The sequence below is a fragment of the Psittacula echo genome (assembly GCF_963264785.1).
Source record: "Psittacula echo genome assembly, chromosome: 5".
NCBI classification, from domain to species: Eukaryota; Metazoa; Chordata; class Aves; order Psittaciformes; family Psittacidae; genus Psittacula; species Psittacula echo.
The window spans coordinates 66,624,747-66,767,973 of NC_137739.1; the positions used below are offsets into that span (position 1 = coordinate 66,624,747).

At 44.5% G+C, this 143,227-nt stretch overlaps 1 protein-coding gene across 3 annotated transcripts; it reads left to right on the top strand.

Moving 5' to 3' along the window:
- The first annotated feature begins 3,705 nt into the window (after nucleotides 1–3,705).
- RCOR1 (REST corepressor 1) lies at nucleotides 3,706–92,492 on the top strand. Of its 3 annotated transcripts, XR_013956917.1 has the most exons (13): nucleotides 3,706–4,127; nucleotides 4,216–4,275; nucleotides 50,358–50,441; nucleotides 68,503–68,555; nucleotides 72,020–72,181; nucleotides 74,783–74,901; nucleotides 78,380–78,458; nucleotides 82,704–82,898; nucleotides 83,890–83,967; nucleotides 84,688–84,745; nucleotides 85,285–85,514; nucleotides 88,123–88,221; nucleotides 89,076–92,492. XR_013956917.1 is itself a non-coding variant. In XM_080618606.1 (12 exons), exons 1-12 carry the CDS (start codon nucleotides 3,941–3,943, stop codon nucleotides 88,162–88,164), a joined length of 1,347 nt encoding a protein of 448 aa, XP_080474732.1. In that variant the 5' UTR covers nucleotides 3,706–3,940; the 3' UTR covers nucleotides 88,165–92,492. The 3 variants fall into 3 exon arrangements, 2 of the variants coding, with proteins under 2 accessions (XP_080474732.1, XP_080474731.1); XM_080618606.1 differs by having other exon boundaries at nucleotides 88,123–92,492; XM_080618605.1 differs by lacking the exons at nucleotides 88,123–88,221; nucleotides 89,076–92,492 and adding an exon at nucleotides 85,643–88,093.
- The last annotated feature ends 50,735 nt before the right edge of the window (nucleotides 92,493–143,227 follow it).

The window sequence follows — 143,227 nt, forward strand, 5'->3', positions numbered from 1 at the left end:
TATGAAACTCCTGATCCTACACATGGCTTGATGAGCTTCAGCAGAACATAGGAGTGTACACACTCATGTGTAGGATCAGGGGCTAATGTGTCTAAATGAAGTACTGATCCAGGTAAACAAGACCCTGTACCCTGTACCCACCAGAGTCTCTCCTAGTGCTCATGGGGTTTCCTCCTTGTCTGTCCCACCTTGCAGAACTTCAAAATAATGAAGTCTTAACACTGGGATTCTCCAGAGCAAGTGGTGTGAAACGGAGGAGTAGAAATGTTGCTCTTTTGGCACTTGTAGTAGTCAAAGGCTGCAAAAAAGTGCATTCACTGTTGCTGCTGAAAAATAAAATACAATTCTGTATTTTGTGTACAGTCTCTGTGTACACTCTCGCCTACACAATGTGAAGAGTTTTCTTTATGGCCAGAAAAGAATTTTTCAGTTTCCTTCAAGAACAACACCAAAATCTGTAGCGCTGTGTTGGGACACTCTTGAAACTTCAGGCTTTTAGCCTAAGCAGAAGGAAATCCAACACCACTGTTAAGGAAGCAAAAACAAACATGAAAAATTTTCTCAATGGTTACAGATGAAAAGCTCCATCAGCATCAGAGATGTTAAATTCAGGGCTCCTGAGTTTGTGCAGAAAGGTCTGAAAAAGAAAAGCTGGGGATGAAGAGGGGGGTGTTGGCCTGGGACAACAGCTGTGACAGGTGTAAACTGGCTGCGATGGTGACAATCCCGAGATTTCCTGCTATTAAGGACATGCACAGCGCACACATTTGCACCCATTGGCACCCAAGGGAGAAAACACTGATTCGTTGCTCTTTCTGCGCATCTTCGTATCTTCTGCCAGGGGCAAGGGCAGGCTGGTGAGCAGGCGGGAGGGAAAGGATGTGCCCTGCCGTCCCAGGGGATGGCTTCTGCACGGGTAGCACCCACAGGTGATACAGTGCTCCTCCAGCTTGCTCCTATGGGACAATGCTGCTCAGGAGGGCCAGGGCTGGGGCCACAGCTTCAGGAGAGGCAAGCAGTTGTGAAGTGCAGCAGGAAATGTTTCAACACTTGAAAATAGTTAAATGGTGTTATAAATATTTTAGATGATGGACTTAAGAGTTTAATCCTGGGGCCTAAGTGGGTAATGGCTATGAAGAGTGGAGGAGGGAGGGAGAGGAAGTGAGCAAAGACCAAAATTAGGCCTCAATTTGCAAAGCCGTACACGTGTCTTTGTGTATGTCTGTGGTCCCAGGTTCCAGTTCAAATTCAAGTTGAGTACTCAGGTGTGCTTTTTCTTTTTTTCAGGGGTGGGACCTTCAAAGCAGATGGAAAAACATTTCCAATTGCACTTGAGCTCATTTTTAAATGAAAAATTGGGTGTTCCCATTCTGCCCTTGCATTTCTGGTGCAAAATACTGGAGTACAGAGAAGCATAATGAACACTCTGCCATGTTTGTGTTCCTGTCTAGCAAGGAAAAGGTATTCTTCACTAAAGAACTAATACACTTTGCACTGGGAAATATTTGTGGCTGTCAGCACTGGGATTTAAGAGCATAGCTAATTATTCCTCTGATTTAGAACTGATATTTTTAAAGAGTGTGGGATCAAGAGTCACTGTCATGAACTTTGGTTTTGTAAGCCAAAAAAAGTTATTTTTATATGGTGTAAATAAACATTATTTTTGTGCTGTAAATAAATGTGGTGAATTCACAGGTACATGCATGTGTGCGTGAAGGAAACTGATTATGCATCTGTCAGTGTATACACACAACACATATACCACCAGCCTCTGAGAAAACTAAATACTGTAAAGAGGTCAGTATGCTGAAAGAAACTAACATGTATTTCAAAAGGTATTACTTTCCTATTTTAATGAAGAAAATAGTGCATGAAAACTGGGGAGGACCTCTTCCAAACTATAACCTAGCAGTGAAATAATTTTGATAATCTTAAACACAATATAGAAGAGGAACGGTAAACCCAGCCCTAGAGCCCGTAGCTCTGCCTCAGCAGCACTTTCCCCCTCCCCCTGTGCAAATTCTCTTGGATTAAAATGGCAGAGGGAGGAGGGGAGTGGCTGGGGACAGTTTATCTGATACGAGATAACCGCTGCTAGTCAAATCGCACTTTTATTTTCACGGACCAATAAATAAAAAACTTGCTAAGGAAGTTAATTTGAATGAAAATACAAGACACACCCCACAAGCTGTTTTCCACGATTATGTATTGTTTTCCCTCTCCCTGCTGTACAGTTCAAGTCACAAATAAAAGCAAGCAGTTTGTACACTTTTGTTGCCCACTTCTGTCACGACGGGTCTGGAGACCCCGTTCCTGTCGTCCCCCCCAAACAATTTTCCCCCTGAAGCCTATGGGGTTTGCTGGTAGGAGCCTCGTGTCACAAGGAAAGGAAAAGTGGCCTCACTTCCCCTTTTGCTTCTGTCCCTCGCCCCTCGCCCAGGCTCCTTCCCAGGTTTTGGGAGGCTGTGTTGGAGGTAGGGCAATCGCCCACTCCCGGATTTGGCTCGGGGAAGGCACAAACACGCCAGACTACGCCGTCCCGGCTCCTGAAGCCCGATCTTAACGCTGGGAGCCACGTGGAGAGGATTTCCGTGCCGTGCCGGGCCTTCGCAGGCTGAAGGGGCAGCGCTGCGGCCCGAACTCCCACCCGTCCGCAGAGGTCGCCTGGGAGGAAAGGTGCCCAGCCGGCAAGGCAGGGGATGTGGAAATCTGGGGGCGTGGGGTCCGTTGTTCACGCCGGGCCCAAACAGAGATCCTGACTTCGCAACAGAGCCCTTCAAGGGGATTGGAGGGGGGCCAAAGAACTGCTCGAGGGGACCTCGGGGCGACCACTGCTGCTGCCTGTGGCTTTGACCGTCGGCTCTGCCTCTGGAGAGAAGTCGGGAGCGCCCTGCTGTCGGGACCCGACCTTGCTCTGGCCTGCGGCCAGGGGGGCCCGTCCTGGTGTGCCCGTTTCATAGCTGGCTGCCCGCATTCCCTCAGGGATCTGCTCACGGCCACAGGGAACCGCCAACGACGCTGTCCCGTGCCCTCGGTGCTGCTCCCGGCCGCCCCCCCCTCAGGCCATTCCTGGCCGCTAGGTTTCCCAGCGCCTCGGAGGACTCTTCCCCCTCACGGAGCAGCCTCTGCTGCCGGCAGCAGGAGCCGTCCCGACCGGACCAGGAGCAGAGCCCCAGCACCAACGGTCCCCCAGCCGCACCCGGAGCGGACCGACGCCCCTAACAACCGTCCCCCGGCAACAAGGGCTTTGTATGGAACCATTCAAACGACGCCGTAACCTTCCGCCTGGGGGGAGGGGGAAGGTAAGAAGCGAAAGTAGTCCCTCGATACCCTCCCGGGGCTGACTTCACGCTAGGGCGGCGAAAGCCGCTGCCGCCCACGGCGCGGGCCGAGCCGAGCCGAGCCGTGCCGGGCTAACCCGCGGAGCGCCACTCCGGCGGCAGCACACGAACCCCCCTTTGCCCCCTCCGCTCAGCAGCAGCTCTCTGAGAAGAGGTATCGCTGGGCGGAGAGATCGCGGATCCCGCACACGTACGGCCCAGCGGTACGCCTCCACCTAACCCAGCAAACGGAAGCGCCAGGCCGCCACGATGGGCAGGAGGCGCTGTCCAATGGGCGGGCGGGCTCGCCTCCCAAAATGTAGGTTTAGCCAATGGGCAGGGGCAGGAGCGGGGGGAGGTGGGGCTGGTCGCAGGCAGCAGCGCAGGTTGAACGGAGTCCCAGCGCAGGGCTGGGATGAGCCTTAAAGTTCGGGGCGATCGCAGTGGGGGATGTAGCCGCGCTGCTGCCGCCGCACACCGGTCCGGCCCGCCCCAGCTCCCGCCCGCCCTCGGCGCCTCCCACAGCCCCCCCCCCCGCAGTTTTTAAACTCTGATCTCCCCTTGTCCCTTCTTCTCCACATCCCAACACCACCCCCCCATCCCCCCCTTTCCTCCCCTAAATGCCAGCCATGATCGAGAAGGGCCCGGAGGTCTCGGGAAAACGGCGGGGCAGGAACCACAACGCCGCCGGCGCGAATAATAACAACAACGGTGGTAGCAAAAGTTTATCGGCCGCCCCCAACGGCAACAGCAGCGGCAACTCCTGGGAGGAGGGGAGCTCGGGGTCTTCCAGCGATGAGGAACACGGTGAGGAGCGGGGGGGTGACGGTGTACAGTAACTGGGGGGGGCCGGGCGGGCCCACGCGGGTAACGCTTCTTCCTCTGCTTCCCCCAGCCGGCGGCGGTATGAGGGTCGGTCCGCAGTACCAGGCGGTGGTCCCCGATTTCGACCCCGGTAAGTCTTGATTAATTTTTTTTTGGGGGGGGGGCTACTACGCTCCATCCATTGCTTTGTACCCCCTCCCCCCCAATGACCGGAGCCGCGGGGTGTGTGTGTGGGGCTCCGCTTATTTGGGAGGGGGTGTGTGTCCAAAAATAGTCCTCCCCAATTCCAGTCCCAAACACCCAGAGCAAGAACAAGGACCCCTCTTCTCCTCCCCCCCTCCCCCCCGCACACACGGTTGGTAAAAGAAGTCTCGATGCTTTCCAGAGGGCGCTTTGCAGGCAGGGAGGAACTGGGAAGCTGGCAGGGCTAGGGGAGGCAGGAGATGGCAGTTGGGTGGGTTTTTTCTTTCTTTCTTTTTTGATTTTACTCTCTCCTGGACTCGTGTGTCCGTGGGCTCGGTGGCAGGGCTGGAACTAGAAGACAATAAGTTGTAAATGTATTTTATTTTCGGAGATGTTTAGAAGCGACTTGGGTCTGTATTTAAAATTTTTCTCTTCCTAAGAAGCTGCTCGCCTCCCCCCTCCAAAAAAGAAATGTTTCACATTCCAGCTATTCTGCTGCGGTTCTTTGTAAGCTAATTTAAAGTGGTATGGAAGCGAATTTTGAGCAAACAAAGGAATTGGGGCTGTGCTGAAAGGCAGGTGCTGGAAGCATGTTAGTACTGATGTATCTCGGTGTATAGAAAGACAGGCTGTTGACCTCCTTAGTTTGAAATCTAAGCAATTCCCCCCCCCCCCCCCCGTATTGTTCCTTTGGAAGTGGAGGTTGAAGCTGGATGAAACCCTCCTCCTGTCTCGAGATCCTAGCGTTTGGAGTTGCCCCTTTGCCCAGCCCAAACTTAATTGAATCGTCTGCACCTCTTGCCTTAAAACAAAAAGAATGGTGTGGAACGCCACGGTGTCTCCTTGTCGAATGATCCTGAGAGTTACTATTGTGCGGATTCAGGAAAAACGTTTCTTGTGGATCATCCTCAGACTCTGCGCTAGTATGTTGGATGCCTTTTTGTATTATTAAACGTATATGTTTGTTTGGGGTGGGGGAAGGGTGAAGACGTTTGGTTTTTTTTTTAAGTTCAATATTATTTATATTTATTTATGGAATCATTTTTCCCTATTCCTTCCCACCTTCATTTTCTTGAGAAAATCAGATCCAAGGTCTTGGCACATGGGAACTCCATTTCTTGGTTGACCAGGAGGAGGAAGGGGGGAGGGGGAAGAGGAGGAGAAAAAGAAAGTGGGGGTGGGGGGGGAGAGAGGGGGAGCTGTTAGTTAGGCAGCAGTTGACACTGTTTTTCAGTCTGTAGGTCAAACACAACATTTCCATAACACACAACGTGCATCACACTGGCTATTAGCCAGGTATCACAACAATACTTGGGCTTTTCAATCACTCCTGTGAATTATGCTCTTTTGTGCATTTGTTTCTCTAACATAATAGATGGAGGGGGGCTGGAAATATTGTGTGCCCCTTCATCACAGTTCTGTGCTCTAACTTAAGGGACATTCTGGCTCATACTTAGAGACATGACCTATACAAAGGTGATTGCTTTCTGTGCTGTGTGGAAGGGAGGGGAAGTGTGTGATGTGGAGAAGCAAATTTTTATTCTGAGTAATAAACAGCCTAACACAGCATCAGCAGGCACTCTTGTCTGAGTACACAGTGTAATATAGTGAGCTTTTAGTAGATGCGCACTATGTAAGTGATCAATCTTCTGATGACCTGAGTGGGCATCAGGTCCTCCTTTACTGATCTCTCTATTCTCTCCTCTCCCCCCACTTTTGAGTTAACAAGTTTGAGGTGAACTTTTGTCTGCTTGTCCATTGAAGAGTTGGTTTCCTGGCCTGTGGGATTACCCAGGAATAATTTTGCAGTGCAACATTATTCCCAGAATTTTGCCATCTCTTCTGGGTCCTGAAGGCTAAATAGCCATGTTGTGTTTATTCGGTATGCCTCTTTTGTTTCCCTGTATAAGAAAGAAAACCTTAAATAAGCTGCAGTAAGACCTTTTGACTGAAACTGTTAAATTGTTGTGTCTCACTGGTAGAGTTTCAAAGTTAAATCAATGGAATAATTTTATCAGAGCACATAGTGTCTGTTTCTCAGTAGAGATTTTGGGGACTGTTTGACCGAAGGATCCTAAAGCTTGGAGGTTCTTTGGTGTCAAGTTGTGGAGGCTTTCACCTTCGGATTAGCTGGCTGGTAAAATGCAGAGGGCTCATAATGCTTTAGCTGAGTCTGAGGGGAAAAATGGCACAAACTAGGCCTTGTGTGTATTTGTCCTTTTTCTTTTTCTTTTTTTTTTTTTTTTTTTTGCTTTTGACTTACTGTTCAATTATACCTTGGGTTTGGCTGATTCTGATGTGGGTGTTCCTCTGTTCCTGTGCAGAGGGGCAGAGAAAGCATCTAATTTTGTTTCACTTCTCAGCCACATGTGAACTGTAGCAAAGAGCAATAAAATCAGGAAAGCTTTTTCTGAAATTGTATTCTGTGAGACTATGAGAGGAAAGAGAGATAGAACAAGGCCGTGGTGGGGTGTTGGTCTGGGTTTCGTGAATTAAATAGCCAGAGAAGAGTGAAAAAGTAGTGTATTGTATGGCCTGAAAGTGAAGAGAGTGTCTCCTCAATGATTGCCTAGGTTTTGTGAGGGAAGAGACCTCAGCACTTTTCAGTTAACATGGAGGAGGATAGAGAGTGCTTGTCTCTCCCTTTTTGAGCTGAGTATGAGGAAAATGATTCAGGGTTTTGCTTCATCCTTAAACCCAGAAAATAACAAGTTCTCATTCTGGATTAAAATATCTTAGTGCAAGTTTTTAGTACTTCTTGTGGCTAAAACTTTCTGTGGCAGTAGCCAAGGAAGGGTCTGATGTGATTCTTTGTAAAAATACTCATGGCTGGAATCTTCTGTGGGAGGTGGTCCTTACTTGCAGCTCCCTTAGTAAATCTCTTTACGATGTCAAAGCCTATTTTGTGTCCTGGCAGAGCCTATAGGTTCTTTGCCAAAGTTAGTGCTGGTATCTTTCTCACTTATCCCGATCTCCCCTTGCTCTGGGACAGTAAGTTCCCGCTGCATTGATCCCACTTTTTTATTCTCAGAAACTTACACCTCTGTTATTATTTGTATAATAAGAACAGTTGTACAGTAAAGGCAAGGCTTTTGCTTTTTTTGTTTATTAAACAAGCCGATTCAACTAGGGAGAAGAACAGGCAAAACTTTTGGAGCTGAAAATCTCATGTCAAAGCATGCTAGAGTTGGTAAAACTTGTGCTTCAGCTGTGTTTCACTGCTTGGCCATGGCTTCACAGATGTGATGTGAAAAATTGCTCTTTCGTCTCCTATATCTTCTCTTACTAGAGTTCAGAGTCAAATATTTGCCAGCTTAAAATTCTGTGCATTAAACAAAGGCTGGTATCAGTAGGTCAGCATTTCTTGTGAGTTCTTGGTCTGAGATGTTTTGAAGAGGGAGAACTATTATGGTTCTTTTAATCCATACAAATGAAACCCACGTGTCCTGATAATGGAAAAACTCAGTGGAAGGAAACATTGCATATCCTAAAACTAAATAAAAATCTTTAATATGGGGAAGCACTGATATTGTACTTGACCATTTTACTTGTTGCTTATTAATTTATGCTACTGGAACATTGAAAGAAAGCATTAGTGAGCACTTTAACACAGCCAGTGAATTTAAGTAAAGATTAAAGGTTCCGTAAGTTTGAGTGACTCCCTGAAGAGATCAGTCTCTCCTAATTTTGACAGGTATTGAAGGCAGATGAGCTTTTCTTTCTGCTTGCAGCACTGCAACTTCAGTTTTCCCTCATTTGTTGTGATGGTAGTAAAAATACAAGCTGCATCTTGTACCTTTGGACATCAGCTGTGTTGGTCATCTTTGGAAAGCAGCTTCTGGGGCTATTTCCAGTGGAAACAGATGAGCAAAAGCTGGTTTGACTCAATAGAGTCGTGTTGCAGAGATCTGAAGTTGGGATGTGTGTGTCAATTGCTTGTTGGCTGTGCTGCTCTCTTAAGTTTGCTGTTGCTGTACTGTAACAGGTAAAGTAAAAATGGTGGAAAGAAATACTCTAGTGCTTTCACCTCCAGGTGCAGAAAAGCTTACTGGATGATGCTCACTGCCAGAATGTCCCTAATCCTTGAGGAGCTCTTTCTCTGGTCCACATTTCTGTGCCCCCTGTGCTTCTGCCCAAACACTTGGTGTATTTCCTGGCCTCTTTTCATGGCCAAGGCTGTGTTGTTTCAGTGTTATCAAAAATTAAAGTGAAAGCAAACAAACAAAAAACCCCAAACCTTTTTAATGTATTCAGAAACTCTTGTCAGTGTAGTAGTGTCTTAAGAAGGGTAAAAAAAAGCAAGCAATCAAAAGACAACAAATACCCACCCCACCCCCCAAATAAAAGAACAACACCACCACCCCACCCCCCCCCAAACAAAAAACACAGCCTCTTCTTCCTCCCTCTTACCCTTCCAACAGAAAACAAACCACCCCAGTCTCTGCTGTCTTTGATCTGAAATGCCTGATAGGGAGGTGATGGCATGGTCAGGTCCTAGGGAAGGGAGCTGATGTATCCATCCATCACTTCTGGCTGTTAAAATTTGCCCGCTCTCTGTCTATTTAGGATCGAAGGTGAAAGTGTAATAATAAGCCAGCCCCATGATGGCTGATTCCCCTGGAATGGCTATATTTCTAAAGGAAATGTAGCTATATCTATAGGTGGTTATAAAGGCCATATTTCATTAGGTTGTATCTTCATCTAGTTTGCAGGGTTCTCTGCAGAAGCGCCTATTGGCCTACACAACAGGGACTGAGATTGCTAAAAGTTGCGTTATGACTTACATTTGGCAAGTCCAGCTCCAAGCCAGCTTGTTCTGTTTCTTTGTTTGCAAATAGTGCTGCTCCTAACAGTCTTTATAGTTTGCAAATAGTCTTAAGTACCCAATGATTGTAAGAGAAAATGGTGTTTAGGTGAACAAACTCAAGAGAAAGTGGATGGGGGAAAAATGTGTGCTCTTCGGGTGAAACTTTGGGATCTCCATCTAAGCAAGTGTAGAAGTCAACACCGAACTCCTGAAACTGGAAATACTGGTACATCTCCTCACATGACTTTGCCTTAAATGCCCTTAGTGCAACAGTCTCTTTGGAAGAGTTACTGGAGAGTTCTGAGGATGTTTGATCTAATCAGAAATACCAAACCATAATCTGCTAGTGCCCAGTCTGTTTGGGCTGACAGAGGCTGCCTAGTATCTTGATAAACCAGGCATGCCTCGGTCCTTTTACTGTGGTCAGAGGAGATGTGCATCATTCCAAGAAGAGTGTGTTTTCCCTATTAGGTGATAGAAAATTTAGGTCCTGTGGGCTTTCTCTCAAACTTTCTGGTGGGAGAAGAGGAGCTTTTCTCCTTAGTTGAGTCTGCTCAGCCCTTTTCTCCCTCATGGGCTATATTTGTCTTGCCCCTGTTCTTCCACAAGTGTCTTCTCTGTATGTGGTGTGCTGCAGAGCCAATGAGAAGGTGCTCAACAGGTGCTCCACCAAAAGCTGTTGCTGAAACCTTGATTTTTCCTTTTTTTTTTTTTTTGCGCTATCTTGACCCCATGGACTTTTTGGTACAGTCAAAGGGGGTTCTAAAGGTCAAGCTGCTCCCCAGTAGTCCTGGGGAAGGGGGAGATGACTCCTGCCACCTCCTCACTTGTGTTGTGTTGGCAACTCTGCTGGGTGAGTGTCTGTATCATCTTGTCCTGTCACTACTACATACTGCCCGGTCCAGTCACCATGGCGGGAGAGGATGCAGTCCCACTGCTACATGAGGACAATGAAGCTGACTTGTAGCTTATCCTCTTGTTTTTTAAATCCACTATGGAGAAAAAGGAGTAGTGCTCAAGTTGGGAACTTCATTATCCATATCTTTGGCACCTCAGCAGCAATACAGCTGTTGATTTTGTGTCATACCTTTCTTGCTGCTGGGCTGCTCACCTGAGGGAGACTTTTTAAGTCTGTTTGGCTCAATAGTTAGCTTTCATCCAGTCTGTTCGCTTACTCTGTGAAGAGGTGCAGAGACTGCTAGTGGTGAGCAGAGCTCTCGCTCCACCTTATGCCAAAGCATGGCTCTGGAGCTTTCTTATTATTCAAATAGTACCAAGAACATCCTTCTCAAACCTTAATGCTGTAGTAAACAAACAAGTCTCAGTGCAGCCAAAGCCTGTGGCTTCCTTCCCTGCCTGGCACATGCAGTGTTTGTATGTGGAGGTAATAGTTGTCTCACGTACTGACAAATGTATTAATGGCTGGCTTGGAATTAGTACTAGCTAGAGTGACTGCTTTGTTCTTCATAGCTGGTCCCTGCTGCTTAATGAGTTGCTCTTAAAACTCTTGTTTTCAGCCCTAGATAGGTCTGTGACTTGGCCAAGTGAAGGCTTAGAGCTTCCTGTGATTAGTCATTATAATTAGTTCAGAAGGTCTTTGCCTCTGATCAAGGCACAGTGTATAATGCGGCTTAAAGTGGGCTCTAGTCCTGTCACATACCTTCAGAGTAGTATAGATGACAGTGCCTTATTGGACATACGTATGTATTTTTTAACTGTGGTGTAACATTTAATATACTTTTTCAATAATGTGCCAGACATGTAAATCTGAAGTAACTGGCTCCTCAGAAACTTGTGGTTAGTGCTAGTCCCTGCTTCCCTCAGATATAACAACTGGTTGTGGCCAAGGCTTGCCTTACCCATTCCATGTGTTAGGTAAGATAGGAACATGGTGACTAGTGGCTGATTGAGTTTAGAGACAAAACCAAAAAGAAAACCTTGGGATAGTTAGAGCATGCTCCCTGTCTGTACTTCTTTCTGCACTAGGCGACCTTGTCTTTTGAGGCTTTGACTTGATGGTAGAACAAAATGAGCAAACCCACTTTTTTGAGTGTTTAAACTTAAGAGAGCAGTTTGAAATTCAGTTCTTGAAAACACAAAGTTGATTTGAAACTAAATGTGGTCTTAAGAAATGCTTTTGTAAGGAATGTTAGATTAGGTGTGCTTTTTTTTGTGTTTTTGGTTTTTTTTGTTTGTTTGTTTGTTGTTTTTTTTTTTTTTGTTGTTTTTTTTTTAACTTTACAAGCTTTTAATTTGTAGTTCCATATGAAATTCTGATGACTTTGTGCTTTTGAAAGTGCTCAGCCTTAGTGAAGACAGTGAAAGTTTCTTCAGCATATTCTAGAGTCTGGCTGCTTTTGTCCTTCCCTCACTGTGTTTAAACACAACAGATTGTGATGGGACTGCCTTTAAGTATTGTAGGTCAAACTCAGTGAATTTGCTTCACTTCTCATGTAAGATTTTGAGATGGACCATGTGAGGTTAACCTACCTTTCCAAGTATCTTCAAATTTTCATCTCTGTGTAGCAGCTTTGAACTTCATAAAGGAAGTATTGGTAAATGTTGGCTCTCTGAGGGGAGGAGGCTGCAGCAATGTGATAAAATTGCAAAAATCCCCTCTTTGGAGGGAATTCTAGTCTATGCTTCCCCTTTCAGCCCTATTCTGTCATGCAGGTACCTCTAGGAGACATCTGCAGAGTCTCATGTACTTTATGTGTGTGTGTAACTGGGTGTATCTCCAGAAAAATATTCCCCTCTGCCATTAGCGGCAGGAGGATAAGACTGAGAGGTTTGGTCCTTTAAGTTATTTCCTCTTCCTTGCTACCCCCCTTATCTCTGAGCTCTTCACCTGGATGGGTCTCACAAATAATAATCTGAGTGTCCCAATGGCTTGCTTTTGCAGTGCAGTTGTCTAATGTAAGGAGTCTAACCATGTGGTTGTCTATGTGGCAGTTCTGCTCTTTGTAGGTATCTGTGATAACCTGTTATGATAGTATGTGTGCATACTTTTAGATGACTAGATGTCTTATCAAGTTGGGGGTTAGTTTATATAGAGACTTTGGTTTGAAAGTTGGGTATTGAAAATAATTATTAGTGTACATGACCTTGAATGGGTGTCATTCTAGACTTTACAACTGTAGTATGAAAGTATAATATAACAAATGTGTAATCATAGTTGTGGCTTCTGGATTGAGAAATCCCTAGGGAATACATATAAAGAAGACTTGCATGCATGGGCACAATGCCTGTCCTCCCCTCTTAACTAGTCCTTGGAGAGGGCACAGAGAGATTCTAGTTCCACAGGGGAGAATGAGGCTGGATAAAGGTGAAGAAAACCCTCTCCTGAGTAGGAAATGGCCTCCCCTCCTGAAGAACTGAAGCCACAGGACTAGGGAAGCCTGGTTTACATAACAGCATTGTTTTTGAAGCAACTCTTTACTTGCAGCTTGCATTGAAATGCAGAGTTGTTTTCTCTTTCCTCTGACTTCCTGCCTTCTTTGGGGATCTAAGCACATCTCTCTGTTCCTATCTCAAACTCCTGGTTTGAGTTTTGGCCATGTGTGAGTGGGGATAGTGGAGGACTTTTCTGCCTCCACCCCACCCTATGTTGAGAGCTTGCTGCCCCACGTAGCAGGTGCTATTGGCTGGGGTTGTGTATATAGTTCTGCGCTTAGGTTGCTGACAGCTGTGTGAGAATCTAAAAGTGCCACATCTGTAATTCAAGCATTTTTTTTGTTCTTAACAGTGTAAATGATCTGTGGATACCAGTCTGCATGTCTATTCCCCTAGCTGACATCCCTCCATCCCTAGGAGGGGGCTGCTCTGGGTGCTTTCAATGGAGAGTAAAGGGCTGTAAAGGCAGGCAGGCATACCAGGTGTAGCATTTGTACTTTCTCAGTATTGTTTTGTGTCTGGGAATCTTTAAGATGTCCCTTCTGGGACCCTTGTGCTAATTTGTGCAGCTGTCACCGTGCTGTTCATGACAGTAGCCATGGGAACACAAGTAGGATGGTACAAGTTTAAAACTCCCAACTTGTTGCTAGGCAGACCCAGCTCACAATGTGTGGATTAAGTAGTCTCAACAACAACAAAACCCCCTGTTCTGATATTCTACATCTTCCATAGGGGAAGACAACTCTGCTCACCCCAAATTCTGGGTATTTGTCTTTCAGCTGGTAGAATAAAACCAGCCCTCAGTGGGTCCCCAATTTTGAGAGAAAGCCCTCTTGTACACCTGAATAATGAGTACATGGTGGCTGGGTGAGCAGGAGTTTCAGCAAGTAGGTTTTGACGCAGCCTTTACTTAAAGTGCTGTGAAGTCAAGCGGTGTGATATCCAGTGCAAAACTGTTGCACTGCTCATATAGTCTAAAAATTGTAGCCTGCATTAAAATAGATACTGCTGGAAGTGACATACCCTCTAAACAAAGGTCACAGGCTTAAAATATCACAAGATCACTTCTGAACTCTGGCTGTAAAAACTTAAAATTATGACTAAGAGAAGGTAAACACCTTCAAAACTTGCACTGCTTTGCAGACTATTAGCATAGATGCTGGTATGTGCTGGATGAGCTGGAGACCTTTTAACTTGAGCAATCTTCTGTTGATAAGTTGCAGTGTCCCAAGCTCATGTTTTGGCACTTCTTGTTCAAGAAATAAGGGCAGCCCGTTCCCTACTATTATTTTTGTTGGTAATGCCTGAGAAAGGATGTGTGGCAAATTGTAGGGGCCTGAAGGGGACTGAAGACCCAAACTTTAAGGGAAGGATGGGCCTTGAGTGTGTCTTGGAGACTGAGCTCCAGCATGCTTTTGCCCCTGTAGCTGTTGGCTTCCTGTATCACAGCAGTAATTTGTTATGCTCTGCCCACTGGTTTAAATGGATCTTTTTTATTTTATAAGCATTTGATGTGCAATAACTATCATTCCTGTTGGAATAAGGCCATTTATAGAGATGCTCCCAATTACCACCTGCTCTTTTTCTTTCTTAGCAAAGTATACTCTTACCTAATTTAACCTCCCACAGCAACTAGTTTGAAGTAGTTTTCTCTTTGCACCTTGGCTGACTGTTATCCCGTTCCCCTCTGACTATCTTAAAAAGCTGCAGTTGTCCTTGCACGTCCTTCCAGAAGTTGCCTACTTGTGGAGGAAGAGCTGCTTGCTTGGTTTGCCCCAAATGTTTCTGCAGTCAGCTCTTTTTGTAGTCAGCTCAAAGATTGTTTTCCTTTAATATGCCTCAGCTTTTTTTTCCTTTTCCTAAGTTGCTATTTGTGGTTCTCCCACTTTCATTATAATTTGTGTACAGCTTCTAGATCCTATCTGTCCACCCTTTTACTAACACAGCCCTGTTCTGATTTCTGTGCTCTTCTTCATGCTGTGGGCCCTTTTTTCCTGTACCTGGTCTCTCCAGGAGAGACACCTTCTCTGTGCCTGAGCTATGCTGCAGTTGTTCTCCCAAGTTCCTTCTCAGGCTGGAAGGCAGTGGTTGTAACTTTTGCTTTGTTCTAATTTTGCTCTGAAACAGGGGAAAACATAGCAGAACTCTGCCCCTTAACCTATTTTACATCTTGCATGCCTTTCTGGATATGGTACCTGCTTGCTTTTCAAGCATTTAAACAGCAGTGGTGGTTTTGCCTTTTCAGGCTCCTTCTTCAAGGCTTTTTTTCATCACTGAAGAATTTCTGCCACAGCTTCTCCTGTGGAAGCCTCAAGGTGCTACTTGCTCTCATAGAAGCAAATGCTTCTCCCACCTTTAGCCTGCTAGAGCGTCTGTCTCTGGCCAGTCGTGTCACCCTTACCCTGTGCTGTTGCTGTTGTGAGCAAATAGGTGTGTGAGAAAGTTGATCTCTGCTGCAGCCAGGCCCGCAGTGGGGACAGGCTGAGCCTGGACTGGCCCCTGCCTCCTGAGCACTGAGTCTGAGCTGCTGGGGGTAGCTCTGAAACCTGTCCTATGAATTCAGAGAGGAGGGAGGGGAGGTCTCCTCACCCCTTTTGTGGATAAAGCAAACCTCAGGGCTGCTGGCTGACTCAAATCTGCAGGCAGCAAGTTTTGATGCAATGAGGACAGGCAAGTGCCACAAAGAGCTTTTCCTCTTTTTGTTGCAGACTCAGCCTTAGGCTCATTGCTGGGTGGTGCTGAGGGGAGCTGGGAGGGTACAGCTGGATCTCATCTGAAGTTCTCATCACCTCTCTTCTGCTGTTAGGCTTTATACGAGTATTGAGTAACTTGGGGGAGAGGCTTGCTGGTGGGAATTTAGTGGCAGAGGGGAGATTTCTCAGAGCTGTCCTCTGGATTTCAGCCCAAGATCTGGGCTGCTTGGCAAATTGTTTCCTCCTGTGCATACTGGCTTTGAGAAGTGGGCTTGCTCTCTGGGAAGCTGCTGCATTGTGCTCCAGCTCTTTCTGTATCTTGGGTGGGGTTTTAGTCCTTGATTTGGTTCTTAAAATGGCACACACACACCCCAACCCCCGCGATTTGCTTGGGACTTTGAGTGCATGGGATTAGTTTCTTTTGTTTCTTGTGCGGTTTCAGATGAAACAGCAAGCAGTCTTTCACATGCAGGTCAGATGCTGTCCTTGTGGTGCAGACATGGCAGGCACAAATTCAGCCATCCTGCCAACAGTCTGAAAACTTGCAAGGGTCAAGGGTATATTTGTAGATTTGGGTGTAAAAACGAGATTTTATTGGAGCAGAAGCAAAGGTGATGTGAGTTGGGAGGTCTTGCAGTTTGCTCTGGTGTAGCTAGTGGCTGAGGAATATCGATGTGCTGGTCCAGAGCAGAGATGGGAAGCACTTGTTTTGCATGACAATCTGAACTTAGCTGCTACTGGTTCCAAAGGATGGATGTATGTTGAGAGGACCTTTAGAAATTCTGAAGCTGTTTAAAGCATGTGTGCAAGTAGTTACATTAGGCAACTTGATGTCTTATTGTACCCATCTGCTGAAGTTATTTTGAAGGGTGGAGGAGAAATAAAGTCAGAACTTTAAACCCTCTAATTAGAATATTTTTAGAGATCATAAAAACAAATAAATGAGGAGTTGGGGGAATTAGGCTTGGAAGCAGTTGTTATTGCTGTGAAACTTGCTGGGAAGGGGACTGTTACATGTCTTCTTACCTGAACCCTTGCGAAGAGGCTCCGGGAGCAAATGTTGGGCTCCTTGTGAAGCCAACCATCTCCAGCTCAGCTCGGTGGAATGCTGTCCTGCCTGGTTATCACTCACTCTGCTGCCACTGCTGGGTTGACCAGAGCAGCAGTCTATCGTTTTGTTTCAGCTCAAGAGAAGGAAACTACAGTGTGCAGTAGTTCTGCTCACAAAATGATTTCCGTGGCTGCTGAGGGAGGGGGTAGGATGACATGCGATAGGGTCTCTGAAAGAGATGGGTAGGAGAAACCTTTCCAGTGACTATAGTGCCTATATAAATAAAGGCAGTGGATTTAATTCATGCTGCCAGAGTGGGGACAAAGCTTGGAGCAGGTGCTCACCCGGAGCTTGCTTAAGTTGGATAGATGCCTCCTGAAATGCTTATCAAACATGAGAATAAGAGGAAAAAGGTTGTATTGAACCTTTTTTTGATTATGTGTTTTAAAAATAGCTTGCATTTTTAAAGTGAGCAGCAGCTACAACCCGGGTTTGAAATACTGCCTTGGTGCTTGCAAGCCTCAGTGGGAAACACCTGTGCTGCAATATGCCCTGCAGCAGGAAGGGATAGAATGGCTGGGTGCTGCTTGTTCACTGTGGTGCTTGTTGGCTGCTGCAGCGGAGTCCTCCTTGTGTGCTAGGGTTGCCTTCACACTCTTATTGCTACTCTGTTCTTACTCTTTCATCAGTAGATGTAATTTGGCTTGATATCTGTATTTCACTGCTGTTCAAGTGATTCTGAGCCTCTGGAGTAGGAAAGAATGAATCTAGTTAGTCTTAGCTCAGTTATATATAAAACTATGGTGTGCAGTTGAGGCACTGAAGCTGTCTTCAGACTAAGGAAGACACTACTGCACTAACGTGCTAATTTTATACTCTCACTTGGCAGGTTGCCTTTGTAATCAAAGGGCTGGAAATTTTTCAGTTTGAACAAAATGTTCTAAGTAGCTGTTCTCTAGGTGGAAATGGATTTGATATGGGATACTGCCTTCAAAAGAAACACATCTTTCCATATCTTTCTGGGCATAATCATTCTAACTAAAATTCTCTTTCCTGACTAAGTGAAGCTTAGTTAAGACCTCAGTAATGCTTACCTGTTTAGTTTCCTTAGCAGAGGTGCTAAGAGGTGCCTCTGATGGGAATGGAGAGGGGGGATGTTTTTGGAAAGTACCTGGAAGTTTTAGGAATGAGAGTTGCAATGAATTGCAACAGAACCATTCAATTATGTGTCATTTTCTCCCTGTTTGTTTAATAACTATTGTACAAGCTTGGTAGAGAACATAGTCAAAATGCAAAAGTTCTTCCAAAGCAAGTTTGGAAGAGAATGTCCTGGTGAGTTTTGCAGTACCTGACACATGGGAATTATGCAGTGGGGAGTAAATATCTGCTTCTTATTAGTAGTGTAATTAGAAACATCTTTTAATGCCCTTGGGTTTTTTGCCCTTTGTTTTGGGGAATCAGTGAGCATACATATTCAGACTTTTTCTAATAAAAATGTCCACAGGAGCGGAACAGTCACAGAGCAATCATATGTTTTTAAAGTGTTTTGAAATGAAATGTTAACTCAAAGGCTGTGTTATGTTACTAGAAAGCTTAAAACAAATGACACAGTTGCTTCCAGGCTGTATGAAACTCTTGTCTTTGTGTTGCCTTTTATTATTATTATTTTTTTCAAGTAGCTTCCAGTGTTCTTGAGTCTATATAGAATTTTAAATACGCTATTTCCTAATGAGCCTAAAATTTCAACCTCTGTAATACTATGAGAGTTGGCTGCTAGACTTTGTTGGTTTGAGTTTTACAAAACTGTGTGCTGTATGTGAAAAGGGAAAGCTGACTTGACAACAAGAATGTGTTTTTCTTCTGCATTTTGGCAAGACTGTAGTCTTGGAGGGTGACTGTAAGGAGAGAGAAATTGGTGAAGATGTGAGAATGATGTGAGAAGGACTTGAGAGGTCAGCAGAGCTGGAAGCTAAGTGTCATAGAGGGGATGGGGATTAGGAAGACAACCAACCAAGAAGGGCTGAAAAGTGGCAGTGGGGAAAATCTTCTTTGGAAAAAAACTTTGTGCTGTTAATGCTCTCTTCTAAAGATACTTGGGTGTTCTTTCTGTTGTTTTACCATTTGATAGATTAAGCATATGGTAGCCAGTGCAGGTGAATGCAAACCCACCCTTCCTATGCTTTGTAGAAGATGAATTCCTGAAATCAGTGGACAGCCAGGCTGGTGAGGTGGTGATGGAAAGGATGCTACACTGAAGACTATCTTACAGCAGCCTTTGGCTAGCGTCTGAAGGCCTGAAACATCCATGTTGAGCTACTGCTGCTGTCCACAGCAGCTGTTCTTGTCTGTGTTAGGGGCTCGCATATATGGCTGGTTACTGCTCTGGCAGCCTGGTGATGGCAACTTGCCTGGTGGTGGGAGAAACCAAAAGCAGGCCTGTCCTTCCTTTTTTTCCTCCCAGGGAAAGAGAGCTGTGGCTTTCTCTGATCACATGCTGTCTACCCAGCCCTGCAGTTGTTCAGGCCATTCAGCTGAAACTCTTCTTTGCTGTGGCTTTTGTTCTACCTTACCCTAAAGCAGTTTCCTCAAAAGTTGATGACTTGCATAGTGGGATGCAAGTACTGTTCACAGTACCTGCTGTTCTTCCTCTGTTGCTTGTAATTTCCTGTGATCATCAGCAAAGTGTGAAGTCCCCACAGCATACTGATTACTTGGCCCTACTGCACTGGGCTTGGTGAAGCTTGGTCACCATGGATCTAATACCTTGCTTGCCATAACCTGAGTTAAAGATGAGTGTGTGTGTGGGTTGCAGGTAAGCATTTCATTTATCCAGGGAATGGGGACCTTGTGTGTGACTACCTTCTGCTGGTCTGTACAGGCCACAGCAAGTGTGAGCAAGTCACATGAAGTGCTGGTTCGTGGGAGTGCGCCCTAGCAGGAAGAGCCATACACTGTAAGTCACTGTGCAGGCTGGCTCTTGGCACAGTATTCAGCTGAGTAAAGTTGCAAGGCATGTGCTTTGCAGGGCCTGAATTCACTTCTGAGCGCCTCTCCTAAAGTCTTGTTATTTCTGTCCAGGCTTGAGTTTTATAGTACAGGTTCTTTCCTCCACTTCTGTTTTACTCCATAGAAGTTGTTGGCTACATACTTATATGAGATAGAGGGTTCTTAATGGCTTTCTCTCTTTCCACCTTTAACCTCCCTTCTTTCCTGACTCCATGTTTCATTTCTGAGCTGCACAAAACACTGTATCTCTTTCAGTGGTGGAAATGCTGTCACTACCGGCATTCCTAGACCTCTCTGAGGCTGAGACAGGGCTTGCCTAATTGGGATCTCCCGCATCATGGCAATTCTTGTTCCTTGTACCATCCAACAGCTCAGCCTCCCCCTCTGAAAAACAAGCAGTACTGCTGTTGCTATGTGCTATTCCCATGCCATGTTTTCAGAGCAGGACCTTCCTCTGCTTTTGGGGTGTCCTTGCTGCAGCAGGTGCTGAATTTGGCCAGGTGTGCCCAGGATCCTGTTAAGTAAGAGCAGGCACCTTGTGCTAGTGCTGTTGTTAGGCATGAGATCCATGTTGTACTTGGATCACAGTACAGCTACACCCTGTTGTTTCACAGATGTCTGTGTCACAACTGTAGGGTGACAAAGATGATACTGTCAAAGCAGATGTTTAACTTGCATTGTAGTGAGTGAACTATATCCATGCAGCTACAGTTGAGTAGAGTAGGAGTATGGGCTAGTATTGAGGGAGGTAGTGGGAATACTGCCTCTAAACAGCCATAAATAAATAGTCTTTGGTTGCAGCCAAGTGCAGCTAGAGCATGAATGAAGCAGGCAAGGGAATGAAGTAATGATCATGAGCAGATCCTGGAATGAATTGGATGGGGAAAGCTGTCAACATACCCAAAATGGCCCTACTGTCTAGATGTCTGACTAACTGGCAGTGATGGGGGAAGGAGCACGTAGGATGCTGGGATTTGACACTAGCCTCTGAAGGGTTCTTTGGGACATATCTGACCACTGGAGGTGGCTTGTGGAGTTGGCTGATAAGTTCCCTCCAGGGTTTAGATATGTAGTAATAACAGAAGGCAACGAAAGGTGCGCAGTGGCTGTGGAGGAAAAGAACTTGTTCCCCTTTTGCAGGCATTTGGACTGTAAGAGTACAAGCTTGTACTGGGGTTGGGGAAAAGACTGCTGTCACCTGCAGTGTTCATGGCTCCCGGCACGTAGGAACCTCCACACTGAGGAGCTTGGGACATTTGTGTGCTACAGGGAAAGTAGCCACTGTTTCTGTTTAAGGCAGGACTTTCAGTGCACAGTTGATCTGGGTAGAAAGATGAGGAATTAACACCTCTGCTCTGCATGTGTGTTCTCCATAGCTAAGCCTTCTTCAAGTTCTTAAGTTTCCTACTTGTTAGCCCCCAGCTGGGTCACCTCTCTGCACAGTGGAGGCTGGACTTGAATGAATGAGAAACCAGTTGAGAGGTGAGCCAGCTTGGTATGCAGAAAATGTGGCTATATTTCTTCCCCGTACTCCCCATTTTCACCCAGTGGCTTAAAACCTTGTTCTAAAAATCATCTTCCAGCTGATTTTTTTTGCAAATGGGAAAACAGGCAAGGCTTCTTCTAATGAAGGGAGGTAAGCTTGGTTTAGGTTTGCCCTGCAGCAAACAACACTGACATCTGAAGGTAAGTGGCTGGAAGAAGACTCTAGAAAGAGCTTGGCTTCATCAAGCAAAGTCACCTAAAATCTTGACATGTGAGAATAATTTCCACTTGGGATAGACTGTGACAGGTGTTTCACCATAGGAAACTCATTCCTTGACAATTTTATCTGACCTTGGCCAGAAAGCTGAACCTTTCAGCTTTCTCTGTTTTACCTTAAAGCTACCTGTGTTGCTCAGTATGGGTATGAGAGTGTACTGAACAAGTGTGTGTGTACCTAGAGACATTGGAGAAGAAACCAGTAGCCTGAGCAGAGCCAGTCTTTTATGAGGCAGGGCTGGAATCCCCCATCTGATTTGGTGCAAAGATGGAGAGAGGAGATGTGAGTGTTTGTGGTGCGTCTTATTAACAGAATTGATGCGTCTAAAGTCTGGTCTGACCACAGCAGACTAATTCATGTTCTGAAGGTAAAACAGGAAGAACTATTCGTTTGTAATCTGTCTTCTAGAAGCTGAAAGTGTTTCTGGCTGCAGGGTTACTAGGGTGCATTAACTATTCTACTGTGAATTCCTTGTGGAGACAGTGTGCTTGCTCTAGCTTTAATGCGAAGTAAAGCAGGTGCAGCCAGTCTTTGGCTTGCCTAGTCATCTTGGGGAGGAGTCTACATTTGTGTACTGGGAGGGGGGAAGACTCCAGCAGGGAAGGCAGAAGCTAAATTTACACATTTCCCTTTGAGGCTGCTTGGAAGGAACAGAAATATGTATTAAATATGTGTTGGGGTTAGATTCTTGTGTCAGACCTGTGCTGTGCATTATGAGCAGCCTTGATGTGTCTCAGAGTTGTAATTCCTTCCCTCTGTCTGTAACGGAGTGATGAGGGACTGGAAGATTTCCAGGACAGCCCAGTTCTGCTCATGTAAGGGCATATTTTTCTGTATTACCTTAACTTTTAGTTCATGCTGGTTCCTCTCTTCCTTGCTTATGCAAGAAAACCTGTTCCTGGGGACCAGTGGAATTGGGGTGTCCTCTGCTCTGACTACTTTGGTGTTGTCCCTGTTCTTGGAATGTCACATCTGTGAGTGAAGCCTGCCAGGGTATAGCAGCCACAGCCCTGAAGCAGGGACATTTTGCTGGCTCAGAAGAAACCTTCTTCCCCCTTAAACAAAGAGTTTGGAGGGTATTTCTTGGCAGTTTCTCTTCCATGGTTGTTTTGGTTTGTGGTTGGTTTGTTTGGTTGGTTGGTTTTGGTGACTGTTTCACCAGAGGGTCTCTGAGAATCTGGAGGCTTGTCTCTGAGAATCTGGAGGGTTGTCTCTGAGAATCTGGAGGCCTGTCCCTGAAAATCTGGGAGGGGAATACAGGATACTGGAGAAGGTAGGGAAACTATTGAGGCAGTGTGTTGTGGCATCCTGGATTCAAGCAGATGCCTAAAGCCTGGAGTTTCTCACACTCAAAGGCCTCATCTACTGTGAAAGCTGGAGAAGTGAATGCCAAGTGATGCTAATAGAAGCATGTTCACTTCTCCCAAACTCCTCTCTAGCTGCCTGCCTAAATGAACACCCTCTGTATCAGTCACACCGTTGTCTCATGCCTCTGAGCTCACCTAATTTTCCCCATGATGGTGTAAAACAGGAAGTGAATTCTAAATCTTTATTAAATGACAACTCTAGCAGTATCTGCTGCTGAGCAATGAGAGGACACCTGGTCGACAGAGACACCGAATTTGTCACTCAGCCATGTGCCATGTAGCCAGAGGGTGCTGAGTGCCTGCTGCATCCATTGGAAGTCATTGGTAGCAGAGCTCAGGTTTGTTCCAGCCTGCTCAGTGCAAGGTGCATTTATACAACATGCGAGTGCCAGTTGTTTAGAAATAACAGAACTAGTGTTCAGTCAGCTCTTGGAAGGGAGAGATTAAAAGCAGGTCCTTGATGTATCTGCTGTGGTCTGCGAAAACCACAGTCTATTGGATGGTGAAATTATCTTTGTAGGCTCAGTTATAACGGTGCCTTAGGGCACCCTGGGGGGAATAGGCTGTTCTTACTCTCCTGTGAAGACACAATTTAAGGAGGCCCCTCTCAGGGTTCAGTGCTTCCTGTTGACCTGCTTTACCATGAGGAGATGCTGTCATGACATGGGCAAGCAGAAGCTGGTCCAAGGCTATGATCAAGTATGCCTGGTTGCAGTTTGACGTGTATTATGATAGATGGGTATGCAGGTGAGCTGAGAAGAGGGCAGGAGGTCAGAGTAGCTAGAAGAGCTTTTCCTGGATTCAGCAACCAAACCGCCATTGTCCTAATCAGTACCTTGTGGGAATGGCTTGTGGAGAGAATGAAACACACACTCGCTCAGTAACCTGCTTGCTGCTGTGCACCCAGTGTCTTGAAAATGTGTATGTTTAAGGTGTATTACCAGCTACGCAGAGCATTTTGTGTTTGACAAAGTGGTCTGTAGCTGTACCTTGGTTATCATAAGACTTTGCAGGTTATATCTATCCCAATAATATAAATCACCCGTACATCTAGTACGAAAATCTCTTCTGTTTATTCCTAGAAACTTGCTTCTGGATTATCAGAGTGTGAATACTGGTGGGCTAAGCAGTAAGCCTGAAATGCATCATGCTGGCTTGGTCCCTCCTTGGTGCAGTATGTGCTGGATGGAGCACCCGGTTCAGGAGCAGTTTCCTGACTGCCTGCTGCTGGTGTCTTCAGTTCTGTAAAGTTTTATGCTTCTAAGCAAGTGATCTTTCTCAGTAACTGATCCATGGGCTTGGAGGAAAAGAGGTGTGCAGCACCATATTCTGCTATAGAGCTGCTTGTAGGGAGCAGAGAGCAATGTGGCTGGTATTTTGAGAGCAGTCCTTGAGGCCCGTTGTTCTTAAGTACAGTGACTGATTCTGATCAAAGGCTTCTAGGGTGGCTCTGTCACTGGTTTGCAAAGGTCTTTCCTTGTGGTTTTATCAATTACAGCTTTAAAAAGAAACTTGGAATTGCTGGGTCTGTGCAGGCTTGTGATGTTGGGATATGCTGTTAGCTCATCTTTGAGATAGGTGCATGGATCAGCTGTGGGCAGGCAGAAATCCCTAAGGTAGGTGCTGTGTGGCCAGCAAACCCCACCCTTCTACCAACAGAACTTGCTGGAAGGTGGTTTGCTATAGCTGTACAAAACACAGCTCTGCCAATATAGCAGGATACATACTGGGAATGCTCTGGGGATGCTTTTGTACTTATCTGCTATGGAGTAAATCCATGAACTTCAAAGCATAAATGCCATGAACTGGAGCCCAGCTAGGTCAGTGTAACTATTCCCTTTGGGTCAGAAGACTGTAGGTTGGGTCTAGTATTGCCATTTCTCTTCCCCTTCCCAGTTTCTTATATGAAAGAATTGTAGGTTTCCCCCTGCTCCTCTCCCTTTTATTTTTATGTAGCTGGTTTTAATCCACAGTATTGTCCTTATCCTATCACCTATGATTCTCCACAGTTGTAAATTGGCAAGAGACTTGATTAAGGCTTAGCAATATGCTAAGATCTTTTTAAGCACTCTAGGAGCTTTTATGATAAGAACAAGATTTCTAGAACCTTGTCCTTATTTACGTAGCTTTTTGTTTTAATAGCTGTCTTTTCCAGGCAGTTCACCTGGTGTGGTGGTAAGGCTTGCTGTTCTGAACTTTCCAGAATCACTTCTGCCCACCTCCCTCCTAAAGGCTCTGCACTTGGTACCCACAGAGTTGCGGTGCCTTGTTAGAATAAACTGATGTGACATGTGAGGAAGAATGAACTAGGAAAGTAGGAGAGAAGACTTGTATATGAAACTGCAAAGACATAGCCTCCTTTCTGATGGCTAGTAGTTTGCTTTTCTTTCTAGTTCGCTGATTTATTCCTTCATTTTCCTGTGCATTAGTCTTTGAAATACTGCTAGAAGAGAACAGGCATAGATGCAGTTTCCTCTGTTCGGAAGTCTAACAGAGATAAATCATTAGCTTCTCTTGGTAACTAACTTATCCTCCTTAACTACTGCTTTTTGTTCCTGGGTTTTCCAGAAGATCTTGCTGACTTGCATCAAAACAGGAAGTCTGCAGTGCTGTAAATAACTGGGTGGTTCAGTCTGATTTTTTTTTTTTTTTTTTTTTTCCATCCAACAATTTACCAGCCAGAGTTAAAATTCCTTTTCATTGGCATAGTCATCCTGAGCTAAGGTTAGACTTTCTCTCAGCACATAATAATCTACCAAGTTTCGTTATGGAGAAATATGTGGGATTTGAGGGAGATTGTTTTGGTCCTGCCCTGTCCTTCTGCTGTATTTTGGCAGTATTCCCTATGAAGGTACTGTATGTGAAGACACTGTGGAATGTCAGAGCATCCTTGGACTCATCCTGAAGATTGCTGTTTGTCTTAACCTGACTGTAGGGAAAGAAGGCTTAGTTCAGCAGCCTCTGAGGAGGAGCACACCAGATGGACACAAAGGATTTCAGTTTCCTGGTGAATTTCTGCTGCTGAATTGACTCAATCATACCAGTCTTAACTGTGGAACAGCCTCTTTCACTGCCAGACTGGACATAGTGTATTGTGACTACTTTTTCACGGATAATAGCTGCTCAGCTTAACTTGCTCTCATCTTCTGTATCTACAGAGAGATATATATTATGACTGTCCCTGCTTGGGGTAGCAGCTGTATCAGTATGTTTACTGTACTCTGCAGTGAGAGTCCTGGATAGAAGAACTTCAGGAGCTCCTTTAGATAGCTTTGGTACATGGGTATCATCCTCCTGCTATGTTCTTTTAGTAGTTTGTTTTAAGTAAAGCTTAAGCTGTGTAGCATGCCTCTGGGTACAGATCTGCAGAGACACAGGGTTCTGACTTGCTCTTTGTCTATACTAAAAAGCCTTTCCTGTATGACCTGAGCTAGGGTGTGAATTTCATCAACTGTAAGGCTGCATAACTCTTACAGAGGAACTCCAGTCAGTTGTGAATAGCTTGCTTTCTCCTTCCCAATGGACTTTCCTCTTTAAAAAGGGGTTTTGTGAAACCTTAAATAATATTTGGAAAGCTGCAGACTTTCCTAGGTAGGCAATGCATCTTATATCCTGGTAGATACCACTCTGAGGCTGTGAGCCCATGGGCACTTTCCTTTGTCCTGCTGGTGAATGCTTTCTACTCTGACTTCTCCCCCTCCTCCTCTCAGGACAGGAACTATTTTATGGAGATCTGTGATATCTAGATCCTTGAAAAGGCTTGTGTTCAAAGCAAAAAGGGACACAGGTACCAAGACACTTGCTCAAGTAACTGGCCTGACACTGATGTCTGCTACTGTTACCACTGGAACCAGATGTGCAACTGCATTGGTGTCTGTGCTGTTCTCCTGCAGAACTCCACTTTTTCTCACTTCTCAGAGGAGGAGTAGTTTTTGTAGTTCACTCTGCTGTGGAAGTTGTTCTTCAGTAGGCATTGTGATCTGCATGTGTTGTAAGATGTTAGTAGTGGGAGATTCATTGTTTGGATGTGATGGATGGAAACCTCCTATGGCCACCATTACCTCCAGATGGTAACTTGAATTGACTTCTTGTTTTGAAGTGCATTGTGGTAAAATTTTCCCCAAGGTCTGTCTTTGCCTGGCTCGTGCAAGTGTAGCAGTTCTTTCTGCTGTGGAACATGGAACACTGTCCTGATAATGGCCCTTAAACTTCCTATCCCTTCTATCCCTTTCTGTCCTTTGTAGACCCTGTATGTCTGCAAATTGCTGAGTATTGCCACAAGTTGAAGGAAGGAGGAAATCGAAGCACTGAGGTAAATTTGCTTCTGCTCCAGGGAACAAAACATAGTTTCCCAATAGCATCCCTATTCCATGTTCAGTCACTTTCTGTGGTAGTTGAAAATAAATCAATTTTCATACAGCTTTTTCTTCAGAACTACAGTGCATAGGCATTCTAGGAGGCCATCTAAGCTTTTCTTGTAACAGTGCTTGAGAGGAGAAAACATGGGGCTTCTGGCTGAAAAGCAGCTTAGGAGGGTAAGGTCTTCATGAATCAGTAATGAAATGTGGGTAGTCCCATTCCAAGGATCAGATCTTTTAGGTCTATGAGTAGAAAATAATTCCCTCTGTGTTCGTTTGTTTTAATACATTTAATAAAGTGGTCTCTATGGGTGTTTTGTGAACTCTGGGCTCAAAGTCAGAAGGTCAGACTAACACAGATCTTCATAAGAAGAAGTAAATGATGCCTGTGACTGTTTCGTGGATGATAGCATTGTGTTTCATGACGGCCAGGTAGTCCTCTAGAGCAAGATTCAGTACATGAAACATCACTTAATCTCTATGGAAAGGTCATGATGTGACGTATTAGATGTGAGGACTTGACAGGAAAAAAAAGAGTAAGTCATTAGCTTTCAGAATCTACTTTTCCCTCCCCAACTTCAGCATGGAAAAATCAGAAGGGATATTACTGAGAGAAATATAGGATTAAAAGTGAAAAGCTTTAAATGGAGATGACTGCTGCACATAAGTTATTCAGAATGTTTTCTGTTACTAATGAATTTCAATGTGTTTGCTTCATTTAAAAAAAAAAAAAAGAAAATAAGTACATACGAATTTACTGATAATGTGGGATCAGATTAAATTTTTGTCCTTGCTGTTCCCATGTCACAATGAAGGGCACTTTTATGTAGGCTGGGATGTTACACTTGTTTCTTTATGTTGCCATTATGACACTAGGTCTTTATTTATGTACCAGTTCAGAGCCCCCAGGATGCATAACCTTCTGTTTGAGTTAACAATATTGATACTTCCTATTTCTGACACTTTTCTCCTTTCCTTTTGTCTCATTTTAGAGACACGCCAACTGGCAACAAATATACTTACTACCATAGTGTGTTGTGGCATTCTGGTCTCACTTCTGAATAGTGATAGATGTACCATATATTAAAGAGCTTTATCTGAAAGCATACCTGATGGAAATTTGTAGGCTAACTCAATTAGGCATGATATGTTTGTCATTCCTAGGTGAGCAGATGAGGTTCCAAGTTCCTACAGCTGACTTCTTTGAAAACTTCTAGGAAAGGGCAGGTAGAAAGAAAAAACAAATGATTTTCACTCTCCATGTGTCAGAACTTCAGGAAACATTACACCTCTGGGTTATATGTGAGGTGAACAAGACTGATCATCTTTACATTAGGAAGTAACGAGACGGGATGGTATCTAACCTGTGAGAACACGGAGCATGGCACAGACCTTCCCCTCTGTCCTCTTCATGTGTGACTTGTTCTACCAGGTTTTTGGTGCCTGGGGAAATTGCATTTCTAATTCACAAGTGCTGTTCTTAGTGGCAGTCCTGAGAATGATGCTATCGTAGATGACTTTGAAATCACCTGAACAAAAAAACAGGAGGTATAAGGGAAACTCACCATGGTTTTTGAACAATGTCAGAAGTGGTGGTGATGTGTGGTGGTTTCAAGCAAGTTTTCTACGGAAGAGCCAAGAGAGCCCTGAAAGAGATTGTCATTTAGCTATACTAGCAAACCTGGGGATGATGATTACTACTTACATATATATTTTTAAGTGGTGCTCCCCCTCAACTTTTGTGGCAGGGTTTCTAGTGGCCAAAGTTGATGGCTCTGTAGGAACAGCAGAGAAGAGTTTCTGAATCCACTTCCTCGTGGTTTTGGTAGCATCCCCTTGGCCTACACATTTAAATTGGATCCTCAGGAAGGTGCCAGCGTCACACGGTAAAGTTGCACATGACCAATCCTAAACTTGTTGAGAGAGTGACCATCTAAAGTGTGTGCATACAGCGTGGAGGGGGTCTACTTGCAGTATTCTTCTTTCAGGAGGTGTCTGTAAAAGACAAATGCTTTGCATTTTGATTTCTGTATACCATAGCCTGGTGTGCTCCCTGTCCCTTTTGTCTCTCTGCTGCTCCTGCAGGGGAAATTCTTTCTTGCAGGTGGTGCAGTAAGACAAAGGCATGGTGCCCTTGCCTTACTGAAGTACTGCCGCAGGGCACTAGCTGAGCCTGCTGGTGTATGACATTCAGGAATCGAGAAGCAACCTAGAAGCTCGTTGTGAAAGCTTTAGCTTTATAGTCGCATCACCCTGCTGAAGCAGGGCTTGGAAGAGAAAGGTCTAGTTAATTCTGTTCCTGTAGACCAGTGGGTGGGATCTTCAGAAAGTCTTTGCTGTCAGAATGTGAGGGAGAGAGGTTGCATTACCAACCAGTGTCAGATAGAAACAAGTTTTCTGGCCTTACTGACTGCACAGAAAGAACAGTCCAAGGGCAGTAAGCCGGAGATGTGGAAACTGTGGTGCTCTGGTGTCATCTTTCCTAGAAATTGCTGCAGTTCTGTACTGGAGATAGCACAGATACTTAAGCAGACTGTGTAGAGGGAGTGCTGTTTTCTTGGTGTACTACTGTAGTTAGGAGAACAAGGATTCTCAAACAGATAAAGCCCAGGCATCTTATTGGGCATTGCTTAATTATCACTCCTTTTTCTTGTGCAGGAATAACTTAAAACCTGCTCTCCCAGCATCTGTGCTAGTCTCATGTGACTCTTCTACATATTGACTGGTAGTTGCATGAGGAGGTACTGAGGTGATTGGGGGATGTGCCAGGGCTCTGGGACTCCTTGAACTGCTGCTTTTGGCCTGATAATGTCTTTTAATGAACTTGTTCGTACTTGTGGCTGAACTTGTGTTCTGTGAGATGGGGGGTGAAGGGGAATGGAGGCTCTTGGAGGGGACTAAACTTTTGCAAGTTTAGACTGAACCCTGCAGCAACAGACATCTAAATTCTTCTGAATACAAATTGATGGCTCTGCTTCAGAACAGCACCAGACGCAATGGGATTGTCTTGTTCTGCAAGCTTGGAACAGCTGGCAATGGATCTGGAACACTGCTACAAGAAAGTGGTCTTTTGAGGTGTTTTGTAAACTTCCTTCTTCCTTTCTCTGTGGGGGCAGAGAAACAAATAAGGCCATGCAGTCAGCAGCTTGGCAGTCTGAAGTACTGTGCAAGGGTGACTGCCAATCTGAGACTTGGTGGTGTTAGGACTGTGTTGCTGGAGGCCATGTGAATTGATCTAGCATGTGGATTACCAGACTGGACACAATGCTGGTATCTGTGATAATCATGACCTTGAGGAAAAGAACATCCCAGATCTCTTGGGGTCATCAGGGATGTTTCTGCCTCCCTGCCTTTTGCCAACTTCTTGCAAGCATTGCTGCTGGTGTTCACACCTTGCTTGAGCAGAAATGCTGGTGTTTGTAACTTAATGCTGGGTATACCAGTAAAAATACCTGGGTGCAAATATCTAGCATCAAGCTCTTGAGAAGGCCTGGACCATACTACTCCTGAATGATGGTGTCTGGAAATGGGGTTTGTCTGGGGCTTTGGGGAGTCCCATTTGCCTGCTGCTTCTGTGTCTTGTGCAGTGGCAGGTGTCGTGACCACTTGTGCAGGAAGCTCCCACAGCTGCTGCGTGATGGCGAAGAGCCATCTGTGGGGGGGTGGGAGGGCGAGAATGTCGCACTGCTGCAGCCGAATGCCCTCACAGGGCTAGTGGAGAACACTTGGAAGTGTGTTGGAAGCGTTGACAAGAGTGAGTTTAGAGTCTTGCTTCCATTTGGGTCCTGTACAGGCAGCGCCTGCTGTGGACATTGTTCAGGTGGGATCTTGGGAACGAGCAAGGTGTTCTTGTTGTTCTGCACAGTAAATGCATGCTGCAGAAATCGGCTGTAGAAAAAGAGCTTTAGTCATCTTGTTTGGTGAAGCTGGTTTACTCTTGAGTAGTCTTTAACAGGAGCTTGGAATCTTTTACAGGCTGTGGACTCTTCCCTTACTGTTGTACATTCAGACTAGGTGTTAGTGAACAGAATTATACCAGAAATTGCTGCCAGCATCATGAATATCTGACTACAAATAGCTTTATCGTTAGAAAGTTGGACTAATCACAGCATGCCTTAAAGGAAGCTAAGGCTCTCAGCAGTGGCCCTGGATGTGATAACAAGTATTGGTTTAATGTGTGCAAAGCTTTTGCCAAGGGCCTGTATGGGTGCAAGGGGGAGGGGGTGGTGTGGGAAGGCTGAAGGATTTTTATGGGATAAGAGGAAGAGTAGAAGAGAGATGTCTCTGGAGTCAACTTACCCTGAATTATTTTTATGCTCATTCTTTCACTTCAACACAAATATAACTGGACTTACAGAAATTTGTGTTAGAGTGGTGGCACAGAGCAGAAGACTAGACTTTCAAGTGTGCAGGATGAAATCGGCGTTGCAGCAGTACGTACGGATCCCAGTTGCAGATCAGAACTTGGTTGCACTGAGAATGGTGGTTGTTAGTCCTTGTTTCATAGTACCTGCCTTGTAGGCACTTCTTGAAGGTAGTGAACTTTTATTGAAATAGCAGCCTGTGAAAATCCAGACATCAGGGAAAATTATCTTCTTTCAGTAAATGCAATAAATTGTGCTAGGATGTTGTGGAGAAAGTGCAGGCCAGGATAGAAATGAAGAGGACATGCAGCTTTTCTGTTGAGGAAGATTCAAATGTCTTGAAATGCTTGGCAGAGCCCCTTGCTACAGGTAGATGGTGCGGATTCCCTGCCTGCCTTGCCTTGCAGTTTTCTTTGACAGTCTGCTTTCCTCGCTGATGCCAGAGTGTCTCAGCTTTTCTCTGCTCCAGCCCACATATGCACCTGTAAGGCTGTTGTGTTCTCCAAGGTGGTCTACACAGACTGGTTCCCCCCTCCCCGCCCCGCTCCTGCCGTTTGAAGCTCCAGCAACTTTAGCATGGTTTAGCTTTTCAGTCTCTAATAATTTTGCTCTTCTAAATACTGTCCCTCCCCTTAGGCTCTCTGTCTTCTTTATGTTCCTGGGTTTTGTTTCCCTTGCTGCCTTGTCATTGCTGCGCTTTTTTTTTGTTGTTGTTGTTCTTTTTTTTCCCCTCATTTTATTTTTTTCCTTTCTGTAGGGATGTGTATAAGCCCCATTAAGCACTTCTCTGAAAGCTGGGAAGCTGAGGTTTGGATTTGAATGCAACCTGGTGGTAGAACAAGAGGCTGCATTGAGTCACTGATGCTCAGACACTCAGAAGGTGATAGAGTGGAGACAGTACTCCACAGTGGCCAGGGTGGTAGCACTGGATGGAGGAGGATAGAGATGATTGCTTTAATGCCTCCTTATGTGGCTGGAGCTCAATGCAGTACCCTGTGGAGAGTTGCTGGTTGCTTTCATGGAGTTACCCAGTGGCCACTGGGTAAAGAAAACGAGGTTGGCAGCCACATTTTGAATTAGTCCAGTGCACTGTGGAGCAGCATAATTGATGTGTGAGGAGGCACAGCTGTATTCCGATCAAACAGCTGCTGGGGGCTGGCCACTGTATTCTTTTCCATTATATCATTTGTGGGAAGGGAAAATGAGACCTCTGGGCTCTTTAGCACAGGCAGGGATGCTCTGGCTGCTCTCACTACAATGATGGTTTTTTGGAAGAAAGGGAGAGAGGGGGTGTTTTGCCATGAGCATGAATTATGTCTGAAAGGTTTGTTTGGGTTTTGTTTTTTTTTTTTTTTACCCTTTGTAAATTGGAGAAAACAGAAGAAATTTCAGCCTCAGTAAAGAGGCATTTATGTGCTGAATAGGATCTCAGTCCTCAGATTGGAAAGACTAATGGCCCTGAACACAGTAAAATTAATTTTATAGCTGTGTGTTTGTGTGTGTGAGGACTGTGCCTCAGTGTGCACAGTATGAGGGACGTGCTACAGGGCAGGTAAGTGTTGTGCAAACTGCCTTCCTCTGCCTTGCTGGGAAGTGTCTCCTCCTTCCCCTCCCCGGGCAATGCCAAGCCGGGTTCCTCCCTCAGCTCTCTACCAAACCACATTCTTCTCCCTACAGCAAGGTCTTGGCTCCTCCATTTATCTACGCTGCCTGGCTGGCATTTGTCTGGCTTCTCCTTTATCTGCTTAGCCTCACTGTCCCTTTTGTGCTTGCTTTCTCGTGGCGATGGCTGGAGAATAAGGCTTGGTCTCCCCTTCCCCTGTCTCCTTGATGCCGAGGCTTCCCCATCCCTCTCTACTGTCTCCTGCTGCTTCTCGGCTCTTTGTGTGAGCTCTGCTCCTGATGCTTGCCACGTGGTGGTTGCATTTCAGAGAGCTTGTTAGGCCTTGTGCCTGCAAACTTCAATTCTCTTTGTTCAGTGAGATGGGGAAGGGGATCGTGCTTTAGACATGGATAGATTATAACTGATCTGCTTTTCCCCTGAAGCATCTAAGCAGAGCAGAAAGCCAAGTGGTCCAAACACTATGGGCTTCTCAGTGTTCACCTTTAGGCTTGTGTCCCGATGGATTTCTTTGTAAATATGCTGTCATATGCAAATGCTGGGACTGCAGAAGGAGCATTTGTAATCCCAAAGCAGAGGCAGCTCAGGAAAATCCAGCATCTTTGCAGAGCTGTGCCCCTCATTTGTTGCTCTGGGTTGCAATTGCTGCTTCTTATTGTGGAGAGATAGTCTCTGCTGGGTTTGATTCGCTGTTACTTGGTACGTTTTAGGATCAGTTACATTTGGTGTAAAGTGGGAGTATGGGCAGAACAGTAGTGCAGAATGAATACAAGGCAGTGCTTGATGTGAAGCAATGATGAATTGTTTAGTCTCTTATAGCTATCATACGGCTTTCTTGCTCTGAAATTATTGATGTAGATGCAAGACAAACTAGTTCTAAGACTCTTTTGAAGGCAGAAGAAGGAGAAGAACCAGATAACTTGTTTTGGATGGTCTTTTACTGAAAGCTCAATGTTAAAACTTTAAGATTTGCCATGATTGTTAGCTACATTTTAAATATAGTCCTTACTGTTCCTCCAAGTTTGGCAAAAATGGGAAAAACCAAACTGACTTGTGAAATCTGTTGGAAAAATGTGATCCAGGAGCTGCCTGCATTTCAAGGGCATGTTAAATCTGAATTTGTTTTTTGGGTTTGAATATTTTTCTTGCAGCACCCTGTTGAGCCAGGCCCCGCACAGACAGAAGGAGAGGGACTGGCTGTACCTTGGGGAGCTTGTGAGCTAATGAATACACCAGTCATCTCCAAGGAGAGCTGGAAGCAGACTGAGTTTTCAAGATCTGATTTGAAATATTACACATGTGTTATTTATGGGCTTCTGTTTGATTTCAGCATTTCTGAAAGTGGGATGATGAGGAAGGATGACCCACAGTTGGGGTTCTAACACAGGGCAAGGGAAACCTGGCTCAACTTGTGCCAGCCAGGCACTCTGTGCTTTGTGTGTTTGCGTGTGTGTTGATAAAAGCTCTCATCTGCTGGTAGGGGTGCCACGAGGATAAAGACCTGGAAGACTCATGGATGGGGGTGGGAGGAGGATATGCAACAGTCGCAGATGTTTAGAAGTCAGATTTGTGTGGGTTAAACTGGGCATGCTTGCAGCCTGTTGATTGCAGTTGCATACCATATCGGTGCATGACTCAGTGCCTGGTGGGATTTGATGTATAAGCTTCTTGTACACTCACGTTGGCCTGAGGACAGGTGTCTGTGTCTGGAGATGGCTGCATCGGGAGAGGAGGTGGTGCACCCTTTTCAGAGGTTGCCGTCTCTGCTGCTCTGCCAGCCAGGCCACTCGTGTAACTGCTATACAGCCAGCTTCAGGTAGAAGTGGCTGGGTTTGTTTGGGTGACCTCAGCACAGAGGTGAGGACTCTCTTGGGTGTGCTGGCAGGGCCTGATTCTGCTGTTCTTGGAGAGCGCTACTTCCAGCAAGGAGGTGCTGTGATGGTACCCTCCTGGGTGTCCAGCCTCTCCACAGCACCCAGCTGGGTTTGGAAGATGTGTCTGCTACTGTATATGATGGGCTTATCTGCTTACGGCCTTGATAAGTGTTGGTGTTTAAGCCAGGTTTTAAAGAATAATAATAATAATGTGAGAAATCTTTACTGTCTTTGAGAGATGACTGTGCTCAGCTGTTGCTGATTGATTCATTTGACTATGTAAAATGATTTGGTACTTAAGAGTATAGTAACATGGAATTTCTCACTTAACCTTTTTGAGTGGACTACTGTGTGAATGGAGACACCAGTGTGTGCTGTCTACATGCCGTTCACGTATTGTCTTCCAAGGGTTAACACATTTGTCCAGCAGCCTGAGTGCATAAGCATAGCTGGTTGTGGGTTGTTTTATTTATTTTTTATTTCCTGAACTCCGGAGATGTAGGGTGAGAAGGAGGAGAAGTGCCCACATCCCCACATTCTTTGGAGACTGGGTTCTAGTTAGTCAGATCTGTTCTTGACTATCTCTTGGCAAGGTTTTTTGAAGTGTGGTGGAAAAAAAAAAACAGTTACTTTAACAAAGAATCTACATTTTATATCTACATTTTGTTTTATGGAGTGCTTTCTAGGCACTCATCACTTCCACTGGTCAGTGTAAGCTATCTCAAAAGGATGCTGTCATGTGAACTTTGGATGGGTGGGAAGGGAAGAGGTGTTGCTAAAAATAAAAAATGTAATCTCCCTGCTTTGGGAACACTTGAGACTGACTTGCTCACCTACCCCACTTGAGACTGACTTACCCCCTTCTTCTTGCATTGGACAACAGAATCAGGACAGCTGGTCCTTGATGTGTGAGGAAGATGAGTTGAATGCTGCTTGTTTGGATTGCTGGTGCTTATTCAGACCTGTGAAAGTGAGTTTGAAACTTTGCAGGGGAGAAGAGGTCTGCTTTATGAGCAAGAAGGTTCAGTGGGAGAAGTTCACCACCTAAAGCCAAGGTGGTGGGAGTGTGTCTTCTGAGCAGAGGCAAAAGCACTGGTCTCTCACCTTTGTTTTCTGTTTCTCTCCTTATTCTCTAAAGAGTGATGGGAATGGAAAAGGGTGTCTGAAGCCAAGGAGTGGAAATTACTTGGGTCAGTCATCTAAACAGCATTGCTGTTGAATGGTAAAGGGAATGGGGGGAGGGCACAAGGTCTGAGAAACCCTCTGTTTGCTTCTTGCTTCTTGTTATTTCTCCTGGGAGAAGAAGCCTTGGGAAGCCAGAGGTGTCTTGCAGCACTTCTCACTCTCTGAATAAGGCAACACTTGTGTATTCTCCATTTCAAATTACATATTGTGTTATTTTTGTTTCTTGCTTTTTATTTTTACTACGAACAGCTGGATTGTCCTTTTGTCAGCATGTAACAGTGCGTGAATAGGAAGAGAGAGCAGCAGGGGAGCGCGGGTATCTGCTGAATGGGGGGAACAGACAACCTGTTCAGTCTTGTGACAGCATGGCTATAAAAATGACAGGTGACACTTGCTGTTATGTGCTAAGTAATATTCGGTGGGGCGGGGAGACAGACACAGAGGCAGACAGGGTACGGTAAACAGCCCTTAACTGTATGTGTATGGTAGTGATCTCTAAATTAGCTGTTGCCTTTCCACATAAGGATATTAGGATTCATGGTGTTTTTTTCACCAACTCAATGATAATAGTGAAAAAGCAAATGTATTGTTAAAAGCTGTTGTGAAAGCATCTGAGAACAAAACAGAACCTCATTATGGCATGTTTTATAAATCCTGTGGTGTACCCTCTTCTTGAACACTGTGTACAGTTCTGGTTGTGCCCTGCTTCCATCCCTCCCCCATGCATACATGCTTCTTGGAGCTATAAGGTAACTAGATAAAGTACAGGAATTGTTCTTGTTTCTCATCTCTGTATGAGGGAGAAGCAGAAAAGCCCAGATTGTCTAGCCTGGAAAACAGATGACAGAAAGGAGTGTAGTAGAGGGTCTGTAAACCAGCAAGAGACATGGAAGAGGTGAACAGGGCACAGTTATTCTCTGCTTCTCATAAGGCAGGAAATCGGGCCACCAAATGAAATGGCTGGGTAGCAGCTTCAGAGCTGAGAAGGGGGTGTGCATGGGCTTTCTTTGTTCTCCTTCAGACAACAAATATAATTAAATTGAAGCACTCTGCCACAGGATGTTGTAGATGCCGAAATTACAAATGGGTTCAAAAAGGATTAGATGATTTGATGGACCTCTTCTCCCCCAACACCCCCCTTCCCTATCATGAAGGGCCATTAAATCAAATAATGCAGATACAGTGCCAGGCTCAGGAAGTCTCTCTGATGGTCCTAGTCTTGTTATTTCTAAGTGCTGCCTGTGAATAATGGGCAGAACTGGCCCAAACAGCTCGTCTTACGGACACTAGAGAACTCTGCTTAGTAAAGAAATGGGAGACCATATGAAAGTGGAGCTGTGCGTGTAGGAGTTGCTGATTGTCAAGGATCAGGGGAGGCAGCAGAATCAAGATCTATGATGGAAAGAGAGGAAGATGCATTTGCCTTATCTTTCCTTCTTCATCAGTAGACTGTTTGGCTTCAAATAGATTTGGCAGTACCTAGATATTTGTCAGCAGCACAAGAGCTGGCACTTGAGGGAACTGTGTATGATGCTGTTGTTCCTTTTCTGTATATCAAGTTCTATACCTGGGTCTTACTTGCATATGTGTACGCATGCCTGTGTGACTTCTTGGTCACCTAAATGCGTGTGGAGGGAGGGAAGGAAGAAAATCTCATCTTGTTGGGGCACTGTTCAGGGAGATTGAACAGAAACCAACAGTAGTTGGCTCATTGTAGCTTGACACTCAGAAGTAGCTTTGTGCATGCATTTGCCTGTTTCTCACAAACTTTTAAAATGGTTCACTGCATGGCTCTGCAGAGGTCCTGCATTGTTGTTCTGTAGGGTTGTGAGTGTGCAGGGGTTCCCAAGGTTGGAGCAGGATGTGGGGCCCAGCATGACAGCTATGGGTTGTGGGCTAGTAGCCATGGGGTCTGTGGAACCCATGAGACCCTGTGTGTGGTGCTTGCTTTTTATTGCTACTAACTGGTGGGGTGGGGTGGATCCTGTCCAATCCCAGTCCTTCTGATGGAGCATTGGAGCTGCTGTGGCTCTGAACCACAGCCTGGGGAGGCCAAGGATGCTCTCTGTGATGTTGGGCGGGGGGGAGAAGTGTGCTTGGGAGAGCAGGTAAGCCTTGCAGGGCCAACCCTATGAGTGTGCGGCAGGCTTCTGCTTTGTTCTGGTTGCCTGCTTTGTTCTGGTTGCCTGCTTTGTTCTGGTTGCCTGCTTTTTGGCTGTGCATTCAGGATCGCTGTAGCAGAGTTACTACCCTTCCTCCTTCAAAAAGGGGGGGGGGGAAATTGGCTGTACAAATTTTTACATTTTTAAAAAGGCATGCAAGAGATTTATGGTAAAATCTTAATCAGATGTGCATTTTCTTTTCTTAATTTTATACTTAATTCCCTCTTTAACTCCAACCCTTTAGTGTTTCAGTACAAAACCCTGGCCTCGTCTAGACAAAAGCCCGTTGTGATTAGCAGAGGTGTGCTTCTCAATACTGTGTGTAGGGGTATATTTGTGCTTCTGATATGTTAATGTGTTTCCTGCTCCTGTATGTGTTGCAGGGCTTCTGTATGCAGATCTCAGATTGGAATTGCATGCATGTAGAAAAAAATAATTCTCAGACTTTGAGTGTATATTGAAAGGCTGTTTGCTTGCATGGTTATGCAGACCTCATCTATGGCTGCACATTGGTGCCACCTGCTTGCAGGAAGGAATGAGTGGACTTCTCTATTGTTGAGGCCTTGCCTTGATTTTTTTCCCTGAATATCTGTTTTGGCTTTATTGTTTGGTGTGGGCTGTGACCAAAATGTAGGACACTGCTTTTGCTTTTCTGCTAGCTCTTAAATTGGAAAGGCATCTTGGATCAGATAGGTTCTTAAAGTTTAAAATTAAAAAAAGCAGAGATGTGAAGTTCAAACTTAAGATGGATTGAACTTGATTACCTTAAGAAAATGAAACTGTATTGCTAGCCATGCTTTTTCTCATTTTCTCTTCCAGTTCTTCTAATGGTAATAATTTTTATCACTGCAAAGTGACCTTTGTAATCATTGCTGGATGATTAATCTTTAACTGGGTAATTTTTGAAGCAATATTTTTCACACTGTTGTAACGTGTGATACTGTGGGGTTTTGTAGCACAGCACACACAGTTACTCTGAGGCAATAAGGCCCTTCAGCCTGCGTTTCCAGTGTTGCTGCTCTGTACAGAAACTCAAATAGTCACCTTTGTTTCTTAGGCAGATACAGAAATGCCCTTAGAACTTTATTTGCATATAGATTATAGTGCCAGCCAGGTGTAGTCATGTATAGGAAGAGCAGCAGTTAGCTACTTAATTTATAACTTCTTAATTAAAAAACATTCCTCATGCAAGATTCCAGTCTAAAATGTTCTGCTGCATTTCATGCTGCTATAGTGTGTACAAAGATGGCATTTGTATGAGGTACCAGCTACTGTATCCAGGCAGTCCTGCTGACTCAGGGTGAAATCACATGCAGAAGGAAGTGGAGATGAGCAGCAAAGTTCTTCAAATGTCTTTGAGTTGCTGCTTGGGACACCAGTGCCAGCAGTGGAGAAAGAAAGTGGAAAAAGTTGTTCGTCCGACTCTCAATTTTGTTTGAATTCTCTTGTGCCAAATAGGTATCTTGTTGTTGTATCGCTGTTTATTTACAGTTACACTGTGAGACTGAGTGATATCAATGAACCAGTGAGAGTGAAGTTCTTTAAACTATGGGAGCCAGTGCCTCCCTTGTCTTACTTTGCTTAACAGTCATCGTGGGTACTGTAGACAGGGGATTTTACTTTGTGCAATATATACAAGGTCTGCATTGATTAAAAATAATAATAAAAAAAAAAAGGGTGGGCAATATAAGCACTTGTTTAATCTCACTTTATTAGAAGTAAATACACTTAGACTTGGTCCAAAACTGCTTTGAGCAGCATTCAATAGCTAAATTGTTGTATGTCAGCTCCGGCTCTTTCCGAAACGATATCTATTCTACTTTGGGTATTATACAATGCATGTTTAATATATAGTCTGGGGGTTACATATTAAAAGGAAGGTGTTTCTTAGTATTTCTAAGCCTGTAATATGTGATTTAAAAATGAGCTAGTACCAGTTATGGGGGTATTGGTAAGTGCTGTTAGTAATGTTGGCCTTTGTAGGTGGGAATCTTTGCCATCCTGTTGCTTGGGGTTTTCAGTTGTGTAAACTTTAATAACTTTGTGAAATATGTTATTTAGGTCTGGAAATCTTCTCCTGCCTGTCGCTTTGCAAAAGATCAGTACCTGAAGAATTCCCTGTACTTCTATGGAAAGTACTTTTTAAACTTGAATTTGTATGTTTGCCTTCCAGAGAAGGTACAGACAGAAGGTGTATCAGTAGCAAGTACCTGACAGTGAATGTACTTTGCTGAGTTACCTTTTGTTGTCTAAATAACAGAAATACTGACTAGCAACAGGTTCCCACTCTTCATGGTGTGTTGGTGTGCTCTCACACAGTCATGTTAGTGTGTTTTGCTTTGAAATTCAGAGGGCTTCAATAGCTCTGAAATGCCTTGTGCAAACAGTAAAAACATCAGAGACTATTGAAAGGGTTGTGGAGATGGAAGGATGCTGGAGGCTGCTGGGCAGAGCTTCACTGTGATTTGGGCAGTTTGGAGCTGGGAGCAAAGTGTATCTTGGCATCAGCTGGAGGTGAGGATTGTCTCTCTGAGGGGTCAGTATAGGTGCCAAATGCAAAGCTTTAAGCGCTCTTGAGTGCCTTATAGCTGCAACAGGAATATGCACCATCCTTAGGGAGAGCTGTGAGACAGAGCAGCTCTCAAGTGCAGGAACTCAAGTGGGAGCTGGCACTGCTGCCTTGCCCAGAAGCAAGATAGGCAACAGAGTGATCGGTGACTCTTTGAGAGGCCTCGGCTCCCACTGAGTTTATTCTGGAACATTTCTTTAACTTGGAGATGAAAAATAAAATGGGATGTGTCATCTGGAGCTGTGCAGTGCTGGGCTCACACTCGCTGGTGGGCTCCATTGCCATCCTGCTTGCTCTTCATGTATGCTGTCATTCCAACAGCAGTCCTTAAGACAGCCTAAGCTGGTGCTGTGGTGAGAAGTGTGTCCTGCCTGTTCCTGCTTCTTTATCCCTCTTCCTTGTCCCTTAGGATATGTGTAGAAACTAAGAATTGGCACAAGTTAAAGCTAACAGCTTTTTTTTTTTTTTTTTTTTTTTTTTTTTGATTACTTTTTTCTTCTTTAAGCTTGGGTAGATCCCCTGTTTTGATTTGTCAAGGTGCTGCTGGAAAGTGAAACAGCCTCTCTCCTTCCCTGTCTTCTGCAGTGGGCTGCTGAACCATTGCATTGGGGTGAAGGCAGAAAAGCCTCTGTTCACATGGGTCTGCTGCTCCCTGTTCCACCCCCTCAGCTGCTTGTCTCATCTTGCAGCCCACTGATTCGATTTAATGACTGGGGGACATGCTGTTTGCTTTCTGTTTTGTCAGGTTGCTTTTAGCGAGTATTTCTGGTTTGGAGGGGTAAGTGCCAGAGTCAACACAGGATGGGGGGGAAAGGCAGGGAGCATGTGTCAGGAGAGCAGAGAAACTGCTGGCTGAGCAGGACCTCCCCGCCTTGCAGAAGTGGTGAGGTGGTGGACAGATTCAAGCTAGGAAGTGCAAGCTTCACCCTTTGGCCTTTTGACAGAGCTCTTCAAAGGCTCTTAGTTCATCACACCAAAAGGAGATTCGGGAGGGATGAAGGGAGTGCCAGGCATGGCTTTCCATCTGTACTGATCCCAGCTGCTCCATGGCTAACTTGAAACTGGGGAGAGGGCTCAGAAGGATGGGGAAGGTACTTCATGTATGTGGTACAGTGGCCTTTGGTAGTTTCTGTTCGGAGACATGCCCATTTCACTTTCTCTGTCAGGTGTCCTGACTTCCCAGCACCCTGATAGAGGTGGTGATAGAAGCACACTTACTGCTTTCAGCCCTGCTTTGTTGTCCATTTGCAGCAACTCTGCTGAGCATGGTGGCTGAGGAGCCTGCAGAGCACACGTTATGTACTGGCTCTCTTGCAATGTTCAGGACAGAGCCTGAACAAAGATCTGTGGTTTCATGTAAGCACAAATGTATTCATGATGACAAACTCTACAGCAAGTTCAACATTGAGCTTATTTGTACAGTCCTGGTTCCAGCACCTGTGTAACTTTGCGGAACAGAAAATACAAAGTATCTGCAAAAGAACTTCTCAGATGTGAGGAGATACATACCTCTTCCTTGGTGTAGGGAAGAGGGTGTGGGCCCAGGGTTTAAGCTAATAGATGCATCAGAGGGCTCACAAGGGTATTTAGGATTTTGGTGTCTTTTAAGAAGTTCCTTGCAAGTTCTACTTTTTGTCTCTGTTTCCGCAGTGTCCTGGCAAAGTTGACCCTCCACTCTCTAACTTGGACTAAACGCAGTAGATGAGTGTGCCTCTAGAGGAGGAGAATGGTTTTTAAGAGTGGGTTTTTTGGTTTGGTGGTTTGTTTTTTTGGTGTGGTTTTTTTATTTGTTTTGGTTTTTGGTTGTTTGGTTTTTTGTTGTTTGGGTTTTGGTTGTTTGGTTTTTTTTGTTTTGTTTTGTTTTTGGTAAATCTCTTTGCTCTCACTTTACTCTTTGCTCTCCTGTGTGAGCTGGAATCACTCGAGTATGGGGTCTAGGGTGGATTCACCCCTGAGGCTTTTGTGGGTGGTAGTGGGAGAGCAGGACTGACATTTTGTGTGCAAGTGAAAATGGGACAGACAATTGGCTTAGAGTGAGGCTGTTGCATATAGTAACCTTCATAGCAGGGAGAAGACATGCCTGTAAGACTAACTACAGATTTTATTTCTTTTTAATTTTCAATCAGCCTAATGCATCTCGGAGTCTGAACTGAGTGCTGTTGCTGGTTGAAACCTCTGTCTTGTTTTAATATGGGGCAGTCTTGCAACAGCTTTCTAGAAGTTGGGGGGGAGCCATAGCTGCTGCAGGCTGGGGTTTCATGTCTTGCAGTGTGCTGCTTTAGCACATGCCAGGCCTGTACCTTAGTATGAGCAGCCCAGAGATGGAGAGCCTCAGCCTCCAGGCAGAAGTGATAGGAACTCCAGTGGTGCTCTGTCCTGCGCAAATCAACACATTCTTGATCACTGTGTGGTCATTTGCATGCTGGTGGTGATACGTGTCCCACAGCTTGGGGAGTGGGGATGGGCAAGGGGGCAGAGAGGGGGAAGCCTTCACAACTTCTTTTTAGAATAATGTTGATGGGATACATGGGTGTTCTGCCCTGCCTCATCTCCTGTCTTGCACAGCTGAACTGTTTGGGATTGTGAAATAAACCACATGTGTAAATGAGACCAACTTTAAAAGTACTGTTTTCTTCATAATGTGAGTTTTAACCTGGATCAGTTCCTTCCTGTGGTTCAGTGTGTAGTCCATGGGGTAAGTGTATGATCTGGGGACGAGGGAAGAGCACAATTCTGTGCCTGGTTGGGGTTGCACATCTGTGCCGCTTGTGGTAGGAGGTCTTCCTCTTGGGGATTCTTCCATGGGACAAATGGGAAGGCCAGCAGTAGGAAAGTGATTATACAGTGTAAGCTTCCGTAACAGCTGTGATAAGGAGCTAATGGCTATGGCAGAGACTTTACAAATACCTGGTGGGTAGCCTAGATGAAAGTGCAGGATTAACTGAAATGTCAAATCATCTTGTCTGCCAATATACAGCTTCTCTGGACACAGCTTGCACTGGTTTAACTGTAGTTGCTTAGACAAGCAAGCCCCATTGATCCTAATTTCATCTGTCCCCCTGAAAAAGAGTAATCTTTGCCCTGTTTGTATGGCTATTTTATATGAAATATATAATAGATTAAGTTTGACTAGCTTTTTATCTTTGTCAGGGAAGTGTGGAGTATGTGAATTCACCCTGGTATCCTTTGTCCAGAAGCAGGGGACAGGGGAGGGGATTCCACCATGTTGGAAAGCTGGCAGCTGTGCTTGAAAAGATGCAGGAAAGGGGTGTAATAACTCTTCTTCTCTAAGCCCCCTCTTCTTTTGTGGCTGTTGCTCTGAAATAACGATTTCCATGTGTTACCAGTTTCTGAGCAAGCTCTTAAGCTTTTTCTTACTATGTCATGTACTTGTGAGACCTCACTTGGAGTATTGTGTACAGTTCTGGTGTCCTCAACATGAAAAGGACATGGAACTGTTGGAACAAGTCCAGAGGAGAGCCGTGAGGATGATCAGGGGACTGGAGCACCTCCCGTATGAAGGCAGGCTGAGAAAGTTGGGGCTGTTGAGCCTGGAGAAGAGAAGGCTGCGTGGAGACCTCATAGCAGCCTTCCAGTATCTGAAGGGGGCCTGTAAGGATGCTGGGGATGAACTATTCATCAGGGACTGTAGTGACAGGACAAGGGGTAACGGGTTCAAACTTAAACAGGGGAAGTTTAGATTGGATATAAGGAGGAAATTCTTTACTGTGAGGGTGGTGAGGCACTGGAATGGGTTGCCCAGGGAGGTTGTGAATGCTCCATCCTTGGCGGTGTTCAAGGCCAGGTTGGATGAGGCCTTGGTTGTCATGGTTTAGTGTGAGGTGTCCCTGCCCATGGCAGGAGGGTTGGAACTAGATGATATTAAGGTCCTTTCCAATGCTAACTATTCTGTGATTCTATGATGGGGTCAGTACTGGACTCTGAAGAATGCATGTTGTGTCTGCCTTGCATGTGTGGAACAGTAAATGTGGTGCCTGTGGGCTTGAGAAGCAGCAATGGGGAGGAGGTGGTGCTGGAAGGTGGAGGAGCTGGGTGGCAGGCTAAATCTTGCCCTTAGGGGAGGGAGTCTTGGCCTCTGTGGATGTTTGAGGAATGCACCTGCCCACACCCCCTACCCTTCTATGTGTGTTGGCCTATAGGTGGTTCTGTTCTTTGCAGAGAAGCACGAGCTTTAACTTAATCCTACTGCATAGAATCATAGAATAGTTAGGGTTGGAAAGGACCTTAAGATCATCCAGTTCCAACCCCCCTGCCATGGGCAAGGACACCTCACACTAAACCATGTCACCTAAGGCCTCATCCAACCTGGCCCTGAACACTGCCAAGGATGGAGGATTCACAACCTCCCTGGGCAACCCATTCCAGTGCCTCACCACCCTCTCAGTAAAGAATTTCTTCCTTATATCCAATCTAAACTTCCCCTGTTTAAGTTTGAACCCGTTACCCCTTGTCCTGTCACTACAGTCCCTGATGAATAGTCCATCCCCAGCATCCTTGTAGGCCCCCTTCAGATACTGGAAGGCTGCTATGAGGTCTCCACGCAGCCTTCTCTTCTCCAGGCTGAACAGCCCCAACTTTCTTAGCCTGTCTTCATACGGGAGGTGCTCCAGTCCCCTGATCGTCCTCGTGGCCCTCCTCTGGACTTGTTCCAACAGTTCCATGTCCTTTTTATGTTGAGGACACCAGAACTGCACACAATACTCCAAGTGAGGTCTCACGAGAGCAGACTAGAGGGGCAGGATCACCTCCTTGGACCTGCTGGTCACGCTCCTTTTGATGAAGCCCAGGATACGGTTGGCTTTCTGGGCTGCGAGCGCACACTGAAGCCGGCTCATGTTCATTTTTTCATCGACCAACACCTCCAAGTCCTTCTCTGCAGGGCTGCTCTGAATCTCTTCTCTGCCCAACCTGTAGCTGTGCCTGGGATTGCTCCCACCCAGGTGTAGGACCTTGCACTTGGCATGGTTAAACTTCATCAGGTTGGCATCAGCCCTCCTCACAAGTGTGTCAAGGTCCCTCTGGATGGCATCCCTTCCCTCCTGTGTACCAACCGAACCACACAGCTTGGTGTCATCGGCAAACTTGCTGAGGGTGCACTCGATCCCACTGTCCATGTTGCTGACAAAGATGTTGAACAAGACCCGTCCCAACACCGATCCTGAGGGACACCACTCGTTAGTGTTCTCCAGCTGGACATCGAGCCATTGACCACAACTCTTTGCGTGCGGCCATCCAGCCAGTTCTTTATCCACCGAGTGGTGCACCCATCAAATTGATGTCTCTCCAATTTAGAGACAAGGATGTCATGAGGGACAGTGTCAAAGGCTTTGCACAAATCCAGATAGATGACGTCAAATGCTCTACTCCTGTCCATCAGTTTTGTAGCCCCATCATAGAAGGCCACCAAATTGGTCAGGCAGGATTTCCCCTTAGTGCAGCCATGCTGGCTGCCACCAACCACCTCCTTGTTTTTCATGTGCCTTAGCATGCCTTCCAGGAGAATCTGCTCCAAGATTTTGCCAGTCACAGAGGTGAGACTGACTGGTCTGTAATTCCCCGGGTCATCCATTTTCCCCTTCTTGAAAACGGGGGTTATATTTCCCTTCTTCCAGTCGTCGGGAACTTCACCTGACTGCCATGATTTTTCAAATATGATGGCCAGTGGCTTAGCAACTTCATTCGCCAGCTCCTTCAGGACCCGTGGATGGATTTCGTCAGGTCCCATGGACTTGTGTACATTTAGATTTTTAAGATGGTCTCGAACCAGATCCTCTCCTACAGTGGGCCTAGGGTCCTCATTCTCACAGTCCCTGTGTTCGCCTTCCAAGACTTGGGTGGTGCAGTCAGAGACTTTGCCAGTGAAGACCGAGGCAAAGAAGTCATTAAGAACCTCAGCCTTCTCCAAATCCAGGGTAGCCAGTTCTCCCGATATCTTCCGAAGGGGGCCTATGTTGTCCCTAGTCTGTCTTTTACTTGCTATGTACCTATAGAATCCCTTCCTGTTATCCTTAACATCCCTAGCCAAGTTCAATTCTTAACTGGGCCTTAGCGTTCCTCACCTGGTCCCTAGCTTCCCGGACAACATCCCTGTATTCTTCCCAGGCCGCCTGTCCCTGCTTCCACCTTCTATAAGCCTCTTCTTCCCTCTGAATTTTCCTGAGCAGCTCCTTATCCATCCAAGGAGGTCTCCTGGCCCTCCTGCTGCACTTCCTTCTAGTTGGGATGCAACACTCCTGAGCTTGGAGCAGGTGATCCTTGAATAACAACCAAGAGTCTTGGGCCCCCCTGCCCTCTAGGGCTATATCCCATGGAACCTTACTAAGCAGGTTCCTGAAGAGGCCAAAGTCTGCTCTCTTGAAGTCCAGGGCAGTGAGCTTGCTGCACGCTCTTCTCACTGTCCTGAGGATCTCGAATTTGACCATCTCGTGGTCGCTGCAACCAAGGCTGCCCTGGAGCGTCACATTTCCAACCAGCCCTTCCCTGTTGGTGATCACGAGGTCAAGCATGGCACCTCTCCTTGTCGGTTCCTCTGTTACTTGCAGAAGGAAGTTACCTTCCACACAATGGAGGAACCTCCTGGATTCCTTGTGCCGGGCCATACCTTCACTCCAACAGATGTCAGGGTGGTTGAAGTCTCCCATGAGAAGAAGGGCCTGTGAGCGTGAGGCTGTTCCTATCTGCCTATAGAGCACTTCATCCACAGATTCCTCTTGATCAGGCAGTCTGTAACAGATCCCCACAGTAATGTTCCCCATTGCTGCTCTCCCTTTAACCCTGACCCACAAACTCTCTGACTGCTCACCTGTCCCCAGACAGAGTTCCATACTCTTCAGCCTATCCCTAACATAAATAGCAACTCCCCCTCCCCGTCTGCTAGGCCTGTCTTTTCTAAGGAGCCTGTAACCTTCCATTCCAACACTCCAGTCATAGGAGCCATCCCACCATGTTTCTGTGATGCCTACTATATCATACTCCTGCAGTCGTGCACACATCTCTAATTCCTCTTGTTTGTTCCCCATGCTACAGGCATTTGTATAGAGGCATCTGAGCCGAGCTCCAAATGAAGCCGGTTCATTGGCTGGAGCGGCTGGAATATCTCTGCATCGCTCCGAGCATTTATTGTAGGTGCTGGCAACTGACTGGGTGTGTTGGGATGAAACGATGCTCCCCTCCCCCAGCACATCCAGTTTAAAGAAACCTTGACCAGCCTGGCAAGCCTCCTACCAAAACCTCTCTTCCTCTTTGTCAGATCAGCTCTACCAGCCCCCAGTAGACCTGGCCTACTAACTTGGGTCCTGTATTCAAAACACCCAAACCCCTGACTATGGCACCATCCTTTTAACCATTTATTAACCTGGCCAATCCTCCTAGCTTTTTTAAGGTCTCCCCCTGTATCCTGGAGAATTGATGAAAAGACAATCTGAGCTCCAGAGCCCCTAACCACCTCTCCCAGGTGCATGCCTTGCACTGGCCTCTACCTCTGTTAAGGAACAAGGGTTGAGGGTGGACAGGTGAGCTTGATTGGAGAGGCAGAGCAGGAGAGATGTTGTGGGGATACCAGAGGTGCTGTTTCACACCCATTTACAAGTGCAGTGTAACTTGGCTGGTGGTTGCTACCAAGAGGCTGGAGGGAGGCAGAGCGGGGGAAGAAGCTGGGCTGTGGGAGCTGGGCAGAAGTGGGTCCTGAGGATTGTGTGCAGAGCCTGTTATCTGCAGGTGGTTCTCGTTCTGGGTGTGAGGCCCAGGAGAGTGGGTGGTCTTGGTTCATAGGAAGGGGATATGGGGCTGAAAAGAAGTAGTTCCTAACCCAAGATACTCCCTTTGTAAAGGGAGGTCCTGGGTGCCTGAGAGGGGAGCTGTGATGGAGGACAAGGAACACATTTCACCCACCCTGCTTGGGTGCCATGAGGTCTCGCAGTACCTCCCTACACTGGTCATCACCTCCCAGGGCTTGCTGCAGTTCACAGCCAGGAATGCTGTGGTGCTCCCTCTGCAATGCCCCAAAGCGTAAGTTGGGGTTTTAACTGTGGGAGGTGAAACTTCATCCATCTTGCTGTAAACGAGCTGAGCTATTGGTGTTCTGCTCCTGGAAGGTGCAGCTGGGCTAGGGAGGAGGCTCAGCCTGCGAAATTAGGAGGAAATGTTTCTCTTTTCCCAGGTTAGGTGGGTTTTGCTGGTTCAGTGAGCAAGACTATGGTAAAGACAGGCCGACAATTTGCCTAGTGTTAATCCTTGCTGGCAGAATTTGGGCATCAGGCTCCCGAACTGCAGTGGGTTACTGGGAATGTGATGGAGTCTTTTGTTTTGAGGTTGTAGTTTGAAATGCAGACACCCTTCGTGTTCTGTGTATAGACCTGGTCTTCACGCCCATCTCTCACCACCAGAGGCTGTCTCTTCCCATTCCTCTTTTTCTGCCTAGTGTAGAAACTAATGAACATGCACAGTGCACAGAATATCTTGTATGTGCAGTTACTAACCTTACAAAGAAAAAAACCCTCAAAAAACCCCCACAAGAAACAACACACCAAACTGTGTGAAAGATAATCATGGGGTTTGTAATGGAACAAAGTAATTGTTAGTTTAATATGCGTTGCTGACAAGTGGTTATTTTTAATACATGCTATTTGAGCTTTAAATTTAATGTTAAAATATTTTTGTCATCTAAATGCTGACTGTTGTTAGCTGAACAGATTTCAGGTTAGAAACAGTAGTCAAACCATGAGCGTTCATAGCACTGTAATGTAATTTTGTGTTACTAGATCTTTCCTGGCCTGTTTGTTTAAAGCATCATGAAGTGATGTGTCTAATTGCAAAGTGCGGAGAAACTAGTGTTGTGTTGAAATATTACATAAAACTTCAATGTTATGTGATGTTTTGTAGTACTGTAGGCACTCGTTCATAACAAGGCCTGCAAGTTGCTCTTGGCCAGGGTGGGTCGTTGAGCTGGCTGTGTGCGTGCTGACTCAGTGGAGTGTGTTTCTTTCTCTTGTCGTCATCCTTCTCTTTTGCTTGTAACCAAACAGCAGCAGATTCACTAGAACTTGCTGTTGAAACGTACCCTGAGGTTGCTTTTTCAAGCTACATGCAGGGGTTCTTCACTTGAGATTTTCAGAGGTCTCGTGCCTGCCAGGTGTTAGGCTGGTTAGAAACTGGACTTGCTTTCTGAGTGTGGGCACGTGTATGTAGCATGCATATGAATGCACAAGAATTTCTCTGGAGCAGTTGAACAGAGGACCTGATTCTGACCTGGGGAACCCAGTGTTACCTGGCTGGGCATTCCTGTCTGTTTAGAGGATGGAGGCATGGAAGGGCTGCTGCAAGAGAGGAGGTGTTCAGAAGTGAAATCTGGGAGGTTCATGCTTGTGTCAACCCTGAAGTGTTACTTACCTGGGGTAGGCACAAGCATGTTAGCCATCTAGCTGAACAGTACAGTCTCATGATGTCAAGGACTTGGAGCTGCTGCCTCAGCCTAGCTCCTCCCTCCTCCCTCGTTCGTTTAATGATGGCTGGAAGAAAAATAATCAAGCATGCTGGAAGAGAAACATTAGTTAACTTTTAATTTAGGTCTAATGTATGCCTCTTGGTATACTGCATGAAAGTGAGTGTGCGGTATCTGTCATGTTATATAGGGGGTGATGCATTGAAGAAACAAGGAAAAGCCTCAGGTGTGCATGAGATGGGGATGGGTTTTTTATCTTGATTAAAAGCTGCTGATGTGTGATAAGTTGCTTTTGTATCCATTTTGCAACTGAAAAGGCTCTATCTGTAACTTGGTTTTTATCTGTTTTCTTTTAAGCTAAACTTGCAAGACGAAGTCAAGAGAGGGAGAATCTTGGCATGCTGGTCTGGTCACCTAACCAGAATCTGTCTGAAGCAAAATGTAAGTCTCTTCAAATACTTTTATTCACCTCTTTCCTTACATATATCACTTAAAAAATGCAAAGTTGCCAGTTTCAGTAGCAGGGTTATGTCTGTGACCTTTACATTATGATTTGAAATTAATTTGAAAAAGGAAAAGCCTACAAAGCAATCTCCCAGAAGAGTTTCATTCCCCACTGGGCAGCTGCTTAAAGCATCAAATCCACAGAAAGCTGGAAAAATACGACACACTTTCTTCTTTGCTATGAATTCTTTAAGATACTTACCCATAGGCCTACACGATCTGATTTTTTGTTTGGGTTTGTTTTTTTTTTTTCCTGCAGAATTTGCCAGAAATAACTGGGGAGAGCAAAATGAAAAGTATTTGTGGGGGGAGCAGATGGGGAAGAGATATATGGTAATTAGTAGTACCTTTTTCTCATAATGACACAAATAAAATCCACATCTGGAGCCCATGGAGGTTTAAATGCCAGAACAATTGTAGTGCCTTGGAATTCCATGTGAGGGCAATTACCAGTGCTCTGTGTGTGTCTGGGAACAAGCCTCAGTGCTGCTGCCAGATGGCAGAACTAGTGTTTGAAAGGTTTGTCTAGCTACAGTTCTCATGAATAAGTAGGACTCCTTGATTAAAGGGCTGCTGTTTGAATGCAGTAACTAAACCTAAGTGCTTTTTTGGGAGGGAGCTGAAAGGAGCTATTTTTGACTTTGTCCTCATACTTTTGGTTTTTTTTCCCATTTGTGATTCTGGGACCCATAAGAATCTTGCATTGTTTGTGGTGGCACTGTTAGGTTGATACCCGGTTTTACCCTAGACCCAAGGGCTAAACTGCATCACAAGATGCTTCTGAAGCAAATTGTCAGCAGAGATGGTGCACAAACTGGCTTTGTCATGAAAGGGTCCGGGCTCTGTCCTGGTGCATTTGTTCCATGGAGCAAGTTGCCCCTTAAATTATAGAAGGGTGATGGTACTGTGATGTACAGGTGAAAAGGGCTTTGCAAGGATCATGTCTGCCTTCTCTCCTGCCAGTGGTGCCTTGGCTGCTCCCTGCTGGCTATTGGATGCTGAACTAAAAGACTGGTGAGGACAGGTATATATTTGGCAGTTAACCTACAACTAGAAATGTATAAAAAGGTGTAAGAGCAAGAAACTCTTGCTTCCACCAAAACGAACTACTGTTCTACTGTTCATGGGTTTCCTGTGATGCAGAGGATTCCTGTAGCTGCCTCTCAAGTCTTGAGAGTCTTTTGAGTCTCAGCTCAGGTTTGGAACATTTAACTCCTGCTTGATAAGAAATGGATTTCTTTGAGAAGGAAGAAAGAATGGAGGAGGAAAAGAAGTAAAGGTATGCAGAGCTAAGTAAAATAATCTGTGACTGAATGTGCTGTGGCAATTGGCACAAAAAATGCAAGGATATTATAGAGCATAAAAAGGATATAGTATCTGCTAAGAAGATGTCATGAACCTAAGAGGTAATTAAAAATGTAGTATGACATAGATGAATAAAAACTAGGTGGAAATTGACTGTTGCTGGTATAGTAGAAACATTGGGAAAAACAATAGAGTTGTAAGAAGAGGGGGCAAGAAGAAATTTCTTGAAATACTCTATTTTAGTAAGAGTGTGGACTCCTCGGTGACTTCCCCTTACAAAAAAAGATGCAGAGAAAAAGAAAATGCTTCATATGGTGCTTGGGAGAGAGAAATACACTTTTGCATCATACATGACACACAATTATCTCCTAGGTGACTAATTGATACAGAAGGATGGAGTTGTGAAATTCAGCATCTAGTAGTAGTGAAAAAAAAACAAAGGAGCATTGGGAGAAGCGGTTGAGGGGACCTTGGAGTGTAAGGAAAACTCCAGCAGATGGGGAGAGGGCAGCTGTGCAGGGAATGAGAGAACATGGTAAGAGTGTGCTGGTTGGTCATTGCTTTGTCTTGTGTCAGGTTGAGCTGACACTACCGAAAGGTGTTGGTTACTCCTGTCTCTCTCTGGTGTTACTTAAAAACGAACTGTGAAAACACATCCTGCTAAAGGTAGCTGCTTTTGTTCTTTTTGAGACTAGAAATGATCTGTAGAAATAACTTTATAGCTTTACTGTATTCAACCAGCTGTTAGGCATTGATTGCATGAGTCTGATTCAGTCCACCTCCCTTTCAAAAGAAGGAAACGTCCTCCAAAATACCAATGCTCTGCAATGGCTGTAGAGCACTTATTAAATATATTGCAAGCAGAGTTCCCTAATCTTTTTTTTGTTCGGTTTTTTGCTTTTATGGCTTATGATGAAAACATCAGGGGACAGGAGGTCTCTTTAGCTACTCTTGGCTTCGCTGGCAAGTCTTGGCATTGCTGATAGTGAATCCTAGTTAAATGGTGTCCGTAGGGCTATGTAAGAGGACCGATAATGATCAGTCAACATTTTCACCACTGATAGGGAAATTGATACGGAATTGCTGTGAAGAGAAATTGAGGATGAGCCATAGACTGACAGGATGGTAAATAAATGAATGCTACTGGTAGTCTTGTGGAGTGCTTTGGATCTTTTCCTAACTTGGGCTGATGCAATGCAATGGGCTTTTAATAACCCAACTGCAGGATTGTAAATCACAATACTGAAAGCTCTGGACTTCTGCATCAAGGCTGATGTTAAGAAAAAAGTGGCTTGGAGAGCAATTTTGAGGGCACAGTGGGCAAGTAATTCAACAAGGCTGACCTGTGTCATGCTTGACCCCATGGATGATGTCCATGTAAAGAGTGAGGTAGTCACTAGAACTGTTTGCTGCCTCTGCACCCAGCAGCATTCAGGAAAATGAACCTCAGGATAGTGGCTTTAGTGTTGAACAACTGAGAAAAGGATGGAGATGGAAGCTACTGAAATGAAGCAAACTCCATCTGTTTAGCTTACTGAAAAGACTCAAAGGGGACTACTGTCAATTATTTTCTCAAAGGGAAATTTTGACATAGTAAGAGACATGCATAATACAAATAGATGGCTGCAAACTAAGTCCACATGGATTGAAATTAAATGCCTGAGTGTGTATGGGGTTTTTTGTGATTGACTGTTGCAAGCTTCCCAGGGAAGTGATGGATTCTCTATTTCTTGATGCCTTTTTGTGATGTGTATGTTGTCCTTGGTGGGGGAAATAATTGGCAGTGTGAAGTAGCAAGTGGAAGGAGCTCTAGTGCGCGAGGTTGGTGTAGCCCCTTGTTTTGTAAGTATTGTGAGTTCTAGCTATATAGCCATTCTTAATATTGTTGTTCAGGTTGAAGTGTAGGTGATCAAATCTTTCCGATCAGCAGCATCCTTTCCAACTTTCCCGTCAGTTGCTATGTGTGTCTAGTTGCTTCCATTTGTACTCCAAAACCTTTAATCCATCCTGTGCCTGTTCTTGTGATGAACTCCTTAAATCACAGGACTTCTCTCTGTTCCTGTGGCTGGGGCTCAGTGGAAGGGTGGACATTAGTGCAGCACAAGTTAGCTCTCCACTCAGAGTGAGCTGCTAGCTCTCGTGAGCACTAAAGTTCTGTGCAGTCAGTGAAACTCTTGGAAGCCATCTCCATTAAAGGTGAATCTGTGCTACAAAACGCTGAGCAGATCTATGATAATGTTCAGAGCAATGCACGCTGATGGGTTTGGCAGAGGGCTGGCCAAACTGGTGGAGATTGTGGGAGGGTCCTTTGTAAGCTGCTGAAATGAATCCTGGAAAGACCAGTGTGTCAGCCAAGACCTGTTGGATATCTGCATGCCTGATGTTCCAGGCTCATACAATTAGTTAAAGCTTGTTTGGATCCTGTGTACCCTATATGCAGGAGCAATGCTTTAATCATGTTGGAGAGACCTTTTGCCTGGATGCCATGAAATGAGGGATGTGGTAGAGAAGATACAAACAAACAAAAGTATGTGTGGCACATTGATCACTTTCTATCCCATGCTTTGTTAACCATTAATCCTGGGTACAAACCACTTACTGCCTTGCCCATATTAGTATCAAAGTTGAATGCTGCCAGCATGTTCCATATCAATTGCTAGAGTTCTGCCTCTGAGGGGTTGCCTGCATAGCAGTTGCCACCATTAGTGAGTATTTCACAAAGTTAACCCAAAGGTAGAAGCTTGTCCTGTCTCTTTTGAAGAAGAAAGAAGTAAATGTCACTGTGCAGTAACTAAACGTTTGGATTTGAAATAACTGTGCTCTTCTTCCAGCACACGTGTACCCTGTGTGCTGTGACTGGTGGTGTACCTCTCTTCCAAAGAGATTGCTCTCAAAAATGAGACTCCTGAGAGGCTCTCTGAGAGCTTGTCCACTGCCACAGAGGACAACGCTACTGGCTGTGCTGGGACTCTATCATGGAGAGTGAGGAAGGAAGCGAGGAGAAAGAATGAGGTCTTGAGCAAGGTGACCTTGAGAAGCAGGAACAGCTAGGTAGAAGACAGCATGTGCTCTCTTTGAGTGGCACATGGGGAAGGAGGGGGGGAAATAGTGAAAAATGCATTGTAATGATGCTGTGGAAACTCTGCACAGGATAGAGCTGGGCCAGCATGAAGCTATTAATAAAACAGCAGTGCCTCTCTCTGTGCCAAGTGCACCAATGGGTGGAACCATAAAAATGACATCGGGTTGGTTTAGAAATGAGCAAGTGCTGGCATGCTGCAGCTGCCCAGGAACGAGGGATGGAAACCAAGCAAGGGGATAGGATGTGATGATTGCTTTTATGCATCTGCAGTTCAAAGGTGAATTACAAGAGGAGAAACATGTATTGTTTTCCTAGGGATAAGCTCTGTTTTGAAAGTAATTTTTCTGCTCTCTTCCTGACAGACTATGTGTGCCACTAGATAGGAGTTTTGGTTTCTCACTGATGTCTTGCAGGTGTCTCCAGTGAATTGGAAGTTTATGGGATGGCACTGTCCCTTGTAACCATGGGCTGGGTCCACTGGTCTTGCACTACTGTTTGTTTGACATGATGGCTGATCAGCATACCAACTTTTCATCAGTCCCTCTTTCCATTACCCTGTGGCATCTCTTCCTGTGAGGCTGGAGCTGGCTCCCTGCCTTACATTATGTCTGACTTGGTGCACTTAGAGAGAATTTAGACAGCTTCCTTCCCCCATGGAGGGGATGTAGAAGTGCTGGGAACAGAGACAAAGGAATGCCAATGATGTGCTTGGCCAAACCCCATGGCTTGGGGGGAAAAAGGAAGGTCCCTAAATGTGCTGCTGAACCTGATGCTGGGAAGGCAGCAGTGTGCCAGCTGAGGCTCTTATGGAGGAAGAAGTGCTGGTTGCTATGGTTACTAAGGATATTAACCCTGTGATGTCTGGATGGACTGTACCGAAGGCTAGGTAATGGTTTGGAAGCTTGTAGCAGTGGTGCTCCACTCTAAGAAGCTACAAGTTGGCATTCAGAATCCCAAAAGCCTATGTCCCAACCAAGTCTGTGTGTCCTGGTCATTAGTATCTTAACAGCCTTCTTTGGGTGAGAGTGAGTTTTGGTAGCTGTCCTCTGTTGTGAAGGTGAGGTAAATCCCAAAATTTTGGGGGGCAGGTTTAAGTGGCCAGAGTCTGTCTCCACAGCTGTAGTTCAAGGGTTAATTATGCATTGAACAGGCTATGATTATTCTTCGGTTTCCCTTTTAAAGGGGATGTGAAACCAGCTCTGAAATTGCCTTTGTCTGATTTTCTTTTTTTTTCCCCAGCTTAAAATGACTACCAAAGTAAAGGAGAGGAAAACGTTTGGCTTCTCAGGTTGCTGAGTGTGTTTGATCATGCTTTGTGTGGCAAGTCTCTGTTTTGAGTATGTAGCTGAGCCATAACTGTTCTAAGAAGGGCTTCTGCTTGATCTTATTCTTTCACCCTTGGCTCACTTACTTTGGCCTGTGAATTCTGTGGACATATGACTTCATTAGCTATCATCATCAGTGCTCATTTTCCTTGGAGTGCAGGGTGTCCTAGGAATAAATAAATGTGAGTGGAAAACCACAAATGGGAGAGAGTAGGCTGGGGATAAATGTTGATTTTAAAATCTCCATTTTAGAAAATGAAGCCCCTATTTAACAGGATACATTTAAAATGGAAGGGATTAGTGCTTCAGCAGTACCTGAGACCCACCCTTCCACAGGCAGCAGCAGTGAGGGAGAGGATGTAGTGTTGGGTGTATTCAGCTTCAGCAAAGCTGCTTTTTAAGTCCCTCCTCCTCATTCTCCTGCAAACAGGATACTTGAAACAGTTGGAATTGTAGTTTTATTTTTGGTCCTCTCTCACTTCCAACCCGTGTTGTTTCTGTGAACTGCTTTATAACGCAACCCCACAAAAGGTTGTCTTGGCGTTCAGTGGGCATGCAGCCACCTTGGTCAGGGATGGGAATGTGGGAGCAGAAATGGCTGAGTAGTCTCAAACTTAGCTGCAGTTTTTCCTTTGTCATCTGCTTGTGCTAGTTGCTATTGCAATGCTGTGTGGAAATCTCGGAGCAGCGCTTTCATCATTATTGCTGCAGGTTGATATTTCTGGATCCTGAATGCATATTTAAATTAAGATGAGATTTTTAACCCTTTCACAGCAGTGGTTTGTATTGGAGCCAAGAAAACAGTTTAGGTGGAAAGGACTAGGGTGTATGTGTTTGGGATGGATTTCAGTGGATTGTGGCTTGTTTCTTGGTCTGTTTTTTATTGTTTTGGTTTTTTTTGTTTGGTTTTGGTTTGGGTTTTTTTTTTTTTTGTTTGTTTGTTTCTTTGTTTGGTTGGTTTTTTTGGGTTGGGTTTTTTCCTGTTCAAAAAGAGTCCACAAACAAAAAAGCCCAGAGGAGAGACTGTGTTGAAGAGTATCCAAGGAAAGAATGCCTTATCTAAGGTTGCTGCATTATCCTGAGGGAATTTTTGCTGCTGTGCTGGGGGGGGAGCAGTCACCAGTTTCTTCATGTGCCTTGTTCTCTCCTGCCACCTGTTTGTTCCTTCTTTTTACTGCAGTGTGAAACAGGCCTTTTCTGACTGTGTCGAGATGACCCAGTTTGAACACGCTGGCTGCCATGACTATTGCTGCTGCTGCAGGGATTGAACTAGAGCTGGCGCTAGAAGAACCTTTTTTCCTAAGAGAAGTTTAGAGACAAGATGATGTGGATGTAATGGAGTGATAATAGCTGTGTTAAGAGTTACCTTGGCAGTGAGCCTTGATCTGAAATAGGTCTGGGAGCAGTCTTAGCCAGCCTGGTAGGCGCTGTGTGAGTTGTAGGACCAGTATGACAAGAACTAGCAGGTTGCAGTTACTTGCTGCTTGAACCCAGCCCTGGGATGGGCTCAGTGTGCTCCAGTCTTGCTGGTCCTGGTGGGAATGGCAGGCTTGGAGCATTTCGGAGCACTAGGTCGTTGTTTCTGAACCCTCTTACTGTAGCTGTGAGGGAAAATAAGAAGGATCAGGGAACTGGAGGGTAACTTTTTTATTATTATTTTTTATTTATTTTTATTTTTCTGTAGAGCAAGGTGAGTCAGCAGATGCAACCAACAAGTGGATGTTTATAAGGATGCGATGGGACTGTGTGCAGGCAGGGAGGAGCTCTTACGGGATATGTCCTCTGCTGAGGAATCCTTGGGGAGGTCATGGCCATAACAGCTTGCTGTGGTGAGTTTGTATACTGCTGAGTGTGACCTTTACAGAGGTGCTAGTGCAGGAGGCAGAGTAGCTAGGTTTTCTCAAGGACGTGTGCCAGAGCTTTCCTCACCCTGATGTGTTTGTGGTGGCATTATGTGTTCTAATTAGGAGCCACTCCCACTAGTTATTTTTTCTGTACTCTTATTTTTGCACTTCATGTTAAGTTGCTTTCCCAATCATGTGCTTCTCATGCAGATTCATATTATGGCAGGCTGGTAGTGAATTTTCTAGCACTGCAAGGATTAGTAGTTATACATAATAACTTATCAGTAAGGACTGGGCTTCTAAATCTTGGCTAAAAGCTGTGACCACCTACCACTGATACCCCAGGAACTAGTTACTGGCATGGTGGCTTTTCTGCTGTCTCTTATGATCAGCCTTGAAGGCTGAGATCCTGTATGTAATCCATGTTTCAGGATGTGCTTTACGAATCTGTAACTTTTTTTTTTTTTTTTCCCTAAATTGACTTAATTTGTATCCATCAACATAATACTAATACTTCAGTTTAGCAGCTATTAAAGAACATGTTGTCTAAGATCTGGCTGTGTCAGCTTGTTATCTTTGTATGGACTTCTTGGAAGGATCGAAAACATTTCTTTATACCTCTTTGGTTTCAGACCAGAGTAGGTTTCTAGGAAGCAATCAAGTGCAAGAATGGATGTATTGTGTGTTAGTGTCTCCTAAAGGCTGGCTTGCCTACAGTAGGGCAATCCATGTGAGTTTGACTGAAAGTAGCTTCTGATTTTCAGTGGAGAAAGGGCTCTTCCCCTAGACCTTGTTGCCCAGTTTCTCATGTTGTGTGAGGTAAGAATCAGGAATTTTGTGAACCACTGTACCTTAATCTGTAGTAGGTGTTTATTTGTGTTGCCTTAGTTCATAGCCTGCTTTATTAAGTGATTAAGCAGCTGATTATCATGCAGCCAAACTGTTCTTGCAGGAAGCAGAAATAGAAACTTGCAGGAGAAGGGTTGAGCAGACAGCTGGGGGACAAAGCCACAACTGCTCTTGAGATAGGCTGTGTTCTTCAGGTTGTGCATCACTGTGTGCATTGGAAGTCTTTTCAAAACAAGTTCTAGACCTAATATTTTCATTCTTGGCACCCAGATGTAGTAGTGCAATGAAGTGGAGTTGTGGGAAGGCCCTTGCCTTCTCAGAAGGGGCCAGGCCCAGACATCTGAAAATAAGTTTTTAACTGTGCATATAGAAGGAACAAAAGCATCTCAGTAATACTTCAGAAAATACAACTGAAGGATTAGTTTTCCTCCAACATCAAGCTGCCTTCACTTAGTCCCTCTCATTCTTTATCTAATTTTGCTGGAAGCAAGTTTCATGCAACTTGTTAAAGAGTGCAGAGGTCATGTGGATTGCTGAGACTGTTATTATGTTACTTGTATAGCTCAGTTTGGAAGTGAGGGGCTGGCTGCAAAAAGTACTGAAATAGTGATGCTTTTGTGACCTGACCGCTCACCGTTCAGGATCAGAGCGTTCTCCTGTTTTAGCTGCTGAGGAGCTGGATGTGGGCAATTACACCTGGAGGCTCTCTCCCTGCCAGGAGCAGCTCCTGGCTCTCAGCACATCTGTCAAGGGCAGCTCGTCTGTGTCTCTGACTTGTCTCCTTCCTTTCACTGCCTGCTGGCTTGCCTGCTGGCTTGCCTGATGCTTCCTTTCGGCCCAAGTGACATCCTTCAAGGAGGTAGCTAGGGGACAAATTGATCATTTCTTTTGCTTTTGTGTCCAGTATAAAAGGGGTCAGCATGGCTTCTGCTCTTTTGTCACAGGCTTTATTATCAGTAACAATAATAATGAGCTGTAATTTAACCTGATGGCTATTCTGCTCCCACACACCCCTTGTGTGTGTGTCCTCATGCTGTGTGAAGACTTTGTGTCGTGGGGAAGTGAAGTTATCCATGCTGTTTAGGAAGCCTGGCTGTATTATGGTTCTTCTATTAGTTTGCATTTCTACTACAACAGGGAATGTAACAGTTCTGGTTTAGACAGGAGCTTTTAAAATCTTTTGGAGGACGGAAAATTGACCTTGGTTTTGACCTCTTTAGAGGGTTTTGAGTCTGCATATTCCTTGGTGGCTTCTGGAGCTGGTTGAGAGCAGGTTCCTTAACCAAACTTTATGGCAGTCTGTGCTATTTTGCAGACTTAGAATTTTAGCAATATATGGCATGATATGAATGAAGAACTGAGAATGTTCCTAGGTAGAGTAGTGGAGCCTCGTATCAGACTGCTGTTAGCCTGAATCTGTAGTCTCTCACACTGGCTCTGTCATCAGTTTGTGTCAAATGGTATTTTTTCGAATTGGTGAATTTTGCTTTTGGAAAGGATGCAGTGGATCATGTGTTCTCAAGGATGGCAAGAAATAATAATCTCCAGAAGAAAATTGCACAAGGCAGGTTTCTTCTAATCCAAGTTGTCTCCTACGTTGAGCCATCAGATCAAATATATATATATATATATATATATATACACACATTGGTATTCTTCTCCTTGTTACAACTGTATCAATAATGTTGCTACTTGCATTGCTTGGATGTGTAGTTGAAAGTATATAACCCAAGGTTGTAACCTCTCAGTAGAGTTAACTCTAGCCATGGTTTGACAGCAGAATAAATCTGGCTTTAGGGCTTCTCAGGCTGAATTGAGAGTACTGTGCTGAATAATGCAAAGAATCATTCTGCTATAAACTCACTTTGTTGTTTGGGCATGTACTCTGTGCATTTGTCCTGTCTGTAGCTTCCTGTCTATGTCTTGGAAGGTCATACTCTCGAATGGGTATTCCTTCCCTGCCAGAAGCTAATGTGTACTGGTTTTATGTTCTTACATGGGCTCCAAACCCAATATCAAGTGCTCTGGCTGAGTACGTTTAATACAATCTAGTGCCTGTGTCTGATTTAGGATCAGATTTTCACTGCTGAATGATAGCCATGCTCAGATCCTGTATGGTCACATATTAGGTCCCTGGGTGATCTGATGTGGCTCTTTCTATTCTGTGCTATGTCCCGGAGATAGTGTTTCCTCTTTGCTACTGCCCTGTCAGATCTCCCTTGTTCTTTTCTGTGGTACATATGAAGACATCTGGGCTTGTGGTACCCCAGGTTCTGTATCTGCCTCTGGAGATACAGAAGCCTGTGTCCTTCCTCCATAAAGAATTGGCATTTGGTGATATGGCAGAGCAAATTTCTGGCTGAAGGTTAAATGTGATGGACATACAAGAAACAGTCCTTCTTCCCATAGGGTCTTCCATGAATGCCTTTACAATGGACATCCACATAGCCTTTCAGAGGGAGAACAGCAGCAGTGTCAGAGAGCAAGAAAGCATTAGCTGGCTGGCTTCCCCTATATTAAAGGAAAAGCAACATCCACAGATGTACGCAGAATTGACCCTCTTGATGTGATAGTGTCAGCTGAGGGTGCAACTTTAGGAATGAGCATATGTTGGTAAAAGCTTTAAAAGTAATGTGTCTACTAGCAAAAGGCCTTTCCTGGTAAACACTTTAAAATAGTTTTGGCAAGCTGCAAAAACTGTGCTAGATTTGTCTGTACACCTGTGTCTGCAGTACAGCCTTCTTGCTGGCAGAGCAAAATTTAAAGGCAGATGAGTCAGGTCTTTAACAATTGCTGGTGTTTCAGCTTTGGACCTGCCCTCAGATACAGGCCATGCAAGGAGCAGTATTAAAGATAATAAAAGGGGGAGTTAGAAATACTGGGTTTCTTTTCTGTCTTATTAGTGTGTACTGCTTGTGTGGGGACTGGTTGCCTTTGCGTGGGGAAGGAAGCTTTCGGTAGGTATCAGGACTTTTAAAGGGATAAATCTCCAGGCAGTGGGTCACTCCATTTTATTCCTTGTTTTATGCTCTCTGAGGCTGCAATTTCCAGGCCCCAGGTGTGGTTCCATGAGCAGCTCTTTCCTCACCAGTGCTAGTTGACATAGCCATGCCTGTTCCTGCCTGCCTGCTCACTCATCCTTGCCACTCTGCTGTGCTGGGGCAACGAATGAGTTGCACTTCAGGCTGATCCAATCTTACCCCTCTCTGGTGCTAGGAGGGCCTGTCTCTTCTCAAGCTTGTGTAACCTCCCAGAAAAATGATTATTACATGGTGTTGAACCATATAGAATGTGTAAAGCTGTTTTATGAATAGCTGCTGCTTTGGTGGTGGCCAGCTCTTCAGTGCCTTGAGTGTGGCTCCAGAGCTAGTGCAAGAGAAGGGGGCAGCCTGTGTAGCCAGGCCTGGGGATAGGAGGGTCTAGGACTGCCCCTCCTGCTAGGTGAGAGCATCTTCATACTTTCAGCCACATCTCAGTGCTTGTATAGCTCCACTGCCGCTTGGGTCAGGGGTTTTTTTCAGATGAAACAGTTTCCCAGTCCGGTTCCCTGCAGGTCGAGGCAAATGTTTGTGCTTCTAGGTGGGAAGAGGTGGCTGGTGGCTGTGGGTGCTTAACCTGGCTGTGCTGCCAAAGGAGACGTCTAGTGCAGTGGAACCCTACAGTCCTTGGTATGTGGACAAGAGATGACACACAAGTAAAATCTGTGGTACAGGGAGGTAAATGGATGGGAGGTTGAGGTACACTGTGGAGTCCCGTGACTCAAGGTACCCTACCCTACTGCAGGGTGTTTTCTCTTGCTCTATTCAGTAAGCTTCTCCTCATAAGGTTGGCTTTCCTTTGCCTTGCAGTTGCATCGAGAATTTTCCCTCACCTGCTGCAGGTGCAGTGGAGTTGAGGCCTAAATCCTCTCATGCCTTCAGTTGCATGAAGTGATTTTTTATTCTTTTTTTTTTTTTTTTTAATGTAGCTTTTGTGTCTGTGTAACCAGCACTCTGTCCCTAGAAACAGTGTAAAAGGAGACTGTGTGCCTGCCTAGGTGGGTACTGCACATGGCTGTACTCTAGTTCTGCACTCCTCTCCTGCCTGTGACACACATCACGTCTTGCCAAGAAGAGGGAATAGCTTTTCCAAGGCGGAATACTCTTTAAATAGGAGGGGTTTATTTTCTTTTAAGTGATTTTGCCCAGAAAAAGTGGTCAAGCCATGTTGCTTTGATCTCTGTCTGCTCCTCTTGCCTCCTGTTAAAGCTATTTTAGTGAGACCCTTGTCCAAACTCTTGTGCTTCTAGCAGCCTCCTCTCCCATGCTGGGGCCACGAGGTGGCAGGATTGTTCCACCGATGCTGCGAGGGCGGTGGGACAGCAATGCAGCTGCTCGGTTTTATAGCCGAGGCAAAAACTGTGCTTACTTGTTTATGTACCATCATAATTGTGTTTTGAAATTGGGAGAATTTCACATGTATGTGTCTAATCCATGCTCCTTATTTACTTCATGCAACATTGATTTGTTCTGTGTCTTGACTTCTATTTTGGTTTTCTTTTGGTTTTGTTATCAAGGATGATGGAGGGGAGGGGGAGATGTATAGCAACATCCAGAATTCCTCACAGGTTCCAGCATTGATCAAATCCTGTGAAGCACATTACTGAGGCTGTGAAGGATGCTGCTTTTGTCCTCATTTCACCCCATTCTGTCAGGCTTTTGCATCACGTAATATGCAAAGTGTTCAGAGCTCCTGCAGTACCCCAGTAATAGGGGTGAACTGAGGTTGCAGCAACAGCTCTACCTCTGCATTCCTGTTGCTTTCTATAGGCTTTAGCACACTTGCTTCTGATGCAAACCTTCCTTGGGGTCGCTGAGTCCAGTAAACATGTTGCAATGCTTGCAGGGTCATAAAGAAGCAATTTGGGTAGGGGGAGAGAAGTTTTCCCAAAAGACCCACTTACAGAGATCGTTTAATCAAATGGTGATGAGGGGAGCAATTGCTTTCAGGCATTTCTCTTTTCAGAGTTATCCCACCCCCCCTTGAAATTAATGTTCCTCTTTTATATGTCTCAACTCAGTGTTCTAGGATGCGGGACTGAAAATCAGCAATGCAGTTGTTTGCTCTTGTCCCTCCTCCTGTCTTTCAGCCGAGAGGGTCCCCTTTTTTTTTTTTACCTCTGGTGAGGAATTCTTGCAGAAAGATGGTTAGCAGAAGAAAAGGGTATATGAGAAAGATTACTGTAAGCAATACCACAAAATTCAGGGGGTTGATGGCACCATTTTGGTCAGAAACTCCTCTGTAGATGGCAAGGGGGGATGCATCTTTCTGTGCTTCCTTTCCCACTCCCTTCCATTTCCCTTGTCTCTTTTGGTGCCTGTGTGTGCGCTACGTCTGGGGTCCCTTGGTCATCTCATAGTAGACCTCGCTTCTTGTATTAGGAAGAGGTGTTTTTTAGCATCTGAGCCCTCTGCACTCCGCTTTGCTGGTGATAGTGTGTTTGTCAGTCTCTGATTCTTTTGCATCCCCACCTTTTGTGCTATTTCTGCATTCCTGAGCGTGGCTGGCTGTAGGAAGGGGCTCTTCGGATTAGTGCTCGCTCCATTTTGAGTGTGGGGCGGACAGAGGATCCTGCTCACCTCCACGCAGCTAAAATGCATGCAAGAGAAGAAATGTAGCCAAATAAGTGAAGAAATATCAGTTTATGATTCTCTTTTATGTCCCTTCCCCCCATCTGGTTTCTAGTAGCAACAAGAGCCTTCACAGAAGCAATGCATCTCCTATGTCACACGACTGTCTCAATTCAAGTATCGTTGTCTTTTTGGCCTGCTCTCTGCAGAAGTATCTTTCCAGCATAGAGGAATGAGTTGGATGGAAGCAGAGGATGCTCTTGTCTGCCCTGTTTGGGGAAAAGTTATGCTGGTAGAAAAAGTGAATGGTGGTGTAGTTGATGCTGAGGGAAATGTGATGGTATTGCTTTGCTACTCTTGCTTGTTCTCTTGTGGAAAGTGGCTAAGAGCTGTGCTGACAAACTGTCTCTTCTGGTGTAAGAAGGGCTCTGCCCCAGGCTCTTCTGGCTCTGAACTCTGATGTCTAAACAGATTGCTGGGTTACATGCTGAGCGTGACTGAATGGCACTGAAACGCAGTGGAGCAGAATTTCACATGCCCAGTACCCTGGGCTTGCGTGAAGTGCATGGGGAAGGCAGAGATGGAGGAGGGCATGCATTTATCTGGTGTGGCATGTGAAGCATTAAGCTTGTGGCAGTTCGAGGCTCTAATGGTATGGGAGACTCAGGGGATTCTATGACTCAGCTGGTGCCATGCTTTTTCTTGCTCACTTCATATGGAGGGGGATGGTAAAGAGAACAGTCAGAAAGATTGCTCAAGGGACTGTCATACCTCTCTAATGGTGCAAGCATCAAAGTGAGGAAACCTGCAATTAGCCAAGAAATGACAAGCAAATGGGCTAGATTCAGTAAGCAGGTAGGGAACAAGCCAAGAGTAGAGTACAACAGTGTACTCCTTGTCCTTTATCTACAAACACTCTTTTACTATATAGAAGGAGCATTGTTGTGTGGTCATGGTCGGTTTATTGCCTTACTGCCTTTTTCTTATTTTTCTTTTTTCTTTCTCCACTGTAACATTGAGGTGTTACAGGCCCCACCATGACAAGAAAAGCATCCTTCCTCCTTTCATGGTCTGATCAGTTACAGTCTACTCTTTGGGTTTGTGGTCTATTGACTTAAGTCAAGAGAAATTCTATTGGTGCTGATACGTGGGGACCTTGCTAATGTGCTTGCTCAGATGAGAAAATGCTGTAATGACTTTTTTTTTTAAGGGGTGGGGATGGTTGAGTGTTGGGAAGCAAGGGGAAGGAAATATATTTTCATATAGCATCTGGTATAAGAAACGTATGCTGGAAAGGAGAACAGCCTCATCTCTTCTCTGTATGTATTAAAGGATAAAATGCTGAAGTCAAATCAGGAACGGTAGATCTTTATACAGTGAAAGCGAGCTAGTTAATGCAGCAGTACTTAGCATTCAGGAGCTTAATTCAGCCTTGGACTTAGGAGAATTCAGCTCCTTTCCCTCCCCCTTCCTTCACCTCACTCTTAGACAAAATAGATAACACTGCATGTGCAATACCTGTCTGAAGGAAGGTGAGGGCATTTAGTTGAAGTACAGAGAAATGTTGCAGTTAGGGTTCCACATCAGCCTTTGTTTTTGGTGTGGTTATAAAGTCTGGAAGCATCTGAAGTTGCTCTTCTGCACATACCCCACTGATGTTCCCTGCCCTATTTGGCCTGTGGAGGGGAGGGATGGTGTGTAGGGAGAAGGTACTTCCATTCTCTGTCCCATTTCCCCTGTGTGGTCATCCTGCATCATGTTATTTTGCTCTTTCCTTGTAGTGTGGTTTTGCAAGTTGTAGGGGGCTGGGGTTTTTTATATATGTGGTGGTGGTGTTTTGTTTTTTTCCATGGCAAAGCTGATTTCTGAGGTTCCTACACTTTGATAACCCTAGGATGTTTTATTAGGCAATGCAGTGATTTCAGCCAAAGAAGTTTCTGTCACTGTCCCAGTCACCTCCACTGTCTGTGCAACTCTTTTGCTTGCCTTGTGCAAGAACAGGTTGTTTGCAAGAAGGGGTGGTTTTCATCCCAGTTCAGCATGGTCATTAGAAACAGTTTCCTTACTTAGAGGCAGATGTGTCTGTGCTGCAGGGTGCAAATGAATGGTGGTGATTACATCTTTCTCCAAAGGGCTAATAAAACTTTTATGGAATGTATCCAGAGTGTGGTCCAACAAACAGGCTTGTCTGCCCCTTTGAAGTCCCAATTATATGCAGGTGGGAGCTTGGAAGAGCGAGAACCTCATGGAGTGCCCTTGCTAAGGTGGAACTGTGCTTGTATTTACTGCATGATTTTCTCCTGCCATGTGTGCCTGTATGAACATTATCATGCATTTTTCCAAGGCACTTAACAAAGCACTTCTTTTGCAACACCTTTTTGTAAAAATTAACTAACGCATCTCCTTTCCAAATGAAGGGCTGACATGGATATCACACGTCATGTTGTCTAGTAAGATGGGACATCTACTTTCAGGTACCTAGATCTAATGTCTTTGCATTGATGACAAGATGAAAGTAAGAGGCTGGTGCTCTCCTGTTTTGCATTTTCTGGTCTGTCCTCTTTGTTTTCCCAATATCTTTCAATTTCATTGCTTAATTTGAAGGGTGAAGGAAAACTTGGGGAAAGTCTCAGCTTGAAGGAAAGGCTTTAAGAAATGCCATGCTATTAGAGACCAGAGACTCCATGCTAGAGTCCATAAAGGCAGAAAACATGGGAGAAGCACCTTCGAAAGCTGAAGTTATTTTTGAGGCCCAACCCATGGGAGGTGTGGCTTCCTTAGCTGCAGTGTGCACAAAATCATTTTCTTCTGAAGTTGCTTAGCCCAGGAATTTGCTTGCATCTCTCCCTGGGTATCTGCAGAGAAGGAAGCAAGAATGATATTTGAGTTTATTACTGAGTGACTTGTCTTGGAAGTCATTCTTCTCCCAGTGTTGGACAATTCTACCTGTGTGTGTCAGTTCTGTTGTGGTAAGTGTATCAGGGTATAGCATGTTGATGATCCTACAGACAACCAATGCTTCCAGTATCTTCCACTCCATTAGGCAAAGCAGGAGTCTCACCTTTTATCTTGTACACTTGATTTTTTTTCTCCAAGGGTGGTGTTATCCTTTAATATCATTTAATAATGACCAAGCACAAGGGTACAGACTTCAAAACTCCACCACTGGTACAGACTTTGATCCAGTCTTCTCAAATGTGTGTTGTTGGGTATGATATAATCTCAGTCACTCATACTGAAAGAGACATTTGGGGTTTAGGCCCATCTATACAAAATATAACTCCTCAGGGCATCTTCACGTTGCACAGGTTAAAAGCTCATGGGGGCCTAATAATACTTAGAAGTGGGGCTTAGATCAAGATGAAAACTGCTGAAGCATAAGGGCTGAAAAATTCGTCAAGATATCTGCTGTGGTTGTGCAACACTAGGAGTCTGGCAGTATTTGAAGGTATGGGACTGTGTCTGGAGATTTTTGTTCTTAAGAAAAAGCAACTGTTTTGGGATTAAAAAAAAAAAACCCACACAATACACAACAACAAAAAAACCAAGCAACAACTAAACGTGAAACAATAAAACCCAACCAACCAACCCTGCCCCCCAAAATACCAAAACAACAAAAAGTGTTTGAGACAGTCATGTCTATAGTTTTGAGTAGTTTTGAAATATTATATTCTGTGTTTCAGCAGTATTGGAACTGTATTAGATATCATGCATCACGTAGGCTTGTCAAGGAGAAAATGTAGTAATTTGACTGTTAGTTTTTTGGGGGGGGGGTTGTACTTTTTCTTTTTTTTTTTCTTTTTTTTTTTTTTTTTTTTCCTGAATTGTTGAAAACAGCAGCTATTCATGAGTTATCTGTGGAGAATGCAGTGACCATGGCCGGAGTCAGAGCTACAGAACTGGATTTTAGACTAGAAGGGGGAAGGGAAGAGGGAGATGAGATTATTATATGAAATATTCTTACCCCTTCTCTTTGTTTTTCAGTGGATGAATATATTGCCATTGCTAAAGAGAAGCATGGATACAATATGGAGCAGGTAACAACCCTTTGAATACTTACTTTATTTTAAGATCTTTTTCAGCAGGTATTAAAACATGACTTACCCTGACTGCCTGGCACTGCTTCTTCCCTTCTATACTGTGTTTTCTCCCCTCCTGCTTCTGCCAAAACTGATGGTTCCTAAAACTAAATGATGCTCTGGGGATATGGAGTTCACCCCTGGTTTTACATCCAGACGCAGAAGAAAACCAAAACCATTGTAATTTGTAACAGAATTCGACCATGAGTGTTATCCTTCCTATGGTGGCTACTTCTTGAACAGTTCCAGAACCCCTTTTCTGTGTGGAGTTTCTTTATGCACTAATACTTCCCTGGAAAGGGAAGGTGGGGAATCTGAATGAGTTACTGTATTGGCAAATTACATACTTTCTTTACAAAGGGATTCTAAGAAAATGAGAAAGCTTATGAAATTGTTCAGGCAAAGGCCATGAGCATAGAAGTGCATGATTTAAATGGGCAAGGGTTTCTGGTTAAATGACTGTCATCTTTGAACAAGAGCAGTGAAGTTGAGAAAGCCACCAAATTTTTCAACAAAGCCAGCAATGATCAGACTTGATAATTATAGTTTCTAAGAGCAGAAAACAGCAATAGAAGTAACAGGAAGGCACCAAGAGGCTGTGAACTTAAATGAAAATAAGGATAGTAGCTTATTTCACTTGAGATAGGTATATCCTAGCATTGGGTATTGTGGGTGATATTTGCCAAAAGAGGTGATCTTAGGCAGCCACTAAATATTTTTGGTTTTCAAAACTTCAGTTTGGCTAATGGAGATTTGCATTAATTTTAATGTTGGAAATACAGACCTCCCACTTACTCTTTGGAGTCTTTCTCCCCATTTTTCTTCCTCTGTGTATAGAAGTAGGAGTTATGGGACTCGCCACACCAGGATGTGAAGTGGCTGATGAACTTATAAAAATGTCCCTCCTAAAAATTTTCTCATTCCTTCCCTAGCAGTCTCACATAACACTCTGGAGTTAAATGTGTTTTGCAGGTCCTTTGGGATTTCCTAGACAGCTATGCTAGGCATTCCAGGATATAAGTGAAGAGAATCTAGCTTGTATCACTCTGGAAGCCACGTATTCATTTTGTACTTTAAGGACAAGTGTCAAGGCTTTCCAGTCAGGGTGATTTGTTGTATCACCAAGGGGCACTCTCTTTAGCAGGTATTACCAGAGTTGCTGTTGGCTGGGTAACTATGGACAAGCTGATATGGCCTCCCTGGAAGCCAGTCAGAGCTCACTTCAGAGTTTGGCCACTGCCTCTGGGCTTTGCTGGCCAAGACAGCCCTTTCCCACACATGCATCCCCCTGATAGCTGGTCTCTTTGGACCTCTGTGCAGGTGGCTTGGCTGACAGTCATCACACAGAGGTTCCCATTCTTCTGTGTGTGCCCCCTGCCCAAGACCTGTCTTTGCAGATGAAGATGTGCCAGTTTTTTGCAGGGAATGGTGAGCTGCCTGTCGGGGTGGCTGGGGCATGTGCTGGTGCTTCCCTACCCGGTGCCTTTCCATCCATCTGGCCCATTGGTGCCACGTGCAGCTCCCATACCTCTGTTCTTTCTCTCCCCTTGCCTTGTGCTGAAGTGCACCGTTGTTGGCTCTGCTGCTGCCAGCTGATGGCTGGTGGCTCAGGACTGTGCTGGTGAGAGTCCCTTCACCCTCACCAGCTCCAGGGCAGGCTTTGGCAGTCAAGTGAGCTCCTGCAGGGCAAGCTCACTTCAGCTGGTGTTGTAAATGACTGTAGGTTGTTGGGCTGAGCCATAGCAGTTACAGGCTTTTGGGAGTACTACAGCAAGTCTGGCCCTGAGCTGTGCCCTCCTGCCAGCATGTCAGACACTCTGGGACAAAGGAGGCTGGAAAAGCTGTGTGCTCACCTGAGTATGAGTGCAGAGCTCCTCTGGGATAGCATAGGATGGAGGGGGAATGCTGCTTTCTTGTTAAACAAACCTATAAGGAAAACCTTTTTTGTTTACTGTTTGCTTTGTGTAAGCAGCTGTCCTCTCAGCCCTTGCTAGCACCTTACTGGAATTTAATGCTACCCTGTCCACCTGAAATGTCTCCCTCCTTGTTTTCCCCTTGATTTCTCACAGCGATATTTGATACGGATCTGAAGCTAAAGGGGTGGCAGGGGAGAGACCTCAATCCTTTGTAACTGCAAAACAGTTTTGTTTTTTTTTTTTGGCTCCATGCTTGCCAGAGTGGGTGGAGATTGGTGGCCGTGTGGCCCCTGTGACATCTGCACAGTGAGTGACTGTGCAACCAAGACTACTTCTTGTTCTGCATGATGGCAAAAGGGAGTAGAGGGTGCCTGGACAGCGCTGAGAGGCCAGTAGGGTCAGGACAAGGCCTTAGATGACACTAATATTTATACTCTCTGCTGAATCTCAGGGGATCAAGATCCCATAAAGGAACTGCTTTTTGCATAGCAAAGCATAATGGGGAAACCCCAAATTTGAAGGGATTTTGTAGCTCTGAGCAGCCAGGGTGAAACTACTAGATGAGGGTAACTGTAGCAGCGAAACCTGAGCTGAGTTTGCATATGCTGAGCAGGTTAATCTGGTGTTTTACTCAGCATGTTAGAGATTGTTTTCACTTTACTGCCATTGCAAAAGGGCTGGTTTCTAGCTCTGAAGAGTCAGGCCTTCCCAAAATGACTTGTGGTGTTCACTGGCATGCCAGATGTAGTGATGTGTCATAACACTAAGTGGCTGCACGCCCCTGGGAGAGGAGTGGCTGCAAGTGAGGGTCTTGGAGATGGCAGGAGGAGGACAATTTGCAGATTGTGAAGCACACTGCATGCACTTTGTCATTGAAACTGAGAACCAGAGACTGTAACAGTGAAATGAGGCATCTCTCAAGGGAACAAGTGAGCAGCCCCCCAAATGAGATTTGTTCCTTCTTTGGGCCAGGGACATCTTAGCAGGAAGTCAAGGTTGTGCATGCTCTCTGCCTTTCCTTCTTCCAGTTCTTCCCTCACTGTTTCCTCCTTTTCTTCCTTCCCCTCAGAGACCGCTGAACAACTGTAAAACTCCCATCAACTAAACCGACTTCCTAATTGCACAGGAAATGGAGTTTAGCACTGGCAAGAAGCTTCATTTAGTCCAGCCTGTTTCTTAGGTAGTCTCACCAAGTCTGCTTAATGTGCATACAATGATCAGTAAAGTTGGAGTAATTTCTTCAATTTTCTTCTCCCCCTTTTCTGTTGCTACTCTCATATTAGATTGCTACCTGTGCGGTTTGGAAAAATTTCAAGTTGGTCTTCACAGTCCTAGCAGGGTGGAGGTCAGACTCCAGGTTTCTTGCACACAAAAAAGTGTCTGATATAGCTGAGCATTAAAATAGTTTAACATGCCACCTTAGGAAAATGCTGTAGCTCTCCCTTTGCATGCATATAATAATGTTCCTTGTGATTACAGTTGTCTTCTTGGTGTCCTTATTTCTAGGCCCTTGGGATGCTGTTTTGGCACAAGCACAACATTGAGAAGTCTTTGGCAGATCTGCCAAACTTCACTCCATTTCCAGATGAGTGGACAGTGGAAGACAAGGTCTTGTTTGAACAGGCCTTTAGTTTCCATGGGAAAACCTTTCACAGGATCCAGCAGATGGTAAGTGAAGTCACAGGAATGGAGAAGCAGAACAGGCGGCCTGACCGTTGTCTTCAGTGCTGCCTGTACTGACCTCCTGTCAGGACAGAACAGGCCAAAGGGGATGTTAAAGGGAAAGCATTACCATGAATAGAAACAGACAACCTTGTCTCCAGAGTCTCTGTAGAAGTGTTTTTCTGAAGTGCTTTTCTGGCTCAGGATAAACTTTGACTGTGCAGTGTTTTTTGGTGGGAAATAACAGTTTTCAGTCTCCTGCATGCTATGGTAGTGTTTGTCTCAGCTGGAGTTCAGGCATGGTCTGTACATATGTGCCCACCCACACACAAAGATCATCTCTGTGCCAAGTTGATTTCCTTTCTTACAGCCTGCTTTTTAGGAATTCATTTGATTTGACAGTGAAGTCTGTACTTAATGTGATTTGGGACTGTCAGTGGATATTGTGGTAGAGGTTTATTGGAAGCATTTAGTGCTTTGCTTTTGTTTAGCAGGGATTTTTTTTAAACTGTGATTGAAAACTTCAAGAGTAGGTTTCTGTCTGAAAGGGGTGTGTGCAATTTTCTTTTGAAAGATGGACAGGATGGGTTGAAAAATTATCCTAATTAATTATATATTGAGTGTTTCTTCAAGTAGTTCATCACCTGTGTGGGAACCACACTTCGTTCTTTGCCCTCCTTCAGTAAAGTGCCTCTTGAGTGTTCCAGTAGGACCCAGTTATGTTGGTTGTGACCCTTTGAAGTGACCCTAGGCTGCTGCAGTCTATTCAGCCTCTTTAAAGCACATGTGAAGGTCTGTGTTGCTGATGCCACTGAAAAGCGAAAGGTGACTTGCCTCCAAGTAAGAAGGAAAACTGCCAGGTCCCTTTTCAAAAGGGTGACAGGAAGGGGCTCTTTCTTCTCATGTCCTCTTTGAATATTCCTTCACTGGCATTCATTTCCAAATGTTCTTGAGTCATAGGGTCTCCCACTCCCTTGGGTCTGATGTCAGGGCTTGTGAATACGATGGATAGCTGATACATGGATAGCTGAGTTCTGTACTCCTGAAGGGTGAAGCTGTTTCCTTTATTCCTCTGTTCTTATATTAGCAGGGGGAAGAGGGGGAAAAGGGAAGAAAGGGGAATGTCCTGGGGAAACCAAGAAGATAAAGCCTGTCCTATTGCTTGGTGAAATGCCAAAGCAAGAAATTCTCAATTTGTTTCATGTGCAGAAGCATGACTCTGTCCCTGAGTGAAGTGCATTCCTATACGGGGATGCCAAGCTCATGCACTGTTCCCTAGGTAATGATATTTTTTTACTGTTGCTCCCAGAAAAGCCATCCTGCATGAAAGGAATTAAATGGCATGAAGCTTTGTGTTTAGCTGGGGACAGGAATCAATGGCTTGGGAGCATGTTAGTAGTTAGTTTGTACATGCTGCCCCATTAGCACCAGTGCAACTTAGAACTAAGGGGAAAAGTCGTTGAAACCCAATTCTTACTCTCTGGCTATGTTATTTACCGGAGCTGGTTCTGATATTTTGGCACTTTTAGCATGTGTTTGTAGCCAAGTGGATGTTTGTCATGAGCAGCCTTGTCCCCGAGTTTGTTCTGTGGAACTCTTTAATTCCAGCATACCAGCCTGCTACACGGCTATTGGCAGCATAATAGCGACATAGCACCTATGTTTTGCTACTGTAGATGGATGTATAACACTGTGCAGCTGTGGGCCAGGATGGTAGTTCTGGTGGGATCTGTTATTAGGACCAGAAGTCAATCTGCAGTCTGAGAACCGGGCTTATCTCAAGTGAAGACTTAAACTGCAGTTTTATCTGAATGAGAGATCTGGCTCTTGCTCACAGTTTTGTTTACCTCCCCACCCGTCCTGCCCTCCAAGCTGAATAAGACAACTAAAACATGTTTTATTCAGCAAGAAAGGCTGGACTTCTAGAAAGTAAAAGTCCTGTCTAAGAACGTCCATGCAGAATACCTCAGGAGAGGATTAGTCTTAATGTCGTTTCATGCTTTTTGGAGGCAGGTGTTTCATAGCTACAAGGAAATTACATTAGTCTAAGAGGACAAAACAAAAAAAGAGGGAGACTTGTGTTTTTCTGTATCTTCAGTTCACCATACAGTAAAGTTTCACCTTTTGAAAACGTCTTTTGTTGAGACCTTTGAATAGACTTCATCATTTGAATGGTGTGAATAAGTCTTTTTAAACCAAACATCAAAGATATGCTTGGGATATAGCCTGCAATTCAGCAGTTCCTGTGGTTGCTTACACATGCCTCTGTTGGCTTTTAAAACTGTTATCTCAGTTTCAAGGCCTCGTTTTGGATTTGCTTTTGATACGTTCCTTTATTCTGAAGAGAACCCAGCTACACGGCTGGTGACTGGAGGCGTGCTGAGATGCTCTTTAGAGATTTTTCATGTCCTAAATAGTAGGCACTAACCTAGAACACTCCCCCATAGATCCTTTTTGAAAGGCTGCAGACCTGCCTTGCTTGAGCCTTTGAGAGAACCCAAAGTAGAGGGATCAGATGTTCCTTGACAAAACCAGACCCAATTGTATGTGAACTCCTGGGGATACTTTACATATAAGCATATAAAAGGATACATGTTTAATTTACAGCTTCCTGACAAATCAATAGCCAGCCTGGTGAAATTTTACTACTCCTGGAAGAAGACAAGGACTAAAACTAGCGTGATGGACCGTCATGCTCGTAAACAAAAAAGGGAACGTGAGGAAAGGTAGGTTTGCAAGCAGAAAGGCTGTGTATTGACGCACACTGATTTCTTTAGACTATCTCAGAGCTCAGCTTGTAAGAAACTAGATGTAGGATTTTCTCCAAAATGTTTCCTCGTATCACGCCTTCTTTCCCCACCCCTCTTCCCTGCTATGCATGTTTTGCTTTGCATAAAGGCAAAAGGAATCTGTCAGCAAATAGGTGCGCTCTCTTTTCAACACTCTGCAATTCCCGAGTGTGCTCTAGTGCAGTGATCAGTTTCCCATCACTCCAGAAGCTTTTTCTCTAATACTGCTTGAGGGTGGAGAAAATTAAATTGAAACTATTCACAAGCTGATTGGCACTGTTGTCAGCAGAGCCAGAAAAGCTGATAAGCAGGACACTAAAAGGAAGTAACAAAAGAGCTAGAAATCTGCCTTTGTTTCCTCCATGTGATGCTCAGTAGAGTGAGAACATGCACCTTATGGGGAACAGGTTCCAGTGCAGCACCCATCAGCCTGTACATATGCACACACAGGCCTTTCCCCTACCTTTCACTTAGAAAACTTTCAGGCTGTCAGGCTAAGTGTTACTCTCTGGGAAAGGTGAAGTTAAGATGGTGGGTTTTAGTGACTGAGAAGAGGGTAGCACAGGAGAACTTAGGGTGATTTCCGGCAGAGGTGTCCTAAGGACTACTGGGTGCATTAGGATTTTGGGTGAGTGTGATGGTGTTCAGGCCACTAGCCACTGAGCTTAAGCAGATGAGCTTGGCTCCTGCTTGTGCAGTTTTGTCTGCAAGTTCGTCTTCCTAGATACCTATGAAAGCCCTTGGAGGTAGGTCAGCCAGTGAGTGGCATTGTGTGTATTGCTAGAAGTATCTATACAGTTAGAACTGCTGCTTGGTGACTTCGCCTAGTTCTGGAGCTGACAGAACCTCAGAAATGCAGTGGCCTTACGTATGTGGTGGTGGTGGTGAGCTCCACCTCTGAACAGCACCAACTCTATCTGCTTTATGCAGATGCCTTCTCAGCTTGCTCTAAAATGCAGTTCATGTCTTTGCAGACCAAAGTTGAGGTGTGCCTGGCTTTGGAAATTTCCTAATATAACTGGGCAAAATTCTGTAAAAGCTTTTCCCAGGGAGCTGTTTGCTGGCTCCAGTGCATATGAGTGAGTCCTATTTGGGAAGGGGGAAGAAACATTTCCAGAGTTGAGCTGTACTGTACCAGTGACTCACTCAACCTCTCCCATCTCTCCATGAGATCAACAATACTTGCTTAACAGGCAGGGCCAGGGACAATACTACCAGCAGACTTGTCCAGTATTTGGCTGGCTTTCTCTGACCTGGGTCTCTTTTCCCTTTCTGTTCTTTTACCTTCTCTGCAAAGGCTGACTTGCTGGTTTTTGGTTTTTGTGCTTTGTTTTGTTTTGTTTTCTTCTCCCCATTCTGCTTTTTAAAATGTTCCTACTAATTTATGAGGGAGGAAATATCTTTTGTAAGGAGTGTTTGTCTCATACTGTCTAGTTTAGGATCTTCTAATCCTACCTCTATTTTTGTTTTGTGCTTATAAATGAAGTTACTGCAATTTGGAAATACACCTCTTTGGTACCAATGCCTGCTGGGAAAAGCAGCACCTCAGACCATTTGGTGATTGCAAAAGAACTGTATAGGCTGCCATGTGCTGTAATCTTGTAACCTTTCGGGAAGGCAGCTGGATTGGAAATGTGTAATTTGATTTACATCTGCAGCAAGCTAAGCACCAGGCCATCAGCTTTGTTTGATTTTCCTGTCTTCCCCTCCATCATGTAAAATAGTCAAACCCCTAGACCCCTAAAGATTTGTCAGTGCAGCCATGCAAGGGGTGGAAGCAAAGCTGGGTGAGAAGCCTGGGATTGCTAGATTTTGAGGTTGTATTGTGCCATTGAGTGTTGGCAAAACTTCAGAAATGTTCTTCAGTTAATAACGATCAACGTCTAAAATTGCAGAAATGAGTGTGGGGGGGGTTGATCTAGCTCATGTCTAGGGAACTTGCTGGAACAGAGCACAGCAAAGCCCATGGGGGTTTTGGCCTTTGCAGAAAGGCTGAACTCTCAACCAAGGTGGGAACACAAGGAAGCACTTTTAAAGATGGGGTTAAGAGAAGAGGCAGTCTGAAGTATCTCACTCAAATACTGCTCTATCTCTTCTGTGGCTAGGCAGGGAAATTCCCCAACCCCCCACATTGTCACTAAAATAGCTCCCAGTGCATTTGGGACCAGGTTTTCAGTAAATGTTCTTAGTTGTGTGTGAGGGGCTTTGTGTATGTAGCTCTGGGAGGAGGTGCTTGTGATTGCACAAGCTAAGTATTCTTGTGGATGAGCTGGTGAGCCAGGCAGTTTGGAAGAGCTTGCACGTGTTGCACAAGTGACTGCTCTTGTGGGGATGAAAATACCAGCTCAAGCCACCTGGCAGTACATTCTTCCTTAAGTTGCACAGGACGTTGCTGCAGCAAGGAGGCAGCAGGCGTGCTCGCCCAGCACCTGCTATGCCTGCTGTCCCTGCTCCAGTATGAGCACACCCTTTCTGGCTCCAGCATCCCAGCGCAACTTCTGCTGTGGTTTCCCTGCACAGCCCTGTTTTTCACAGTGATGTTACATACGTGCACCAGCTGAAGTTCCTTGTCCCAGGCTGGAAAGTTTGACATGAGAAAATAGGTTTATTTTTTGATTAATAAAAAAAAAATACCCAAACAATAAACCACTTTGATTACATCAGCTTATTTCTTCTGTTTCTGGGCATCATCCCAAATGGTGCAATTAACTTTGGTTGTGTACAGTACAAAAATTCTAAATTGTGAAAATAGATACAATTTGATGTCTGATTGAAATTCCAATGAAGCCAAACTGGCCAGGTGTGCCAAGGTGACTTTCAATATGGCCCAAGTTTCATGCTTATTCCTGTTCTGTAATTGATAACCTCTTTTTCTTTTCCAGGGGAGAATGAAATGTGAGGCTCTCACTGGAGGGATGATTAAAAACCACCAACATTTCTTTATGCTTGTTGTTGGGGGAGTTCAGCTTGTGCATGTCTGTTTTGCTGAATGTTAAGGAGATGTATGAAATCCTTGTTAGCTACTTGCTGTAACTCTAAGTCTTTGTTTCTTTGTCTCAGGTTGCATAAAGAGAAAATGCTGGGTGTCCCATGTTCTTTAAAAAATAACTTGTGTAATCAATTCAGTGTATCTTGCCTTCATCTGAGCAGGTGTATTTTACTCCAGTACAAAGAAGTCTTCTTTTACTAAACATGATCCTCATATCTTTACAGTAAAGAATCTCTTGATTTAAACCAAAACCAAATAAAACCCCAAATGAAAAAGCCCATCCCAGCCCCTAAAAAACCACACTGGGACTAAAACTAAGGAAAGCTCTTGGACTTGCTAAGTGCATCCATGCATTTCGTTTAGCATACTATTTATAGAAAAAGAGCCTCACAAACTAATACAGTACTGTTTGCTTTTGTCTTCCAGTGAGGATGAAATGGAGGAAGCAAATGGAAATAACCCTATTGATATGGAGGTCGAACAAAACAAGGAGAGCAAAAAGGAGGTATAAATCTTCTCTTACTACTGTACAAAGGAAAGTGTTTACTTTATGCTACTTCATGTAGAAGCTGACAGTATCTAATTTTCTTTATTTGTGCTTTGTATAGTTGTCATACGAGAAAAGAATTGTCTTAAGAATTATTCTTAGATCAAGGCAAGTATAGACAAATAAGTTGTTACAGATGGAGCTGGGAAAATTTAAGACTTTGCCATCCCATGATAATGTACTATGTGAATGTTTCTGGTCTTTTTGATTCTGTCTTTGGCTGTGTTGGCTTCAACCACATGCAGTGATGGTTTAAATCAACCTAACTGTGGCAATGAAGTAGAAGCACTTACATCTCTGCTGAGATGGCTTGGTGGAGGGGAAGTATTTCCATTAATTTGTTCTAGGTAGACTAGCAAGGGCATGGTTATTTACACCTTAGACTCTATCCTGATGTACTGAAATCCTTCATAATAATTCTGAGGATTTTGGTGGCACCAGAATTGCAACTACAGTGGTAAACAGTAAAGGAGAAATCTTTTGTGTGGCCAGTTCATTTTGTCTGGGAGGGGGACCTTAACCTGCTGTTACACATGTGGAGTATTTGGTCTACTTGAAATATAGTCTTTGCAACTCACTTAAAATACTTCATTTTAAGTGGGCATAGAGTTCTGGATGAAAATAGCCACACAAATGTAACAGTTTTGAAAACCTAGTCTGTGATGCTTACCAGGAAAGTGTATACTTCATTTTCATGTGTATAGCCTGATAGTCATTACTAAAAAAAAAAAAAAAGCCTTGCTGTTCAGCAGCAGTGTGGGTTGTATGTGTGTGTTACAGGAAGACATTTGCCCTAAGGCCTTCTCTTCTTGAAGTAGTTCCCTTTCCTGATTTCTCATAGACTGATTTCTCTCCCACTGTCATTTTCTTTCAGTTTTTTAAGGTTGTTTTTTAAAAGGGTGTATGTAGGAAAAAAGGAACACACTAGAAATATTGAAAAACACGATTGCACACAGGCAGAATGGAAATCCGAGAGCAGCTGTTTTATCAGTCACTGTCAGTGAGATTAATTCCTCTAATTAATTATTTTGAATGGAAATAACTGAAAAAAATCACAGCATTCTTGTCTGTTCTTCACCCATGCCAGGGTGCTCTCTAGACTTTCTAGAAAAGCCTTTTGCTTCTGCTGACGAAGCTGGCATCCTTGATGACTTCCTAGGAGCAGAGTGGACATGAAGCCATTCATATTCACCCTTACAAAAAACTGAGTTCTCGAAAGCCTCAGCAATACCCAAACTTGAGGGGCCCTCACTTAGCTAAACTGCAAACCTCAGCACTCCATTGTGTCTTGTAAATAATTAAGGCTATAATATCATTTCCCATTATTTTAGTAAGTTTTCAAGTTTAGATTTTTCTGCAGGCTCTTTGAAGCTTGCATCTGTGAGAAAGCTCCCTTCAGTCCCCTTTACTATTGTTTACTTCCCTACCGATGCTGGCATGCTCTGAAGTTGCTGCAGAAGAGGTAAAGGTATTTCTTTGCCAACTTGCTGCCTCTGTTGTAAGGCCAAACCAGATCAGATGTCTGGTAGCTACCATCAAGGCATTTTTGTGGAAAGTCTTGTGTGGGAGGAAGCTGTCTGCCCTCACTGCCACACCAGTACAGGCCACAGTGTTCTGAAAGAGATCACCATAACTCATGGAGCATGTGCAGCCTGGCTGAGTGTTTGGTGACAAGCAGCCTTGTGGGGACTCTTCTGGACAGGGGATAGTATCGGGTGCTAAAATGAAGCTGAGAACCTGCATAGCCTATTCAGAGTTAATTTGATTTGATTTTGCAGTACGTGAACCTGGGGCTGATCGAAAATCTCTTTGAGAGAGAGCCAGGTATCCAGGAGGACGATGTGTTCTTTCTTAATTGTTAGGTTTCTTTTAACAACATGGTCAGACATGCAGGTGTGGTCATGTACTATTAGCCCGGGACTCTTACCGTAAAGAACCTCTCTGTCCCAACCCCATAGAGATGATTTTTTCCAGCTCTGAGACATGTCGGTTACTGTATGACTTGCCGAGTAATACTGGGATTTCTCAGAGTATCTGAAATCTCTCATTTGTTTCTTCTTTTGGGGATCACTGGAGAGGGGAATCTTCCGTTTTTCTCTTTTTTAGTACGTTCAGTGTTAGTGCAACTGTTCACGTTTCTTCCAGGTAGTGGTTCCATAGTACTGAGGTCATGAACTGGAGCTGCTTTCTCCACCTCTTCTCTGTTCCTGAAAACACCTCCCTGCTTTTACATGGCTTGAGATAGCTTGGTCTTCTTTTTTACACAGTGAAATCTGAGGAAGGGGACCTTGTTTGTATTAAGGCGTGTGTAAGACGAAGTGTACTGGTTGGTAGTGGCAAAGTCTAAATAAACAGCACTAATAATTCCCTGTATTTTAATTCTTTGTTTTTCATGAATTGCTTTAATTCTACAGAGATGTGTGTGGCCAGGAAAGCAAGAGTTTCCAAGATAGGGTAGATGTTCAAATTTTCAGAGCCTGTGCGATATCACTGGGACCTGGAGGCATTTGGAGCTGTCAAAACCCATTCTGCTGGAGCTCTGGCTTCTTGTCCACAACACAAGAGCTTCACATTCTTTGAACCATGTAAAGCAATCTTTCAAAACTGCTTTCATTTTTCCCTAATGTTGAGGCTTCTGGGATATCTGCACTGCAGGCATTGTGTGTTGGTCAACCTACAGCGTGAACCCGTTGTGAGGCATTACTGCATGACCCTGTGAAATTTTGTACATAGATGAAATATGAATACATCTGAAATGTCTATCCATGTTGAATAATTTACCTGGCTCAGTTATCAAAGTGCTTGCTTCTAAAGCAGAGTGCAGAGCTTACCTCACTTGTTCATAGCTAAACCAGTCTGTTTCTTCCTGCTTACCACTCCCTTCTCTTTGGGGGAGGTATCAGTCCTGCAACAGCAATAGTTACCTTTTGCTCCTGGGCTTCCCTTAGGCATTGTCTCTCATGGAGTCTTTTGCACTGAAGGAGGGAACAAAAAAGTTGAGAACAGGCAATTGTCCGCATTAGTGTTCCTGTGTGTCTCTGGCTGTTGAACACATGAAGAGGGTGCAAGCTTTTATCTAATGGCAGTTGTGCTGGGGTCCACTAGTCTTCAGGAGGCAGAGCCTCATGATTATGTGGTGGCTTTGTGCTCAGCTTTATGTGGATTTTAATGCGAGTATTTTAATGCTCACTAATGAACAAGTGCTGCAAGCTGTGTGGAAACTACATGTAGCTGCAAATTAGGAGGGAAACAATAGTGCTAAGTGAAGCCAATGTGTTTAAAGCTGGCAGTTATCAAGTAGAGGATTTCAGATGTGTGGCCTCTCCTCTGCTTTTTCTCTCCCTGTCACCCTTTTCAGTGTTCTTGGCCAGGCTCCAGCCACTGGGTAATAAATCTTGGGTATGATTTGCTTGTTGAAAATGACTTCTGCAAGAAATGGTTTTGGTATTAGAGAATTGGATGTGCTCTTGAAGGATCTGTAGTATAACATCCTAGCTAATCTTCCTGTTACAGGTGTGGGCCTAATTCTTTGCTTTAGACAGAAAGTATAAAATAATGAGTGATGTGTGAAATATTCCCTTTTCCAAAAGAGACTTAAATTTTATTTGTGGTCAGAACTGCATCAGTTTAATGGAACAGTTGATGTATCAGTACTGTGCAAGAAAACTTGGCTTCCAACAGACTGCCTAACAACCTAAGAATTACTTTGTAGTCATCTCTCTTCTTTATATATAGCTTTTAAATAAACTGGCTTATTCCTTCTCCTGTCTGACATGTAGAAAAACAAGGCTCTGTAAACTCTTCCAGTTGTATTCTTCCCCTGTCTCCAAGCTCCACTTTGTTTCCTTCTGGTTTTCAGTTAAACTGGTGTGTGCAGGCCTGGTGATGAAAGCAAGAAGAGAGGTTTCAGAGTGTTTGAAAATAACCAGAATATTTAACTGCTGGAAAAGTGGGCATTTTGTCTCACAAAATGAGAATGTGCAGAGAAAACAACTAGTATCTCTGTTAACATTGAAAGCTGCCTAGAAAAAAGGAGACAGTTGTACAAGATGGTATTTTTATGACGTGCCACCTAAAGCAAAAAATGTCTGTAAGCTTTTAATTCTCCAACCTGTGACAATGGCTAAAAGAGTCACAGAATGGTTTGCTTTGGAAGGGATCTTTATAAAGATCTAGTTTTGTAAAGTGACTGCTGTTTGCCAGGTGCCGCCCACTGAAACCGTTCCTCAGGTGAAGAAGGAGAAGCACAGTACGCAGGCAAAGAACAGAGCAAAGAGGAAACCTCCCAAAGGAATGTTCCTTTCCCAAGAAGATGTGGAGGCTGTTTCTGCCAATGCGACAGCTGCTACCACTGTACTCAGACAGCTGGACATGGAATTAGTCTCAATCAAACGACAGGTATGGATGGAATAGTTCAAGAATAACTGCTGGGTTTGGTGGTAGTGCCTGTCACAGTCTGGAAAGTTCATAGGATTGTATAGCTTGATAGTTTTGCTGTCATAAAAAGCTTGACAGTTTTGCTGCACATCATGTGGCTTAATTGACAAACTGCTAGCCTTGTGCTATAAATTAATACAGCCCTGTGTTCTGTATCTCTTATGTTTTAGTTCTGTCGGCAAAACTAGTTTGTATGTGAGGTGAAGCAAGGAAAAGCCCATAGCACTGACTTGAAGGAACACATGTTGGTGCTTCATTTTTCTTGCAGTTCAAGGTCCCTTATTTTTTAACTATGAACTGTGACATTGATTTCAGCACTATCTGATTTCCATCTGCAGCAGTTTCTTTTGCCTTCTGATATGTTACTTTTGAACAGGCATGTTTGTGTGATACCTGTCTGAGAGAATAAGACAAACTTCCCTATGTACCTTTTGCTTCCCCGATGGATCTGCCTTGTAAACATATGTTTTTCAAATATCTGTTAGTAAAGACAGGTTTAATACATGAGTCTGTTTCCTAGATCTGAACATTTTTACTTTTTAAAGCAGAGATCTGGCTCAAGCTCTTTATTAAACTTAATAGAATTGGTATTTTGGCCTGAAGCCTTTTTCTTGGCACTCTGGGAGAAGCAGAGCTCTCTAGCAGTCTTTGATTCATTATGTGCTCTGATCAGGGCCTTTCTTCTTATGCTGAGCTTTATACAGACCTGGAAGTTGGGGCAGTTCTTGCTCCAAATAACTTGCAGACAGGATAGAATAAATGGGATCTCCTGGTATGCTTCTGCATTGTTTTATTCCAATTTAACAAACTTTCTTCTTGGAAAAGAGAGGTGGTGAGAAGCACAAGAATGCTGAGCTTGTGGGGTTCCCATTGGGGCTGCTGGAAGAAGGCTTATCCGAAGATTTTTATTTGTTTTTAAATCCTTGTTAAAGGGATTAAACTTTCTTTTCAGATACAGAATATCAAGCAGACAAACAGTGCACTCAAAGAAAAACTTGAAGGTGGTATAGAACAATACAGACTTTCAGAGGTAGGATCATTTTCTGACCCTTGTTTATTGTGAAGATAAATGCTAATATGTGTTTACATACCAATGCTATTGGGGTTGCTAATAAGCTACTACCGGTGTCCTATTAGTTGCCAGTGTGAACCAAGACCACTACCATATTCATTGTTGTTGTGAAATGGAAATGGGAGATGAGAAGAAAGAGCGGTGGTTAACATGTGAAAGTGGTTTCTAATGAAGTATGGATGTTTTGGATATACCACGTTTTGTATATATATACCACAGTTTTGTATCCATATGCCCTGTGAGACAAGTAGTGCTTTGCTCTAAATACTGAAAAATATAGGAAAGGAAGTTAATGGCCCATCTTTTCTTGGCAGTTGGTGCTTTTGCTGTTTTCTTCCACTTCATGCTGAAAATAATTTGACCAAGATTAGAGAGAGTGTCTGTGATAAAAACAAGTAGCTGCTTTGGAAGAGTGTGGCTCTTGGTTATCTGTTCAGACCATTCTGTATCATTTTGTATTACCATGACTTACTGGTCAGTGTATGTCACAGTTAACTGAATCGATGCTGTATGCAGTTCTTTGTTGAAAACATTGATACTAAAAGGAATGGTAGAGTTTTGCCTAACAGTTAATTCTTTGTTGTGAGGTTTTTAAGAGCTCAGATACAACTGAAAGTTGTTGCTTATATAAATGAAGTTGCCTATGTGGGTTTCTTTTTTGGGTTTTTTTTTGTCTAGGTTGTTCAGAAATTTAATGCACGCTGGACCACGGATGAGCAGCTTCTTGCTGTGCAAGGTATAGCACTGCATGTTGATTTTTACTTCAGTTGCTGATAATCAAAACTGCTGCATTTCAGAGCCGTTTCCCTTCAGTGGGTAATAAAGCATTTTGACATTGCCGTGTATTAATGCCCAAAGAACAGAATTGAACAAGGAAGCAATATCCCCTCTTCCACTCCCTGGGCAGTACAAATTGCACCATATGAATGTTTACAAATAATCTGCTTGTCCAAGCCTTCAGAAAGTGAAACTGTACTGGAAGTCACTGCTATGCTCTTTGCCTGTGTGACTTCTCAGGTACTACAGGCACATTTACACAGGTCTTCTAGATTTGGCTCTACCCGTCTGTATTGCACCTCTGTTTTCTTCTCTTCTCCAGGGCTTAACTGTGTCTCTTGTGCAATTTAGACTTTTTTTTTCCCTGGATTAATATGAGAAAGGATTGAGACCTTGACAGAAGTTCGCCTTTGGTTTCTTATTGTGTGACTTGAGTCTGATTTGTGGTTCTTGTGGAAATAACATGTTGGGTTTTTTGTTTCTTTTGGTTGCTTTTAGCAATCAGGAAATACGGACGAGACTTTCAGGCAATCTCTGATGTGATTGGAAACAAATCTGTGGTGCAAGTGAAAAACTTTTTTGTAAATTATCGACGTCGTTTCAACATAGATGAAGTTCTACAGGAGTGGGAGGCAGAGCATGGCAAAGAGGAGACGAATGGAGCCAACAGCCAGAAGCCTGTAAAATCCCCTGATAATTCCACTAAAATGTCTGAAGAGGAAGATGAGGTAAATCCTATTTAAGTCACCTAAAATTCCCAATCTGAGCTCATTTCAGATAGGGCTGTGTGTATATAAACACACTCTTTGCAAAAGCCATTTTTGACAATCTTCAATCTGAGCATATTTTGCTTCAGCTGGATATACAGATTCCAGTACAGATGTTTGGAATTGGGAATTCCAAATGTGTATGAAAGTGGAAAGAGAACAGTTCATTTGCAGCCCTCTGAAAGTGCATGTATCTCATCAGCACATGGACATTTTAATGCCTCTTGCTGCCGAAACCCCATACATCTTTATCTCACTTGGATGTTTTCCCTGCGCTCAGTTCTCCAAGCTGTTTTAGGTTTGGCTTTGTGGGACTGTACAGTCTTCTGAGGCAAAGCTCGACCTTTCATTTTTGACATGGAGTGATTTCACTTGGGGGAAGGGAAGAAAGCTATAAAAAAGGCGAGTATGTGAAACTTCACTCTGGAATGATGTAGAGGCAAAGTTTCCTTGATTTTACAGGAGTTTCTATGAAGACAGATTCTAGAAACAGCCTCTCCTTGATGGAGCTCCATGGAGTTAACACTTCTCCAAAGACAATGCGTGTTCAAAGTTATCCAAGGACTGTAGACTGTCTAAATATGGAAGTTATTTACAAAAATGTAATATTAAAACAGTCTTGCAAAAGAAAACCCCTCTAGTGGTTTGCGTGTTAAAAATGTCTGATCTAAGACTCCCTTTGGTCTAATTTTACAAGACAGCTTGGCACAAAAGCCGTATCTGCTAATTGCAAGCACAGTCAACAACGTAAGGTGAATTTTGGTCTCACATGGACTAAAGACTTCTCAGCGTACTGTATATTTTTTTGCCCTGATTATGGTTGGCTCACCTGTATGTTACTGCTCAAACATTCAGGGAGCAGAGCTTCGTTGCTTCACAAATCTGAATAATGTGTTACTCAAAGATGCTTATATCTGGGGACTAGATCCAGAGGTATGATAGCTGAACAAAACCAAACTCAAAAAACTTTCCTTCTGAGAACAGTATGCATGAAATTGTCACAGTCTTCCAGAATTGAGAGGTGGAGCAAAGCAGCTGTGGTCTTAATATGTAGCCATCCATTTGAAAGACAAGTGGCTTGCGTCACTGTCTTTTCCTGTGACTAGTGAAGTTGTGTCTATTGGCAGGGCAGAGCTTTTCTTCTCTGAGCCCTCTGAGTTTCTTCCTGGCTTCAAATACCAACTTGCTCCTGAAAGGTACAGTCAAAAAAGGGGTGTCTTGCTTGAGACAGGAAGAAAATGGTTGCAGCAGTAACTGGAGTGTGCTGATGTGGCCAAATGTTTGGATACTGGAGCAATGAGAATCCCAGGCAAGTTAGCAGAGAAGGGGGAGTGGAGGCAAGACAGCAAGATCGGGTGGCATGACTGGTGGAGTAGCAATTGCACTCCCCAAACTAGTGATGAAAAGTGCTCAGGCTGGAGCTGAGGAGGTGCTGAGTGGTGGAAAGGGGACTGAAACAGTAGGCTGCTGGGAATAGTTGCAAAGCCTAGAGAAAAGGCAGCTATTGCAGGAGTCAGGTGCTTCTCTGTGCCCTGCAGTGCACTAAAGAATGAGGGCAGAGCCTGCTTGCACTAGGCTTACACAGGCAAGGGCCAGGCAGGGTGACAGGAAGCTGCCAGCTGTGACATATCATGTATAACATAGACTAGCACCATGTGGCTTGTGGTTTTGATGAAGCCTATTCTGGACAGTAGGAACTGATGTATCATGGCTGGGAGGAGGAAGGTGCTGGCAGCATGAAGGGGATTGTAACTACCAGGTCTGCAGTGTTTTAAAAAAATGCACAAGGAAGGGACACAAGAGTGTTGCACAGTGGATGTCTAATGGCCACCATGCTCTGAGCACGTCGGATGTTGCTGCTCAGGCTGGCTATAAATGTGATGCTCCTGCCTTCAGAGATAACATAAGCACAGTGCTGACTGGGTGCCTGTCTGAGCTGTTCTGGGAACAAAGTGAAATGCTATTGGAATTACCACATCAGTGATCTGTGTGGGCTAGGAGGGGGTTCCTGGGCCTTCCTGAGCTGTGTAGTACTGTGTGGCTAGTGCCTGCTCTGGAGAGCACTTGCGTGGTGCTCAAGCGCCATGACTGATGCTTGGCTGGTCAAGTCAGGTGGACTCAAGTCAGCGGTAGCCAGGAGAAGACCTTTGCTGGACTATCACTGAGTCCTCTCTGGTGCTTTCTCCCCTGGCATGCCTTGTTTGCCTGGCTGCCAGCTTAGTAAAAGCTTTGTCAGCCCTCTGACTGCTCTGGGTTTTCCCCTTCAGTGTGTTTTCATAGCAAGTAGCCACAGTTCCTTTTTATTGTTTGTTTTTGAAGGGGAGAGGCAAGACTGCTTATTATAAAGCAGCTTCAACTCCAGTCTTCATTTTTTATATTTACACTCCCAACAAATCCCAGTGTGGCTCAGAACAGGGGAAGTTGTTGCAATTCTTCCCATTTGCCAGATTGCCCACTTTGTTGCTTTCAGTACTGTGGACCTGAGGTGAAGTTTGGAGCTGAAAGGCCTATGTGTATTCATTTTTAAACTAAATGTGTCCTTTTTCTCCCCCCTTCCCCTTCCCTCCAGGCTACTTCTGTTCTTGATGTCAGATATACATCTGCTTCGTGAGAAGGTGCTGTAGCCTAGAACAATTTGTGTTGACTACTGTGTTATCCAGGATATCAGGTATTAGCAAACCTCAGACAGCCATCTGCATCATATCTGTGGACAAGCAGCTATTACCAAAAAAAGGCAAACGCTTCCAGTCCTGTGCTGCATCTGCCTTAATCTCCCCTCGTTCCTCCATACTGCCTCCACTTTCTTTCAAAAGCACCCAGGTAGCTCAGCTCTTCATTTCATCAACGTCCTGCATAAGCACGGGGATTTCTAGAATCAGTAACACCTGTCTGTAAATCTTGACCAACCTGCAAAACAAGGAGCTCCTTAGCAGCCCCACTGTAACTCTACACATTAGGAGTTCTTATAATACTTGGTCCATAGGCTATAAGAGCGTATTGCTGCATGGCCTTGTGGTCTCTGCTTCCTGTGCATTCTTACGATGACACTATTCTTAGCGAGCTTTCTATAAAGGAGAGAGGCCTGTGCACATGCCAGTAGTGTCAGGTTTGTTCTGAAATGACAAGGCATGTTAACAAGCAATTTTGAATAATGCAGAAGTGATAGGAAATGTCTTTTCTAAGGTTTGGTCAGTCCAAGGTTGTAGATGTAAATCATTACACTTCTGGTTTGTGCAATTCTTTCCACTATATTTGTGTGTTCTCACTTAATAGAAAGCTCCCTAATTGAGCGTTTTATTCCTGTATATTTTAATGGCTTTTATTTAGTGCAAAAGGGAATACATAACCTGAAAACATTTGATATGCTATTTAACCCCTGGCATTCAGCATTTGCATTGTAACCTGTTAAATGAGTGCTACACAACTTTCTTTTTCCTGATCCTCTGCGGGATTAAGTCAAAACAACTTTCTCTGGTGCCTCTCCTTTTGGAATATGTGCCTTTTTCCATTTGGCTATCATAGGTCACTTCCTGTCCCAGTGTCTCATTCCTCTTCGGAGCGCTGTTTGCCAAAGACATCAAACTACTTCTCCCACTGGAAGTCTGGATAAGGGTTGGAGCACAAAATTTCAACCTTCAGATAGTTTTTTGGTCTCTTGAAGTTTAATGGAGAAGAACTGGCTTAATTTCACTGGCCATTTTAACCCGTCTGAAGCACATATTGCTTTCATGTTCTGAACCAAAATATGCAATTTAAGAATCTAAGAGGTGCTTTTCCAAATACTTGGTGCATGCAGCTTTCAAATTCCCAGCCCTCTGCTCGGTTGTCCTGTGCTGTGGTCTAACTGGCTTGAACTGGAGCCATTCTTGGAAGTCCTGCCTGAGGACTTCACACCTTGAACAAGGTGGTTGCTGACTGCCGAGCAGATAGTGTTCAGAGAAGCTAGAAACAGCAGTATTACTTCTTGTACGGTGGAAAACTGCAAAGTAACACTAGTCACAAAGCATTTAAAAATGGTTAATTTAATTATGTTGGAAGAAAGCACCTGGTGTCTTTTCAGGTGGAAAAAAAGGACCTTCTTTGCCTCCCTTCCTCTACAGAGGGTTTAAGCCAAGATGGCACACAGTAATGCATGGCACCAGTCTCTTTTTAACACAACCTGAAATGAGCTAGTCCATATCCTGGTCTGCAGCGGAGGTGCTGTAGCTTGGAGTCTAGCCCTGAACTTGGTGCTGATGTTTGAGCTGCTGGGCTGGGCCATGTTGTGTGCTGTGGTGGCTCTGTTCTCTGTACCTAAATGAGGTATGCTAATGCCAGCTGACTAGCAGCCAAATGTGACTGTACCTCCTGTAATGCAGATGCAACCCAAGGAAAGGCAGGAGAGGGGAGCCTCATGTACCAGTGAGGTGATCTCCTGCCCAAGTCTTGTGTGAGGGAAGTAATTCAGCATCAGAAGTTGAGCGACAATACACAGGTGAAGGAGCAGATAGGTATTTGTTAGGGCAAGCTAGAGTGTGGAGCCCAAAAAGGGCCTGTTTCAGCCACTTTGCAGCTTTTTCTGAGCCGTTTCATTTTGGTAGCTCCAGAGAGATCCTGTGAGGTGATGGGAGGAGGGAAAGGACCTCTTCCCTATCCTCTGTTTTGGAAACCTGTAGTCCCAAGCTTGTGTCAGTGTCTCTACAGCTGTTGATGTGAACTGGCAGCTCTGGTGGCTCTATAGATGTTCCTTCAGTCCAGTGTCAGTTGGAGTTGGGAGTCTTGTTAGCCAGTGTGAATAAGGATTAAAGACCGGGCAAATAGCACTGTGAATTCTGCTGACAGTTCTGGTGTAAAGCAATGCCGCTCCTTAGAAATACTCTGGTATTCAGCCTCCTGCTGGTACCAGTGCATGGAGATAGGTCCTTGACAGTGTGAGAGGGTTGTGTGAGCTTGCATCCCAGCTGATGAAATTCCTCAGGAGAAGCTTCTGCTGGTGAGTTAAGTCACCCGTGAGGACTTTCCATTGAGTTTTGCCCTCAAATCTGTCCGTTTTATAATCAGAAAAGTTGTGTTTTGGCTTTATCCCTAAGGGGTAGGGAGAAACATGCGTCATTCATGATATTAGGAAGAAAAAAGTTGTTAATTACCTTTCAGTTGACTGCTATCTTATTGTAGTTTAATACATACAATATAATAGCACTATTTTAAACCTTTAGTTTTTTACATTCTCTTTAACTATGTTTTTAAATGCGATAAAATCATTTTAGCTTTGAAAGTTTAAATGGTTTGGTCTTGTTTAGGTGAAGACCCTCTCCTTTTTTCAAATGGGTCAAGCATTAGATACATCAACTGGTTGCATTCTGATTAGAAGGGTCCACAAAGATAACTGCATAAGGTAGAATATTCACTTAAATTTTGTTTCTTAAACTATCAATGTGAATATCATAATTATATATATTTTGTGGAAAATGGGAAATTATTTCTCCTAAGTATAAGTTATTGTGCAAAATATGGTATCGTCAAAGAAAATGATAGTTTTAGTTTTAGAGATCTTAAAGATATAAAAGTGTATTGCATATGCATAAACAAATTTCATTTGTTCTATTTAATTTTTATGTAGTTGTGCAAAGTGCTAGGTAACTTCTCTTTTTGCTTATCCATAAAAACGACCTTGTTACTTGAATGTTCGTGTTTAACTGGTTTGAAACAGTGATCAATTTCTGATAACCAAGGGAAAAAAATACATGCCTCAGTTGTGCTTAACAGTATAGCAACAATATACAATCAGTTGCATAAGACCATAGTAGCCATAACTGGTAGTGCAACCACAATGGTTGTCTTGATATATTTAGTACCAATGGGGATAATGAATTCTTAATATATATTTTTAAAAGTTTGCAACCAGGAAGACCCCATAAACATCCACTAGAACACTTTTTTAATAGTTAATGTAAGAGTGAAACTCTTAAAGCAATGTTCTGACAAACATTTTTCTTTCCTGTACAAATACATCTGAAACATTATGTATTAAAATATGCTCATTGTCACTTTAAACTTCAGTTTTAATTGCTAACATGCTGTTGGTATTCTTGCACACCAAATATGAGCCAAACAGTGCATTACACTAACTTGACCACTGGATTTCTGATCATAAATCTCCAAGTCAATGAAACGCAAAAATATCATAGGAGGTTTCTCTGATAATGCGTTTTTTTCAAGTCTGTATAAAATTATGCATAGCCCATTCTACGATGAGTGGCTGATACTTACTCTTCACAAAAAAAAATGAAAGAAAGCAAAAGAAAAATTATTTTATTAGCTCCAGCTTGTCTTCAGCAAGTCAAAATCTAGTGATCTTGTGCAATGCCCCTAAAGCAAATACTTTCTGCCACTCCCTGGATTAATGCAGCTTTTCCTGTTGATAGTAAAGCACAATTGCAGTGAAAGTTACAGTTCAGAAAATGGAAGGTCAGTATAGTCTATGCATGTTGTATAATAATGAGTGTTTACATTCATATTCTCCTAAAATAAAATTTATACTGGAGTGTATAGTATTCCATTATGTAGATTTTATCAATTTTGTTAACTGCTTATAGATTGCTTAAAAGAAGTTTTTTCAAGATTTTAAAAGATGTATAAGGTTAAGTTTGCAAATATAATGGAAATGCTGTATAGCTTTTGAAGTGATAAAATACTTGTTGGGATTTTAAAGAAAGTATGTTGTCATAATGCTGTTGTAAGATTTTAAATGTCTTTTTTGCCTGTTTTCTATTATTCAGCACACTTACTGTGATGAATGTTCATAGCATTATAAAATTGCTTAGCCACTGAAAAGTAACATTTGGTTTTGAATTATTTTACTGTATGAGGAATTGTAGTGGGGTAAATTCCTTTGTGAAATTCTACATAATTAATTTTCTATGATTTCCAATGTTTGCTGACATCAAATAAAATTTTTTCAAGCCATTGATGTAATAAAATATGTAGTAAAATGTTACTGATGTAAAATGTGGTTCTGATATGTAATTGATCCCCTACCTTTCAGATGTTGGTCAGGAGAACCAGCCAGGTTCCTATGTTTCTTCGTTCTGTGCATAGGTGGTGTTGGAGCGCAGGTGAACTGCTGCTGGTGTTGGTGGGCAGAGTCCTGCTCTCTGGGGATGTTCAAGTGGCCTCTGGTGCAGTGCTCTCAGCTGGAGCTGCCTCCTGTAGTTTATGCTCGTGGCCCTGGAGATACTACAGCTCCTTTCTTGATGGCGCAGCATATTCCCTCCCCAGCTTGTGCGCTCTGCAGTCCTGGTGGCTTGGGCATCACCTCCAGCGAATGGGCAGTGCTGTCACAAGGCAGCTCTCATGTTTGAGAAACAGTGTGACTGGGATGCTGGCTGGTCTTGAGGGGTAGAGCTGGCATCCAGCTCTTTGGTGTATGGATGGACACCTGAAGAGTAAACTGCTGCATGCTGCATGCAAAGAGCTAGCACTTGGCTGGACAAGTTAACATCATCAGCATCTTTGTCCAGCCATGACAAAAAAGCATTAAAAATATATAGGAAAAGGCAACTCTTACCCTTGAAGCTTAACAGTGTGTATATAGATGTTGCTATCGCAGATGCTCAAAAAAGCAGGAAATTTTGCACAGGGGTTGAACACTGGGATTTTCAGGGATTTTCTGTCTTCACATGCTGGGTGCAATATGCACCAAATGCAGAAGCATGGACAGGATGTTAAAGGGCAGTTTGGGGGAAACTGGTGGTATCCTCTTGCATTTACCAGGCAGGGTACCAGTGGCGCTTTGTGAGCTGAGGTGCTAGCACAGGACAAATGACAAGGCATTTTCTGCTTTGCTCACGTGTGTTAAATGCCGCAGAACTAATGCCACAAGATACTGTAGTTGTTTGCAGTGCCATAGTGTATGGAGAGCAGGAATTAGTCATGCCTTTCTACATTGTAAAGCAGGTGGGTTTGGGAGGGAGATGTGCTTGGGTTTTTGGAAGCACAGACAGCATTTTTAGGAGTTGAGTGTGTTTCCTTACTGGAAAGCATCTTTGTTATTTTTCTGGTGGCAGTGAATATGGTATCAATGTTGTAAGGTAGTGATCCACCTTTTTAGTGAAGTCATCTGACTCAAATACCTTTCAGCCCTTAACCTTCAATACAAACCAGCCCTTCCTGCCCATGTGTCCCCAACACAAAAGTGGAACAGAGAGAAACATACAGAAAGGAGTTTCTCCCTCCTTTCAGTCAGGGAGCATAAGCAGGTGAGGAAACCGGAACTTCCTCTGCCCAAGCACATACCTGAGGAATCTCCTGAGGAGTCCAGATGCAAAGGTCAGTAGTGCAAATGCTACTCTACTTAAAACCAGAGGGCCTACGTTCCTACCTGGTGTTGGTATGAATTTGTAAATGGGAATGCAATGTTGAATTCATGCTGAATGGAGTTCAAGTGCTGTATTTAGTATTCCTAATAGCCTGTTTCCTACATAAATTGATATCTGATAACTTTCAGTGTTGAAGTCTTAACACATCAGCCCTCTGTGGTTTAAAGTCTGAACTTAATTAAGCTTTGGACCTTAACTAAGAATGGGAATGTGTATATATAAAGAAACTGTAGTTTCCAGAACACATGTATGTGACTTCTAGGCCTTTCCTATCTCTGCAAGCTATGGAGTAAGAACAACACGACAGCACGAAGCACTTCTCCCTTAGGATAGGAGCTGCTTCACAGCACACGGTAGGAGCTGGAGTTCAGGCTGAAAAGGCTGAACTGAAAGGGTTCAGTGTTGGTGCTGTTTGTGTGCTGAGATCTTAATCTAATCCCCAAATATCAGATTTATGAAATAACAGTATAAGCATGGATTTTATTTCATAAACAGACTTCCAATCTGAAAGATACAGTGTCATGTTTGAGAGAGAGGTGGGTGTAAAACCTAGCATCTCATTCCCCTCTAAACCATGCTCTGGCTTATCCACCCAAATCCCCTTTGAACTAAGAGAAGCAAATGTAATTTCTGGTCTTGCTTTTAGTAAGCGGTAAACAAAATGTGTATGTGTAGATGTAGAAGCAAACAAAAAACCACAACCAACTAAAACCAAAACAGAAAACACCCCCAAAACTCAGCAAAGGGCCAGCTCACGGTGGCAGAGGAATTGTTTGCTTTCACTGCGGAAGGGACTGGGAGAGAGTTACTGTAAAACACTAGGGGGACTAGTTTCTGAAGTCATCAAGAAGGCAATTCTTGAGGAGGAGAGCATATAGAAGGTCTGAACTTTGATCTAAGATGAAGAAATCACCTTGAAGTTTCTCTTCCTGCAAGGGAAGAAGCTTGTGTGGAAGAAGGCTACAGGCCTAGCTTAACCAGGGCAGTGAGGGGCAGGGACTTGTAAAATGGGGAAAAAACAGTGATCAGCCAAGGTGTTTACACTGGGGAAATCTGGGAATGGGAGTAAGCATGATGTGTCATTTCTGACTGCCACATGTTTCCAGCCAGAGCCAACGGTGAGGAAGAGGTCAATGCTCTGATTCTGGATGGAAACTCAACTTTCACCAAGGTAGTTTGGAAAAGAAGAAGATGCATGTGATGATGCAAAGAAAACATGCACGTGTGAACTGAGAGGAGCTTTCCTCCATCTGCATGCTTTGGGGCAGCACATAATTTGCCTGACACTCAGCATACGGAACTGTGTGGCTCAGCAAGACCTGAATAAGCTTTTAAAATGGAGGATGATACTTCGTGACTGACAAACTGAACTGGTTTCTGAAAGAGAAAGATGAATAGTAGATCTAGGCAGCTGCAGATTTCTTGATACTGCCTTGTGTATTCAAGGTTTAGAATAAGTCATGTTGGAAGTAAGAATTAGGTGAATTAATAAAATAGAAGAATGAATGCAATGGTTTTGCAAGACAAAGACTTGTGCCTGACTAGTCAATCACAAGGTTCAGGATCCATCAATGGATATGGATATCGCTGCCTGAGCTTGCTGTCCAGAATCCCTCAGAGAGAAATAAGCTTTTCAGGGGTATAATTAATTTAATCCTAAATTAGATGATGAAAACTGATCTAATGTATTACATCCTGAACGTGCTTATTTCTCTCCTTATGACAGATTATACGTAGAGCCTAGGGCTCTGTCTCAGATGTGAAAGCTAGGCATTAACCACACCAGTGCCATGGCTGCCTGGGCTTAACCCCAGAAGGGGCAAGGACTTAAACCCCTCTCTGCAGCGCTGGGCATTGTGCTTCTAGCTAGATGAAGAAATGTTGATGCCATATCAATGCTTTTAAAAGCTTGTTTTGTGTACAAACCTGGCTTAAACTCTGGAAGACAGGTCTGCCTGAGCAGATGGAAATGGAAGGAAGGCACCCAGTGAGCTTGGCTTGCTTAGGTGGTGCAATAAAGGTTGGGGGTTGTGTCTGGTCTCCATAAATATCACCCTGGGGCTGGCAAGTTAAGATAAAGGCAGCATTGATGAAAGAAAGGCCAGGTGGGATTTTAGTCTTGCCAGAACCTTAGTGGGGCGATTCTTCCAGGTCTGGGGGCAAATCTCTCTGTTAAATCTAAGCTCTCAAAGTATGTGAAGGAGGTGCCATGGTTGCTGAGCTGAACTCCACATGGCAGAAGATTCCTCACAGCTCTCTTCTTGGTACAGAAGATATTGGGCAAGTTCTGGTTTGTCAGTTGGGTCCACCCTTACTGCCAGCTGGTTTTCTTCCTCCAGCAGTAGTAATGGTGTTGAATCACAGTGGTCTGTCCTGTCGGCAGGGCCACAGCTTCTGACAGAGGGTGCTCCGGGAGATGTACCTACCTCTGATTGTATCTGTAGCCTTCCCCTGTTGTGGGTGCCTGGCTGCCTGCAGCTGGCCAGCGCATTGCAGAGGCCAAGCAGCTCTCTGGTATGAAAGGTGAGGAGAGGTGCTATGAGCATGTAAGAGTGTGCTGGCTGTGGATTTCATGTCCAAGCTTGCACCAGGATGAAGCTGCTGTCTGACAGCTGTGTCAGGGCTCCCTGGAGCTGTCAGCTCCATGGCTACGCTCTGCATCCTGCCTGCAGGGTGGGATAAAGGCCTTTGGGGATAGGGGGACACTAAAAGAGATGCCCTTGGCCAAATAAAAGTTATGTTGTGGCATTCCAATCTTGATTTTGCACTTAATGTTCTGGATGCGAAAGCTGATTTGAAGAAGCCTTGGACCACAGCCTATACGAGCTGGGCCACTTGTCGTTGGGATGCAGTAACTGTTTGTTCTCCCTTTGCTCGATCCAGGACCTTGCTCCTCTGCATGAAGGCTTTGGAGGGTATTCATAGGAGCACCAGCAGATTCCTAAAGATTCCTGATGTTTTGTTTTGGGGATTTTGAATTGGTTTATGCTTTCTTTTTCCTTATGTAAAATGAATGAAGTTCCCTATACAAAAGGTTGGCTTCGAACATTCTGCATGTTTTAATTTCAGTAGCTACTGGATGTTGAGTTTCCCAAAGCTGCAGCACAGTATGCCCTGGAGGCTTGTCTCCATCACATAATGGAACTGCTTGTCCTGCTTTCCTGTAGGAAGGGTCCTGTGCTCTTTCTTTATGAAGGAGGATTAAGTCTGCTTCCTGGTGCAGGATATAGTGGGGAGTCTGGTGCAGGCCTGGAAACTTCTGGAGCTTCAGGACAAGTATGTCCTCCCGAAGGTCCCAAATTTTTGTTGCTTGTTGAAATATCCCTCCAATGACAGAACTGTCTACCCTGTGGCTTGGACCTTTTAATAGGTATCAAGTACTCTAGAAATGTACCTGAATGGGGGGGGGAGGAGGGGGAAGGAAATGACACAGGCACTCATTGGACCCAATTTCCATTCTTTCGGGTGCTGCGCCCCACCTCTGTTGAAGAGGCAGGGGAGAAGTGTCAGTATTTGCTAATGCCAAAAATGTTCTTGTATATTTTCCATCATTTTTAGCTTTTCCAGTACAACATTAGAGACAACTTTTCTAATGCCCAAAGTAGCTTTGCATTTCTGATCAGTGTGTTGTGCTGATAATGTTCTCAAACAACAAAACCAGCTATTGAAACACAAAACCAAACCCAAAAGCAGCTAATTGGATGTTCTCCTTTAGGCTAATTTTCTTTTGCTGCATGGCTGGTCCTCTCCTCCTTGCATGGTCGAGTCTCACTGATACAAATATTCTGAGAAGATAAATTTTAATCTTAATCAAATTCTCCTTTAAAAGTATTTGCATAAAGATTCCAGTTTCTGCAATTAATCATGGGAGACCCCGCGTTCAACACCATGCCATACTAGGGAAGCAAATACTACCCGTGTCTGTGCTCCATCACTAGCAGCCTCTCACTTTGACTTTCAATGAGTGACGCAGAACCACAGTGGGATTTAGCAGCAGAAAAATGATTTAAGAGAACTGTGCTATGCACACGGGGAAGATAAACTAGTCAAGGAGTTTGTTACAAACAATGCCGTTAGCTCAACACATGGATGGGTAGCTTCTCTTCCTCCTGGTTGTATTTTCATGCATTGTTAGCGGTGAGTGCTGGGATCTACCAAGGGCTACAGATCTGTGTCTCAGAATCCAGTGTCAAGAAAAAAGATCCAGATTAAATAACTATAAATTGACTTGCATCTTCATTGCCTTCAAATGTGTGCTGCACAAGGCCTCTGTAATATGAAATACACTAAATCCTCTTCTGCCACCCTGTCTACCCTGTTTCTCAGGGTGTGGAAAAAAATTACTTTCCATAATAGGAGAAAACTTGATTTTTATAGACATAAATATACATACATAAATTAATCATGACTCCTTAACTCCTGCTGGATTTCCCAAGACATTTTTGCATTAATGCTTTAAACTGCAAGTCACCCACAAGAAGATGCCCCTGCTATAAGCATTGAATAAACAGCAGGGAGCCTAATCCAAGCCTCGTTAGGAGCTTTTACATAGTCTGCAGTAAGAGTCAGAGCAGGTGAATAGTAAATAACTTCATAGTGTTAGAGCAAATGCAGTTTTAAATGATTACCTGCCAGGCTCTCATTAGTGTCCAGGGCCAAGCAGAATCCTGACAAGGAAAGATGTGCCTTGCTAACAAAGGAGTGCGTCAGCACCCTGTGAGTAGTGGCAAGGTTTCAGCAGTGCTTTTTTGACTTGAGAGAGCATCTTGCACCTCTGAATTGCTTCCTTGTTGGTCAGTGAGCCTGTTTTGAGGACTTAGAGGAGGGAATTGTGTTGCATTCAGGACTTTGTCCACTGGAGATGGTAATTTCCTGGATCCAATCTGATTAATCTCCAGGGTTTCACCAGTAGCATGTGTTAACAGGAGGGCAGTGCCTTCAGACCTGCATGTGAGCCTGTCTTCTGTCCTTTTGCCATGTTTTGCCTTCGCTCTGTGTGGAATATTGGGGGAAATTAAGAGACATTACCCCTAAAACATCCTCACAGTCATGTTACAATATAAAAAATAAATAGGGTAAAATGCAGCTGCTACTTCTGGGATGGAATGTGGTTAATGTGCATAGAACCCACCCTACAACAGCTCTCCAGGCATCCCTGTGACCTTAGAGTATGCTGAGATAAACTTACCAGAGTGGAGCAGAGTGAAGGCATCATGGCCAGGCTCTGTTCTACTCCCTGCAGGGGCAGGAATGTGGAGGCACCATTTACTGATGAATCACCGAGCAGACAACAAGGGTTGTAAAGTGAGTATTTCACACCAAATGTGTATGACTAGGGCCACTCAAGCTCCATAAACACATGCTCAAGCTCCACAGGTGTTTAAACTCTATAATCATATATTTAAGCTCCATAACTGTATATAGTTAAAATTCCATGGGTACTAAGTTAAGGAATTGTGCTACTGTGAAAGAGCCTAAACAGATACAAGAGCCTCTTAAAGGGTCAGAATACCTGAGAAACAACAGTGATTCACAATGAGGACTGAGAGCCGGAGAGGCTTTGGCCTTGTAGGCAGACTGAGAAAAACAAGACTAACGAATCAAGGAAGTCTATCCCTAAAGTCTGCTACATCCAGACAACACCTGGACAATTGTCAGAGTATGTTTTCTCATGAGTGAGGAAAGACATGACTAGGTATCCTTTTGGTGGACTATCCTCATTTTAATCTCATTTTAATACTAAAAATCACATCCTGAGGTGTAAAGACCCCAGGTCAGGAGACCGTCCCCTAATTACGAGCATGTGTGATTAGGCATTTGGTTATGTAACCATTATGCAAAGTAGTTGTCTAATCAGTAAAAGGTTGGGGGGGTTGTGGGGAGTTACTAAATCAAATTAAATCGTACAAGTATGTGAAATTCCGGAGTTAGAGAGGGAGAGCCAGAAATGAGGGGGAAGACTCCTCATAGTTGCTGGGGTCAGTTGACCGGCTGAGCTATATTTCATGTGCATGTAGTGATTGGTTTTTAGCTGGCTTTATATATTATTTTCTTGCTTGTTCTCACAGTACATTACATTGTCACTGGCAATCTTTGCCAGCCATGAAATTCACTGTCTCGAAATTATATGATAAAAATCCTCAGTTAAGATCTATCTCGTGTGAGTTTCCAGAGATGTAAATTGGCTTCGAGCTGGCTTAAAAGCTCACAACTCACTTAAAATTTTTCAGCTTGATGGGTGAATCTGGTACCTTGTACCCTGAACAGGATGGGCGAATCACCCTCCAACGCTGTCTGGTGGAGCACCTGCAGACAGCTTCAACAGGCTTACCAGGTGCAAGGCTCTTGTCTTTCCTGGGATGGTAACAGAGCTGTCAAACTTACAGGAGGTGGTGTTAAACCCCGTACTGGGGTAAAGACCCCCTTAACGTGGCAAGTAGGTATGAAAGTTGCCCAAAGAAGCTGTGGCTGCCCCATTCATGGCAGTGTTCAAGGCCGGGCTGGATGGGGCTTTAAGCAACCTGGTCTAGTGGAAAGCATCCCTGCCCATGGCAGGAGGATTGAAACTGGATGATCTTTAAGGTTCCTTCCAACCAATTCTTTGACAAGAAAGCATAACCTGCAAAATGAAGTGAAGAGGGCTTAAATAATTTTTGTTGCTGTTCTTGGATTTGGAGGTTGCCAAGAGGCAGTGGAGTACTCTGTTTTTCTTGTAAAGATGCATTTTTTCATTTAGTAACTCAGTCTTGTTTCTACAGCCTCCTGGGATGGAAAGGTCACAGTGCTGTCTAAATGAAAGCCAAGTAATTGAGAAGGTTTTCAATGTTTTTACATTTAACTGAAAAGTTTAATGTGTCCTTAATGCCCTGTAAGCACTCAAGAGATTCCATTTTTGTTTAAAAATTCAGGACCTACTAAAGGCTTCAAACAACTGCTGGTCATCTGGCGAGACTTGTAGCACTGCTCAGAGTCACTGATGTGTTCATGGAGGAGGAGCGAAACTGTAATTTCTGCCAATTTCTGCCAAAATAAAGTCAATGTTAACTCACTTGTGAGCGCAGGGTAGAGTTTTCTAATGTCAGTGTGAAAGTGCTGATGTCTATAGATTGGAAGCGTTAGAATGTGCCCTCCCTATGGATAAGTAAGTCGTAGAATAATGCTCAGTTTAGGCTTGGGTTGCCAACCTGTGGGTGTTTGGGAGGTAAACCCCCTAGTTAATGTTGCACAGTTGTAGAGGAGCAATTATGCACCTAAGGAAGAAGGCTTTTCCTAATCCTTGTGATACACGGCTACCAAAGGCCCTAGAATGTCATTTTAGGCAGTGCACTCAAGGTGTCATACAGGAGATGTGGGGTAGGTGTTGTCTAATAACAAAGGGTTATTTTTGACTTGTACAAAACAAGCACTATGAAAATCAATGCTGGTGGGAAGGGGACTGACTTGAGAAGCTACACATGGTTGTGAGTGTGGCCCTGTTGGAGGAACACTGCAGAGGCTGAGGATATGTGTTTGAGTAACAGGTTGGAGGAATGGGTCTTCTTTTGGATTCAGCTTCTGGAGAGAGGTGTCAGTGTGGACTTGCTTTCTTGAGGCAAAGCTCCCTGATGTTAGAAGGGTGTTACCCTTCGTGTTTGTCTTGCTTCTTGTCAATGATGTTGTTAGAGCAGGCTTTTCTGAAAACTCCTAAGCAGGGATAACCAAAGCACAGAGGGAAGTTGGAAGGCACAAAAGAATGTCTTGGTATTATGCACATCAGTGAGATTGCTGGGCTGTGCTCCAGCTACAGGCTAGTGTGGGCGTCAAGAAATCAAAACGTACCTTGAACCTGTGCTGGGAGTAGTGGAAGCAGCATCACAGACTGTGGGGGAGTTGGGGCTTGGGACCTCTGCCGTGGTCTCACCTCTAAGATCATTCCTGAGTAATGGATGAACAATTTGTTCTGTTTTCCATGCTGGGTCTGCTGCACATCACAAGATCTGTTTTTCACAGCAGGTTGTTCTTCTAGAATAGCTGGAGCTTTGGAGAACACTGCCCAGATTTCTTCAGTGTGTGACTACTTTGATTCTAAGTGAGTTGTTTTGTAGGCAGACCCCAAGGGCCACTTGCCTGGGTGGCTCTAGCTTGGCTTGGTTTATTTTCCAAGTACTAATTATTCCTATGAGATTCAATTTGTGATTTCTGTTCATCTGTTTAGGTGTCTCAGCTGTAAAGACAAAGTAATGTGTTATTTAAGTAAATTAGTATGTGAAAATTGTATCCTGAAGTGTTTGATTAATGCTTGCAGAAGCCTTTGGAAGCCATGCGTTTGTGGCTGGAAGCTAGGCAATGCATGCGTGCTGCTGTCTTAAATATTGCCTAGAGCAGAAGCTGGGGAAGAAGCTGTAGATCTTACAAGAGGAAGGGGCATGGATGTGTCCTCACATTTTCTCTTCACTCCTTCTTACCCCTTTACAAGAAGGTTTTTCACATGGGAATCTTGACCTAAGTCCAGATGACTCTGGCCATTCAAAGGCCAGAGTGATACGGATATCTACTGATAAACTGATATCTACTGTTAAAACATCCACCTCTTGCCCAGTGGTCAAGCCAAGGTTGTAGAAGGGCAATGACAGGAATGGCAAGGGGCTGGAGGGAAGGGGTGCAAGTCCCTGGGGTATGGAAAGGAGGATCTGAGTGTAGGCTGTGCCACGGATGAAAGGAACAACTCGGAGCCCTAAGCTATATTTCTGCAGGAGATGAATTCTGGCCAGGGATGTTAACAGGTGACTGCTTCAGACCAGGCTGTGTGGTAGGGCTAGAAATGAACTCTTGACAAAGTCCTGGAAATGCAGTGGAAAAAAGAATTAATCATCAGCAGAGCTGAGTGACAGATGTGCCTCATTCTCTGTTGCTGCTAAACTTTGAGTTGGGTTGTTTTTCTGCACAAACTATTTCTCGACACCCTGTGCTCAATGCAGACATGCCAAGTGGCACCTCCAGCCTGTACTGTGCCAGAGTTGCTGAAGCTGAGGAGGAGAGGGTAGGCAAGGTGTTCCCAATGGCTCTGAAAGTGATTAATCTTGTCAGATGACAACCCAAGCAATACCTAGTCCAAAGGATTTGGAACTGCTTGAATAAGTTATGAATCATAAATGATTTACTTGGGGGGTTTCTCTGAAGAGAAGTCTAAATAAATATAATTTGAGAGGGAGGCACAAGCTGTGCTGGGATGCATGAAGGGCCCACATGTCTAGGGCTAAATGATCTTGTAGGTTTTGAAGGCCAGAAAGGCCCACAGCCATGTTTTGTGTGGATTATCCCTCCTCTCAGACCTTAGTAGCCCTGAAACTTCTCAGAACCTGCCTAATGACCTCTGCACTGAGAACTCTGTTCAGACCCGCAGGCTGGCCATACTTGTGGCTCTTCTGCAGCTCCTTGGGGACTTCTCTAGGTCTTCTAGTGCCTCTGTCCCACACTCCCATCTCCTCAGGGATGGGGTTTAAACCCACAGCTGCCTTCTGATGCACCGTGGTAGTTTCCATGTGTTGGATGTCAGCTTGACCTTCCCAGCTCTACTGGGGCACTGGTGGTGCAGAGGCTCCCGCAAAGCAAGTTGATGTTTGCTCAGGTTAGCAGGACAGCAATGGGGGCAGATGATGCTTGTGAAGCACGTGTTTGGCATTTGGTACAGGAGTGAAGGCTGTTTCCCCGAGTCCAGCACTGCTGGTGTTTAGCTCAAGGGCCTCATCCAGCCCCCTGAGCCAAGCAATGCTGTTTTCTTTGGGAGGTGATATGTCAAGAGGACAAGCCATCTATGCAGGCAGTTGTGGGAGCTTGCCCTAATTATCCCTTTCTCCCCTTCAGCACTTCAGCAGTTCCCACCAGGTAAGGAATACCAATTTATTCATAATGACTTCTGCTTGATGTGACTGCTTCCACGGCCTTTATCATATCTCCGTGCCTCCAGAACATCAGCTCTGTCACACCTGTAATTTATTCTCAAGCTGTAACGTTGCTCTTGGAAAGATGCCCAGGTTTGACTTCAAGCAGCAATGAATCCACAAGGTCCCTAAGCAAGTTGCTTCAACTGTAAATTACCTTTGCTGCCTTAATTTGCCCAGCATCCTTTCCTTTTTTTTTTCAGCTTGGTATATCTCATTGCATCTCCTCTTGCTAGGTTAAAGACTGTTAGCAGACACTTTTTCCCAGCCTGGTACTTGTAGATGAAAAGGCGGCTACATCTTAGTCTTATTTTGGATAAACTGAGGAGTATGACTTTTCTGCTGTTCTCGTGGAAAGGCAGACTTGATAGAACAGGAATGCCCTCCGCTCAAATCCATGGCATCTGGCACTGGTAACGTGAAGGTGAATCTTCCTTCCCCTGTGTTTCCTGGCATAAATTGTCTGATAGTATGCTACAAGGTTCCAGTTTTACAGTTGCAATGAGGATGCTTCTGAAGCCAGGGAGCCTGTTTAACCTGATCCTATTTACAAGGCTTCTCTGTTACAAAAAATTATTTCCTTTTTTCATTTCTTATCCCTGTGTGTGTCAGCCACAACTTACATGGGAAATAAATCTGTGTGTGGCTGCTTTCCCTGTTCGAAGAACCTGGCCAGAGCCCATCTCCCAGCATGGTGAAGGATGCTGAGTGCAGAAATTGATTAACTGTTTGTCTAGCAAGCAGAGCAGTGTGTTTGGTTGCCTGGGGGAAAAGCCGGCTGGTGGGACTCGAGCTAAGCTCATTCATTTTCTGATCCCTGAACTAATCTGAAAAAATGAAATACAAAATGAGAGCAGTTCTGCAGTGTCTGCAACTCTGTCTCTAATTGACAGAGTCCAGACGAGAGGCCTCAGGTGCTAAAAGACATCCCTGAGGAAAAAGATGGGGTTTCTTATGGAGGCCTGGTGGGCACCAGGGTAAGAGCTGACCTGTGGGCAGGGAGCTGGGTTTAGGCTCCTCTGGGAAGGGCATGCGGAAGTCTCCAGTCCCTATGTCCCTTCCAGAGGATACGGAGGGACACAGCGAGCGAGGGGTGCTGCCTCCCTCCTGCAGAGAGGAGCTTTCTAGATGTATCCTTCAACTCAGCGGCAGCACAAAAGAGTTTGTGTTCCCTGTAGTGCTCTCCCGTGCCACCCGCCCTCTGCCGCAGGGAGGGACGGGGAAACGGTTTGCTACCGGTGAGTGGCAGTGCACCAAGGAGCCTCGTTAGCATGCTGGGCAGGTCAGCTTCTGCGTTTAACTTGTCACCTTCCTCATCCTCTCCTGTTCAGCTCTGGTACCCATGTGTTGCTAGTGTGATCAAATCAAAAAGGGGGAGATGAGGTTCTCCATGCCTCAGAAAAGGGAGAGCAGACCCCTGGTGAGAGTCCCATCAGCAAACGTTGAGGATGCCTGGGGACTAATAAGAGCCCATGAGTAGACTCACTGGTCAGGAAATGCCAACCCCAGAAGAGAGCCTAGGGTCACATTAAGGGCATTTGTCAGTGTGTAGTAACTGTAGTAACTGACTGCAAAAGAACTGCTCATGAATCTTACCCTGACCATGGGGTCTGTTAGGTTCCAGCTCAGTGCCATTGGCTGAAGTGGGATAAGGACAGTGGGATGCTTGCTTCCCCTTGGGAGCTGATGGTTCTGGGTTGAGCCTTCCTAAAGGCAATTTTCCACTCAGTGGTGATGGCAATCTAATCTCCTCTCCTCCTGGAGAGGATTGCTTTGCATCTAAGTTAAGGAAAGCATCTCCAGTGTTTGAGATAATGGAAAAGCTCTGGGATCTGTGGAAGAGACTAAAGCAAGAATAAATACAACTACTGAAACTGCCTCCCACTAACAGAGCACTGTCAGTGTTTGAGCCACTCAGAAGGAATGACTATGGAGATACTTGATTTGACCAAGTGGGATTTATCCCAGTCAGCCTGCTGCTGTCCATCAGAAACCCAGCAAAGTTATGTTCTGTGCTGGCAGAGGAATTTGCAAGCCCCGGTACAAAATGAATAATAAGGGTAAATCAATTGGAGATGCACTGTGCTTATGCTAGGAATGCACAGCAAGCAGTGCAGCGTTGAGTTCAACTGGTAGTGTTAGATAAAATGCTGCACTTCATATGTAGGCACTTACTGGTATTTCCTTTATTTTTAGAAACGCTATTGGCTTTTGTAATCATGCTTCATTTTGCTTTTGCAACAGTATTATTGTGAAGAGAAATAGCTGGGCTGATGCTGGCTTTCTTCTGGAGCACGACCCCCATGTTTCTCCAGCTCCTGGGGGTAATTAAGGCCAAAGATCTGCTCAATTTACTGCAGCCTGGTTGGGTTACTCAAGGATGAGGTATCTACACTCAGTGTTCCTTATCGCTGCTTCCATGTCAGGAGCCTCCTGCATGTGCTTTTGAACAGTCCCTTAAGGGGTGTGCCCCTCTTACCACATGAGCCTCCAGGCCTCCATTTTCTGCAGGGAAAGCTTGGATTCACCGAGCCTGCCTCTTCACCTTCAGTGCATCGTTTCTCCCTGTGGCTCCTGAAACAAGCCCAGAAATGTTGGATCCCTCTTACAAATGCACCACCCTCAGAGCTGTGCGATGGGCAGGAGCTTGAGGGAACACAAGGAACTTTTCTTAGGACAATATCTCTGCGTGCTGTTCTAAGTGCCGTTATATTGGGTTGGAAAAGCCAAGCCCTCCAGCTTGCTTCTCCAGGAGTTGCTGTCAGCCCATGGACTGATGTTGTCTTCCGTGGCCACTTGGCTTTGGTTACCAGTGGTACAGAAAGGAGATTTAAATGGCAGGAGGAAGATGCTCTTCTTTTTCCACACTTGTGGGAGATTGATTAAACCAATTGTTGCTTTTTTCTTCCTCTAAAAAAGAAGTGTAATTAAATGTTCCTTTCTTTAATGTCTCCTATGGTAATTTGAGACAACTTATTAAATGCTCAATGACTATTGCTGCTGCATAGCACTGCCTCCTGCCCAGCACCCCCAGCAACATTAGGGGTCTGTTGTGTGAGATGCTGCACCTAGTATGCAGTGAGATGTGACTCCTTCTTTGATGATCTCCTTCTCAGTAGGCAGCTGGGATCTGTGAACCCCTAAAAGGGGCTGCTTTTTTGGGAAGATGTTCCCTGAAAAGTAGGAATGAAAAGGACACAGTATTTCTCTGTGATTCCTTTTAAAGAGGAAGTGTAAGCTACTGGAAATAGTACTCATGCCTTTGCCAATCCATGCTCAGGCATGTTGATGTGATGGACCGAAAGAGAAGAAGCTTTGTTCAAGGAAGGAGTGTTGCTCAGTAGGAAATTTCCTATATGAAAATCTCCTCGAGTAAGGGCAGCAGCACAGAGATGAAGTGTCAACATGAAGCTTCAGCTGTGGCAAGGAAAATATATTACAGCTCTGAGGAGAAAATGCAAATGAATTCAGCATGCTTTAACATGCATGTCTGTTACGGCTCCCGCCTCTCAGTCAGGCTTCCTCTCCTTTGGAAACATAAAAAATAACAGTCAATTAAAAATCAAACTGTCCCATGCGTATGAGCCCAAGTGACTGGGCTGTTGTTTTTTTAATGTTTACTTTATGTACTTACACTAATTGAAATGCGAGTTATATTGAATGAGTCTAAAAATGCCCTGGCCTCACTGTATCCCAGCAAATGTCACTGGAAAAGGACATTTAATTATAGCCTGCTTCAGGAAAAAAAAAATCAAAATTAAATTAATACTAATGTCTGTTTGAAAAATATAATGAATGTTGGACTGGGTGAGGAAGCATGAACAATTGTCTGCAGCCTTGCAGGGTACCGCTTTTGCAAATTCATGGAAAATTAAAACCCATTAGCACCCAGAACCCTTTGCAGAGGAGTTTTAACAGAAGTTGTCGTTCCAGCTCCCTTGCCCTACTAGAAGCATCCTGGGTGGGTTGCCCTGTGCTGCAAGCTCTGGGCAATGCCTGCCCTGGGCTTGCTTAGCTTTAGCGTTCCTCCTAAAGGGATCCCAGGTCAGATAAGAGGTAAGTTGACTGTAGCAGCATTGACCTCTGCTGGGAAGCAGGGGCTTGGTGGAGCTGCTGTGAAGGTGGCAGCTGGGCTGGGAGTTGGCATCCTGAGGCTGATCAGGGGGTTGACAGGGGAAGGAGGATACAGGGGGTTTTACACCCTGGTGAGAGGTGAGGCTGCAGATTACACATGGCTCTTAGCCGTCAGGGACACAAACTTGTTCCCTTCACAAGTGCTGGAGCAATAAAGTGCACTGAAACAGCCAATGCAGAATACCTGTCAGCCTGCAGATGAGTTTATACAGGGGCTGATACGTAGCCAATGTGCGAGTGCTTTTACTGCCATTAGCAGATGTTGGTGGCTGCCACTCTAAAAATGAGCTTGGCTGTAAATCAGCTTTTCTAACTCTGCAGGATTATTTTCTTTCTATAGTTTCACTGCGCTCAGAACAGCATCAAATTTTAGTCCTTTCCCTCTCTCTCCTCCATCATCTCTTGTGCCTCAGACAGGGGCTAAAAATCCCCAGTTTCTGAACGTGAGCATCAAGTTTGCAGCAAACCCCGGAGGTTGCAGTGCTCTGGACATGGAGGAGCCACTGAAGAACCAGTGGGGACTGCAGTTACGGCAGCGCCTTCTCGCTCCACCAGCAGCACTGGCCCCTATGGGACCAGACCGCTTATCCCTGGGTAGCTTGATCACAGAGGTACAGCCACAGCATTGGGTGGAGATGTCAAGGCACTGGCAACAGCTTCTTCACACAGGCAGTATATGTGATGGTGGTGGGTGAGGGAGGCAGTTTCCTGGCTGGGGTAATGACTTGGATGCATCTTAGTATAATAGATAAATTAAAAGTCATTCCTGCCAGCTGAAGAAAGGCATCATCTGCTTGGCTCTGGCTGCAGGCTCTTACAGTTCCCAAAACTGCCCTGACTGGGTTGCTCCGGGACACTGCAGTTCAGCCATGCTGTCTTAAGGAAGGAAGGAAGGAAAGACCTGCATAGCATCGAAAAACCAGTTCTGTGGGACTCAGTTGTGCTCAGAGCTGGCCTTCTTGATTCTGGTCCCCCAGCTGTCCCTGCGCTGACCCCCTTAGTCCTGTCCCTGGTGCAATAAGTCCAGTCAGCCTTGCTCTGCTACCTGTAGAACCAGAGCTGCCATCTTCCCATTTTCTGAATGAACCCGATGAAGGGTTTCCTGTTTCTGTTAGAAGTCTGGTCCCCTCTAGAGGGTGGAATTACCTCCCAGCATCCAGAGTAACACCTCATTATACATTGTAAGCTGGGTTGGGACTGGGTTGGACCGTAGGCATTGCTTCCCATGAGGTAGATAAACTGGAAATCCCAGGCTGAACCAAATTGCTTTGGGCTCAGAGGAGTTTCCTCATAATATTTTTTTTCCCCCTGAAACACTTAAATTGTAATGCTCAAGCTGTGGTTTATTATCTGCTGTTTCCATAGTTGTTGTGCTACGACTGGCAGATACACTTTTAGAGACCACATGGTTACTGGTTTGTAATCTTTAATACTGCTATTTTTGGATTCTAAGAACAATGATCCAAAATCAATATATATTTTCCCAGCAGAAGAAGGCCTGTGCCAGCCTTGGCCTTGGAATCTGGCTTCCTTCAGTATGTTTGGAAACATTAGCTTAGGGGGTTTTTAATTCTGTCTCTTTTTCATTTTACTCTAGAAGGATCACTTTCTGCATTGCCTTCACCTACTGCAGGGAACTGGGCTTTTATTTTGGGTTGGGGTTCTTTTGTCTGTTTGGGTTTTTTCCCCCCCTTTTCTTTAGTTCTGCTTCTCTTTATTTATTTTTTTTTCTCTACAAGCTCCTGTCCTATGATACCAATTTTATGAATTTTCAGGGAGGTAAGATGAATCCTACCCTGGTCTCAGAGGACAGCAGCCATCCAGCTCATTCATGTAGATACCTGTGTTGTAAAGCCTCCATTTTTATCTGTTGGAGAAAAATACCCACATCTAGTATGCAACTGATCTCCTTATAAGCCAGAGCTAAGCTAGATCTCTAAACTAGCTGAGATGAACTGCATCCCAGAGGTGCCTCTTTTCCTCCCTTAAGAGCCCTGGTAAGGCAGTGCCGATGCAGGTTTCCATACTGGACATCCTTCTGGTTGGCAGAGATGAGCCCAAATGCTGAAGCTTAAAATATGAACTTGTTACTTTAAACAAACTTCTCAGTGTTTTGTTTTCCTCTGACATCCAGCTTGCTTCTGCCTATGACAGAAATTGTTTTCCTACTGCAATAACCAAGTGCAGCAACGAGCACAATTATATTTCCTTTTCAACGCTTTTATTGGAACTCCATCTACCCACTCACAGAAGTGTTCCATTTATAAGAGACCTTTGTGCTCAGGTTGATGTTTCACCCACTGGTGCCTTGGCTTTGAAAATCACCCACATTTCATCTTTGTACTGAGGCCATCTGATGGACCTTTGGGATTTCTTTCAAGGTATGTTTCTGTTGGTCCTCATCATGTTCTTATAAGTTGCAGAGTTGCAGAAGCCCACACATACTTCCACACTGGATGGAAACTCCTTTGTGCAAATATGCCAAGCTTTGCAAATCTCTTCTCAGGTCTTGCAAATCTGGCTCTGCATCCCCGGTCCCTGGGGCTGGGATTTTATTGCTTTGTCCTATGTGGTTTTCTGGCCAGGATTTGCGGTTGTGATCTACAGCAATGGTGAATCCTTACTGGGCTCTTTTAGCAGGCTTTTTTCCAGCTTTGTGTCTTTGACAGCCCTTACAATCTAGCCTTAAACTAGGCATTTCATTAAGTTGTGGGTTTCAAGTAAATCTCCCATCTCAAGCCTCAGAAGCGTCTGTCTTTATATGAAAGTGATAGCCTTCCATTTTTTTGGGTAAGATTGCAGTGTTTTATTTCTTTTCCAGTGTCACCTAATAACCAGCTCTTCCCACTTAGCTGTAGACTATTGAGCACGACTAATCTTTTTGACTGTGAAAAATCATATTTGTTTTAGGGCCATGCTTTGCTTGTCTTCCTTTTGAGCATGTCTTCATAAAAATAAAATCTTGCATAAGCCTTTTTTGATGGTATTTCTGGTGCCAGGCACCTTCCTGTCTCTTAATTCCAAATTCTCGCAGGCAAGAGGCAAGTGTTACAATACGTGATTTAATTTCATATCTCGTTTCTCCTTTACCCCTGTCAGTTCTATCCACTTGATGCTCTGTGCTCTCAAAGCTCCATGTGTCAGTGGGTAACTTTCCTGTGATAAAGGTAGGAGATTACTTTTTTTCTTTGAGGAAAAGCAGCAATTTTAGTAAGTCTCATTGCCTTGGTCTTGCCCAGAGCATTGAGCTTTGCAGCTGTAATACATCACTGATGCAAATCCTGCCTGCAAATCCAGTGTGGCTTTCCTTTGTCTGGCCCCAAACTACAGCACAGGAGTAACTAAGGAATCACTGCCTCTGGGAGAGGAGATGAACTTGTGGCATCCTGAGATATTTAGATGCTTGAGAAGACCAGGGGATTACTATTGACTTAAGAACCTCAGCCCTGATTCTGTGTTTCCAGAACTACAGGCACACTCTTGTTTTGAAACCCCCCTTTTTTGCAAGCCACTTCTTACCTGGCATACTGAAAGCAATACACCTTGCAGTGCTGGTATATGGTTTACTTCCTACATGAATTCTGTGAGCTGCCCTGATGGGAACACAATGATTCAAGCTTGCAGCTGGATCCTCTGCTATACAAAATCCTGAAACGACAAATTAAGCTCTCAGAAACAGGTACAGTGTCATTCCAGAGCCGCTACAGAGCATGCTGTGTACATGCTGTTCCCCTGCCTCATCACCCGTTGTGGTTTACGGTGCTTTTTCCTACCTTCCCCTATTATGTGCAGTGAAAAAATGGATTAGTCTGAACATTTGAACAGATAGCTGCAGCCCTCCAAATCCACAGGAAAGAGATGCTGTAGAATTTATCAGTCTGTCAGTAAGGATGCCTGGAGAGGATGAAAAGAAGGTCTGAAATACAAACATGGAAAATAAACAAACAGATGTGTATATATATATATATATATATATAAAAAATCTGATACATATTCTTCACAAACTAGCAAAAAGGAAGCAAACTGGTATGTCCGTGGTCTAGAAACAGGCTGCTACACTGAAAGCAAGAGGAGCACTAAACCCTCACAAAAACTGCAAATCAACACTTTCTGAGCTGAGCCACTATACAAGAGGCACCTCTGCATTCCATTTCTAAATTAATTAATATAAAAGCAAAAGAACCCAACCAACCCCAACCCACACATGCCAAAACCCTGACAAATATACAGCCAGCTCCAGTTCGTGTTGCAGTGGAGATCATTGCTAATTTTTTTGTAGAATGACTTGGTGCCAGGCTGTTATCCTGATGCCTTTTACTTGGGCTAGAAGTGTCCTGCAGCAGCTTTCTTCCCCTCTCTGGGACTGAAGAAGAGCACTTTCCCCCCTTCCATGATTAATTGTTTCACATCATGGGGAATGGAAGAGAAGGCAGCAAGTAAGGGGAAAACAGTAATTCCTCATGATGCCTGAAACAAGGTCGTGGATGCACCAGCGGCCAAGCATTTCCTCATGTTTGTTAGCAACGAATCTGAATTTGTTGGTGGCTGCATGCTGGATTAATGCCAAGTCTCGAGATAACATGAGGGGTTTCTAGCATGGATTTAGTGAAAGAAAATCTTGTGATAAACTGGATCTGAAGAGTTTCAGCTCACTGTTGCATGATGGTGGGAATGAAGGATATAGGTGCTACAATAGAATCCTTGTGAATACCATTTGATTTTGAGCAAGCGCTGGAGGGCAGAGAAGGTGATGATGTACCTCGAGATGCCAGTTTGAGAGGGGAGAGCTGTGGGCCCAGACAACTGAACAGAGTGATGCACCCTGCGCTTGTGCACCCAACAGGGGACTTGTGGGTTTGGCGTTGAAGCTCAGGCACCCACAGTGCTCTGCTCCAGCAAACCAGCCAAAAGCTGTTTCTTTTACCACTGTAGGCATCGGCCTGCAGCTTCCAAATGTAACCTCACCCAGACACTTCATGCTTTCTGCGGCTGGTGGGGAAAAAGCTCTGGAGGGAAATGGAAGTGAAAAGAATAGGGACAATTCCTCATGGGGGAACTGATGCTCCTTCCCTGAGAAAAAGCACAGATCAGTTCAGTGCTGGGGGCTGGACCTACCTGGCTTTGATGGGTACGAAAGGAGGGTTCATGATCAAGGAGAGAGGAGGAACAAAAGAGCAGAAAAACATAAAGCAGTGATAAAGTGGTAAACGGAGAAAAGACAGAACAGAGAGTAAAGCAGAAGGAAGATCCTCTCTCCCACCTCTCCTGCAGTCCCTCTGGTGCATGGCTGTGCTCTCCAGCTGAGCTCACACCATGAGTGCCAGGGTGGACACAGCTGCTGAGCTGTCTGCTTGGTGGTGATGGCTGAGCATAGTCAGACACTTGAGCAAACGCAGCATTTTAGAGTGGTAAAACAGAAAATGAGGACGTTGCATGGGTTTCGGGGTTGGTTTTTTTGGAATCAAGTTGTAGCCCCAACCTGGAGACCTTGGGGCTGGCGGGTGGCCAGCTCCTGATGACAGCATGGTGCTCAAAAGAACATCTTGGACCCCAGCAGATGCAGAGCTCAGTAAATTGATCTGTTACTTGGGATTGAAATATCCCAAGTTGAGATCCCCTGAGGCAGATAACCCTCCACTGCTATCTAGAGTACTGGCCAGGAGCCAGTCAGCTGACCAGCGACATTAGCCTCCACCCTGCCTGGCTGCAGCCCACGGGGACTGCACATAATCACCCCAGCCAAGAGGCTTTCGGCAGTGACTTGAGATGCAGCTGGATGTGTTGGTCACTGCTGTCAAAGAGAGTGACTTCATGACCTGGATGGAGCAATGGTTGCTTCATGGGAAAGAGGGATGCATAGTGGTCCAGAGGTCCTGAGCACATAAAGGTTAGCTGGAGGCAGTGAAGTCTCTTGTTACCAGCTCCTGTACAGCTTGGCAGTCTGTGGGGAAGACTTCTGTCAAATCATGATCTACAGCTTATTGCATTGCATGTGGTACAGAGTGCTATTGGCTGGATCTGGCCTTCACAGGGAATGCAAAATGGGTATTTTAAAGCAACTTCTCCCCTTGTTTGTCCAGCACATCCTTCGGATACAGCGAATGAGTGTACCTATTCTACCTACAAAATAGGTAGAGTTCTATAGGTACAACTGTAGTAGGTGTACCTACTGTAGTGAAGGGGTGTGAGATGGAGTCTCAGGTTTGTTTTATAAGAGCGTGATGTCTGTTTTACACAGTAAAGATAATTCTGTGCAAATAGCAAGTGCCACCACTGCATCTGCAGTGGCACGTCATCAGGTACTCTTTGCTTACTTGGGTTCTCTAAACACTGCCTGCAGTGGAAGAGAATGCAGATAGTAAGTGTGGAAGGAAAATCAGATTCTTACTGTCTGTGAGCCTGATATGCATAATAGCGATACTGTGTCATGTCCCCCCCTCCCCACTGTATCAATTACAATTTAGCTAAACCAACTGCTTATTTTTGCGCATCTGTAGAGAATCTGTAACTTCTGGAGTGCTCTTTCCCTCTGCATGTGTAACAGAAGGTTTAAGAGTGATTTTAAGTGAGGCAGCCTGCTAGTGAAATGCTAAAACAGCGCTCAATCTAAGTACCTTTCATTTGGGTGTCTTCTGCTTCTCAGTTCTGGACCACCAGCCAACTGTGACTTGAGTTCCAGATAAGCAGCTAGAGACAACAAGCTATTGCAGACAGCTTCCCCTGCCCTTGTGTTGCAGCTCTCAGAGCAGATGGCCCCAACAAAGGCATTTAATAATTGTACACATTAGGGTGCAGTGATCCAAGCGACTGGCTCTTCAGGCAGCGGGGGGAATCCCTTTTCTGCCATTGCTGTCTGCAACCCTGGAAGTGATTGTGCATGTTTTTAACCTGGATGGCTGTGCTGCTGCACTGTGTGTGATGCCATATAACTCACAAGTAGGAATCAACCTGAGCAGCCTAATTCATACACATGATTGGCTGAGGTCATTAAAGTTTCCTCAGTTTTAGATCTCCTATGTTGCGAGCTTTTAGAAGGAAGTTTCAATTCTGCTCCACCTAACCAGGCAATGATCAGTTTTTTGTTCTTCCTGATGTCGGGGCATGATTTTGTTTTCTTTCACATAAGCTTCATCTCTTCATTTTTAGAAATAGTAATAGTGGCAGACTCGTTTTCTGCTGAGATTTGGGTAGTGCTGGTGGTTGGTGAGAGACAACAATGGCAAGAAAGGCAGGGAGAGAGCTTTTGCAACAGCAGGAGCTAGGAGGCCATGGAGTGGTGGGACAGAGCTGGGAAGGAGCCTGGGCAGGAGGAGGTAGAAAAGAGGGCTATGACATTTCCTGGGGGTCACTGTGTGATATTTAGAAAGAGAAGGATGGATTGAAATTGCTCCCAGGCCAAAATGGAGGTAGGTAAATCTGCCTGAGGACAGCAAAACAGCCATCTTACTCCCCTATTTTAGATGAAGGGGAACAATGAGTGTGCTGAAACCCTGAGGGATGGAAGTCAGCATGTTATGTTTAAGACCAGAGGTAACTTCATTAGAGCTGTTATATTTAGCCCTTCCTATAGAGACTCTTATTTCTATGGAATATTACATAGAAACTGTTACTATGTACAACACAGTAGAAAAATGTGTTTTCTGTCCCACAGAGCTCACAATCTGCCTCTGCAAATTAATTTTGCTGACAAAGGTTAAATGGCAAAAAGGTAGAATATTCAAACCTGTGAATTATAAAATGTGTGGATTAAGAAAGAGAAGGGAATGGGTCTAGCTCGGAGCCTGAGTCTCCTGTGCTGATCATAGTTCTGAGGTGGTGAAAGCTCCCAAGGAGCAGAGCTGGGCCAGGGGCCCTGCAGAGGGTGCCAGAAATGGAGGAGACCCGGGTGAAGGTGACCAGCTTTGCCCCAGCTTTGATGACATTTTCAGATGTTGACAGATTAAATCCCAGCCTTCCTGGATGTTACCAGCGGTCAAACATAGGAACAGGGCACACAGAACCGATGCAGCATCTTCACCTGCTGAGACATAGGAAACCCAGCTGAGCAACCTGCTCTGGCTGACCCTGCCCTGGGCAGGGGTGGACAGTCTCCAGAGGCCAGCCTTACCCATCTGATACTGTAAATCATCCAGTCCCATTGCTCCTTTTCCTCCCTCTTCCTGCTTGGTGACACAGCTTGTGCATTTTAGTCCTGTTGTAAAGCTCGAGGAGGATGCCCTTAGCCTCCCAAACACCAAGAATAGTGGCAACAGACTAGCCTAGGGTGTGCTGGGAGGTCAGAGGGTTAATTGTGAGAAGCGTGTGCCTTTGAAACTGGCACTGAAACTCATCTCTCAGCTATCTGCTCCCTAGAGAAGGCACGCAGCTGCTGCTTCCCCTTACAACCCAGTCCTGCACCCTGGGGATGCCCCAGAGCCCCATCCCACCTGCCTGGCCTCCACCCAAACCTCAGGCCCTCTGTCCCTGAAGATGATTTGAAAGCATTGGATTAACCTGTCGGATGAGCTCCAGGCTCAGGCCTGGGACAGAGCCAGCCCTCAGTGAGCTGCCCTGCAGGAGCTGAGCAAATGCATCCTTGAGGAGGTGGAGGCACTAAAGCATCCATCCATCCATCCATCCATCCATCCATCCATCCATCCATCCATCCTCCCATCTATACAAACAGGTGCAAAATGGGAGTGAAACCCATGCTCTGGGGCAGAGGGAAGAGCCTGATAGAGGGATATGCCCTCTCTCTCAGCTCTTCTCACATTAGCACGAGAAGAACCTCTCTTGGAGGCTTCCTGCAGAGGTGATGCTCTGGGAAGGGTCTATGTGCAGGGCTCAGGTAGCCACTTTCTGCCATCAATGCTTTTGAACCACAATGTGCCTCCAGACTTCATGCAGAAAGCCAGGGCTGGGGAAACCACTGCTGTTGGGACTGGGCTGTGGGTGGCTTGCTTTGAAAAGCAAGCAACCATCACCTGGAGGGGTGCCAGGCAGCCTGTCTCTGTGCAGGGGGAGCACAGGCTTCCCTGGTGTTTCAGGGTGGAGGGGGGCACTTTTGGGAAGCCTTCATCATTGATGAAGTTAGAAAGATAATGTATGACTGAGACTGATTTCTTGGAACAGGGGGCCATAATTTAAGAAGGCAAAAGTTGCTCCCATCACTCAGCTGAGAAAGGAGTGTGCTGAAAGAGGTATCTCTGCTGTTCTGGCAGCACACTGCTGCTTGGTCAAGGTGGTGGGTGGGCAGGAGCCATTCAAGGTGTCAAATAATGGCAAGGAGCTAAGAAAAACTGCAGGGAAATTATTAACCTCAGCTATAAATACTCTGCTAAATTGCCATAAAATGCATGCAGTGGTAGCATAAGATGCTGCAAACAAATGGTCACTCATTCAGCTACTGAGCAGGGCTCCTAAACCACAATTAATATAAAAATGCTCTACCTCAAGAAACCAGAGTTTTAGCCTATTGTGTTTTTATTCAGAGCAATATTAAGATGCTGAAATGTGTCTCAGCAGCTTTTTAGCCCTTGTCCATAATAAAGAGCAGGCATTTTCAATCTGTGTTAGAAAGAGCAGCTGCCTGGTTGTGTTGTGCCCAGCAGAATCTCAATACTGGGGGGCAAACTCCTCTGCTAGCAACATAATTATAAACAAGGCGGTTTCACATTTTACTTGCTGAAAGGAAGAGATTTGGGGAATTGAGTGCACTTTGTTTTCCATCTGGGTCATCGTGGTACTTTGACCACTAAAGAAGGGTGAGCCAGAGAAGGGAAGCCTGGTTAGGAGAGGCTCAGGGCTTTATTCCTTGTGGAAGTGGAGCTGTACACCTAGCAGCAGAGCAGCAGCACATTAAGCTGTCACTTGTGATATGTGTACCCAGCAGTGGGAGATGGCAGGGTTTTCTTAGCTGGTAATCTCAAGTCTGGATGGCTGATTTTGTTACCCCTGTCGAAGATCTGTCTTTTTTTTTTTTTTTTTTTTTTCCCTAACTCTCCCCTAAATCAGGCAGGTTTTGGTCATTGGTACCTGGAACATGCTACAGACCAGTACAATTCACTGCTCGCTTTAGCTTAATACTTTGAGGTTTTTATTCCCCTGCTCTAGACTGTGATGCCCTACATAGTTAGAAGGTGGATCTTCAAAGCATGGATGTTAAATAGAAGGCTCTTCAGATTCAGTTTCCTACTGTCTGTTTATCCAGTCTGGAACCAGGTTTGCACAATGAATGGGATGCCCACTTGCATATTTTACACCAAGAGCACCTTTTCTGAGAGGATCCTTCTTCAGCTGATTTCCAGCAAGTATCTGAATGCACCCAGATTTGAGGAGGTCTTGATTTATGTGTGTCAACACTAGGTTTGCTGGCAGCTCCAGGCTTTGTGTGGAGAAGTGCCTCATCCTGAAAATGATTGTTTTAATTTCATTCTAAAGGTAGAGGATATTAGAAACCAAAGTCTTAATGGCTTACTATAAAATATGGAATAGCAACTACCCATTACATTTGTTATTGTCTCTTTCTTCTGTAAATCAATATAATTGAATTTCTCCTAACTTCCCCAGTATTGCAAGTAGCTGTGTGCAATCACAGGGGACATTGCACAAAGATGAATAAGCACAATGCTGTTTTAAATGAGCAAGGCACCCAACAGCCTCTCCATGAAATACATTTTGCAGCATGCTCACATTCCCCTGAGCCAGCCTGGCTCTGTCCTGGTGGAAGACTCCTTTCCCTGCAGTAACTGGGACTTTCTGCAATATTCAGAAGTAGCACATTGAGTTCTTACTGACAGGATTGTCCTAGTCTCAGGAGCAGATGAGACCTGCAGAATAAGCTTTTTGGTGTCAGTGAACTGATTCCCAACTGAAGCTTGTCCTGCCTCAGTTTCCTCAGCTGTGTGACTTTACCAGCTACCTGACTTCTCACCTCACTTTTGTTTTCTTTTGCCCAGGATTCCCCAGGTATGGGGCAGTTAGAGCTCAGCTTGCAGAGCAGCAGCAGAGAATCTGGCCTCACGTTTTGCTGGGCTATCATCACGCTAGCTTTTGCAAAGGGTGGGTTAACCATGCTCCTGAGGCATGCACCCAAGCAAACATCCTGCATGCATGGCCGGTGACGCTGTTGCCTTCAGATATTGTTGCTATTGAAATGTGCACATCCTCCAGCTGGAATGGATTACCAGCACCCTTGGAGAAGGCTTTCTGGGGACTCAATCCCCACCTGATGCAGAAGGACTTTACTTGCTAAGCACTCCCCAGTGAGGGCACAGACTCTTCTGGCTCGCTGTGAAGCTCACTAGTATGCTTATCAGTTGTGAAACTCCTCCTCCCACCACGAAGAAACCCCCTAAAAATCCCAAACCACCATAAAAATGTGTTGGCAGAACAGGAGCGAGTCATGCAGCAATATTTGGAAAACACGATCTTGTTTTCAAAATAGATTAATGATGGGTTTGGTGCCGGGGAGTCTGCCCTTCCCACCCCACCCCCCCACCCCCCCACCCCCTTAGAAAAGCATTACAGGCAGGTCTGCAGTCTAGCAGTGTAACTTCCTAAAGAATAAATAAAAGACTAGCTAATAATAACAGTGCCACTACTATTACTACTAATAGCATGCTTCTGGCTGGCAACGTCTGCGCTCTTCTGAGCCTGCTCTGAATGAGAGGAGCGGGAAGGGGGAGGTCACAAGCCCAATTAACTGGGCTCCACCCTGGCAGGGGCAATGGCATTGCCTGATGAAAACTTAATGGCAAGGTTAAACCGCTGCCCTGCCGGATCCTGATGCAGTCCATGCTGCTCTCAGCGGGAGAGAGTTTGACAAATCTGAGGCTTTTCCCTTGTATCTTGCTGGAAGCCAGGCTCTGGTCTCACCCCGCAGAGCTGCACTGGCTGGAGGGGTGATGAGATGCAGTAGGTACTTGAGAGAATTGTAATGGAATAAGTGCCTTGGATGTGCCCTGAGCAGCCTTTTGCCTCCTAGGGCTTGTTCAGGGCATGGGGAGCAGAGGAGAGGGTGGGTATGTTTATCTGTCAGAAATTCACTTTTGCAGATGACCTGCACTCAGCCCACTTTGCCAGGAGATAGCCTGGTCTACTTATCCTGGAAATACTGCCAGTGCAGCTCTAGCCCCTACCCAAAATATTCCTGCCTGCCCTAGCAACGTTTTATTCTGCAGCAGAAACGGACCAGCTGGAGCAGAAGCGCTGCTTAGAGGGATTGATGCTGTGTCTTGCCGTGAAGGATGCGAGCGGTGGCTCCTGGGGACGCAGGGCAGCCCGGGGCCAGGGGATTGCAGTCACATGCTGCTACTGCAGGGCTGGAGGAGAATTAGTAAAATTTGCTGCAGGATTCCCACACCCTTGCAGCAGAGACTGGCACTGCATCCCAGGGGCCTCTGATTCAGCTTTTTCTCCCTTTGGTCTTGATTGCCAGCACTGTATTTTTATCATATCAGATACCACGGACTATAAAGTGATTCTCCTAAAAGCTGCTATTCAGAGAAATCTCCCCCCACCCAGTGCTATTCTTTAATGAAATCAATACACAGAGTTGTTACATGTTATGTTGTTTGTAAGCTATAACCTTTGAAGCTAGGAATTGGATCAACGTTATTTAAAGCCTTTTCAATTTACTATGCCTGCCAGCTTATATTTTGACTGTGGTATTTTGCCCAAATTGCATCAGCTTGCTAAAGGAAGAAATTTAGGTATGTTAACAAGAAGGATTAGAGTCTGTCATCAGGATTTACCTGCTTGTCAGCAGAGATGTGGCTGCATAGACTTTGTTTTTCCTATCAGTTCCTCAGTTTGTTTGTGTGCATGTGTAGCTACGACACAGCCTCCTTCCAGGCACTGTCAGACTGCACCACGCGCTGTTTGCTAAAATGAAAGCCAAGGTGCGAGCCTGCAGAGGCACTGGAAGTTGCACCTGGGCTGTGCCAAGTCTCCCTCAGTGCTCTGCTGTGCCAAAGTATCGTGATCAAAGCTGTAATGCTGCCAGCGTGTCCCTGCCCAGGAGAGCCCACCTGGGCCACTGCAGCAAGGCTGGACCAAGGCTGCTGCTAAACCAGCCTCCAGCTTCCCCTTTTTGAGCTCTTTTTAAACTGTAGTTTTGCAGTTGCACTAGTGTAGGGTTGGGTATTGAACTTCTCTCCTTTTTTCATAGTTGGAAGGTGGGAGGGCAAATGAGCTGTGCTTAATAACCCTATTGATGAAACTAGTCCCAACTCCCCCATGAAGTTCATTGCTCATTAAAGTGAACAGGCTGCAGCTATGCTTTTGGCTCTTTGCTCCTTTCAGCAGTGCCCCACAGATCAAACTTCAGCACTGCAGCTCTCATCACCGACATATCTTTTTCTGCACAAAGATCATTCAAAGCATTTTCCTTTGGAATAAAAGCTTCATAGTTAGTGAGGAGATCTGAGGAGATGCTGTCAGGTAAGCGGCTCAGTGAGGTGATGAGTGGCTGAAGTGACTTGCAGCATGCAGACTGCATCTCCCACAAGTCCTCTGGACTTGTGTATGTGACATTTTGGTTTAATCCTCATTAGGAGATAGCAGCACATCCCTTCCCTTCCTGGGCATGACCTGAAACTGTGTATGTAAGTGGTGGTAGTGGGAGAAAGTGCGGCTGGCAAAGGGGACAGAGGAGACAGATGCTATCAAAGATGCCACGGCCCATGCTTCTGTTTTGCCAGCTTCATTATATTGGTCAGAGCACTGGCTTTTTACCCTTCTCTTGCCAAAAAATAGCTGTGCTGGCAAATGTCCCAGTGCTGATGCAGTCATATCACTTGAAAACGACTTTGCTGGCATTATTTGCTCTCTCTCAAGAGCCAGTCTGTGATATTCCAACCAAAGGACATTGCAATAAGCTGCATTTCTGTAAGGGTGTTTGCAGGGAGATGCGATCTGTAGCTGGGTAAGGTGGGGATGCTCAGGAAGGAAAACATATCCTTTTAAAAACATGAATCAACCACTTGCAAATTTATCTGCATTTCTGTTACCAGCCCCCCTCCTCCCCCTCAAGAAAAAACAACAAACTCCAAAGCCCAGTTTTTTGGGGTGCTTCTGCTCCCCTGCATGCTTTTTGAACCTCTGCAGTCACTGCGAGAACTAGACAAGTGCAAGCGGGAAAGGAGTAGTTTTATCTTCATGAGAATGGCTAAGCCACAGAGACCAAGGGTTTTGTCAGAGAAGCTCCAAGATGTCCTGTGGTGGTGGTTTGGAGCCTGATTGTCTCTATCTCACCACTCCAGCCTTTGCTGGACATTACCACTTGCACAACTCTGAATGGGAGTCCCTATCTCAGTTGTGAACAGTTCCCCTGAAATTAGTGGGCTAGCAGGGAAAAAATAGAGATGGTTCTGTGCCCACACAGAGCTGTCCCATTCAAGGTGTGTGACAACACATTTTGCAATGCTGTGCTCTTGTTCTGCACACAGGAAAAGTTCTTGCAGTAAGAAATTCCAGGTGGCACATGTCATAGAATCATAGAATAATTAGGGTTGGAAAGGACCTTAAGATCATCTAGTTCCAACCCCCCTGCCATGGGCAGGGACACCTCACACTAAACCATGTCACCCAAGGCTTCATCCAACCTGGCCTTGAACACCACCAAGGATGGAGCATTCACAACCTCCCTGGGCAATGCATTCCAGTGCCTCACCACCCTCTCAGTAAAGAATTTCTTCCTTATATCCAATCTAAACTTCCCCTGTTTAAGTTTGAACCTGTTACCCCTCTTTCTATCACTACAGTCCCTGATCAATAGTCCCTCCCCAGCATCCTTATAGGCCCCCTCAGATACTGGAAGGCTGCTCCGAGGTCTCCATGCAGCCTTCTCTTCTCCAGGCTGAACAGCCCCAACTTTCTCAGCCTGTCTTCATACGGGAGGTGCTCCAGCCCCTGATCATCCTCATGGCCCTCCTCTGGACTTGTTCCAACAGTTCCATGTCCTTTTTATGTTGAGGACACCAGAACTGCACACAGTACTCCAAGTGAGGTCTCACGAGAGCAGAGTTAGAGGGGCAGGATCACTTCCTTGGACCTGCTGGTCATGCTCCTTTTGATGCAGCTTGATGCAGCCCAGGATACGGTTGGCTTTCTGGGCTGCGAGCGCACACTGAAGCTGGCTCATGTTCATCTTCTCATCGACCAACACCCCCAAGTCCTTCTCTGCAGGGCTGCTCTGAATCTCTTCTCTGCCCAACCTGTAGCTGTGCCTGGGATTGCTCCGACCCAGGTGTAGGACCTTGCACTTGGCATGGTTAAACTTCATCAGGTTGGCATCAGCCCACCTCACAAGTGTGTCAAGGTCCCTCTGGATGGCATCCCTTCCCTCCTGTGTACCAACCGAACCACACAGCTTGGTGTCATCGGCAAACTTGCTGAGGGCGCACTCAATCCCACTGTCCATGTTGCTGACAAAGATGTTGAACAAGATCAGTCCCAACACCAATCCCTGAAGGACAACACTGGTTAGTGTTTTCCAACTGAACATTGAGCCTTTCACAGGATGTTCTAAGCTCCTTACTGGAACCATGAAAAAAGCCTTTGCTAAGCGCTCTGAATTCTGAGCTCTTCATGGACGTCAGATCCTGCTTCTGACCTGGTTAAAACACCAATATGTAGCATCAGGGAGTGCTTCTACTTGTAGCAAAATCTGATCTCTGTGAGCTAGAACAGTCTAGAGCATGCTTGCACTACATGGGTATACTGTAACCATATGTATCTTCTGCAGAAGTGTGCTCACTTCTGCAGACTTTGAAGATACAACTTGTTTCTGTGCTTGCTGCAGGATACAAAGGAGAGAGTGACCACGTCCATGTCCTTGGGATCCTGCAGGAACAGACGAGGTACTCACATGGAAGCACCACCTCTGAGCTTCTGGTGACAGGGAGAAGGGGAGGGAGTTCTTACCCCATGGTCTTAGGGAACCTAAAGGAAGGGGTCACCCTCAGGATGGCTTCTTACCCCACCACAGGATCTCAGCCAAGCAAAAGGATTAATTCCTTTCTAGAAGCTGAAATTAAGGGAAAAATAAAAAACCAAAAACCGAAACACCAAAACCCAAGCCAACAAACCAACACAAAACCTCCAGGTATTTTTCACATAGGAACTTTAAAGTAACAAAAATCCCCTCAATTCAAAAAACAAATCTAGACACAAGCCCTGAGGTGGGAGTTACAATAGAAACTATTTTCCTTTCGTAAGATTCATGGCAGAATTCACTTTGCTACAGGGTAATGTCACAGCACACAGTACATCGGCAGGAATGACATATTTCAGACAGAAATAAAACTTGTAGTTTGAATGTCTTTTAAAGTCATCCTTTGTTTCTGCGCCAGGGGGTTTCTGATTTTTTTTTCACCTTCTTCTTGCCTTAACAGAAGTAGAAAAGGCCACAGCTTGATGGCAGGGGGAGCTATATGTACCTTCATTAAATGAGAAAACCCCATTACATAGAGATAAAGAATGCTCAGATCCCCAGTGCAAACTGGCAGGTTTGGTAACGCTGAAACTATGATACCAATTACAGCATCACTCTACTTTTACTCAAAATAATTACAATGTCTCAATTTTTCTGGAGTGTTCACTGGATAAATTTGAGGGTATACTTTAAATAACGAGTTTTGCTGCTGCTTTTGTGTAAAATCAGCTATTTTGCTTCCCCTTGTAGCTCTGGGTAGCTGTTTTCTAGAGTAGGAAGGAAGCTCAAAAGGAAATTGCAATTATATATCCAGAAAAGCATTCAGTGGAGAGAAAAGGGTCAGCTGTAGCTTATGAAATTTTTTGTATTTTTTTACCACTTTCCCAACATCAGGATGAAAATATCCCATGAATTTCACAAGCACCTTAAAACAAAGGGAAAACCCCACAACACGAAGATTTTCTTGCCTTTGTCAGGTCAGAGAACTGCCTATTCGTGCTATTCATGTTATTTTCCCTGAAACAAAACCCGTGCAAAACAATGCTGGGAATTTTTTCTTCCTTAAGGCTGGCTTTTGTGTTGAGCATTGTGTTTGCCTCTACAGCACATTTTCCATTTGTTTTCATGTACTTTCATAACTCCTACAAAAAAAACCAAAACAAAACAAAACAAAAACAAACCCCAAAAAACCAAAAAAAAAACCACCTCAACTTTTGAAGGATAACTTAGAAGAAAACCCTGCTTAATTTAACACTATTTTTCATGCTACAATAAGCACAGCTCATTCACTGATGAAGTCCTGTGGCTCAAACTGTGTTGTATTATCTCACTTAGATAATTACACAGGCTCTGGTGAGCAGCAGTCTGAAATAGTCAATAAAGTAAGGTGAAAACCTGAATCATCTCTGTTTTCACACATTTTGGAATGCTGATAGAAAACTCAAGTAACAGCACCAAGAGAAGTATTGTATGTGTGCATTTAGCCCTAAAGAGTCATTTCAGTTCAGCTTCATGGAGCCAGTGAAAGTGGTTATGAGAGCAGATGCTTTTCTCACTCATTAGATGACATTGGCCAGCATATATTTCTGTACAGAAGAACACAGGGATTGATGTAGACACGAGACCACTTTGTGATGTGTACTCTGATCTTGTACCTGATGTTGCTGCGAGTGTACTGCAGGGCTGCAGAGCAGACCTCTGGGGTACGAGCTGTAGAGAAGCCACAAAACCAAGAGGCATGACCGCATATACCCATTAGCCACCAGGAGAAGGGATGAATTTCTGATCCCATTGAAGTTGGTAGGAGTTTCCCCATCAGCTTCAATGTGTTTTACTCTGACTGTCTGATTCTTTGGCTCCAAACCACACATTTTTATCTCCTGAGCAAAAGGAAAGTTCCTGCAGCTGTCAGTAGTAATAAGTCTCTTCAAGTCAGTTACTGGGGAGCAGCTTCACTCATTTGTACACACAAAGCCGGTGTAATGCAGGGATGTCAAAAAGCAACTGTGGCCAGCACCTGCAGACAGACAGAAAAAGTCAATTCTCACTGACTTGGGAGCAGCAGTTCTGTATTGACTTCCAAAGAATTTTCCCTGCATGAGAACAGTGGGGTTTAGTCTGGAAAATGCTAGAGCCAGCTAAAGGAAAGTGCAATTATAGCTGCTGACTATAGATGAGAAGTGTCTGTCAGGATCCCCCTTCCTTCCCTCTCCAGCCCAGAGGAATTCCACCCAGCATGTGGAATATAACATGGGCTTAAACTTCAAATGTGTTAAAGGTGGTCAGTCTTAGCACTTCATAGAGAAATGCCACAAGATCTGGTATCTTTATTTATTTATTTTAATTTTAGAAGGTGAGCTTTATTGTTCTTGGAATGATTGAGTATGGTGGCTTTCTTAAGGAAATTGAGCTCAGATCTTTTTTTTTTTCTGTGTTTTTGGATGATAACTAAACTAATGTTGCTGACATTAGACAGTGAGAGGGCTGCTACAGATTCAAAGGACAGCAAATGTTCCTGCGCTTGCCAGCAAAGCTCCTGCTGAGTCTGGCTTGGCAAAAAGAGTTCCATATGGTCCCTTATAGTCCATATGTATCTGTGTGTATATATATATTTTTTTATTCTCATGTGTATGTACCTATATGTGGGCAGTTTTTGAAAACAAAGAACTAAACTAAGAAATACACCACTTGTCAGATCCCAAAGAGTTCTGCTCTTTAAAAAATACTTTTATTTTGAAATATTTGTTATGTAAAACAATATTTCTCATAAGCTCAGGAAGGAGTGTGAGGTTAAGATATTAGAAATATCAACAGCAGGCTACATGAGCATCACAGCAAGTATCTAAGAGTGGATTGAATTTTATGCTGGGCTCATGGTTTGGTGAAGGGGTTTTGCTGGTGCTATGATTAAAATCTGCTCCTCTGCCCTCATTATGAATGTGGGGCAGAAATTGCTCTATGAGTGTTTCTTGTCAATAGGCATGAATTCTGATCTGAGAACAGGGAATTTTTTCTAGCACATGATATAAGAGGGAAGGGGAGGTTAGTTACCAGCTTTATGCGCTTTGGCCATTTTACACATACTGATTGAAGTGGTTTGGTGGTAGTTTGAGGATAGTGTTAGGACTGACTGTTAGTCAGCCTTCACATTAATTAACCAGCCAACCTGCTCACACTCAGAGGGGCTCATGTATGATTTGATTATGAGTCACCCACTTGAGTAACTGATATTTGTTTATTTTTAAGCAGACTACGAGGCATGTAGACATTACGGCAATGGGTCCCAGATCAGTACTTTAAATATATGAAATATACTGGTGATTCAGACCTTGCAGATGAGAGGAGCATCTGGTTGCTCACAGCCTCTCCCTTTGTAGATGATGAGGTCAGGCTCATCACATGAAGGCAAATTCCTCATCCTAAGTACAGTTAAGGGTCATTCCTGAAATATACAGAAAGCGTTATTTTGGGATGGATCTGTATGTGCTCTTGCAACCCTTGATTGGGTGAAAAAGTTGGTCTTATCTGTCTAGGGGTATAAATATGTATGCCATTACATTAATAGCTTCCAAATTTGTTTTGTGCCTTTATCTCTTATTCTCGAAGTGTGGTGATCCTGGGTTCATGAAAGTGCAAGAGGTTGGCAAAAGCAAGGCACAGAAAGCACAGTGGGATTTGGGAACAAAGCTGGGGGTCTTTGGAACTGTTGAAACAAGTTGCCTGTCTTCACAGGTGATGGCACTATATAATCCCTCTAATGAATGCATCAAGCTCCACTTCATACTGAATTAAGCTCCTGACCTTTACACCCCAGACCCACACTTCTCACTGCCACCTTAAACACTTTTGTGGCCAGCTCAGACCCATTTGTTCTTGTGCCAATGCTGACTTTGCTTCAGTAGCTTTTGCCCATGGCCCATGGTCAGGCCATGACCCGATTTGTTTCCTGAGAAGAAGGAAAAATTTCTTGTGCACATTTCTGTATGGGGAATTTGGAAACAGAAGGAGGGCTTTGTCCAACTGGGAGTCTTCCAGGGGCCAATGACTCCTCCTTGAGTGGAGTAAGTACTTTCATTCATTTACCCTTCCTTTACTCAATTTTTGCATCCTCCATCCTTTCCTCTATCACATGTTTCTCCTGCTGGACTCCTGTTTTGTTTCCTGTGGCACCTGGCACATGCGTTCCCTGTCACTTCTGTCCCCATTTGCTCCCTTTTCTCTCCACCACCACTTTGATGCTCAGGCCTCCTGGAGAACAGTTTCTTCCCCACAGTGGTTCAGATTCCCTTTCCAGCTCAGGTCAGTCTTTCTTGCCTCCTAGCCAGGCACTATTCCATCACGAGCCAGGCACAGCTTTACAGTGGTGGCTGAGGACTTCTAGTCCTGGTAGCTCAGGCTAGCACTTAACCCTAAGTATAGGGGCAAGATGCCACCCATTGTGGCTCTTCAACTCCTTTTCAGTAAAATCATCATGCTTGTGGTCCTTGGCTCACCTCTTCTTGGTCTCCCCTAGCCCTGCCGTGGTGCATCTCACATTGGTGGCCCCAAGCCTTGCAGAGGGACCAGTGTCAATGTGGCTTTCCAGCTCAGTCATGAACCTTTGCTGAGTGACTAATGAGGAGCACCTGAGATAGCTGGCTGAGAGATGAACCCCACTGCACCCCTGGGTAAGGCAGCCACCTGTCCTCTCTGTAGGAGGGTAGCAGCAGAGAGAAAGATGGCACAGTTTCCACTGCTTGCTGTTTGCCTTTGTTTTGGGGGAATGATGGGGTAGGGGGGCATAAATGTCACTGACTTCACTACAGAAGTGACTTTGGACTGTGGAGGGTGATGGAAAGAGATAGTCATAATAAAATGCATCCTGGTAGCTTGTTCGTATTGCTGAATGCCTTGAGTCCCACACATTTAGCAGTGAATGTGATATATGGAGCATTACTTGAACTTTCATTCTTATTCTATGGCTTGATACATAGGAAAAACCATGCTGTGAATAAGGTATCTTTCTGGAGAAGTGTCCTTTTTATAAGAATTGCATTAAGCAAAGAATTGACTTAATTTATAATTCCCCGTTTGTTTTTTCATATTGTAATTGTTTTTGTGTAGTGTATTTTGTGTAAGCAGTCACTTAATTTGCAATTATTTTATTTCATTATTACAAAGCTAATTTCCATATTTTCTGGTATCTGTTTTAGCACTGTAACAGCATAAGCACAGTCTTCCCTTCAGTTTCCAGATGGCACTCCCTGCGTTTTCATTTTCCTGACATGGGATCTTTTAAGATTTTTCCTTGAAATTGTTTTGCTGTATACATTTCATGTTTGCTGACTTCTGCGGGGAAATTTAATGAGCTTCCCTTATAATAGTTTCCAGTGCAATAGTGCTGCAGCATGAGCCCTATGATTGTGGTAAATGCAGCAAGGAGAGGAGATTTTTACATGAACTCTTTCTATATTGTGGTTACAATATGCTTTGGAAAACAAATTTTGACAATTATGGTGAGGTCCTTTGTGCATGAGGTCAGACTCTGAGACAACTTCTCATAGCAGTTTCATCCCAGTTGGTAGTGGGGGAATCACACTAAAAGGCTTAGTACTGGGTGATGGGAAAGGGATTTTCTTCAAGCCATGGAGGCTTGGCAACAGCAGCATGATGGGGGAAGTTTTCTGCATGCCTTCTGGCTCTTGGCTCCAGCCAATGGCACAGATCTCATGCTATTACAAACACTTAGTTAAATCACCACTGTATTTAATAAACAATTTAAAAATATCAGACGTAGCAAAATAAACATAGAGATGACAGAATCAGTTTTGTTTTTAGAGGTGGCAGAGAACAGAACATCCTTTTCGTGGAAACACTACACGTCCAGGAGGAAAGCTGCTCTTTTGCAGCATGTGTCTCAGCTTCTCCAGATATTGTTTGCAAAGTCTCAGGCCATACTGGCCCATGGAAACCAATGTTCCAATGTTCATAGGAGCATGGGCTCCCCAGCTGTTCTGGGGATGTTTATTCTGTCACCTCAATAAAAATAACTCTTGTAATTCTTGTGTATGAAGGCTAAAAAGGTTTAGTAAGAACCTAGGAAATAAGTAATTTGGATAGAGAAAAAGAAGTGCTTTACTGACCCAGAAGCAGCTGTCCATTCTGAAAAGCAGTGGCACAAGCCATGCCTGGGCTTTGTCTTGAAATCTGTTACTTTAAGCTAAAGACCAAGAAGTAGACAGCTGCCCTGCTTTCCATCTAGACAACTGCAGATAAGGGCTGGGTTAGGCTGGCTGATGTGTGAAGAACAAACACCAGTCTCCCACTTCAGGTCTCTTGTTTATGTTGATGTTTGTGTATTTTAAAAACATGCTAATGACCCCTTATTTCATAAAGCAACAGAACAAACCTCACTTCACCATTCTGAACATCCCTAATGCAGCACAATATAATATAATTTCTCCAAAGTAACCTTCTAAAGTTAAACTGCAGATTATCCGTCCTTTGTGTCGGTGTGCTAATGTACCTGAAGTTCTCAGAGTTGCCTGATTTTTGTTCTCTTTGGGCTGGAATGCATTTCTGAGAAGGCTTGGAATTTTCATGCAGGTTGCCCTGCTGCTTGCATTTCATGCTCATCTATTGGGTCCTGAGGAGCCATCATGCTGCTCTATGTCCATATTTGTTGATGTGCTGATAGAAATGCTGGTACAAGGTGAGAGACTAACAGCTGAGATCCTGACGGTTCATTTAGCATGCAGCAGCTCTGGAAAGCTGCCTTAAACTGCATGGGTGCTATATCCCCAGTGACTGTTGCAGTGGCAGGGAAATTACAGGATGCCTCATTGTGTGTGTTTTTGCTCCTACATCTGGCTCTAGCAGCTCTCTTCGGGGTACAGATTTTCTCTGCTGAAGTCATCCTCCAGGAACACTTGACAATCCTCTCACCTTGGCTTAGTGACTAAATAGCTTTCGGTCTGGAAGATTCCTGAGGTTTTTACATCTGTAAGGTAGAGCTGATCCTCATTAATCGAATCAGATAACCCGATGGATTAGATGACCTTGCAAGGGACCCCTTTCTCCTGTCATTGCATTCCTCAAAGAGATCCTCCAAGTGCTAGGAATATAGGAATGGGACTAAGGGCTGCTAGAGGGGTTGGAAGCAAAGAGACTTAAAATGGATATTTCTACAGAAGGGCAAGAAATTGCCCTGTGAACTGAAAAAGAGTGGTGTCCTTCTGTGAGTGTTTGCAGTTAGACTCCCAGTATCACACACATCATCTTTGGGGGCTTGGTGAGAATCTAGAGACCAGTACCCTTCAGACTCTAAATAACACTCAGTTAATTCTTGGGCTCAATACCTTTAAAAAACTGCATTTAAAAAACCCCAATTAAGATTAAGCTCTACTTCAGTAATGATTTTTTTTTGTCAAGGGCTGTTGGTTTCGTTCTTGGACCAGTGTGCTCTTTGGCTACTTGTATTCCTCAGCTTTATAGTCCTTCAGCTCCCAATGTTTCTCTTGAAGCAATGCCTGGGTTATTAAAAAATAAAAAGAGATGGTCCCAAAGCAAAGACCAAACCAATTTAGTTCATGACAGCTTACAGGGAGTGGGGACAATTATCTGTTTAGCTTCGTTCCAGTTTTGTTGGCATAAAGTTAAGATGTGTAAAATATCTTGGGTTTGTCAGTCTTTCAGATCACTTCACGTCAGTGGGTTACTGCATGATGTGGAAAGCCTGTCCAGCTTGCTTTGCTCCTGTCCTTTCTCTCCAACCCTGCAGCACCCTCAGTTGTCAGCTCCTTCACCTGGACCCTGGTCCAAGGTCTGAACAGGACCCTACAGCCAATCCAGGAAGGTATTTTTGTCCTCCTTCCTTCACAGGAAAATAAAGGGAGTAGCAGCAAGAGAAGAATAAAAATCAAATCTCTTCACTGGGGCCTGAGAAAATACTTGACTCTCTGGTGTCTCCAAGTTATTTTTCTTTAATAAAATGCAGCAGAGGAGGCTTTCTCAGGAGACTCTCTTTACTTCACTCTATTTCAGGGTCAATATTTTAACAACTTATTTTGTACTTGTATTTGTACTTTTACAGTATTTCTGCTGCCACAGCTGAGATGGAACTGAGAGAGTCCATTAAAATGCAGAGAGACAGGAACTAACAGCTGGGACCCTCAGCCTTTTGTGCGACACAATGAACAAAATGCCACAAACATACACACCAGGCATGGAAAGTGGGAGCTTGCTTTGGTGATGGTACAACCATTGTGCAGCAAGGGACGGATCCGTACCCAGGTAAGTGGAAAACAATCTTGAAAATCCCTCTGTAGCTAAAACCTAACCCAACGAAGTGTCTTGGGTTTCAAAATGAAAATTCATTCAGTAGCTGAAGTTTGTGTATTTGTGTAGAGGCACTCCAGCTCTAAAACCTTAGCATCTTAGCATGATGCTAAGACCATGCCCATGCATCTCTCCACAGAGGCAGCAGGTGATGGGATGTGACCTACCTTCAATGTACTCATAGCTGTGCTCTCTTGCAAATCAACCATGAAGGGACTCCTTTGCTCTGCCATGTCTTTCCTGTCTCTCCTTGTGCTGGGCCAAAGGCTCTGATCCAGCACAGCCACAGTAGCCTTGTGAGCAGCCCTGTGGTTCAGACCCTCTCCAGGGGCTGGAAGAGCCAATACTGGTTTCTCTCCTGCATTAGTGCCTAGACAACTGTGCTGCAGGACACAGACGGGAGCTGTGCTGCACAGGGGCCACTGCTGCCAGGATGGCACAGGGAGGGTCTGCCTGTTCATTTTCTGCCTGGGGCAGCTGGCAGTAGCAGCCTGCTTTTTACCCTGGGGCCTTGCAATCTCTTCCTCAGTGTTTCAGGGTTACTCTCCCAATTCATTCGCTCATGCACCGAGCACGGTGCTCATCCCTCCACTCATGGGGGAGAACTGTTGTAGCTAGGGATGGTTGTGGTACCAGCCAGAGCAGTATCTCTGTGAGGTCCCTTCCAAGCCCCTGTGAAATCATGGAAGCAGGATATGTATGATTCTTGCTCCCCTCCCAGCACCTGCCATGGGGGCCCTGCTGCAGCCCAGCTCAAGGAGAGCTTGTACTACAGGAGGTGACCACTCTTAGGGAGCTTGCACACTGCAGCGGATTAGAGTGTGACGGCTGAATCAGCTTCCCAGCAGTGCCATGGCCACCCTCCCCACCATCCCTACAGCACGGATAGGAGCTGAGGACATGCAGAATCTCCCGAACTGTGGCAGTTGTGACAGTAGCTACATTAAATTAAAGCAGGATTGATTTTGGTTTATCAAAGCAGGGTGAAAATGTGGAAATCAACACCTTTAAGGTATTTGGGGTTACACAGGGTTGAACTCAGTCCCTCATACAAGATTTTTTTTGAAAAATAGAAGTAATTGAAGTATTAAAAATCCATGGAATTAGTTGGAGAAAAAGGCTTATTGTCACAGGCTCAGAGTTCAGTTAAATTCATGTGGCAAACTAGAAGGTCATTATAAAGGATAAAATGATGAATGTGTGGGGCTTCTGCCCATTCGGGGTCTGTAGTGGCAGAAGGTGAGGAGGACACATTCCTGGGGAGCTTGTTAACCATCAGGGCTGTCCTGTTCAGACTCTCCTCAAACCCCAGAAATCACAAAGTTACTCAGATGGGTGTCTTCTACTTATCTGGGAAAAATTATGCAGTCAGGGAAACTGAAGTAACCGATTCAGTTGAAATATTTATTGAGCCTGGTTTGGCCTCTTATTTTCCTTCTTCCCTCTCCCTGTCTGCTTGTGCCCCTGTTTGGATTAGGCAGCCAAGACTGCTTTTTTGTACTGTGAGGGTGCTCAGAAAGGCTGAGCTGTGCCCTGAACTGCCAAATGCTGTTACAAATCATCTCAGAGGAAATGATACGAGCGTGCGCTGTGCCCTTTCTTTCACAATGAGATGGCAAGGAAGAGTCAGCACCACAACAGCCGCTGTGTTTTCTGTCTCTACAGCTCTTCCCTCTCGCTCTCCATGTGTGTGCTCTTGTCTTTTTTTCTTCTGGAGGAACAAAAGAAAACAACATCTGCCTCAGCACATTTAAAATAACCTTTTCCCTTTTTGCCAAAATGGACAGTTGTTGTCACCTCCAGTACCTTACAAGAGCCAGCCGAAGAGTGGCTTTCCCTGATAGTAGGTCATTCTGAAAGCAGGAAAAATAATGAAGCCTGTTTCTCTGCAGATCTATGTTCATATCACATAAAGGGCAGTACTGACTTTTAAGTTAATTATACTCAAATCTACTGTTCTCTCTGCATAAAGCATAAATGATATCGTGCTCTGACTTCCATGTTCTGCAGCCACATTGCCTCCCTTGCCTCTCCACGGCTGCTCCACTGCCTTTAGCTGACTGGCTTTCCTTCTCCTTTCCATCCTTGCACATTACACCTTCTGTGTTTTGCTGCTGCTTCAGGTTTCTCTTGAGATCATCTTGTCATTTCCTCCTTTTTTTTAACCCATCTCTTACCCTTGACATCACTGTTCTTCTCTTTGCAGGGCCATGTGAGCTGCTGTTGTAACCGTAAATAATGGGAGGGCTGAGATCACGCAGTAACAACTCCCAGTACGTGGGGAACACCAGGGGAAGAGGGCTGGTACCTCACCCCACTCCCACACAACTGGTGATCTCTCAAGATCTCTCACATCTCCATTAACTACAACAGACTCTCCAGAACTAGTGGTGCTCCACAGATGGGACCCACCAATTGTCCTCATTCACTGCTGACAATTTATTCACTGCCCATAATCCAGCTACGGAATCTCTTTTTCCTGCTGTCTGTCATTTTACTGCAGGGACTACAGCTCTTTTAAGGAGCTCTAGACAGCATAGGGCTCATTCCAGCTCTTGGGGGGGAGGGCAGTAGCAGGTACCAGGGCCTGTGTGGCACAACAAGTAATGGCGGAAGAACTGAGCTACAGCTACTCCTTCCTGGTACTCACTTAGCACTTTGCACTGTGCTGTGCACTTCCTCCGTGGCTGCTATCTCCTATTATACATTTTTAATTGATTAATTTTTCATCCTTATCCTAAGGTCGCACATTTATGACAGTTATTGTCAGCACATTGTGTTCATTTCATGTAAAGTTATATTTAGACATTTCCTGGATGATATATCCCTAACATCCAGTGTCCTTTTGCAGATCATGTTCAGTCAGGCTTCATATCTTTAGACTAGCATTTGGTTAGTCCTTATCTGGCCCATAAGCTGTGCTACTCAGGAGGAGCATGGTCTCACTGGTGTGGCTGCAGTTACATAGCTACATGAGGTTTCCTGGGGTTTATTTCACTCTTTTTTGGCACTGCATAACCCTGCCCTCTTCACTTTACTGCCTGCCCTCAGCATGCTATCTGAGTGTGGCCAAGAGGGCTCCTGCCTTTCCCACAATGACAAACAGTGGCTGTTGCATATAATGAGAATTGTGGCCCCACATGTACTCACTAAAGCACTATGCTTCCCCTTTCTTTACCCTTACAACTTTTTCCTCCACCTTGAGTATTTGAAAGCCAAGTAATATTCTAGAAATTGGATGACACGTGCAAAATGATGTGAGGTCAACTTGGGAAGGTCCAAACCACACTCTCTGCTTCCTGGCCACTGTTTTTTATAAATCATGTAAGTATTTAATTAACTCTGAAGAACTTTACTTTCTATATCAAATTCTGTTGAGATTGGCTAATGGGGGAAAGAAGATATGGGGTTGGGGGAAAGAAAGATGTACATTGCCCAGCTGATCTCATAAGCCTTATTGCTATAGGAAATTGCGATAAAATGGGAAATGGAATAAAGAATATCAAAAACCCCCATCCTTACTTGATCCTTTGCATATCTGATGATTTTGATATTTTCTCTCTCTTTCAATATGTTAAGGGGGATATACAAGGCTGAGATGCTCTGTCTGAAGCCTCGGGCTTCATTTACCGAGTTGAAGTTGAATTAGAACCTTCAAGCCTCTGGGGCTGTCTCTTGCATCAGAAACAACAGAGCTCATTATCATCCCTGAACTCTGCTCCTATCTCTTGCTGTGCTATGTGATGCTGACACGTGGAGGAAAACAGGATGTCTTCCAGAATATGTGAAAAGGTAGGTTTGACATAAGATTAAATCAATAAGAGGAAGATGGATGAGCATTCATTACCTGTATTTATAGAGACTGTTTTGAGAGAACAGAAAGTTTACCTTAGGACGTCTTCCCCTCCCTTTTGCTGTATATGTGCACATCAGTAGGCTCTTCAGCTGCCACAGTTGGGAGTGCATGTTTCAAGGTGAACTGTTGCTTATTTCAGTTTGCCTTAAAATGTTGCTTGGCAAACCAAGGTAGCTCAGGAGATGATTGATGAGCAATGAGACAAACACACAGCAGGGACAGGCTGGAAAGCTGGGATGACTTCAGCCACAGTCCAGATCTGATCTTATAATTTAAGGGCAGAATTGGGTCGAAAGGAAGAGGGATGTTAAGGGAGAAAGGAAGAATAAGGGAGAGACAGAATTTCAAAGGCTAGGAGACAGGCTATGATACGGTAGTCACCATAGTGATGATGGCGGGGGGGGAGACAGGAGACAGGGCAAAACCGAAGTCAGTCAATAGTACAAATATTCAAGGTTCAAAAAGGCAGCCTGCCAGCTTTGTGCATAGTTGGGGATCCTGGAGATCAGGCAGGCACCAGCTGGCATATCCACGCTCTTCTGCTGTTATTGACTGTATTTTGCTAAGGTACATTTAAAGTTATTATTTGGATCATCATGTAACAGTGACAACAATATTTTAGCTAAAGGATATTCTCTTTCTATACAAGTGACTCTTTGCTAAGCTTGATCAGCTCTGTGGTAAGATTTATACGGGAAAAGCCCCATGTGGCCTTCCTTCCCATTTTTTACTAGTGCCTTTTAATTGTTAGTGCATTTATTTAAGGGAGAATTTCCCTACTGATGGGGTAATTAGTCCACAGCTACAAACCAGCCACATAAGGAGCTGCGGATCTGCAGTAGACCTCTTGGTCCCTCAGTGTACGGAGAGGGTAAGTTAACATCAGAAGGGGATCCACAAATGCTGAAATGCCAGTTATTGAAAATAGTCCAAAGGGGGCACTGAAAAGAGGATACATCCTTGGATATACACTTCCATGTTAGAAGAGGCTTCAACAGTTTAAAACACAAACATCCTTTCAGCTGTTTGAGTTCATCACATATCTGCCCGAGGTTACCATTGTCACCAGCAGAACTGGTCACCTGAGCGCTCCTCATCTGCTCCAGTGCAATGTCTGACCAGGTAGTTCATGCACTGAAGCAGCTGAGTTATGTCACAAGCTACTCTGCCAGCCCTGCTAAGGGGAAGCAATAATTTTCTGCCCAGGAGTTGTAGCTGAAGGACAAGGAGCTAATTCCTTACACTGTCACAGTAAAATTTGCCAGAGGCCATCTGACCAGGGCTTTAAATCCATCCTTCCCCATGGCATAGAAATCTTACTGCTTGCCACCAGGCAGTGCCTTTCTCCTTTCAACATTCAAACTGGAGCTAGATGTCTGAAACTTTGCCTTATTGTGTTAGTCTGTTTGTTGTTGTTGTTCTTGTGTCAGCTGCTGGAGATGACACAAGGGGCAGGGGTTAGAGCACTTGACAAAGAGATCTATTCACCTCCTGTCTATCAGCAGAGCATCCAGGCATAGCTGGAACCATGCTGGAAGAGAAGACCGTGCAGACCTTTTGAAGCTTTTCTCTGCTGCATGAAACAATTAGAGATTCTTGAGGGAGGAGAAAGGGGGAGAATAACTCTGTTTTAGATATAACAGCACCTATCTCAGCATCCTAGGCCATCCCTAGTAATTTAGATTGTCATACCTACTCCTATTCTGTCTTTGTCCTCTCAACGCTTTATTCCAGACAGCAAGGCTTCTCTGAACTGTGAGAAAGGAGACATATAAGCTTAGAGACAAAAATCAGACTTATTCTAGTTATTACTGGAATACACCGAGGACATAAAAATTTGACACTGGTAAATTAAGTGTGCTATTATTATCACTTTGAAGGCTTCAGGATATGCTGCATTTACTCTGATCCTTTTACTTGCAAGTGTGTTTCCTTAATGCTTTATGGTAAACTCATCTGTGGGTTTGGTTTTTCTCTCTTCAGAAATTGGGCCAGTTTTAGATTTCCAAAGCCATCAGAGAGATGGGGATGAGGATGAGATCCCTGAGTAGTGGAATATGAAGTTAAAACAACAGGAAAAGTGAACAGCATGAGAGGAAGCAGAGATGTAGAAAAGACTGAGATGCAGAAAGGTCCATTACAGGGGAATGCGCATCAAGATGTGCAATACCCTCCATCAGTGCATGGAAAAACATTCAGACTGTTGAGCCTCCTGGTTGTGCTGTCAATATATAGGAGTGAAGCTGTGATGGCAGGAGAGCTGCTCTCCCCTCCAGACTACGTGGCATTGTAGTACTGTAAGAAGATACTCCAGTAGGTCAAGCGGTAGAAGTCTGTGGAGCAGATCTAAAGAGTCTCCTTCTGAGTATGAGAATATGAATGATTCCAAATGATACATTGAAAAAAAAAAAAAAGTCGTATTTCTCCTTTCCCTCACCCAAACTAGAAACCTACACATACCAGTAACAATGAGGTTGAAGTTCAGGTGATTCAGAAATTCAGATGACTCAGAAAAATGACAGAATAAAAACTGCATTATGATGCAGTTCTTAATGGGATGCTATTCTTTCCAAAAGACTTGAATTTATTTGGAACATGAGGCAGACAGAGGATTCCTTAGTCATTTTGTTTTATCTGCAGTATTTAATGTGTGGTCCCCTACTTATTTTACTGTGTGTTATTCAGGCTTGTTTTAAAAGCCATCTGTTTCCTCCTAAGTAAGGATGCCATATATTTGTTTTTCTCTGGTACATCCTTCATTTCTGCCCTTTGAATCCCATCTGGATGATCCTTTAAGACAGTAAACAGGATTTTAAAAGAGAGTTTGAAAGGTAGGTGCTCTTGGTTTTGGAGGATTTGAGAGTTCCCATGTAAGACCTCTACTCTTTTTGTCAGTGCGATAGAATCATAGAATAGTTAGGGTTGGAAAGGACCTTAAGATCATCTAGTTCCAACCCCCCTGCCATGGGCAGGGACACCCCACACTAAACCATGATACCCAAGGCCTCATCCAACCTGGCCTTGAACACCGCCAAGGATGGAGCATTCACAACCTCCCTGGGCAATGCATTCCAGTGCCTCACCACCCTCTCAGTAAAGAATTTCCTCCTTAGATCCAATCTAAACTTCCCCTGTTTCAGTATTAACCCGTTACCCCTTGTCCTGTCACTACAGTCCTTGATGAAGAGTCCCTCCCCAGCATCCTTGTAGGCCCCCTTCAGATACTGGAAGGCTGCTATGAAGTCTCCACGCAGCCTTCTCTTCTCCAGGCTGAACAGCCCCAACTTTCTCAGCCTATCTTCATATGGGAGGTGCTCCAGTCCCCTGATCATCCTCATGGCCCTCCTCTGGACTTGTTCCAACAGTTCCATGTCCTTTTTATGTTGAGGACACCAAAACTGCACACAATACTCCAAGTGAGGTCTCACGAGAGCAGAGTAGAGGGGCAGGATCACCTCCTTCGACCTGCTGGTCACGCTCCTTTTGATGCAGCCCAGGATACGGTTGGCTTTCTGGGCTGTGAGCGCACACTGAAGTCGGCTCATGTTCATTTTCTCATCAATCAACACCCCCAAGTCCTTCTCTGCAGGGCTGCTCTGAATCTCTTCTCTGCCCAACCTGTAGCTGTGCCTGGGCTTGCTCCGACCCAGGTGTAGGACCTTGCACTTGGCATGGTTAAACTTCATAAGTTGGCATCAGCCCACCTCACAAGCGTGTCGAGGTCCCTCTGGATGGCATCCCTTCCCTCCGGCGTATCAGCTGAACCACAGAGCTTGGTGTCATCAGCAGACTTGCTGAGGGTGCGCTCAATCCTGCTGTCCACGTCACCAACAAAGATGTTGAACAAGACCGGTCCCAACACCGATCCCTGAGGGACACCATTTGTTACCGGTCTCCAGCTAGACATCGAACCATTAGGGAAGCTTGAGTCCTAAAGTTTTCTCTAGTGCTCATCACTGCTGTTATTGAGGGCTTCACAAATACTTAATTAATCTTCATATTGGCCTGGCAAGGGTTTAATTTTGTCCTGTTACTTTAGGGAAAAGTTAGGTGGATTTTTAGAAATAAATTTCATTATCCATCTCTCAACTTTGATTATAAGGTGCATCTGTCCAAGTAAAGACCTTGCCAACAGCATGCTAGTAGCATAATGGATAACACTCTCTGATTACAGATCAGAAGACCGTAAGTATGACTCGTGAATAGTTTTTCTTTTGCAGGCCACATGCTCTTCCCTTCTTATTCAAGGTATTTGAAGTACAGCATGGGAAACTCTTCACAATCTTGGATTCCTTACCATCTGAGTGCAGAAACACCCCATTTTCACCTAATTTCTATACGACTTGGTTTGTGCAGCTCTAAGTACCTCTTTAAGGTTAAAGTGAAATAGAGATCTCGAAGGCAGGAGTCTCTCTTGCTGCACTCGTCACATCTAAACCCCAACAGAGTGATCCTTTACTCAGAGAGGTAGCGGATCCTTGTGAAAAAAACATGATTATATCATTAAAGGCTTCAGAGTTAATATCCAGAAGCAGGGCAGAAGGGGTATCAGTTAAACTGAAGTTACACACACAGGCTTAAATTTAGTACTTCCCCAATTCCCCTGTCACATTGTTCTTGCTAGATTTTTAAATACACACTGGAACAAGAAATGGAACGAAAATATGCTTTGCAGAACTGATATCAGTTAATTGCAAAATACATTAGTTATGACCAATAAGGTCAGATTATTTCCCTGGTTTGACACTGAGTTTACCCTAATATAACCCAGAACAGACTGTGGTCTGGTGGGTATGGGAAAAATTACACTTTAAAGAAGTAAGTCTCACTTACTTCAAGTTTTATTAGCTTCTGTTTCTGCACTGCCTTTCAATTTTTATTTTGTTGTGTGCTGGGACTTGGCTGCATGAAAGCTTTAGTCTTCATTGTGTTATAGAGTTTCTGTAATGAGAAGATGGTGTTTTTTAAAAAGCCACGAATAGACAATGCCTGTAATTGTTTATAGTGAACTTACTCTTGCCTCAGTTTAGCCTTTGGCTTGACAAAGAATTTTATCCAAGAGCATAGTGAATCTATATGGTATTGCCAAATAGAATAATTTAAAAATCATGAGTCAGATCTCAAAAAAAACAAAACCCATTATGACATGGACTTCTAATTATGTTTAGGAGTGGATATATATTCAACCTATTTTGCTTTGCTTTCTGATTCCTAAGCCTTTACAGAATGCTCAGGTTGTATTTTTAAGCTTTCTATCTACAACCATGGGAGAATGAAAATTACTGCCTTTATGTCTAAATGGAAGAAAAAAGATCCAAGAATTTCTTACATAATCACATCATCCCAAAAGCTGGTGCTTTGAGGAAAAAAAAGCCTCAATTATCACAAAACTTATGATGAAACTGTGAGAATTTGCAGTTTGTATTGCCTCAAATGTCTGAGGTTTATATATAGCCTTTTTACAAATAAAGAACTTCCTGAAGCATAAGAAAGATGCAAAACTGTACTTTAGCTGTAATGCCATTAGAAATAGCTTTTTCTCCAGGGAAAGACAGAGATTGTCACCTTCTCTCCACAAGAACTGAAATGGGGGGCCCAGCTAAAGAGAAAAAAAAAGTTCTGATCTCATCTGAGTCGACAATCTGTTACCACCGTATGGATCGGGAGTAACTCGAGGAATGTTAGGGCAAATATCACAGCTTTCCACTTTGGATCTAAAATCTGAATGTTTCCTGATACATCAAGGGAACTGGAGGAGGAAGAGATACTGGGTTTTGGTTTTATGGTTGTGTATTGTCTCAAACAGCCCAGGAGAGGTTTGGGGCCTTCTTCTGTTCTGAATTACACTGGTTTAATTCTGCAGAGTTCGCACAAAGACAAATCAGCATACTGCAGATAAGACTGAGGCCAAAGAAGAATTCAGCTTCTTGCAACTTTTAGTTCAGTAGAAAGATGATTTTACATTTTGTGCATTTTAACTCACATCTGTCTTCAATAGGGGAGCATTTATTTCAGGACATGGAAGCACATTTCTCAATGGGTAGAGCAGACAAGGAAGACTGAACTTAGGAAAGTGGTACAGGATCAGGTATGGGCTCTTATGTCTCCAGGACATAATCTAGGAAGAAGGAAAAAGTGAAGAACCTGGGAACTGCTGTTGCATGACCCAGTGAATAGTGAAGTCCCATTGTACCGTCTCCCTAAGGATCCTGAGAATTCAGCTGTTCCATTTGAGGCTGTACATGGCAGCCCCTTGTTCTCAAACCCAGCGATAACATCTGTCTGCTATTATTAAAGTGAGAGGGTTGCACTCAGAATATATCGGGGCTGCTTTGGCTACATCTGTTAAACTGTTTCTGTTCTACCATTATCTGTTTTTGTGAACAAATACATGCTCATCTCTTTTAGCTGTGCAAGGAGTCCTTGTTTTCCATACTGGCAGCAGATCACTAGGTGTGTTCTATAAGCTGATCGGATGATCTCTCCATATATCTTCCACTGCTCCATAAGTTCTTTATGGAGAAGCAGCCTAATATCTGCCCTGATTTTCAAGGGAGTTTTTTTTTGTCATGAGGGCAGCTACAGTGAAGTGTTATCACCCTTTGTCCGCTTTTTCTACAGAGAGATGCCTATGAGTGATAACACCATCCCATGGCTGCAGCAGATGACCACCGACAGAAGTAGCTCACACATTTCTTGCAGAAAATCTTCAAGCCAGCTTTGTTAAGCATCTGCTTCCCAATCATTGGAAGGCTCCAAAGGAATCTTTCCAATATTTCTAGCTCAGACCTTTGCAGGATGTGAGCTAATATTTCACCTTTTCCACAACAGGTCTTTCAGCATCTGGAAGATGCTTCTTTTTCAGTGGACATGGCTCTTCTGTGTGTTGGTGCCAACAGACCTTGTCAGCTATCCCCCCAGTATCAAACCAGCAGCCTCTACAGTGAAATAGTTGAAGAGTACATCCAGAAGTTGAAGGTCCAATGCCCAACAGTTCTGTTTGGCTTCCTCTTGCCGTTGGGGCCTTGATGTGGGTCTGCACCAGAAGTCTGAATAGTCCCACATGATTAAGAAACTCAAGGTAGTTACCCTACTGAGGTAGCTCCCTTCCAAATGCTGGAAGATTCACAGCTCACCACAGCTATCTGGCAGCTGACTGGCACTGGCCTTCCTCA

Excerpts from the sequence above, each read along its gene's own strand:
- RCOR1 (XM_080618605.1), top strand. The coding sequence starts at position 3,941 with ATGCCAGCCATGATCGAGAAGGGCCCGGAGGTCTCGGGAAAACGGCGG. Across the intron at positions 4,276-50,357 it reads GGTCCCCGATTTCGACCCCG|CTAAACTTGCAAGACGAAGT; the intron begins GTAAGTCTTGAT and ends TTTTCTTTTAAG. Across the intron at positions 78,459-82,703 it reads ACAAGGAGAGCAAAAAGGAG|GTGCCGCCCACTGAAACCGT; the intron begins GTATAAATCTTC and ends GCTGTTTGCCAG.